This window comes from Thyridium curvatum (genome assembly GCF_004353045.1).
Source record: "Thyridium curvatum strain D216 chromosome Unknown NODE_86_length_176648_cov_78.404728, whole genome shotgun sequence".
NCBI classification, from domain to species: Eukaryota; Fungi; Ascomycota; class Sordariomycetes; order Thyridiales; family Thyridiaceae; genus Thyridium; species Thyridium curvatum.
This window is the reverse complement of record NW_022156841.1, coordinates 1-135100: the sequence shown is the minus strand read 5'-3', so window position 1 is coordinate 135100 and position 135100 is coordinate 1. Positions and strand designations below refer to the sequence as shown.

The 135100-nt window shown below is 55.0% G+C and overlaps 34 protein-coding genes across 34 annotated transcripts; 20 read left to right on the top strand and 14 right to left on the bottom strand.

Moving 5' to 3' along the window:
* Positions 1–61: 61 nt before the first annotated feature.
* Positions 62–1949, top strand: E0L32_010562 (uncharacterized protein; the record flags this gene model as incomplete). The annotated part of the gene is made up of 7 exons (XM_031133193.1): positions 62–82; positions 145–232; positions 286–655; positions 710–739; positions 799–1674; positions 1742–1826; positions 1920–1949. The coding sequence occupies 7 exons, from the start codon at positions 62–64 to the stop codon at positions 1947–1949; spliced, it is 1500 nt and encodes a 499-aa protein (XP_030989481.1).
* Positions 1950–2290: 341 nt separating this feature from the next.
* Positions 2291–3933, bottom strand: E0L32_010561 (uncharacterized protein; the record flags this gene model as incomplete). The annotated part of the gene is made up of 4 exons (XM_031133192.1): positions 2291–2512; positions 2583–2932; positions 2994–3254; positions 3312–3933. 4 exons carry the CDS (start codon positions 3931–3933, stop codon positions 2291–2293), a joined length of 1455 nt encoding a protein of 484 aa, XP_030989480.1.
* A 984-nt stretch (positions 3934–4917) lies between these two features.
* Positions 4918–6478, bottom strand: E0L32_010560 (uncharacterized protein; the record flags this gene model as incomplete). The annotated part of the gene is made up of 4 exons (XM_031133191.1): positions 4918–5475; positions 5537–6238; positions 6306–6419; positions 6476–6478. 4 exons carry the CDS (start codon positions 6476–6478, stop codon positions 4918–4920), a joined length of 1377 nt encoding a protein of 458 aa, XP_030989479.1.
* Positions 6479–6951: 473 nt separating this feature from the next.
* On the top strand, positions 6952–11551 carry E0L32_010559 (uncharacterized protein; the record flags this gene model as incomplete). The annotated part of the gene is made up of 12 exons (XM_031133190.1): positions 6952–7323; positions 7382–7735; positions 7796–7973; positions 8774–8928; positions 8973–9103; positions 9165–9448; positions 9504–10010; positions 10087–10279; positions 10347–10496; positions 10551–11047; positions 11097–11312; positions 11373–11551. The coding sequence occupies 12 exons, from the start codon at positions 6952–6954 to the stop codon at positions 11549–11551; spliced, it is 3216 nt and encodes a 1071-aa protein (XP_030989478.1).
* Positions 11552–11904: 353 nt separating this feature from the next.
* On the top strand, positions 11905–12537 carry E0L32_010558 (uncharacterized protein; the record flags this gene model as incomplete). Its single annotated transcript, XM_031133189.1, has 2 exons — positions 11905–11938; positions 11993–12537. 2 exons carry the CDS (start codon positions 11905–11907, stop codon positions 12535–12537), a joined length of 579 nt encoding a protein of 192 aa, XP_030989477.1.
* Positions 12538–14296: 1759 nt separating this feature from the next.
* E0L32_010557 (uncharacterized protein) lies at positions 14297–15507 on the top strand (the record flags this gene model as incomplete). The annotated part of the gene is made up of 4 exons (XM_031133188.1): positions 14297–14314; positions 14356–14453; positions 14528–14685; positions 14759–15507. 4 exons carry the CDS (start codon positions 14297–14299, stop codon positions 15505–15507), a joined length of 1023 nt encoding a protein of 340 aa, XP_030989476.1.
* A 1118-nt stretch (positions 15508–16625) lies between these two features.
* E0L32_010556 (uncharacterized protein) lies at positions 16626–18401 on the top strand (the record flags this gene model as incomplete). The annotated part of the gene is made up of 1 exon (XM_031133187.1): positions 16626–18401. One exon carries the CDS (start codon positions 16626–16628, stop codon positions 18399–18401), a length of 1776 nt encoding a protein of 591 aa, XP_030989475.1.
* Positions 18402–18723: 322 nt separating this feature from the next.
* Positions 18724–21035, bottom strand: E0L32_010555 (uncharacterized protein; the record flags this gene model as incomplete). Its single annotated transcript, XM_031133186.1, has 2 exons — positions 18724–18868; positions 18952–21035. The coding sequence occupies 2 exons, from the start codon at positions 21033–21035 to the stop codon at positions 18724–18726; spliced, it is 2229 nt and encodes a 742-aa protein (XP_030989474.1).
* Positions 21036–21632: 597 nt separating this feature from the next.
* On the top strand, positions 21633–22553 carry E0L32_010554 (uncharacterized protein; the record flags this gene model as incomplete). Its single annotated transcript, XM_031133185.1, has 3 exons — positions 21633–21743; positions 21844–22018; positions 22111–22553. The coding sequence occupies 3 exons, from the start codon at positions 21633–21635 to the stop codon at positions 22551–22553; spliced, it is 729 nt and encodes a 242-aa protein (XP_030989473.1).
* Positions 22554–23019: 466 nt separating this feature from the next.
* On the bottom strand, positions 23020–24753 carry E0L32_010553 (uncharacterized protein; the record flags this gene model as incomplete). Its single annotated transcript, XM_031133183.1, has 1 exon — positions 23020–24753. The coding sequence occupies one exon, from the start codon at positions 24751–24753 to the stop codon at positions 23020–23022; it is 1734 nt and encodes a 577-aa protein (XP_030989472.1).
* A 4053-nt stretch (positions 24754–28806) lies between these two features.
* On the top strand, positions 28807–30872 carry E0L32_010552 (uncharacterized protein; the record flags this gene model as incomplete). The annotated part of the gene is made up of 2 exons (XM_031133182.1): positions 28807–30417; positions 30489–30872. 2 exons carry the CDS (start codon positions 28807–28809, stop codon positions 30870–30872), a joined length of 1995 nt encoding a protein of 664 aa, XP_030989471.1.
* Positions 30873–32031: 1159 nt separating this feature from the next.
* Positions 32032–33453, bottom strand: E0L32_010551 (uncharacterized protein; the record flags this gene model as incomplete). Its single annotated transcript, XM_031133181.1, has 1 exon — positions 32032–33453. One exon carries the CDS (start codon positions 33451–33453, stop codon positions 32032–32034), a length of 1422 nt encoding a protein of 473 aa, XP_030989470.1.
* A 1140-nt stretch (positions 33454–34593) lies between these two features.
* On the top strand, positions 34594–36757 carry E0L32_010550 (uncharacterized protein; the record flags this gene model as incomplete). The annotated part of the gene is made up of 2 exons (XM_031133180.1): positions 34594–34999; positions 35574–36757. The coding sequence occupies 2 exons, from the start codon at positions 34594–34596 to the stop codon at positions 36755–36757; spliced, it is 1590 nt and encodes a 529-aa protein (XP_030989469.1).
* A 1198-nt stretch (positions 36758–37955) lies between these two features.
* Positions 37956–40307, bottom strand: E0L32_010549 (uncharacterized protein; the record flags this gene model as incomplete). The annotated part of the gene is made up of 3 exons (XM_031133179.1): positions 37956–39100; positions 39354–39417; positions 39501–40307. 3 exons carry the CDS (start codon positions 40305–40307, stop codon positions 37956–37958), a joined length of 2016 nt encoding a protein of 671 aa, XP_030989468.1.
* Positions 40308–47359: 7052 nt separating this feature from the next.
* On the bottom strand, positions 47360–48895 carry E0L32_010548 (uncharacterized protein; the record flags this gene model as incomplete). The annotated part of the gene is made up of 2 exons (XM_031133178.1): positions 47360–48571; positions 48632–48895. 2 exons carry the CDS (start codon positions 48893–48895, stop codon positions 47360–47362), a joined length of 1476 nt encoding a protein of 491 aa, XP_030989467.1.
* Positions 48896–49331: 436 nt separating this feature from the next.
* Positions 49332–50696, top strand: E0L32_010547 (uncharacterized protein; the record flags this gene model as incomplete). Its single annotated transcript, XM_031133177.1, has 1 exon — positions 49332–50696. One exon carries the CDS (start codon positions 49332–49334, stop codon positions 50694–50696), a length of 1365 nt encoding a protein of 454 aa, XP_030989466.1.
* A 1679-nt stretch (positions 50697–52375) lies between these two features.
* Positions 52376–53388, top strand: E0L32_010546 (uncharacterized protein; the record flags this gene model as incomplete). The annotated part of the gene is made up of 5 exons (XM_031133176.1): positions 52376–52428; positions 52567–52617; positions 52688–52737; positions 52809–52898; positions 52943–53388. The coding sequence occupies 5 exons, from the start codon at positions 52376–52378 to the stop codon at positions 53386–53388; spliced, it is 690 nt and encodes a 229-aa protein (XP_030989465.1).
* Positions 53389–54259: 871 nt separating this feature from the next.
* E0L32_010545 (uncharacterized protein) lies at positions 54260–56742 on the bottom strand (the record flags this gene model as incomplete). The annotated part of the gene is made up of 2 exons (XM_031133175.1): positions 54260–55608; positions 55668–56742. The coding sequence occupies 2 exons, from the start codon at positions 56740–56742 to the stop codon at positions 54260–54262; spliced, it is 2424 nt and encodes an 807-aa protein (XP_030989464.1).
* A 2642-nt stretch (positions 56743–59384) lies between these two features.
* On the top strand, positions 59385–60407 carry E0L32_010544 (uncharacterized protein; the record flags this gene model as incomplete). The annotated part of the gene is made up of 1 exon (XM_031133174.1): positions 59385–60407. One exon carries the CDS (start codon positions 59385–59387, stop codon positions 60405–60407), a length of 1023 nt encoding a protein of 340 aa, XP_030989463.1.
* Positions 60408–60534: 127 nt separating this feature from the next.
* Positions 60535–61596, bottom strand: E0L32_010543 (uncharacterized protein; the record flags this gene model as incomplete). Its single annotated transcript, XM_031133172.1, has 1 exon — positions 60535–61596. The coding sequence occupies one exon, from the start codon at positions 61594–61596 to the stop codon at positions 60535–60537; it is 1062 nt and encodes a 353-aa protein (XP_030989462.1).
* Positions 61597–62849: 1253 nt separating this feature from the next.
* E0L32_010542 (uncharacterized protein) lies at positions 62850–67434 on the bottom strand (the record flags this gene model as incomplete). Its single annotated transcript, XM_031133171.1, has 4 exons — positions 62850–66291; positions 66349–66631; positions 66702–67077; positions 67156–67434. The coding sequence occupies 4 exons, from the start codon at positions 67432–67434 to the stop codon at positions 62850–62852; spliced, it is 4380 nt and encodes a 1459-aa protein (XP_030989461.1).
* Positions 67435–70083: 2649 nt separating this feature from the next.
* On the top strand, positions 70084–76909 carry E0L32_010541 (uncharacterized protein; the record flags this gene model as incomplete). Its single annotated transcript, XM_031133170.1, has 5 exons — positions 70084–70692; positions 70849–74474; positions 74536–74668; positions 75269–75597; positions 75721–76909. The coding sequence occupies 5 exons, from the start codon at positions 70084–70086 to the stop codon at positions 76907–76909; spliced, it is 5886 nt and encodes a 1961-aa protein (XP_030989460.1).
* A 1323-nt stretch (positions 76910–78232) lies between these two features.
* Positions 78233–79225, top strand: E0L32_010540 (uncharacterized protein; the record flags this gene model as incomplete). The annotated part of the gene is made up of 1 exon (XM_031133169.1): positions 78233–79225. The coding sequence occupies one exon, from the start codon at positions 78233–78235 to the stop codon at positions 79223–79225; it is 993 nt and encodes a 330-aa protein (XP_030989459.1).
* A 1032-nt stretch (positions 79226–80257) lies between these two features.
* E0L32_010539 (uncharacterized protein) lies at positions 80258–80850 on the bottom strand (the record flags this gene model as incomplete). The annotated part of the gene is made up of 3 exons (XM_031133168.1): positions 80258–80440; positions 80518–80580; positions 80632–80850. 3 exons carry the CDS (start codon positions 80848–80850, stop codon positions 80258–80260), a joined length of 465 nt encoding a protein of 154 aa, XP_030989458.1.
* Positions 80851–81444: 594 nt separating this feature from the next.
* On the top strand, positions 81445–82294 carry E0L32_010538 (uncharacterized protein; the record flags this gene model as incomplete). Its single annotated transcript, XM_031133167.1, has 2 exons — positions 81445–81509; positions 81583–82294. The coding sequence occupies 2 exons, from the start codon at positions 81445–81447 to the stop codon at positions 82292–82294; spliced, it is 777 nt and encodes a 258-aa protein (XP_030989457.1).
* A 586-nt stretch (positions 82295–82880) lies between these two features.
* Positions 82881–84533, top strand: E0L32_010537 (uncharacterized protein; the record flags this gene model as incomplete). Its single annotated transcript, XM_031133166.1, has 2 exons — positions 82881–83416; positions 83480–84533. The coding sequence occupies 2 exons, from the start codon at positions 82881–82883 to the stop codon at positions 84531–84533; spliced, it is 1590 nt and encodes a 529-aa protein (XP_030989456.1).
* Positions 84534–91156: 6623 nt separating this feature from the next.
* On the top strand, positions 91157–93575 carry E0L32_010536 (uncharacterized protein; the record flags this gene model as incomplete). The annotated part of the gene is made up of 3 exons (XM_031133165.1): positions 91157–91359; positions 91412–92323; positions 92399–93575. 3 exons carry the CDS (start codon positions 91157–91159, stop codon positions 93573–93575), a joined length of 2292 nt encoding a protein of 763 aa, XP_030989455.1.
* An 8959-nt stretch (positions 93576–102534) lies between these two features.
* On the bottom strand, positions 102535–104115 carry E0L32_010535 (uncharacterized protein; the record flags this gene model as incomplete). The annotated part of the gene is made up of 3 exons (XM_031133164.1): positions 102535–103122; positions 103183–103907; positions 104037–104115. 3 exons carry the CDS (start codon positions 104113–104115, stop codon positions 102535–102537), a joined length of 1392 nt encoding a protein of 463 aa, XP_030989454.1.
* Positions 104116–117304: 13189 nt separating this feature from the next.
* On the top strand, positions 117305–117682 carry E0L32_010534 (uncharacterized protein; the record flags this gene model as incomplete). Its single annotated transcript, XM_031133163.1, has 1 exon — positions 117305–117682. One exon carries the CDS (start codon positions 117305–117307, stop codon positions 117680–117682), a length of 378 nt encoding a protein of 125 aa, XP_030989453.1.
* Positions 117683–119028: 1346 nt separating this feature from the next.
* Positions 119029–121995, bottom strand: E0L32_010533 (uncharacterized protein; the record flags this gene model as incomplete). The annotated part of the gene is made up of 2 exons (XM_031133161.1): positions 119029–119073; positions 119143–121995. The coding sequence occupies 2 exons, from the start codon at positions 121993–121995 to the stop codon at positions 119029–119031; spliced, it is 2898 nt and encodes a 965-aa protein (XP_030989452.1).
* A 3008-nt stretch (positions 121996–125003) lies between these two features.
* E0L32_010532 (uncharacterized protein) lies at positions 125004–126134 on the top strand (the record flags this gene model as incomplete). Its single annotated transcript, XM_031133160.1, has 1 exon — positions 125004–126134. The coding sequence occupies one exon, from the start codon at positions 125004–125006 to the stop codon at positions 126132–126134; it is 1131 nt and encodes a 376-aa protein (XP_030989451.1).
* A 701-nt stretch (positions 126135–126835) lies between these two features.
* Positions 126836–129479, top strand: E0L32_010531 (uncharacterized protein; the record flags this gene model as incomplete). The annotated part of the gene is made up of 4 exons (XM_031133159.1): positions 126836–127024; positions 127147–127953; positions 128018–128700; positions 128780–129479. 4 exons carry the CDS (start codon positions 126836–126838, stop codon positions 129477–129479), a joined length of 2379 nt encoding a protein of 792 aa, XP_030989450.1.
* Positions 129480–130941: 1462 nt separating this feature from the next.
* E0L32_010530 (uncharacterized protein) lies at positions 130942–134371 on the top strand (the record flags this gene model as incomplete). Its single annotated transcript, XM_031133158.1, has 6 exons — positions 130942–131025; positions 131122–131310; positions 131373–131420; positions 131510–131629; positions 131912–132556; positions 133475–134371. 6 exons carry the CDS (start codon positions 130942–130944, stop codon positions 134369–134371), a joined length of 1983 nt encoding a protein of 660 aa, XP_030989449.1.
* A 365-nt stretch (positions 134372–134736) lies between these two features.
* Positions 134737–135099, bottom strand: E0L32_010529 (uncharacterized protein; the record flags this gene model as incomplete). The annotated part of the gene is made up of 1 exon (XM_031133157.1): positions 134737–135099. The coding sequence occupies one exon, from the start codon at positions 135097–135099 to the stop codon at positions 134737–134739; it is 363 nt and encodes a 120-aa protein (XP_030989448.1).
* Position 135100: the final 1 nt, after the last annotated feature.

Sequence of the window (135100 nt, the reverse complement as noted above, 5' to 3'; positions counted from 1 at the left end):
GGTACACTATCCAATATTCGTTCCGTTCGGTTTCTACTAGTCCTGCAAAGGAAATCTTGACATGGCGTCCTACTTGTCCCAGGTTGGTTGCTCCCTGCGTGTATTTAAGTTCAATGTCACGTATTGATACTCTCATGTGAACAGCTGAAGGACAAGTCTCTCTTCATTGAGCAATGTTTGGTCAATGGCAGATGGATACACGCGAAGTCTGGAAGAACCTTCAAAGTTGAGAGTAAGACTGCCAAGCTTAATGTCCTGAACACGACTGCTGACCAGTGTCGTCAGACCCAGCGACCGGCGAGGCAATTGGCGAGTGTCCCGAGTTCTCAAAAGATGACACGGAAGCGGCCATAAATGCTGCGGCCCAGGCGTTCAACTCCTTTCGGAAAGTCACAGCTCGAGGTCGGGCCAAGCTCCTTCGAGGATGGTATAATCTTATGCTCGAGAATGCAGACGACCTCAGCTTGTTGGTGACATTAGAGAACGGCAAGGTCTTGGCAGAGGCCAAGGGCGAAGTTGCCTATGCCGCAAGCTTTCTCGAGTGGTTCAGTGAAGAGGCTCCCAGAACTTACGGTGATACAATACCTGCGACCAATGCTGGAAACCAGGTGATTACGATTAAGGAGCCAGTGGGAGTTTGTGCTCTTATTACACCGTTTGTACCTCCCTGACTCCTTGCATGCGGCGTCAGGTCTGATAGCTAAAACAGATGGAACTTTCCGGCCGCCATGATCACAAGGTAAGATCCTACCCCTTTGGAAATTTACCACCAAGAACACCAGCTCAAGTCCCTTATAGGAAGGCCGGCGCTGCCCTAGCAGCAGGCTGCACAGTAGTCATCAAGTCACCAGCCGAAACGCCTTTCACAGCAAACGCTCTCGTCGAGCTCGCACACCGTGCCGGCGTCCCCAAGGGCGTCATCAACGTCATCACCACAGACAGGAACATCGTCGAGGTCGGACGTACACTCACCATGTCGCCCCTCGTGAAAAAGGTGTCCTTCACGGGCTCGACCAATGTCGGGAAGCTCTTGATGCGCCAGTGCGCCGAAACGACACTGAAGAAGATCTCGCTCGAGCTGGGTGGCAACGCGCCCTTCATCGTCTTTGACGACGCCGACATCGAAGCCGCTGTGCAGGGCGCCCTGGTCAGCAAGTTCCGGTCGTCGGGTCAGACCTGCGTCTGCGCCAACCGCATCTTTGTCCAGGATGCAGTATACGACAAGTTTGCCAACAAGCTCGCGGCGCACGTCCGAGATAATTTTGTCGTCGGGGACAGCCTCAAGTCGGCAAATGTCACGCACGGCCCCCTGATCCACGACCGGGCGGTCCAAAAGGTCCATGAGCACGTCATTGACGCCGTTTCCAAGGGAGCTAAGATCCTGGTTGGTGGGCGTAAAGTGCCCGAGCTTGGACCCAACTTCTTCCAGCCGACTGTCCTTGCCGGTATGACGTGTGAGATGAAGCTTGCAAGCGAGGAGACCTTTGGCCCCGTGGCGGGCCTGTTCCGCTTCAAGACGGAGCAGGAGGTGGTCAAATTGGCCAATAGCACCGACATGGGCCTGGCGGCATACTTCTTTACCAAGGACAATCAGAGGGCATGGCGCGTGGCCAAGGCGTTGGAGGTCGGCATGGTTGGGCTTAACACTGGCTTGATCAGCGATTCTGCTGCACCGTAAGTTCGTCCTCGAGCCATCACAATCCACTTTCTTAGATTGTCTGTAACTCACATGTTGGCACAGATTTGGAGGAATTAAGTCCAGTGGATTCGGACGTGAGGGAAGCAAGTACGGAATAGAAGAGTATATGACGGTCAAGATGATCACTGTGGGTGGCATAGAAACGCCCCTGCACAGTAGGCTCTAAGAGAGAGTGTAGATCAAATATGTCTCACTGGGATTGAACTGCATTGTCTAATAGTTCTACTATGGCGTCACCAGTGCAATATAGCACAAACGAGATGAAGACCTATGTTATGTGACAGAACTTGTGTTGTACGTTGAGTCTCGGGAAAATAGCATAGTATTCGATCCGTAACTTGACAACAAAGCTGAGATGAGAAGAAGAAGCTCTGAAGGATGCTAACATAGAAGGGTGAGGAAGATACCATTGTTTGATGGAAAAAAGTCAGCCTCGAAGAGAAGTCATATATTCAAAACATTGGCTCTCCTTGAGTTCAGCAATATTTCCCTGTATTAGATTCTTCCTGGTACCCTGTTCTGAACTTCCTATCAGCATAGTTGGGCCGCCTGTTGGCCCATGAAAACCTCTAAGCCCATGACATCCAAAAGTTAAATAGTGTACATGAACCTAGGGCTTCGGTCTCCAAGCGCCTCTACCTCGGCATCAGACTTGCCGCTAATCAGATGGTCTTCCTTGCCTGCAAGCCGGCGCTTGTTGACATGCCTATAATGCAGCGAGAGGCCACCATAAATGAACACAGCAAGGCTCAAGAGGCCGATCATCACAGAATATCCCATAATGTATCGAGGAGCATCAGAGGTCGGGTAGAGCTGAAAGTCAAGCCGTTAGTCGAAATGATTTGAAACTCATAAACACACGACCAAGGAATTAGCCACTTACAAATGGCGCAAGAATGCCAGAGCAGTTGCACACGCAGATCTGGATTCCAGAAGCTGTTGTTCGCTTACCATATCGCGGATTGTTCGAGGGAAGCCAAGCGAGCGGGATGCCCACAGCGACGAAGAGCCCAAAGGCAATCAGGAAGGTGGCAAAATAATGAACCGGGGCAGACACTGAAGCCATTGAAATGCCATAGCCGACAATGCAAATGACAAGAGATGAGACCTGATAAAAGCCTCTGTTCTGGTGGGAGTCGGAGAACTTGGCCACAACCAAGTAGCTGATGGCACCCAGCGCATAGCAAGGTACGGTGAGAGCCTGCGCCTGAGGAGACGTCCATTGTCCAAGGCCTATTGATGTTATGATCAGACACAGTTCTTATTGACAGGTCAGATAACGCCGGCCACTCACCCTTGATGATGGTAGGAAGAAAGATGGAGTAACTGTAGAGCATCGCATTGACAGTGAACTGGCCGGCAGCAAATGCCCAAGTCTTCCAGTCCTTGGCAGCCAGAATGGCATCTTCCTTGTTGAACTCTTCATGGAATCCCGTCTGTCGTTGCAATCGAGCCCGGCAGAGACTCCTCTCTTCTGGTGTCAGATACCAAGCCGTTCCGGGCTCGTCAGCAAGCAGGTAGTAGATGGCCACGCCGAAAAGAACGGTTGGGGCACCTGGATCATGGCAGTTAGGCTTTGAGGCGAATAAATTCAAGGAGTACTGGCGTTTACCTTCGATGATAAAGACCCAGCGCCACCCAGACTGGCCGGCAACACCGTCCATGAAGCCGATTCCATAGGCGAGCAGGCCACCGCAAGCACCAGCTAGAGCGGAGCTAACAAAGAGGTAACCAATACGAAGAGCAAGCTCCTTCTTGGTGTAGAAGAGGGTAAGGTAGACGGTCAGGCCAGGAAGAAGACCTCCCTCGAGCAAGCCGAGAAGTAGACGGCAAGCAATAAGGCCGGCGTAGTTTTGAACTACGCCGGTCAGGGTCGAGACGATGCCCCACAGGACCGTTATCAAAGCCAACCACTTGGAAGGGGTAAACTTCTTTAGGACAAGGTTGGACGGGACTTCGATCAAGACGTAAGGGACAAACATGATGGCAACAGCGATCTGGTACATATTTCCGTGGAGGCCGAGATCTCTTTCGAGGCCGAACAAGCGGGCATTTCCAATGTTTGTTCGATCAAGGAAACAAAGGAGGTAGGCGATCATGACCATGGGGACAGTATGCCTGTCAATCTTCTTCACCAATTTGGCCTCGGCCTGATGGTCGATCGCCTCGATGGGCTCGACGACGCCGGCGGAGGCCCTCTCGTCAACGTCGTGCTCTGTCTTGGTGAAGGACATGCTTGCTGCTCTGGTGAAGTTCCAGCTAAGGGACCAGAAATGCGGGTGAAGTTTCTGACTGGCGGCTGCGGAGGGTACTCCTGAGTCCTGAATGGATGTTGATGGTCTTGTCGATCCAGGTTCAGAGCGTAAAGTTGGATCCGGAAGCCTATGGGGGTTGAAGGGCTGGTGCATGGCCACGACAGGGACCCTCCTTCGTTCTTATGTCTCTCGACGCCAGGCGAGCAACCTCTAGCGTCACTGCGTCGAGCCGATGGTGCTTCGGAAGCACCGCATCTGGACTCGGACTCCTTGTACACCCAATGGGGGCTGGTTATGGGTTCTGGGGAAGAGCAGGATAAGGACAGGAACTGATTACTCACATTGAGCCCGGTTTGTGAACCACGAAGACCCCGTGGGGAGCCCGGGTGGACCCTTCGCGCGTTATCGGGCTATCGGGCGTGTTGCCGTCGGTCGACGGCATTCCCAAGGGCCCACTCAGTCATTTCTGATATTACCACGATGCTTCAGGCCAAGACTACTAAGCCGACTAGCGTCTTTACAACACTGGGTGCAGCTAAGCAAGGACGAGGAAAGGCATAGGTAGAATGACTTGGACTGATGGTATGCGTTTGCTGGAAAACCCACACGCATCATCTTACCACCAACGGATACCAGTCTGATTCTCTCCCTCCCGATCTTCCCGGAGACAACACGCAAGCGGCGGAAGAGGTTGCTAAGAACTGCGATGGTTCAGAAGAAGAGCAAAGCCGATGTGATTAGGTTCCTGGACCGGGTTCTGCACTGTCAGCCACGAGCTACCGACATAGAGATCGGCTCACGATAATCGGTTTACTTCCGCAAGATTACGGGTACCGAGGTTTAGAAAAAAGTTCCATCAATAAGCTGATTTAGGGACAGATGATAGTGGTATTATACCTAAAATCGCTGAATTGGCAAAACTAGGTCTACATATATCCGGACTAGCAAACAGATCTATACGTCTTACAATTTAGACGGAGCGCTACGACCCTTGGGCAGGAACCAGTCCACATACTTCTCCTGCAGCGTTCTAGTCACGCCAGTCTCCGGGTGGAACGGCTCCCGGCCTCCATGTACATATTTCTCCAGAGCAGTCTCGGCGTGCTGCTCCGCATCGTACCCGTAAACCTCCAAGACGGTTTGCGGGTCGCCGTATAGGTTGCTACTCCGGACGTAGTATTTGCCCTCCAACTCGGGAGCCATGGCGGCATCCCTTGCCCTCTGCGCAGGGCCGTCCGGCAGGTGCCAGATGGCGCCATTCAGGAAGGACACTTGCTGCTTAGCGTACGCCTTGGGCATGCGCTCCTCTTCGTAGACCTTGACCGCCTCGTCCATACGGAGCTCGCCCTTAACCACCCTGGCGACGCACCTGGCCAGGAACGCGCCATCCTCCATGGAGGTAGCGGCACCCTGAGCCATGTGGTTGACCATGGAGTGAGCCGCGTCTCCCATCAGAACGACGTTCTTCCGGGGCGATGACCAGGACTTCATGGGCCCAGTCACCATTAGGGGCCAGCGGGACTATTTGAGGAAATATGTCAGTAAGAATCAGGACCCGTCAGCCGCGAAATAGTTGACTTACGGTCTTGTCGATCATGTCTACGATCCTCTTGATGCGAGGGTCAAAGTCCTTGTACTCATTCCAGAGCTCCTCAATGGGGACATCCTGCTCTGTAGCACGCACTTTCTCGGGACGGTGGTGTGAGAGCACCAGGTTGAACATCTTGCCTGCACTAATGGGGTAGGTGATGATGTAGGCGTTCTCAGCCATCCATACCTCCATCGTCAGCTTCTCAATGAGCTCCTTCGCAATGGGATCCTTGCGGATCTGCTCGTAAGGCACCAGTGCGCGGTATGCGCAGTTGGTAGTCGGAGGCTCTGGGGCGACCTCAGGGAAGAGCGTTTTCCTCGTGATGCTGTTGATACCGTCGGCGCCGATTACAAGGTCGAAAGAGTACTTGTCACCCTTGTAGGTCTCGACGACGGCCTTTTGCGAGGACTGGTACTCGACACGCGTGACGGCAGCATCGATAATGATTTTGGCACCAAGCTTCCTGGCGACCTCGGCCAGACCCTCGTGCAGGTGGGCGCGGTGAACAACCCACCACGGGCGGCCAAGGTTCTCCTCCAGCGTCGCGATCTTGGTGAAGCCTACCCGGGTGCCGTCCTTGCGGCGCATGTTCAGCTCCTCGAACTGGACGAGGTTGTCGCCAATAACCTTGTCCACGCCCCATCGCTGGAGCAGGATAGAGACATTGGGCGTCATCTGAATACCTGCGCCAATCTATGGATCATTCAATAAGCACATGACTAAATATAATGTCTGAAACCCCTGGTATTTAGTGGCTTACCTCCCCAAGCTGCTGGGCGGATTCTAGCACAGTGACTTCAGCACCAGCCCTTCGCAGAGCAATTGCGGCAGCAAGTCCGCCAATGCCTGCACCTACGATACCTGTGCTAATGCCCTATCCTTATGTCAGTATGAGTGCTACAGTGGTCGGAGGTGAATTAGTCTGCTTACCATGGTATTGACTGAGAGAGGTTTGATGTTTGAGAAAGAAGACGAGGCACGAGGATAAGATGCCTTGGCAATAGAGGCCGATGAGCTGTCAGTCAACATCTAAACTATCAAGAATATTCTTTCTTGTTATATAGATGAGGTAACACAATTTCGAGATCACCCATGAGAGAAAGCGTGTTGCGAGTGGTTCACCTTGCCGGGGAGTTAGGAAAGGTGCAATGTGGGCCTGGCGGACTCGGATCGAGTCGAAGATGATCACCAAGCCGCCACTTCTGCTGTTAGCTACTTTAGGGGAGGAGTACTTAATATGGGGTAGGATTTGGATGGCATGATCGACTCTACACAATTTTGCTCGCCCGTACGGTTGCCCATTATTGCTCGAAGACCGCTTGCTTATTTCACATCGTTGACATCAAGTGCTCTGGCATGACAACCATCCATCCATCCACCTGGCTAGAGAAAGACCAAAGACAATCATGGCAGACTCTATGAAGACACTCCAAGTTCCTCACTTGGGAGGCATCGACGTCGGCTACCGGTTGTCGAGCTCTTCAGTAGACAAGGCCAAGCCTACGCTTGTCCTCTTCAACCCCTTCACTGCCACCGCGGACTATTATCTGCCAGAGTTCAAGAACACCGCCCTCAGAAATGCTGCAAACCTGCTAGCCATCGAGCCTATGGGCCATGGACGCACTCGAGCCAAGAAGACTGAGTCATTCACCTACTGGGATACAGCAATCATGAGTCTCCAGCTTCTAGATGCCCTTGGAATCGATCGATTCTTTGCTCTCGGAACATCTCAAGGGGGGTTCATTGCGGTCAGGCTCGCATTAATCGCACCAGAGAGGGTATGTGCTCGATGAATCTGACTCTCTCTTCATTTCATCACTCTAACGCCGAGATAAGGTGAAGGGTGTGATCCCCATTGGCTCATCTATGGACTCAGAGTCTCCCAGGAGTCGTGAGCTCGGCTGCTGGGACGGACCAGGTGCCTGTTCTGGCCTCGTGACCCTCGGCGGTAACCTCGCCCCTGCGCCCGACTTTGAGCCCGGCGACGCGTACTATGACTTCCTGATGGAGATTGGTTTTGGGAAGCACATTGACAAGGCCACCAGAGACTTCTGGGCCGAGACCATCCGGGACAACTACAACGGCGACGAAGGCAAGCGCCGGATCTGCATGGCTGCTGTGACTCTTGCGGGTCGGGATGGACTGCACGAGCGCCTGCCGTACATCCGATGCCCGGTTCTGTGGTTCCAGGTAAGTCCTCAAAAGAAATTGTCACGAATCTTGAGGTCAGCTGTTGATTTGTCATCACAGGGGACGGACGATGTGGTGTTCAGCGTCGCGGAGGCTGAGCAGGACATCAAACTCTTCACAAACTCCGAAGAGGCAAGGTTGGTCAAGTGTGAGGGTGGAGTACACTTCCTGAGCCGCACACACGGAGACAAGATTCATAAGGAGCTGATCGATTTCATCACAAAATGGAAAGCCAATGGTAAGTCGCTTCTCTAAATGCGAGCATCGCATTAGCAAGGGCTCACTCCAAAGGGGCATGCAGAGTAGATGAGTAGCCCGTCAATAACCTCGGACTAGCTAAAGGAGGTCAATAATTTGTCAGACGATATCTTCTAGCATTGATGCATATGGGATGTGCAGATGTAGCTTACTCCTTAGAGTGATCAAAAATGCCAGTTCAAACACAAAATCATTGCCCGGGCATTCCGGTCCACGCCTACTCGCTCATCCACAGAAACTATTCCCTAACTCCCCCCGATTCGAAACAAAGAGGCCGTGCAGATGGTAGGGATTTGGCCCATCTAGTGGAGAGGACGTGGCGTCGATTTCAAAGACCTCCCTCTCTCGGTACTCGAGGGCTACAGTCCCCAGAGCGGTGCACTTTTGGTTATTCCCTATTTCCGCCGCCATACGGGTCTTAGGGTGCGTTTTGAGGAAGTCTAGCGTCGTCAACCCCGCGAACCGCGTAGCTTTCTCCGCTGCCAAGGGCTGACCGCCAGGGCTGGTGCCAGAAACTTGAAGATAGCTTCGAGCTAGACCGGCGAGTTGGTGTGGTTATCCCCGCTACGACGTGGAACCCATGTGCTCCATACCAAGTTCCCGGGTCTCCGCAGAGACAGGGAGGACGAGACTAGACCCGGGGATGAGCAATATATGTTGTCCCTGTCTCCCCGATGGCAATGGCTTGCCGACGCGGTTCGAAACCCGCCTCCTCTTATCTTCGGCACGGGCACAGATCTCTGTGATCACACGAGCATGATATGCCTGCCGAAATGTCAGTCCAGATGGGTACCTCGGACCAAGAACCTGACGCACAGTCCAGCAACGGCTCGGCCTCCGGGTACCGGAGACATGGCCAGGACGGCCTGAACCGACCAAACAAGAGGCGAAGGGTTGCATTGGCCTGCAGCAACTGCCGCCACCGCAAGTCCCGCGTAAGTACTGCTACCTGGCATAGAATGCAACCCAATGGTTCTAGACTGATGCGAATCCCCCGCGTTTGCAACAGTGTGACGGGAGGCGCCCTAGGTGCTCTCTGTGTATCGAATTGGGCTGTGAATGTGTTTACGAGCAAGCCGGCGTGACCACAAACTTGACGGTAGGAAGAAGGTATGTCCATATGGTCTCTCTTGTCCGCATTATATTGCTTGATGTCTAATCCTCGCGTTAGCTACCTTGATCGCCTGGAGAAGCGGTTACAAGACATCGAGTCGAGCCTGGCCAGAGTTCATCAAACTCAAGGGGCGACCGTCGTTGATGTTTCCACGCCGCCTCAAGATGGCCACAATGTGCGCCCAAGACACGGGAGTGTCAGCTCACGGGCTTCAAATTCCATGGTCTATCCCAATGTCGTGGGCATTGGAGAGGCTGAGGGTGAGCTTGACACTGCCGAGGACTCAATCGATGGCATGGGAGCGATCAAATTTACGGACGAGGAAGACTGGGGCTACTTTGGTGAGTCAAAGATATCGGACAACGCCTCAAGCCAAAACAGCTAACCTCTCTTCAGGCCCATCATCCAACATAGCATTTCTCCGCCACATATCTCTAGCCATGGCCCGAATGGGGGATCTCAGCCAGTCGATGCCCTCGCCATCAAATCGGGCACGAGATGTGGCAGGAGGTATGAGTGTGTCCCGGCCACACCCAGTAGAAGACGACACAAACGCAGGACGGTTTGGTCGCCTTCACGGCGGCGTCAACATCTACGCGCTGCCTTCAGAGGCGCGGACTTGGAGCCTCATTAAAGAGTATTTTCAAAAGACCGGACAACTGCTACCGTTCGTTCATGAGGAGACATTCTGCGCGACATTCTTTAAGATGAAGCGGAGCAATTTTACAATGGCTCGTAGGACCTGGCTTGGTCTTCTGAACATTATTCTGGCCATGGCCACGACTCTCCATGTCGATCGCACAATATCGTCGGAGAAGAGAATTGAAGAGTCTGATGTCTATTACCAAAGAGCTATTGGGCTTTGCGACAAGGAATCCCGGCGAAACATCAGTCTCGAGCTAGGTCAGTACAAGTGCATCCTTCTATATATTTTCCTCCTTACTCTCATTCTGAGAATTCAGGCTTACGGTTATTCTAGTTCAATACCTGGTTATCTTGGGCCAGTATCTCCAAGGCACACAAAAGTCAGTCCAAGCGTGGACGGTACATGGGCTGGCCATCACAACGGCGTTGCAGCTCGGCCTGCAGTCTCCCAAGACGAATAATAGATTCCCACCCCTAGAATGCGAGATCCGGAAACGCGTCTGGTTTGGGTGCATTCTCCTTGACCGGTAGGTAACGATCCTGTATTGTTTCACGGTGTTCTTTCTGTCACGCTGACTTATTTCCTCTTCAAAGGACGTTGAGCATGACTTTCGGCCGACCGTCAATGATCCATGAGAGCTACATCAAACTTGACATGCCCATCATCAACCTTCAAGTCGTTGGATCAACACCACAGCCCGACCCGGTGCCACAGATGGACGGAATGTACTACACCGCTACCCTGTAAGAGCCAAACCAATTTTTCCATTCTATGAGCCTCTCTACTGACCTATGCAGCAAATTATACAACATAATGTACCGCATCATCGACACTTGCTACGGACAGAACCTGGGACTCGAGGAATGCCGAACAGACTCGGAGCTCATCTCCATCGTCCTAAGAGTAGAAGAGGAGCTCGACGAGTGGAAGTGCCAGCTCGCTCCACTTCAGATGCGCGTTGTCGAGATGCGTCTGAGCCTCGAGGAGCTCGAGGCTATTGATGTCAACAACAAGATCACGGAACGTTTTTTCATCGTCTTGTCTCTACGATACCACAATCTGCAGATCTTGTTGCACCGGCCGATCCTGGAAAAGTTCCTCGAAGGATGCGGACGCTCTGCCTCTCTTAGAAGCAGCAGCAGCGAGAAGAGAAAGGTGCAGGGTTTGGGTATCGGCAGCGTGGAGACTTGCGTCAACTCGGCCATCGCTATCATCTCGATTGTCCACACAATTGTAACTTCGGACGGGTGGTATCGCGATCTGCTCGGCGCGTGGAACTTCTCGCTCTTCTACAGTGAGCCTTCTTCCGCCTAGTAAGCATGGTCACAGCTAACATGTCAAAGCTTTCAACGCAGGCTTGGTCATCTTTGCTGCCACGCATGTAGCCCGGAACGAAGTCCAGGGCGATCCTAGTCAGCTCTCGCGCTGGAACTTCGTCGAGACAGCAGTCCCGTCGTTCTTCATGGCCATTGAGGCGCTCCAGAATCTCGACCGAGGAAACCGAGTGGTTGAGCGGTGTGTCAACTACCTTTCCCAGCTCACCTTAGTACCAATTACACGTAGGTGTTGGCTACTTCCCGATAATCAGCCATTTCTATGCTGATTAGTCTATACGATAGCTTCCTTGGACGACCCAATAGCACATGGGCAACAGCTGATTCGTAGCATAAACCCTCTCGCGACGTCAAACGCTCTGCATTCGGTCGTGACGCCGAGGCAGGCGCCTATCGAGATTGACCTCAACGAGTTCATGCTGGACACGGATCTGGACGTTCTGAATATGTCTTGGATCAGCTAGGTAGGGGCGGGTGCGCTAGACCAGGAGTCTCCGACGTCATCATAGCGATCTCAGCATTCCCGCGCTAGGAAGCATTGATCGAATTCTCAGCCCTGATGCACGCCAGTGGCTGACAAGCTTTGGCGTGCAGCATTGCTGCCAAACACGCTACAGTGAGCTGATGAATCATGGAGCCGCCTGGCGCTGTCAGAGACAACTGCGGTGTCGACCTCTATATATAGCTATGCAAACAATACCCATACCCCCCTGCCGTACCAAACTGTTGTCATGTCAAGCTACTTGTCATCTGCTTGATTGCGTGCACTGTCCATTCCGCCGAGTCTAGATTTTCCTTCAAGTAACGAACGCCAGCAATGCCTAGCAAGGAGCCCGAGAAGGGAGACAAAGGTTTGCTCACCTCTACTCCAAGGTTTGTAAATCGATACTAATTTGCCCGCGCAGTCAGCTGGAACTGGGGAGGTGGTGCTCCAGGTGGCACCGTAGCTGAGACGAAGCACCAAGGCGAGGTCGCGATCAAGTCCAAGCGCGGCAACACCATCAAAAAGAACGCCGAGCCGAACAACCCCGCCGTCCATATCTCTCGGTCTGGAAATGATGTCGTCAAGAAGGCGTCCGAGCTGAAGATCGACAAGAAAAACTCTGGCGGGTCGTCTGGTGGAGGGAAGCAGAAACAGAACGGCGACTTGAAGAGTCAGAAGGATGACCAAAAGACAGAGAACAAAACTGCGGGAAAGCGCAAGGCATCGAGCCAAGAGGCTGATGATTCCAAAGCCAACGGTCATCACAAGACGAATGCCGACGGTAAGGAGGTGAGGAATGGAGGCAAGTTCGAGAACAATCACAAGAAACAGAAGAGTGAGAAAGACTCATCTGCTTCCAAGTCGACATCTACCAAGAGTTCGAAACAATCCAAAGAGAAGTCGACTGGGTCATCCAACAAACAGCAAGGTGACACTGTTAGCAGCCGTACTCGGAGCCACGGTTAGATTTGTTGCATAGGCGCTCAGGGGCTTGCAGGTTCTCGGCGTTCCTTGGTGTATTACTGTATGTATAATTATCCAACGTTGAATTAAACGACACAGTTATCTCAGGGTACAAGTATTTGCTGCCTATAATCCAAGTCCCTTCATTGTCAATTGATTCTGTTTTATACGAAGGTGACCCAACACGAGCCATCTATGGTATGTTGCTCCTCGTCTTTCATGTCCTTCGATTCGATATGAAGCCAAGTGGACTCATCCACTGCCCAAATTTAACTTCTAGAATCCATCTATGTGATTCTGGTCCTGCAGAAAGGGGCAGAATCCTTCGCAAGAGCTGCATCTTGCTCATATGAGAATCCTGCAAGTGCTCGCTTTGATGTCAGAGCGTCATATGCGGTGTTGGTGACTACTGTTGGAAGCATGTCAGCACCAGTGGCCTGTTTTTCCCCCTAATCTTCCCATCGAGGAACTAACAGAACCGCAAGACAGATCCGGCAGGCAGCTTATGTAGAAACGTTGGGCGATGCAATGGCCAAGCTCTCGCGGCCGCACAGACACGCACAGACGATCTCCGCCTCTCGGCGCTGCAGGACTCGTGCAGAACCAGGACAAGCATCAAGCAGTGGCTTAACCTAAAACATCCGCGCATTACGTACATGCCTATCAGCTCCTACGCATGAATAAGGACAATGGAGCTAAGCTGTCAATTGAGGTAGCTATGAAGAGAGAAAAGCGGCATGCTCGTTTGGTGAGAAGGCGAATCTGTCTAGCCTCATTGAATAGCTGCATTACTCTCTTTTGCTCGTCAAAACCAGTGAGATGGTGTATTGCCCCATACAGCTCTAGTCGGGTCTTTTTTTCTCCCGAACCTCTCGCTTTGCAGATCATAACTGCTTCTTTAATAACATCTTTCTATGCCATACCGTTCATGCAGCTCGGCTAATACCCTTTGCCTCCCGACCACCCCCCAAAATGACGACAATCCGGCCGTGCACACGGCTCAGGCTCCGAGCTATCTCCTACCCGGGAATGGTCCTCCAAAAGGCCCGTTGATCATGGGTGGTGTTGATTCCTGGAGGATCGACAATTGGTCGCGGTGGAGGCGTTCGTGAGCGGGCTTGTCAAGCTTCGGTGCTCACTCTTTCTTTGGTCAAAAGGGCGACGACATCCCCACACTGTCAACATGGATCGGTGACGGGCCCCCAGGGTTTCCCCAGACCATGATCTACTGAAACGCCGATTGTGAATGCTACCTTGACTCTCGCGGCCATTTTACTTGGTTCGTTGAGACACGATCTAGATTTCCACGGACAGACAAGCGTTCTCAAACATCGACTGACCGCATGGCGAGTTCACAGATGGATTTTGATGCAGATTGGCAGGACCAGCACCGGCAGGATGGGCTATTTGCGACGTCGGTGGTCATGGTGGCTTTGGCCAGTAAGCTTCTTCGACGGTGATAATCATGATAACGGTGAAGCAACTCCAGTTGCTAATCAAGAAACACTTGCGTGACAGCGTTCTTCGTCGTCTTACGATTGCTGAGTCGCTTCATCCTCATTCGGAACCCGGGACCGGACGACTACTGGATGGTGGCCGCTCTGGTAATGCTCACAGAAGTCTCGTTTGGAGGGGTTGAAGAAGAACGTGAAGCTCATGCATGCATCCTCACTAGATCTTTGACATCGGCTACTTGGGAGACTTGTTCGTCGGGCGAAATAACCATATGGGGTTTCCCATGACGATGCTCACGCCCGATAACATGATCTCTATTATCAAGGTTCGTCAAGAAGCCCTTCTGCAACAACAACCGTGACGAAGGCTGAGTCTTGGCAAGGCGACTTTGGCGATCGAGGTGATCTACTACACCACGATATTATGTATCAAGGCGTCCATCTTGTTCACCTACCTCCGGTTTGGTATGTCACCGAGTGACCTCATACTGCGATGCTCTCGAGACCTGTACTCACATTCAACAAGCCGTGACCCCTAGGTTCCGCTTCCTGTGCATCGTGACCGTCATCGTGCACTCGGTATTCTACCTGCTGTGCTTGTTTGTCACCTTGGGCCAGTGCCGGCCGCTGCACAAGCTCTGGGACTTGACTAGAATGGAGCCGGGCACATGTATCAATACGACGGCGTTCTTTTACTGTCAGTAATCATACCTTCCAAGAAGAGAAGGCCAGACTCTTAGAGACATTGCTGACAAATCCCCAACATACAGTCACATCAGCATTCAACATCATCACCGACATCTGGATCCTGGTGCTCCCCATCAAGGCGCTGCGGAGCATCGAGCGGCCGACCCGCGAGAAGGTGGCCCTCTTCTTCATCTTTGGCGCGGGCACCTTCGCGGCCATCGCGTCCATCATCCGGCTGCACACCATCTACACGTACACCGAGGCCGAGGACCCGTTCAAGAACAGCCTGCGCGTCAACGTGTGGTCCATGATCGAGATCAACGTGGCCATCTGCTGCGCCAGCGTGTCGGCGCTCAAGCCCGTCTTCAGCCGCGGGCAGCGGCAGCGCTCCCGCGCGGCGCGGTCCTCGGCCTCGGCGACCACGGCGTCCGAGGACCACCAGCACCAGCACCAGCAGCCGCGCAGGAGCACGGCCTCGCGCAGGTCGCTCTGGCACCTGCGCTCCGGCAGCAAGGCCACGAGCAGCTCGTCCAACACGAACTCGTCGTCGTCGCACGACGAGGAGAAGGCGCTGGGGCCGATCGACGAGCCCGCGGAGCCCAGGCCGGTGCGCCCGCCGCCGGTGCCGCTGGTTCTCGACGGCGGAGACGGGGTGCCGTCGCGGATCCCGACCGTCCTGAGGAGTCGGTACGAGAACAACCTCGTCTCGGACACGACTGATAGCAGCATGTTTGTCTTTACGCCGCTGAGCCCTCGGCCCAAGGATGGAGAGGGAGTGGGAGTTGAGAATGGGCCAAGCAGCTCGGGAGATATGCTTCCAATTCAAAAATGAGAAACGCGTTTGAGATGGCGTTGTAATGGCTGGAGGGCTTTCAGATGGAGGAAATTACCTGAAGAAGTTGAGCGCAATTCAATGTTCATTATATGCTATTACATGCTTGAGCTCACTACTGATTTTCAGCAGCCCAGGACCACCATCTGCTTGTGATCTGTAATGTCAAAATCAATGATGGCAAATTTTAATGTGAGCCAGTTTTTCCATTGCCTGCACGCGCCAAACTCATCATTGCAAAAGATGAGACATTCTCCCAATGATCGCGAACGGAGGAGTTCGAATTAGTTGATGGTGAAAACAGAGAGAACCAGAATAAGAAGTGGTAGCTTCTGTTTCTGTAAAGCACATCTGGATGGGGACAAGCGAGCTCAAAGCCAATCTTCACAGCTCTATGCTTATCTCTTCTGTAGATTTCATGTCAACTTGACAAGTATGAAACGCTCCGAAGCCCAGAGTTGCTCAAGTTGACGGTTGTCAGTACTAGGGTTGAGAGCTACCTGAGTAGGTGTAATTAGCAATAGAGAGAGTATATCGTATCAAAAAGATACATGAGGAATCGGCCTAGAGACCCGAGACTCGCCCATCCCAAGTCTAGAGCCCAACTCTGCGGGGTTTATGATGAATACTGTACTTCCGGAGACTCTGATGGCCAGGTCTGGATGAAGCATCTCCGCGTATCTCCCCAGCTTTGCTCGTGGGGCTTATCAGATCTTATCGCGACAGAAGAGTTGGCAAAGCCTGGGGCATGATTGGTCGAACCAAAAACCTCACTAAAATGGCGTCAGCGACCCTGGAAATTTCAGCATCGCCCATTCGACGGATAAGGCAAAGAATTGTCTAAGAGGACGATGGGACCGACACCCGGCTTAGACAGAAACTTCGACCCGGACCGGCCTCGGGATCTGGAAAGTCGAGACGGAACATCTTCTTTCTTGTCTTCCAGACTTATATCTTCCCTCCCTTGAAAGATCACACCTTCTAGCTAATTTGAGACGGGAGAGAAGAACAAGCACCAATTGACTTGCCCTCGAGTGGCGCTCTCCTCTCCGACGAGACTCACGGCTGGCGAGGCCGTCTCTCACACACATCCACGCCCTAACTCGCCTTCCTTCATTATGGCACAACCACAGTCCTCTCCCAGCTACCACACCTCTCTCCTCACAGCCCTCGACTGCAGGTCACACATCCACCTGGTCATCGGCTCCAACCCTCTGGCTGCCGCCCGCTGCGGCCAGAGCATATCCGCCGGCGCGACCCCGATCCTCATTGCCCCGGCCGCGGCAGAGCTTCACTATGGCCTGCAGCAGCGCATCGACGCCGGCGAGGTCAAGTGGCTCCAGAAGCCCTTCGAGGATGCCGACCTGTCTACCCTAGGCCGCGAGGAGGTCGACCACGTCGTCGACGCCGTCTTCGTCACCTCGGGCACCAGCTGCGACCCGGCGCACATATCTGCCCTGTGCCGCAGGAAACGCATCCCCGTCAACGTCGTCGACTCGCCGCACCTCTGCACCTTCTCCCTCCTGTCTACGCACACCGACGGACCCCTCCAGATCGGCGTCACGACAAACGGCCGGGGCTGCAAGCTCGCATCCCGCATCCGCCGCGAGGTCGCGGCTTCCCTACCCAAGGACCTCGGCGCCGCGTGCGCCCGCCTCGGCGACGTCCGGCGGCGCATCCGGCAGGAGGACGTCGCGGCACAGCATGCCGTCGCCGACGACCTCGACGATTCCGTCGACCAGAGCGCGTCCTTCAACCGGCTCGTGCTCGAGGCCGACCTCGACGCCGCCAAGAACCGGCGCATGCGCTGGCTGTCGCAGGTCTGCGAGTACTGGCCGCTCAAGCGCCTCGCCGCCATCACCGACGCGGACGCCGAGGCCGTGCTGAGCGCCTACCCGGGCGGCGGCAGCCTGCCCACGGCTACCACCACCGACGCCGGCCAGACGTCGCCAGCACACAACCCCAACCCGAACAGTGTCCACGGCGGATCCACGAAGAAGGGCCGCATCATCCTCGCCGGCAGCGGGCCCGGCCACCCGGACCTCCTGACCCGCGCGACCCACCGCGCCATCCTGGCCGCCGACCTCGTCCTCGCCGACAAGCTCGTGCCCCAGGGCGTGCTCGACCTCGTCCCGCGCCGCACGCCCGTCACCATCGCCCGCAAGTTCCCGGGCAACGCCGACGCCGCGCAGGAGGAGCTGCACGAGGCCGCCATCGCCGCCGCCCGCTCCGGGCTCACCGTCGTCCGCCTCAAGCAGGGCGACCCGTTCCTGTACGGCCGCGGCGGCGAGGAGGTCGAGCGCTTCCGCGCCGCGGGGCTGGGCGCCGCGACGACCGTCCTGCCCGGGGTCACGAGCGCGCTGAGCGCGCCCCTCTTCGCCGGCGTGCCGCCCACGCAGCGCGACGTGGCGGACCAGGTCCTCATCTGCACCGGCACCGGCAAGAAGGGCAAGCCGCCCGCCCCGCCCGGCTACCGCGACGCCCGCACCGTCGTCTTCCTCATGGCGCTGCACCGCATCTCGGGCCTCGTCGCCGAGCTGACGGAGCGCACGGAGCAAGAAGTCGCCGCCACCGCCGCCGCCGCCGACGGCCAGGACTCTTCCGCGGACGGAAGCAGCCAACAGCACAAGCGGCGCCTGTGGCCGCGGAGCACGCCCTGCGCCGTCATCGAGCGGGCCAGCTGCCCGGACCAAAAGGTGATCCGGACGACACTGGCGCACGTGGTCGAGGCGATCGAGCAGGAAGGGAGTAGGCCTCCCGGGCTGCTGGTCGTGGGCAAGGCGTGCGAGGCGCTGTACACGCCCGGGAAGGGGCGGTCGTGGGTTGTGGAGGATGGGTTCAAGGGCTTGGATTTGGACGAGCTGGTTACTCCTGGCATGGCGGCATTGGCATAGACCGGCATTTTGGGTTTGAAAAGCATCAGCGAGCACAAGGGAGAAGCATAGATAGCATACCGTGATCAATATGACCATTCGGGGCAACTCGAGATTGTAACAACAAAAGACAGCCTTTAAGGGGATGACCAGTAATCATTTCAGCGGGAGCTGTGATTGATCGCTGTGCATCAATGAGCGAGATCGGTGCCCAGAGTTCACTCACAGAGTAGTGGAGGGCTTTCTATGATTTGCAGGTTATTGTACTCTTTTTTTATTTTCACTTTCCCTCTTATTCTCCAGGGACGCCTCTACTTAAAAATCAACGAAAAAGCACTCGCTATCATGACTCAGACGATCCCTCTTCCTCCTCAAACAGCACCAAGACCGTGCCAGCCTTGCAGATATCGCCCTCCTTATGCGCCAGCTTCTTGATCGTCCCGTTCTGCGGTGACCTGATGACAGTCTCCATCTTCATCGACTCGATACTAACAAGGGACAAGATTCATTAGCACACACACACAATCGCTCTCACATAAGCAAAGAAGGGGGAAGAGTTCTTGTCACTTACACCACCAACGGCGCGCCCTTCTCAACAGTCTGCCCCTCCTCGACCTCGTTCCTCAGGATCTTGCACGGCATGGGCGCCGCCACCGACCCGGCGACCTCCTTGAGGCCGAGCGCCTTCTCGAACCACGAGGGCTGCACCAGCGCCAGCTCCGTCTTGGTGCCGAGCTGGAAGACCGACAGCTTCTGCTCGTTGGTCGGGTCGGCCACGAGCGTCGTCTCGACGCGCGACAGCGGGAAGTACGTCCGCAGGGTATTCGACGTCGATCCCGGCGTCGACGATGACGATGATGATGAAGAAGAAAGCGGCTCGCTGACGATGCTGTCAAACTCGACCGGCATCTCGCTGCCCTTGCGCGACACGCGCGCGTTGAACAGGTTGCGCCCGGCCTGCGTGACGCTCACCTCGACGACCTCGCCCTCCTGCTCGCTGTACCCGTCGACGACCTTGAACGCGTACTTGCGCTCCCCGTAGGCCGCTGCGCTGCCGAACCCGAGCCCCTCGCCGTGCGGCCGGCTCTCCTGCCGGCCCTGGCTGCTGCTGCTGCTGCGGAGCAGGCCGAGCGCCGCCTGGACAAAGACCTCGTCCTCGACGCGGCGCGGCCGGAACAGCTCCTCGCGCCACTTGTCGATGAAGCCCGTCTCGACGTCGCCCTCGACAAAGGCGCGGCTGCGGCACAGCCGCTTCAGGAACTCGATGTTGGTGCTCAGCCCCACGACCTCGTACTCGCGCAGCGCCAGCTCGAGCTTGCGGATCGCCGTCTCGCGGTCCTTGCCGCGCACGATGAGCTTGGCGATCATGCCGTCGTAGGCCTCGGACACGGTGTCGCCCTGCACGAAGCCGACGTCGATGCGCACGTCCTCGCCCGTCGCCGGCGTGGCCAGGTGCACGAGCCGGCCCGAGTCGGGCATGAAGCCCTTCTCCGGGTTCTCGGCGTAGATGCGCGCCTCGATGGCGGCGCCGCGCTCGGCGATGCGCGCCTCGATCTCGTCCTGCGTCAGGGGCAGCCTCTCGCCCGCGGCGACCTTGAGCTGCCACTCGACCAGGTCGGTCCCCGTGACCATCTCGCTGACGGGGTGCTCGACCTGCAGGCGCGTGTTCATCTCCATGAAGTAGAAGCGGTCCGTGTCGCGGTCGAGGATGAACTCGACGGTGCCGGCGCCGACGTAGCCGACGGCCAGGGCCGCCGTGCGCGCCTTGTCCCACAGGTCGCGGCGCAGCGCGTCGTCGAGCAGGGGGGCCGGCGACTCCTCGAGGATCTTCTGGTGGCGGCGCTGCACGCTGCAGTCGCGCTCGCCGAGGGCGACGCAGCCGCCGTGCCGGTCGGCAAACACCTGCACCTCGACGTGGCGCGGGCGCACAATGTACTTCTCGACGAGCATGACCTCGCCGCCCTCGCCGAACGAGGCGCGGGCCTCGGCGCGCGCGCTGCGCAGCTGGGCCTCGAACTCGGCCTCGGCGTGCACGATGCGCATGCCCTTGCCGCCGCCGCCCTTGACGCTCTTGAGCAGCACCGGGTACGTGATCTCCCTGGCGCGGGCGGCGAGCTGCGCCGCGCCCTGCTGGTCGCCGTGGTAGCCCGGCACGCAGGGCACGCCGGCGGCGGTCATGATCTCCTTGCTGCGGGCCTTGTCGCCCATGTCGGCCATGGCGGCGGCGGGCGGGCCGACAAAGGTGATGCCCGCCTCCTCGCAGCGGCGCGCGAACGCGGCGTTCTCGCTCAGGAAGCCGTACCCCGGGTGCAGGGCCTGGATGCCGTGCTGGCGGGCGAGGGCGATGATGCGCTCGCCGTCGAGGTAGGCCGAGGGGGCTCCCAGGGCGAGGCTGTAGGGCGTGCAGGTGGCGTGCTGCGAGGTGGCGTCAACGTCGGTGTAGAGCGTCGTGGTGCGGATGCCAAGCCTGCTGGCGGTGCGGTGGATGCGCAGGGCGATCTCGCCGCGGTTGGCGATCAGGAGGGAGGTGATTGGCGTGACATTGGGGGCGGCCGACGAGGGTTGCGACGAGGATTGTAGGCCGCTGGTGGTGGAGAGGAGACGGAGGGGATTGCGGAGGGGGAGCCGGGCGTGTGTGCGCTTGATGGACCGCATGGTGGTGGCCCGTGATGCTTGATGATGATGACGACCTGGGGTGTCCTCACTCACACCGTGATAGTAGCGCAGCCTCTTGACATGAAACAGAAGAGAGAAATCCAGCAAACTAGAGCAGGCCAATCCTCAGGAGAAGAAAAAGACGATACTAATTCATTTCCCTCCTCAAATCAGAGAAAATCTGGGGAAGAAAGGGGATAGAAAGAAGTTGTTGTTGTGTGCACAATCCCAAACCCGAAGTCAGCCATGATGGCCGTGAGTAGCCGCATTCCCGGCCGCTGGAAGCCGCCGTGGCCGCCCTCCACTGTGCCTGTTCCTTGTGACCCTGGGCGATAACGATAACGGCTTCTCCGTGGACGTCATTTCTGCCAGGGGGCGTGTCTTTTCCCCAAACTTTCCCCGCTCCCAGCAGAAAAGAACCCCCAGCTCTTGACTAATCCGGAACGCACATGGTCCAAGCTTCTGGTCCAGAACATGAGATGATGAGAGAGACAAGAGAGAGCAGCAAATCTCAGCCCACTGTCTGACCTCGCCTCACACAACAGCAGCCACCACTTCGCAGCAGAAGCAGCAGCAGCACAACAAGATCGACAAGCCATGGAGCAGCAAATAACACTGAATCACGAGGCGTCCGCCGGCGACACCCACAAACGATCCACATCCACCCTGCCCCCAGAGGTGGTGCAATGCCTCGAGAATGCCCGCTTCGTACGTCTCGGACTGCCCCTCACTCGCTCACTCGATCATCAAGAGAGAGAGAGAGAGAGAAGATATGCCCAACTGACAACATACACACACACACGAACAGCTCCACCTCGCGACCTGCACCGACAACCAGCCGCACGTCTCCCTCATGAACTACACCTACCTCCCCTCGAGCCCCTACTCCCCCGCCCCCGTCATCGTCATGACCACCAACCCGGCCAGCAAGAAGACCAACAACCTCGTCGAGAACCCCAATGTCTCCCTGCTCGTGCACGACTGTAAGCCTGGCTGGCCTGTTATCAAAATCCCATCCAGACAACAAGAACATGTCTCTTTACTAATCCCATGTTATTAAACAAAAAAAAAACAGGGGTCTCCCACCGCCCGCCGACCTCGCACCGCCGCCCCTCGGGCGGCTCCCCCGGCCCGGAGCACCGCTCCTCCCTCGCCTCCCTCCTGCTCAACCTCAACACCTCGGCCGTCTCCTCCATCAGCGCCACCATCGGCGGCTCCGCCCGCCTCGCCGAGCGCGGGTCCGACGAGGAGGCCTACTACCGCCAGCAGCACCTCGAGAACAACACCTTTGACCAGGAGGTCGTCCCGGGCGCCTTCCACAGCCAACACCAGCAACAACAGCAGCAAGACAGCAACAGCACGGGAGATGGCCAGGGCTGCTTCGTCGCGGGCGAGGAGGTCAGGGTCGTGGTGGTCAACATCAAGGACGTGAGGATCAGCGACTGGAAGGGCCAGGTCAGGGACTGGGATATCGTCCCGCAGGACGGCCCGGCGCCGGCGATCAACGGGGCGAGGTAGTGTGCCAAGTCTAATATGAATGTAAAACTCTGCCAAGCGTAATCTCATCCGTGACGTTTGTGCGACATTAATGTTGTTGCAATTGAGAGAATCAATGTCCATCGAGGTGGGCGGGTTTGCTCTCCCTCTAGGTATCTACTTCACGCAGCCCAGTAACTCTGTTTTCAGTACATCTGGTAAGATGCTGCTTGATATGCGTCGAATTGCGTTGCATTTTGCTACACCTTGACTACCCCAAGGCCTGTTGTATTATTTTGACTGCCAATTTTGTCTTGCCCTTGTTTCCGTGTATTTTTGGCTTTGATGTTGCAAACCAGACCAGACCAGACCAGACCAGACCAGACCGTACCACCTTAAAAAAAGGAAATCATATGCCGTATGGAAGACCAGAAACGCCAAATGCCGCTAACCGAATATGTGAAAGAGAGAAAGAATGACCCGTCCTCTGGGATGGGACGAATATTCCTCACTTGGCCCACTCGACAACCTCGAGGGCCATCATGACGAGCACCAGCGTCGACGGCAGGATCCAGATGACGTAGCTCTGGAACAGGATCCTGCCCATGACGGACTCGTACACGCCGTTGATCTGGCAGATCTGCGCCAGCTGCAGCGCGCTCGGCGCCCCCGTCAGCAGGAAGCACACGATGACGAAGATGGGGTCGTCGAGGATGCTGATGGGCACAAACTTGGCGAAGAGCGCCAGGACCGGCGCCATGACGAGCGTGGGCAGCAGCATGCGCGACACCAGCGACGCCACCAGCAGCCTCTTGCCGATCTGCGCCTCCTCCGGGTCGCGGCTGTCGTGGTTCTGCGTGTTGCGCGCCAGGTTGGCGCCCAGGACCACGAGGATCAGCGGCACGGCGACGCCGGCGCTCTGGCTGACGGCGCTGGTGACGCTGTTCTTGACAAAGGAGCCCTCCTTGAAGAAGAGCTTCTGCAGCTCCGGGATCGACGCCACCACGATGGCGATGAGCATCGCCCACAGCGGCGGGTTCATGAACTCCCAGAGGAAGGCGTAGAAGCGGAGCCAGCCCCGGTGGAGGACTATCAGGGTCTTCTGGGCCCAGGAGGGGAGGCTGGCGTAGACACGGCTTCCTGCCTTTGTAGCAGATCCCGTGACTCGTTGCCTGGTCTTGCGAGCCAAGATCCGGACGCGGACTTGGACTCCCTTCAGGCCCTCGGGGATCTCGATGTCGTCATTGTTACGGATCCGCGGGAAGGACAACATTCCATCGAGGGAGCCATCAGACAGCGTCCTATAATCGCCGTTGATAGGACCGGCAATGTGTCCCTTGCCCTTCTTCGTCGGCGTGTGGACGATCTCCTCCTCGTCATCCTCCGAGTCGTTGGGCGAAGCTCTCGAGTGTGATCCAACCGGTGTTCGACCGGCGGGCTCATAGCCGTCCGAGTCGTCAAAGATCGAATTATGTTCATGAGCTTCATGAGCCTCCACAACAAGGGCAGGATCGACGCCGGTGATCGCGGGCACGGCGTCTTCCTCGTCGGGGTCGTCCCGGTATCTACCCTCTTCGGCGTTTTCTTCGCAGTACTCGGGATACTTGCTCTTGGGCGCAAGCAAGACGTGGTAGCCCCAGCTCCAGCGAACCAGCTGCCCGAGCTGCTGGAAGACCAAGAGGTACAGGATGCCTCGAGCGCCGACCTCGTCATCGTTGTCGCCGGGGATCCGGTCCCAGTGCAACCCCGATATGGTTTGGGACAAGGACAGCACGAGCGAGATGGGGAGAGAGTTGGAGTTGCCAAAGACACCCATGGCCGTAACAAAGTTCGAGGCCCGCTTGTTGAAGCCAAACACCTTGGACACGAGCCTCGAAACGAGCAACGACACCAGGGTCTGGATGACGAAGATGACCGGGATGATGGCGAGCTCGAGCAGCTTGTCCGAGTTCAGCTGAGAGGCGAGTTTGGTGAAGATCAGGCAGGGCGTGAAAAGCATCACGTTGAGGTTGGCCAGGAACTTTTGCTTGTCGGCATCGAAATGGCCAAGTCGTGCGACAATGTAGCCCGGCAAGCTGACGCAGACGACCTCCATGACGGCCTCGAAGACCAGGAGGACCAGGTGGCTCATCGATGGGTGTGTTTCATGGCGATTCTTCTTGAATACGACGAATGGAAGCTGGCCCATGCTTTCTTGCATCTCGGCGATCCTGAACGATTTCGGGGAAGTGAAAGTCGCCATCGTGGCCGAACTTGACTCGTATTTTGGCGACACTGGGAGAAGCGCTTTTGGTCCCTTTGATAAGGTGGAATTTGGGGGCTTTCACCCAAAAATGCGGTGTAAAATCAGACAGTCGGTTCGTGATTTATCGATACGATGTTTGCAGTGATGGATTGGTCTATTGGGAGCAGCTTTGGTCTCAAGGTGTGCTACTGGTCGGGATTCTCGGGTGATTTGCTTGGAGGTTGGCAGGGACCAGCTGCGACGGCACTGATTTAGTCGATCATGGTCACTGTGATGGTGGCAAGTGGCAGTCTCGTGTGGGTGTGCGTTGGTGAGGTTGAGAAAGCCGCCGATGTTCTTCACGGAGATTCACAAATAGGTTTGTTGTCGAGCAAGAGAGAGAAGAGACGAGCAAGATTAGAGCTGGCTGGTCGGGGATGTCGAAACAGTCTGCGAGAGTTTGCTGCGGTGCGCAACACTGCTGAAACTGCCTGATAAGGAGTGTTTCCCACAGAGTTACACTGACCTGCATTTGCCTGCATTAGGGGCCCCACATCGGGTCAAGGCCGCACCTCCAGGGCTGTGATTGCACCACGGCGAGCCACTCAGAGGCGGAGAGGGGCGAATTTGGTCCGGGCTGGGCATTTTGGCGAGCTAGAGACACCTAGAGGCACCTAATAAGGCTTGTCCAGAGGGGGTGTGCCCGCGGGATGTGGTGAACAGATAGTGACGACGCCAAGCTGAGTGTTGTGTTGCCCGCCTTATCAATGACTATTTTGCAGAAATGGATCGAATGCTCTCACGGCTCTTGCGCTCGTCTCTCCGAGCCTATGTAGCTTATTTGGCCCCTCACAACCCCATACATCTCAACCCTCGAGAGGATATTCGAGCATCATGATATTTTGAGCATGATTTGTGTGCCTCTAAATGCGAGGTAGAGGTAGCTGCTGCCTACCTACAGGTAGTTTTTGTTAGCCTCAGAGTTTAATTGCCTGCAGCGCACTTTTCCGGAGCCGCCAAGGGAGGGAGTCCGCGCGCGCTTCCAGGCCTCCCAGGCCTCCATTCCGCCATGGAACAATTGCTGCGGCCAGCGATGACGCTGACTGACAACACACCACGCACGCCACCGGCAAGAGGCCAGGTATCCACCGTGTTCCTGACAAGGCCAAGGCTAGCGCTTCTGGTACCGCGTCGGGACATCCAGCCAGAAAACGTGGCCCAGCCTCGACACCTTGTTGGAGGGTGCTCTCCGGACCAATCATGGGCCCCAACTCCAAGAAAGACGGCCTCGATGCCGGGGGCGGTTCTTGATGGCGATAAGGCCCGCAGGACGAAAAGGTAGGTGGCTGCTCCCGCTTCCCGACAGGATCAGCGTTCTTGAAAGGGCCCCCCGAACCCCGCACGCACTTTCAGGCAATCAAGATGGGTATCGAAATCAAGGAAGAAGGAGGCGTCGCGTGCCTTTCAATGTGGACAAATCCAGGGACCTGGAGCTCTTTCAGGGCATTCTCTTGGGAGCTGAGGCCTGGGGTGGTATCCGATTCGTCAGCGGCGTTGTTTCAATCTGGGGCAATGCCCCTCTCAGCTCGTTGAAACAGATGCGGTCCATTCTGACATGTCAGTATATGCTGACAGCAAATCATCCCAGTTCTTGCTCCGTCGCTCGGTCTCTGTTGATCAATGCAAGCAAGGCCAGGCAGGCAGGTGGATGGATCAACCGGCCAGAGAGCTCGGAGGCTTGGCTGTGTCGCCTTTGTAGCACGTCTTCGATGCTGTGTTGCCATGCTAAGCCCGCTGGATGGCGAAAGACGCGTACCCGTGACATGGGGAACCTTTTCTTATCTATCACTCCCACCGCTGACCAAGAAAGAGTGGGAGGTTCATCCATGACGGTGAACAAGACAGAGCATTGGGCCCCTTTAGAAGCTGCAAGTTAGCCATCCTGTAGGTCTCGTGATGGAGCTCGACCTGTGTTGTCACATATCAGACCAGATGACGACAGATCTGCTCAGTTGGGTATCTATCGACATACTTGTAGACGGAGAGGCGCGAACTCCATAGGTGCAGCAGGACGCGGAGGGGAAAGGGTAGGTGTCTAGTGGCTCCACATGTGCACCAAGAGCCCGGAAAGCAAGCAAACGGTTATGAGGGCTGCTGTACCTACCTACCTAGAGCCTAGGTAGGTACATGCGACATAACTACTTGTACGTGGACCAAGGAGTCTATCATATTCTCGTGAAGGGGCTTTCTGTTGCGTTGGGCCAGGCACACCAGTCAAGGTGTTTCGCCACCCAATTGATGTGTAAGGAGAGCTCTTGCGCCAAGGGTGGCTTGGCTGGGAATCGTCTGAATGTTCTCTTTGAGGCATCTGCTGTATCTATGCTGCTATTGGAGATGTAACATCAGAATACTACCCGGGGCCAGGGACCATTTGACTCATGAGACTTGACCAGCCATTCAGGATAGGCAAAACCGAATGAAGTCACAGTCAGCAGAGCAGAACAGCAGATCCCACGAGAGGATGGCGGGGGGGGCAAGCCAAAGTGTCTTGTTTCAGATTGGACAGGGGATCGAGCTTTTTGGAGCTACGATCCTTGATTTTCCTCGAGGATCGGCGTCACTCCGCCTTCCATCGACAACGGCAATGGGAATTCTGGTTGGCCACCATGGCAATGGGCATGGGACAAATCCGCATGGACCCCCGGCAAAAAAAGACACAGACGTCAACGACCCGGCTCGTCTTGCAGGCCGTGTGCAAGGCCGTGCTAGGTCAAGCCACACCAAGGAAAATCCAAGCTTCCAAGCTTTGGGCCGCACCGTCAACGTCATCGCCCCAAGCCGGCTGCATAAGGCGAAGGATCTGGATACATGTGATAATGCGCATTCCACCAACGTGCGGTGAGTAGATACAGAGGGGCTTTCTCTTCACGATGTCGAATGGACCATGTTTCCAGAGAGACCATTCGATAACACTGTCAGTTGCATGATCATGAAAAAGAAACAATTGACTTTTCCTGCACATTGCTGAGAGTCAGAGTCAAACAGAGTAGAAGCATCGAAGTGCAAGGAAGGAAAGAGTCAGGCCAAGTCTCTGTGGCTCATTTCAGGCGGGCTACCTAGGTAGTGACTCGGAGCGATTTCCCCGCTGTCGTAGTCCTTGGAGGCAGGTAGTTACCTCTCTAGGGAGTGACATCCATGGACTGGCGCTGTAACCTCCGCATCTGTAACGGCGGCTTTCCACTGGAAGAAAGCCCCAATTCCTCAAGTAAGCTTGACGTTAAAGCGCGCAAACCCGACGTCTTGGGCCAATGGGCGCTAAATCTGGGCATCTCCAACTCGGCCCAGCAGCAGCAGCAAGAAAAATATGCCCACTTGATGCCAGAATCCCACCATTGACCACCACACTGCCTGTCCACTCAAACACTCAAGCCACTCTTAACCCTCTCACCCAGGACTGCATGCATGCAATTTCTCTCCATTCTCTCCAGATCACCACTCCTCTCTACCCAGAACGGACAAGTCTGGCTTTTGCTCTGACGCACGCACTGCATTACGACCTCAGTCTCCGTATTCGAGGATCTTGCCCTCTCTTGTTCTCAATCCCCGGCCAGGGTCATCCTCGTCCTCTTCGATAAAGCTACCCTCGCCTTCCGAGTCAGTGAACAACTTTCTCTCTCTGTGACTGAAAACACAACTCGCACGTCTGTTACGAGAATCTGCAACCCACCACTAAGCCAAAGGATTTTTCTACTCAATTGTTTTTTTTTTTCTCGATTTCGCCTCCCGGGAAGCACTGCCACCATCGAGAATTGCCGCCGCTATCTTCTAGGCCGGTCTAGGTCCACGGTCGATTTCGTCTTCGCGCACACCCCCCCGTCTCGGGTCGGATCGCGGGGTTGTAGTCTTGCCCGAACCTCAATTCAACCTTGACCACGACGGCACTACATATCCTCAGTCCCTCGCAGATTTTGAATCTCATGCTGGTGCACCGATAGAACGGGAGAAAACTTTTTTCGTCTGCTGCCACAGCAGACCCCGAGCCCTCTTGTCCGGGCACCCAACCACGACACGATGGACGACTCAGACTCGGTCCCCGCGACGCCCGACGAGCTCATCGACAGCAATCCGGCCTCTCCTGGTTCTGTCGACAACTCCTCAGAGGCCAGCACTCCCTTCGATCCCCCCAGCTCCAGCTCGGACCACGCCCCTCCCCTGCTCTCGAAAGATGCGCCGAAACGAGTCCCCTCCCTCCGCACAGTGTCCGACCCGCAGGGCAGCAGCCACATGAGCCCGAGCTCCAGCGTCACGGGGACGCTGACAAACGCGAGGCGGCCGCCGCCCTCGGCAGGCAGCCTGCCAATGGATCTCATGGCCAAGGCGCGGGCATTACAGCAGCAGCGGATGGGCATGGCCCCGCGCCCCGGCGTCCCTGGCCCCAACGGCGGGTCCTTGTCAGACTCGCATTCGCCTATCGGAGCCGGGTCGCCCATGGGCCAGCTCCCGGGCGGTGTTCCCGGTAATCTCAGGTTACCGCCCAACCTCGGCATGGGCAGGCCGTTGCCACCCGGATTTCCAAAGTCGGCTCCTGTCGTGCCCAGCGTCGGCGGGCGGAAACCGGGGCTTAGTGAGCGGAGGCAGATGAAGCTGGGTGGCTTGCCCGGCGGTCCCGGTAGTTCAGGTGCAGGCACACCAAGACTGTCGGACCTGGGCGGGGGCGGCGGGCCACAGCGGCCTTCGCTGAACGGCACGAGCAGGGACTCGAAACTTCACGACTTCAAAAACTACATCGACGCCGAGAAGGGCTGGATCACCTTTGAGGGCGCCGCAACGATCACCAGGACAGGTGTCAACTTTGCAAGCGGGCAGACCTTCTCCATCTCCCTGGACGAGATTCAGGTCTTGGACGAGCTGGGCAAGGGCAACTACGGGACGGTGTACAAGGTTCGCCATGCGCGGCCGGTCAAGCCCCGTTTTGGGCAGGGCCTGAGTGGCTTCAAAGCCCCTTCCCGACAGAGCTCCGGGACGGACAAGGACGACTCATCCCTGGAGAACTCGTTGTCGAGCCTCAACTCGTTACCGGCACAAGGTGGTACATCAGGGAGGGTCATGGCGATGAAGGAGCTCCGCTTGGAGTTGGAGGAGTCCAAGTTCACCACCATCCTCAAGGAGCTGGTCATTCTGCACGAGTGTGTTTCGCCTTACATCATCGATTTCTACGGAGCGTTCTTCCAGGAAGGCGCAGTGTACATGTGTATCGAGTACATGGACGGAGGCTCTATCGACAAACTCTATGCGGGTGGCATCCCTGAGAACGTGCTGCGGAAGATCACCTACTCTACCGTAATGGGGCTGAAGGAGCTCAAGGAGAAGCATAACATCATCCACCGAGACGTCAAGCCGACCAACATCCTGGTCAACACGCAAGGCCAGGTCAAGATTTGCGACTTCGGAGTGAGCGGGAACCTGGTTGCGTCCATCGCCAAGACCAACATTGGCTGCCAGAGCTATATGGCTCCCGAGAGAATATCGGGAGGCGGCAGCTCGCAGGCCGGGGCCAACTCGGAGGGCACGTATGGTGTACAGTCGGACATCTGGAGTCTGGGGCTCACAATCATCGAATGCGCAATGGGCCGTTACCCTTACCCGCCAGAGATCTCCTCGACCATCTTTAGCCAACTGAGCGTAAGTTTTCTGCTCATCACACTGGATGGTGTAACGTGATGGCCTTTCCTTTTACTAACCGTGGTACACAGGCAATCGTCGAGGGTGACCCTCCAGACCTCCCTGAAGAAGGATACTCGCCCACCGCCCAGGACTTTGTCCGCTCCAGCCTGAACAAGATACCCGCGAAGCGGCCGACGTACCCCATGCTGCTCGCGCACCCCTGGCTGAAGCCGCTGACCAAGCCCGAGACCATCACGGAGGATGACGAGGCCGAGGACGGCGAAGATGCGCTTGCGGACGCCGCTGCCAAGCTGAACCTGCAGCCCGGTGCCGGGGACGCCGAGGTCGCGTCCTGGGTGACGGACATCCTTGAGAAGAAGCAGAAGGGCCTGGTCTCGGATAAGAGCGAGAAGCCTGCGCTCCACGCCGCCCCTCTGGACTCTGTGAGCCCTGTCTCCAGCCCCATGGCGTGACGTCCACTCAACCTCGAGTTCGAAAAGAGAGAGAGAGGGAAGCCGCGCCAGTGACGACGAGACACGATTCCTGTTAGACGGACCAACGGCGTAGGCGGAGGGCTGGTTCTTTCCGCCCCTTTCAAGCGCTACACTTGTCCTTCGTTTGCATACAAAACCCACCGCCTCTTCTCCCGCTATCATACACGCATCTTTGCCTCTTAGTTTTTTTTTTTTTTTTCCTGGAGGGCGGTCCTTTGTTTATCTACTTGCATTCGCTTTGTCGTTGAATGCTCTTGTGTCTCTTTTGTTTTTTGGTACCGCACAGCACGGAGCGATTCGGGCGGTGGGCCAGGAGCAGGCGTTCCCTGTATACGCATTTCGGGATTAAGCCTAGAGGATCGCTTTTTTTTTCTTTTCTTTCTCTTTCTTTCTTCCCTTTTTTTTCTTTTTCTGATTTTAGTTGCGAATCATTGATTTTGAACCCTTTTTGTTTATACTTTTGTTAGAGACAACAATGCACAGAGAGGGAGAAACAATGCATGGAGTGGAAACATCTTGATTTGCTGTTGTACTTGTACCCAAAGACAAGAAAGGCGTAAAGAGACGGGACCCGTCGACGGGACGGGTCGGTGAAAGCATACACGTGGAAAAGAAAGGTTCAGGGATTGGGTGGGTGCAGGATGAGATTCCCTAGAAACACAATTTCAAATGGAGAGATGTCCGAGGCCGTTCCTGGACGTTGAGAGAGATTTGATTATTTGAATCGCTGTGAAAAACTGTCATGTGCTTGCTCTGTCGCTGCAGCACCACAGCCACCATCTTTGCTGATGGGTCTAAATACAATTCGGTGCCAGGCATAACTCGCTGCACCCAGTCCTATGTACACAAACATGTAGTATTGACAAGACTCTTCCCCCCAGCTGCCTGCTCTCTCATAAGGCTCTGCTCTCTCTCTCTCTCTCCCGCCTCGACATGGCATGTAAGAAGCGAACCTCTCTCGGTGCAGAATATACCTGGACCCTGTCTCGCGCTGTGAGACTCCATTTCCAGATGATGATGCCCCCGCCCCCCTTCTTTGACAAGAACTCCAGACTCCGCGCACACCTCGCACACATATACACACCGTCGGCTCTCTCTCGCCTTTTTCACCCAATGGTGATGACAACCATCCCCGCCTCTAGAGCTCCGAGTCCTGCTCACCCTTGCCGCCATCACTTGTCGTTGCCAAAGACGTCCCCGCCGTCCCCGCCGTCCCCGCCGTCCCCGCCGTCCCCACCGCCGGTGCCGCCGTCGCCGGAGCGTCGGGCTTGCTCTCTCTGGTAGTGGGCCCAGGCATCTCTCCATTTGCCAAGCCAAGAATCCACGTCACCGGGGGTTGGTCCGTCGGCGCCCTCGGCGGGGAGGAGGACGTCCCCGAGCCGGATGCGCCTGTAGGGGCTGGCCGGCTTGAAGGGGCTGGTGCTGCTGCTGTTGCTGTTGTCGCCCTTCTTTCCTCCTCCTCCTCCGCCTCCTGCGTTTCCCGCTCCTCCTGCTCCTGCTCCTCCTCCTTGCTCTGCAGCGTCGTCAGTGCTGCCTTCTTCTCCCTATCGTCCGCGTTAGCCTCCCCGTCCGTCAGGTGCAGGGCCTCCTCGACCTCGTCCGCCAGCTTAGATACCTCCTCCTCCTTCTCCTCGGCCGCTCTCTCCCTCGCCCGCGCGGTGCCCAGCTGCCTCTCGGCCTGCTCCTCGCCGACCGTGGCCCTCCACCGGCGCTCCAGCTCGTCGCGCCAGCCCAGCGCGTCGGCGAGCTCGCGGACGCCGGCGTCGCAGTCCTTGAGGACGAGGACGTCGTCGGGCCGGGAGCCGATGCCGCCGACCTGCTCGAGGTTGAAGAGCACGCGGGGCAGGTGGTGCGGCGTGTTCTGGGGCAGGAAGGCAAAGGGCTGCACGCTGAGCGACGTGCCCATGACGAGCACCAGGTCGGCGTCGTTGCGGGGCACGTCGCTGGCCTCGAAGAAGCGGCGCGGCAGCTGCTCGCCAAAGAAGACGATGTCGGGCTTGACGAGGCCGCGGCACTGCGCGTCGGCGCAGCGCGGCGGCGTCTTGGCCTCGACGTGCCGGCGCATCTCGTCGGCGGGGAAGGCGGTGCCGCACTCGATGCACCGCTGGGTGGCGAAGGAGCCGTGGGCCTCGACGATGAGCTCGTCGGGCACGCCGGCCTCGCGCTCGAGGCAGTCGATGTTCTGGGTGAAGAGCATGCGCAGCAGGCCCTTGTGGGCCAGCAGCGCGATGAAGACGTGCGATATCGTCGGCGCAAAGTTGCCCGGGTACAGCTCGTTGGCCAGGATGTAGAAGGGCTCGGGCTTCTGGCGGAAGTAGTCGAGCGAGAAGACGGCCTCTGGGTACGGCAGGCCCAGCTTGGCGAGGTTGCTGTACAGGCCCGTCTTGGGCGAGCGGAAGTCGGGGATGCCGGCGGCGGTGGAGAGACCGGCGCCGGTCATGACGACGATGCGCTTGGCGTGGCCCTTGTTGATGAGCTCGGCGACGCCCTCGAGGCTCCTCTCGGAGAGTGTCTGTGGCGGGGTGTCGGCGCCGACGAGACCAGACTGCTCTTGACCCATCCTGCAGTGCCGCGGCTTGGATGAGTGGTCCTTGCCGTGGTGACGAGGTCGGCGACGGCGGCCTATGGTTGTGGTGCTTGGGTTTTTGAAATGAGACCGACAGCTAGGTTTGCCTGTGTTCGCGCTATGTCAGTGAAAAAGGAGTCGCACACATATATATGGTGGGAGAAACAGACGTGTTGAGATGTTTCTGCCTGGACAGTGGTCTGTCTTGGGTGAAGCGGGGGTCAGGATAAGATCAGGTAGCGATGAGAATGAGAATGAGCAGAGTGACTAGATTTGCAAGTTTCCGAGCTCATGCAAAGCTGCTGCCATAGAACCCCTAGTGTAAAAGGAAATCACGAGGCGAGTGACAGGAAAATGGCATGAATTTGATGCTGTGCGAGAGTGAGCAGGACGATGGGATGGCGAATGAGTTTTTGTGCTTCATCAGCCTGGCTGGCTGGATGGCAAATCGAGAATCAGAATCGCACTCGCCGCCGGAGGATCCACATTGAAATTCGTTATCTTATCAATGGCAGCTAAAGAGCTTTGCATGGGAATTGATGGACATATGTTGACTAAATTGATTGATTTTATGGGTCAGTCAAGTCAGTCCTGTTCATTTTCCACGTGGAGAACAAATTGAATCAACGCAAGTCAACCGTGAATGCGACCAGTCAACAACAACAGTCTTACCTCCCTCCTCTACTCGATACCTTGTGACTAACACGGAGCCTGGACATATAGGTACGATGAGGGCCCGGGACTGTGCCACTGTTGGTCAGTCAGGTGCGGACAAAGAAAAGAAGGCTTCCCAAAACAATCTCAGTTGTTCAGACAGTCAACTCTTTGTGACAGCCGAGGACCAACCTTGTTTCCTTTCTTAAAACAACAGCATTGTTCCATCAACCATGGTACAGGCGAGAACAAAAGAGTCAAACTGTAGCCTTTTGGGCCTTCCAGTAAAATATAAAAGCCACAGGACACCTCCCCGAACGTATCTCCTGCATGTCTATAAAAGATGACATTCCATACAAACCCAGCAGTCCAAGCACCGTGACAGGTTTGTCTCGGATCACCTCCCGTACAATGTCTCACACATCGTCAATCGACATCTCGACGAATGCATCGAGAGGATCAGCACCAACTCCATCCACAATGTCCAGTCACTCTGCATGTCCATATCATTCTGAATGTCCTCGCACGAGAGCCAGAAAGATCCAATACGCAACCATTTCGGACCGGATCGAGTTCACACGCCAACCGTCCCTCCCCTTGACTCCACACCTCTCAGGTATCACCGTTCTCTTGCAAAGCAAGGACAACAACCGGGCGGCAGACAAGTCAGTGCTCGACGATGCTGAAGTGGCACAGAAGCTAGCCATTTCCAAGACTCTCAGACGCCGGTCAGATGAGACAGAAGAGCAAGTTGCTTTCAGCCTCAAGCAGGAGCAGAAGCTGCTGTACAAGAATGATCTCGCTGACATGGACATGGCCAACGGATCTTGGAACTGCTGCAACTGCGGCACAAACAACCTGATGTGGGATGCGTCGTGTTGGTACTGTAGAGTCCACTGTAGAAATCGCACTTGCTGCGAGATCCTCAAATGTTGAGACTATCTTGGTGTTATTCACACTTACATGCTCACCCACGGGACGGCCCATTGATTATTGAAGCTTCAAGATTGTACACATGTTGAACCCGAGACTGCTCTGGACTGGACACCAAGACGCGTTCTTCGTTCTCAAAGATACAAAATAGAAACACATGATAAAGACATAAGAAAAGAAAATACATTTAAATTACCTCTTGTGATCTTAAAAAACAATAATATGTGTGTCCAACTTTTGAGTGGTGGCCATCTGATTCTTTGAGTGAAGGAGATCAGGGTCCAGGCTCAGTGAAGCTCGTGTGGGTCTGTCTTCGCAGCACCAACGTCGATCTCCCGCCAACCTCAAATCTTACCAGACCTCGCATCAACACCAACCCCATGACTAATCTGCACTGCAACAAGCCACCGACCTCAAACACTGTGAACAACCGTTCAGACCAAAGTGCATGGTGCATGCCTCCTATTCAAGCTCGACCCATCACCAAAAGAATGGCATAGCGTCACAATAACCACACAAAAAGACAGACTGTCCATCACCACCCCGTACCCAGGCCATCTCCCATCATCAGCAGAGTGCGTGCGTGCACATGCAGCGCATCTCACCACACGGCAAGATGCGGCTGCGGCACATCCACCTGCCCTCGGACCCCGCCCGCGGCATATTTCCGTCTTACCGCGCAGCAGCCTACATCCAAGACCGCCTCCGCCGCTCCCTCCTCGCCGCCAAGGCCGCCTCCTCATCAGACACCACCAGCCCGCAGCCGCCACCACCTCCCCCAACCCTCCTCACCTTCACCCCGCAGCCGACATACACCCTCGGCCGCCGCCAGTCCTCCACACTCCTCCCGCCCAGGACCCTAGCCCGCCTCTCCGCGCCCTTGCACGTGGCCCCCCTGCCCAGCCCCTTCACGCCCGCCGTCCTGCCCTCCCCGCGGGGCGGGCTCACGACCTACCACGGCCCGGGCCAGCTCGTCCTCTGGCCCGTCCTCGACCTCCGCTCGCGCGACCTGGCGAGGCCGCCGCAGCAGCAGCAGCCGCACACGGTGCGCTCCTACGCCGCTCTGCTTCAGGACACCACCGCCACCATCCTGCGGTCGCGCTTCGGCCTCGCCCCCTTCACCACCGAGGACCCGGGCGTGTGGGTGCGCTCGCCGCCGACACCGACACCGGGCGGGAGTGCTGGCGGCGCTGCTGCTGCTGCCGAGGAGGAGGAGGAGGCAGAGGGCGGCGAGCTGCGCAAGATCGCCGCCATGGGCGTGCACCTCCGCCGGCACGTCACGGGCCTCGGCGTGGCCGTCAACCTCTGCACGCCCACCACCCGCGGCAGCGGCGGCAGAGCGGAAAGCACCACCACCGACCACCATAGCCCCGAAGGCCAAGATGAGGCGGCCAACCCCTGGGCGCGCTTCGTCGCCTGCGGCCTCGAGGGCAAGGGCGTGACCTGCGTCCGGGAGGAGCTCGACCTCATCCGCCACCACCACCACCACCGCCAGGATGCAGCGCCGCCGCCATCGCCGTGGGAGGGCGACCCGGCCGACCTCTCGGGCGCGGCGGACGCGTGGGCGGCCGAGCTGGCGCAGCGGCTCGGGCTCGGCGCGCCGTGGCGCCTGGGCGACGGCGCCGCGCGGGAGCTGCTCGCCGCCGCCGAGGAGGAGTCGCGGCGGGAGGCGGAGATGGAGGAAGCTATTACGGAGGAAGGTGTGCAGTGAAAGTAAGTGTGTGTGTGTGTGCGTGTCTGTACGACTCTTTTCAGGGAAAAGATTTGGCGATGAGCGCCCGGGGCCGCGCATTGGAGAATTCTCTGGCTCGTCTGTGGCTTTTTTGTAGTATAGGGACCGTTCTATCTTGTGTATTATTACCTGTGTATCAACACCTAGGCTCCAGGTGGGCTCATTCCTGGTTAGAAGAGAGAGGAGGCGGCAGGCATCGACGATCCGTCCGACCTACAGGGTATATTGATACAATCTGGCCTCTCTACCGCCACCATACGCATGTTCCCTTTTCACTGTTGGCTCCCCTTGTCTTCTTCTTCTTCTCGGAAGTACCCTTCCCAATCAATGATCATCCATCCATCAGCCCAAAAACCCCCGAGCTTTGCACAGAGCATTTCACCTCCTACCTCAAAGCCACAAGGACACACACACACACACTCTCTCTCTCTCTTCGTGGTAAAAATTGATCGATTCTCGCTCGCCGCCAGACTAGTCTCTACTTCCTTCACTGTGGTCACATTTCCAGTCTCTCCCCCTGCGTCATTTTCCCGAAACCCTCATTTGACGCGCTGGCATCTCTAATAAAAACCCGTCCCAGGCTTGGAAGGTCTGTTTTCCCAACAAGAAAAAAAAATGGAGAGACGGAGAGAAGAGAAAGAAAAACAATACCAAAACGACGGTTCTCCAACACTCATAAAAAGATGCAAAATGCGCTGACTATGCTCTCTAGTACGCAAGTGTAGTAACAAGAGAAGAGTGCCAAAAAAAAATAAAAATAAAAAAAGGGGTAAAAAGCAGATGCGTACAAAACCAGGCCAAGCATCCAAAGACTTGGCCTAGCAAGACCAGGTTAGCAACGCACAAAAATGCATCTTTATTTTTTTCAGCCAAACTGCCCGCCCGCCAAGAAAGCCCTTGTCGCCGCATCGAAGAATAGTGAAGAAATCCCCTCCCGTCCCTTTCGTCAATATGGATCGTAGCGTCCTTGCTGATGCTCTTTGTGATAGCTCAAAGGGTCTCCTTCCCAGTCGTTCGAGTTCCGTCAAGTCGAGGATATGAGAATTCATCGCATCCGTCCCAGTAACGCTGAACGCCCTCATGAAACCATCCGTGGTCATTGTCCCCGTGGCCCTTGGAGATCACTGGCCCTAATCCTTTCCCGTGTACCATTGTATCATTCCCGAGTGTTCATCTCCTACCATTCGCTACTTGAATGGCTTCCTTGCTTGCTCCTCTTTCTGCCACACATCTTCTCACGGTCCGTGGCCTCCTCGCCGTCGGGTCGGTACTCCTCGGGCTGGAAATTAGGGTTGTTGTAGTGCGCGGTGTTGAAGTGGCTGTTCTTGAAGGTGACCGTGCTGAAGGTCTGCTCGCTCACCGGTGCATTCTCCACCATGCCGGGGAAGTTGTACTTGCTAAACCGCAGCGGGTGGTTCATCGGCCCGACGGGAGTGGCCATGGCCGGCTGGGGTGGCGAGGGAGTCGCCGCCTGGTGCTGCGACAATGAGGGTCCGAACGGCTGCGCCATCCAAGGCGACTGCGGGCTGGGAGCATACGGGTCGGCAAGCGGGGAGGCATCGGGCCCCGCCAACGGCGAGATGCCAGAGTCACCAAAGCCGGGGATCATTGCCAGGGGGCTTATGTCGAGTGCTGCGAAAGAACCCAGGCTAGAAATGTTGCTCGTGATCTGGTGTTCGTGAGAAAATGACGTGGCCCGGTTCACCTGAATGTTCAGTGGCGCAGGCGGAGGTCGGTACAGGATATCATAGTGGTCAGGGCGGTACAATAGGCAGATAACCGGTCCCAGATTGGCCAGATCTTGTCCTCGGGCCTCTTCTGGCAGGCGGTAATTGTTGACCTCCTGTCCCTCGGACCGATCGAGATACGCCACCTCCAAAACCATACCGGCGGGCTTGAGGAGCACGTTGAAAAGAAGTGCGATGCAGAGGTGGTCGATCTCGCGATCTGGCGGCTCGATCCACTCGCTGCAATACGCCTGGACGCTGCCGTGTCCCTGGATGAAGTGCTCATACTGGTCGACATTGCCCTTGAGCCAGGAAGCAGCGAGAAGACGGAGGTGGTAGATGATGGCGTTGGCCGAGTCGGGGTTGTTGAACTTGGCAGTCAAGAGCGCCATGGCAGCGTCGGCATTGGGCAGCACCGACAAGATCTCCTGGTAAAGGATCTGGGTCTCCTCCACCATGTCCTCGTAGACGTATGGGCTGTAGCCTCCAATGTTGAGAATGAAGTCATTCAACTGCACCACGCGTTCCATCTCGGCGCTGATCTGCGCCTGGTTACCCCCCTCGATGAGCTTCTCGAAGTATGAGAAGCCGATGGCTGTATTCACTCATGGTCAGTGATGCCGCCTCCAAGAGAATAATAGCCCATCATTGGCCGAAATGAAATGAGGCAGATGAATAAAGGGTTACGTGTCATCGAATAGCTCAAGTCATTGCTTCAAAGTAGAGCTCTCCTGGTGAAGCACGCCGGTGTCATCGTTGGACCAGGTCCTAGCCGAGACAGCACGGACATTGCGGGGTAGCGAATGGTGATGATCCAGATAAACACAGGAAACAAGCGCAAAACTCACCTCTCCAGCCGCAGTTGCCATCTCCTTGGATCGGACGGTAGTGGGAGTACGTCTGTGGGAGTGCCTGAGACAGAATAGTGAGCACGCCAAGCACAATTGACGGCGGTCAAGTCAGTCTCGTCCGCCTTCCGCTTCCCGCCCACTTACAACTGTTTTTGTGACATAGATGGGATCTGCCTTTGCATACTCCTCCGCAATGGCATGGCTCGGCGTCTTCTCGCCCACCAACGGCCCCTGGAGACGGAGATCAGTAAGCGAACCATGATAGAGAGGGCACGTGTTTCGAGACGCTGGAACTGGTCGCACAGCATGTGTGGCAGGGCAGCAGTGCCGGTGAGATCGGCAGATGAGGTGAGGGGAGAGAGTAGTGGGCGTGAGAGAGATCAGATGAGAAATATCAGCAGTGCTCCTCACCTCCAAGTTCGGCCGATAGTCTCGTGCTGCCGCCTCCTGCGCGGCCAGGTCCTCGGCGACGGAGGGATCCATCTTGATGGATGACGCGGGGATGTGAAGATGAGGGGCGGTCGTGCGGCGCCGGAGAGAGGCGCCGTGGCCTCGTGGTGTGCTGTGGCTGTAGTGAGAGTGGGGAGGAATGGAGGCGAGTGTGTTTGCGCGGACGACTGTTGTTGTCGTTGACGATGTTGTTGCTCCCGGGGGCAATGAGGCGAAGGCGGCAGCAGCAGCTGAGGAGGACGACGTTGATGTTGGGTGGAAGATGGCGGGACCTCCCATTAGTGGGCGGCCCCCGCCGCCGTGGCGGGCACTGGTGCCACTGGCGCCGCCGCCAATCAGGGCCCCAGCGCTATGGCCGCTGTGGTTAGGCCCATGCAGGCCCAGCTGTTGCGGCGGCGGCGGCTGCTGGTGGGGATAACCGCTGTAATCGGAGAGCTCCTCCCTCACCCCATACGAAGTGGTAGCGAAGGGCAGGTAGGGGGTCGGTTGAGGCTGGAACATGGCCTGCACTGGGGGGGGGGAAACAGCCGAAGAAAGATTCAGGAAAATTAAGCAAAAGGAAAGGGAGATGAACGAGAGGCGGGTGTCGTGCTCGGCGTGGATACTGAGATCCAAGAAACGCGCAAGCCAAAAATAGAGAAAAACGAGCGGTCAGGTTCGTTCGGCCTTTGGAGGATCGAGCAAGTAAAGTATGTAAGTGAGTATCGAGGAGTGGTGCGCTCTAACCAGTTACGATGCGGGATACCACTGTCTTATGGCTGGCCAGACAGGCCGAGCGAGAGAGTGTGCTGCGGGAAAGAAAGCGAAAGTCGATCGCGGGTTGCGTCAATCGTGCCGTAAGCTGACCGGGGTGCAGACTGGGTATGCGACTGGACGACGGACGGGATGGTGGTGGTATCCTCTTGCTCTGGTCGTTTGAGCTCTCACTTTGACGTGTTAGTTATTACACCAATATCCGTGCTTGGATAACACCAGACCACAAAGGTCTGGCGGAAGCAACCACACGGCCAAAGAGCATTGCATGCGCACCTACACGCATACACGCGCGATGCACGCACGCACGCACGCACACACACACACACCCACTCGCTCTCGGAGGCACAGTGGCACCCACTCGACAAACGCACATACGCCTTTCCTTCCCGCCTACACCTAGCCTGTGGTCCAGAGAGACGCTGCACAGAGAAGGCGGGTCTGAGAAGAGAAAACAAGGCAACCGGTGGCAGAGGAGCGTCAGCCAGAGTCCTAGTGGAGCGAAAAAGCTACCCGTCTTGTGGGAGCGGTCGTTGGAGAGCGTCCTGTGATATGGGCGACTTCCCGTCCGTTTAGAAACGCCTTGATGGGGGATGCGGCGAAGCGAAGGGACAGAGGGGAGGGAGCAGAGCAGCGCAGCGCAGCGCAGCGCGGATGCGGATGCGGATGCGGCGTTAGCTGACCGTGAAACGAGTCTCTTGTGTAAGCGGAGCAAACATGCGTCTCCTGCACACACACACACACACCCAAGATGCTTCTCAGCCGAAAAAGGTCGACTTCGGGCTACACCGAGTGCAGAAGAAATCCGGCTGGAACCCGTCAATTACTCCCGGCCGGCCAAGCGGATGACAGGCATAGTAGTAAGTAACCCACGGGATGGGAAGCCACAGCGGTGTACGGCCCGGAGGGTGAAGAACTCGACGCAGCAGAGCGAATGACGAAGTCCGGGTTCTGTATTGGTCCCGCAGGTGAGCGAGCGAGGTGAGCCCAGCGAGAGAGAAATTGGTCGACCAAGATCGGGATGTCGGGACTATGTAGTTGGGAGAGCGGGGGGACGTAAAAGATGGTGATCAAGATAAGACTGTCCTTCTATTCCCAGCAAAAAGAATAATTTAAAAAGGGAAGCGGAAGGGAAGAGGCAAGAAGCAATCAAACAAGAAGAAAACGGATCTGATCTGGTTGGGAGAGCTTTTGTGTCTAAATTGCACGGGAGGAGAATGCCGCCCCCAGCTTCCCACCCACAAATGCAGCCAGCAAACGTGCAGCCTGCAGGATGGACGGGCCCCTTGTTGAAGAAAAAAAAAACAAAGCAGATGCACACTGACCCGTCGCCAGATGGAACAGGGTACAAGGCGGAAAGACGATGCCATACACCACTGGCCGTAAACCATGTAGCCAGTCATCATGCAACGTGAAGAGCAAGCCATCTATCCTATCCCCGTGCAGGACTCTTGTCTCCTCGCCTCCTATGGGATACGTAACTCAAGATCAACTGCACACACGCCCACGAACCCCATACTGACCTCACGTATTTCTTCCTAGGATCTCCCTGCCTATCTGGCACGGTGTCTCCGCGACATCCCGCGCAAGAATCGATCTACTGCCAACTGCCGGCATCCTTAGCACTTGCAGCTGGCAGCTTAACAAACCTCTCCAGATGTTGTACCAACCGTCTCCATGTCCAAGGAGTGGCGAAGGGTCGAGATGATATTTGCAATCCCATTAATGGGCTAGAAAAGCAGCAATACTTGGCGAAGGGGTTACCCCAAGCTGTTTAGCGGCAAAATATGGCATCCTCGTGCGCAAGGACCAGCCGGCCGTCCAGTCCTGGCAGCAAGGTTGGGAATGTGGGAGCCAAGGTGAGCTCACTCTGTCCTTCGTACATCGTACACACTTCGTACCTGTACAGTGGATCGCAAAAAAAAGGACCTGGGCATCCGTTCCTCGACCACTTTGGGTAACCTCTAACGATCGTGTCCCACTGTGGTGCCTCAGTCTGGTTGATCTGGTTGATGGCGTGGCCCGCGACCCACGCGAGCAGCCGGTGTCTAAACGGCTCAAAAGACGATCCCATGTCCGTCATGGGCTTGCAATGGACCACATCTTGAACCAGGGTTCCCGCAATGGCCCAATCCTAGCTGCTGCTGAGATTGGCACAAGGGATTGACAAGACACTAGGCATGGGGTGGGAGGGTCGTTCGCCGACGGTACTGCAGCATGCACGCCCCTGCCTGCCCCTCCTCCACACTTTTTGTCTTTTTTTTCTCTTGCTTCAGATTCACCTTGCTTTTCTCAAGGGCAACGTGTGCTTGCCGCTCCCGTATTCGCTTTGCTTCAAATTAGCTCGTCACATCATAGCTTGAAGACCCTTCAAGCTTGGACCCTGTCGGACTCGGCCCAGGAGTTGGGCCGTAGAAACGGGAAAGCCCCGAACGGCGGTGACAAATATCAGAAGAAGTTGGGGCCTCTGGCATGGTTGCCGTTCTGCTCGAGATGACGATGATGCACTCGACCTCCACCAGGGTGCGAAGATGCAGGTGTTGGCCCAATCAAAGCAGTGCTTCTGGTTGAGTTGGGAGGCCGCAGGGAGCATCCGGAGAGGGACTGTGCGCTTGCCTAGCATGTCTCCCCGTACGCTGTCGATATTGCATGACTGCGTGTATCTCCACGGATATTTGCTTGCGAGCTCCGCCAGCTTGGGCTCTCATCTGGCCTGTGCTGTGGTGACGGATCTAACCCGCACAGAGATCGGGTGTACCTACTTGTATGCACGGTCAATAGTGATCGACAAAGCCAGAGAGCAAATGCAAGACAATTCTCCATCCGTGCGTGTCATTCCCGCGGCCTTGCTCCAACAAAGCTCACAGACGCAATCAACTAGTTGCCGACGGACCCAATAGTATGCTCAGGCTGAAAAGTTGACTGATCAGCTCCAAGCCAAGCACTACTGTTCTGACACCAGACCTCAAAGAGATGTTGTTGCGAAGTTCTACTTGTACCGGCGCGCAATTCGCCCCCGTCATGCTCGGAGCGGGGGCGCAATGACGAAGGTTGCAACGGCAGACATAATCCAACTCCTAGTGCGTGTTAGTTACCTAGCTTCAGCGCAAGTCGATCTGCAGGTCTGCATCGACTGGTGCGGGACTTGACGGCTTGGAGTGTCCACCCGTCAGTGGACGTACCAAAGCATGTCCGGTGCCCATGTGTCACAGAATGCCAAAAGGTGGGCTCCGTTTGATCACAGCGCACAGGCGGCTCTGTCCATCGCTCGCTCAGGGACCGCAAGGAAGCCAGAGCTGCCGGTGGGAAACATTGGCGATCCCTGAGCGGCGGCTGCAACAGGACCAGGTGGGTGTCGTGAGGCTTGGTGGGGAACCTGGAGATTGGGCATCGGACCGGCCTGCCAGACCTTGGCGAAAAGGCGCGCGCTCGCTGAAGCCGAATTCCTCCAATCGTCTGGTGACCTGCGCCGCCATGCTCTTCGTGTGTCTCTGATCGCGGAGGGCATGTTTGCTTGAGCGGATGGCCACGCCTCCGCTGCCGAGTCAAAACAAAAACACCTAGGTGCTGAGACGCAGCCGAGGAGTGGCACTGCCTCCCCCATCCGGCACCCCGTGCTCGTGTCCACTGCCCGGCATGCTCTGATGCGCCATGGCCGATGGTTGCAACGTGTGTCGACAGCACCGCTGTGTGTCCCTGACAGCTCGAATCTCGGTGTACAAGTAGGCAATGGGGTGAGTGAGCTGAGTTTACGTCGGAAGAGAGAGATAGCGTCGCGAACGACCCGCACTGCGGCCACGCTAGGACGACTTGACGTGATTACGACGGGCTTGTCTTGGTCCAAATTAAGATTGATGAAATAGTCAGGCTCCGGCCCAAGCCAAACTCCAATAAATCCGGCCCTAGGTCGACCTAGAGAAATGATATGATTAGGCGAAAGTGCTTCGCTCGCGGGCGTGCCCACGATACACACCTTGGTTAGTTCGTCCAGGTAGCGCGCCGCCAGCGGATCGAGCATGGATGAGCCCTGGTTTGACGCTGTGCTGCAACCTTGATTCCCACACGGAAAGACGGCCGTACCCGCTGCCATCCCGCGCCCGACGGCAAACAAACTCTGGCCCATGATGGAGCCGACAGCTTCTCTCGCACGTTCCTGTGCCTGTGTAGGCAGGGAGCGACTTGAGGTATCTAGCCTTTTCGAATCATCTCTCCCCACCCCACATGGGTCGTTAACGCAAATCGCGTAAAACGAGCAGGGGAACAGAGCATCAATGCCAGCGCACGCGGACAAACTTACACATTGATGACCAAGATCATTGATGGGCCCAATGAACTACCAACGGATGTGCTCCGAGCTTTGTCGACGAAACCCCTCAATTTAGACTCCGCGCTTTTGTGAGAAGCTGTGTTGCAGAGTCGTATCAAGATCCAATGTTCTTTTTTTTTTTACTCGCATCTAGGCGAATGCACCTCTGAAGGATCAATGGTCAGATCACTGGCCAAAGGTGGATTCTCCCCCAATCCTGATCCATAGGGTTTTAAGCCCTCTCTGCGGAAAGCGCAGACAAGGAAGTTACGCAGGGTGTCATTCCTGGAGGAAGAAAGGGTCTTGCCTGGCAGCTTAGGAACCCTCGACTCGCTTGACACCGGCCTTGCGCTGCCACTTCTGCTCGAGCTCTGTCTACCTGCTTGACTTAGTGCCTCGATGATCTGGATCAACGGTATCTGAAAGAAGAGAAGTCTAGATCATCGCTCGTGCATGCAGCTCTGGCCTCCAATCCCTGTCTAGTCAGTGGACGAAGGGTAGGAGTTTGCTGGCAATTGCCTTCGCCGAAGGTGCTGTGTATCGTCAGTTATCACATTGGCGACAGGCTGGTCGTCTCGCGGGCGAGCTCAACTCCCCGTAGCGAAACAACCGATTGCCGTACCAAGGTGGTTGTCCTGCTGGTCCAGTCTCCACAAGCTGAGCGTGCACAGGCGGGCGGGCGGGCGAGCAAACTTGGATGTCTTGCCTTTCCCGTTGCTTTCCCGTTGATTGCGACCGACCCGCTCCCATCGGCCGCGACCCATGGTACGGGGAGACATCCAATGGGCTCTTGGCTCTTGGCATGGCCAACCGGTCAAGATCGGTGAGCACCCGTTACATCCCATCCTATCCGATTGTCATGGTCATTCGGAACCTATCGTCAGTATCTTGTCGCGTTGACTAGGAGAGACAGATATTCTGTGCCAACCAATTGCTCACTCGGTCTATTGCCGGCCGAATACCTGGCCAGGAGACGTCAGTCCATGCGTGATAATACGAAGCATTGTCGTTTCACGTAATAGAAAATGCTTTGCAGATGCGGTCTGAGTACAGAGAATTTGCTAGGCACTGTTCTGGGGAAGAGAAGCCAGTCGCCACTCCATGGACACTTTGAGCGCCTCGGTGTCGGTCCCCCTCGATATGCTGTGCCAGCTCTGTTGTAACATGCATTGCATGCAGGCAAAGGAGGCGGACGTGCCGAGGCAACAACACGGTTCATCAGCATGCGCAGGGGTCGCAGAGAGGAGAGGACGAGAAATCTAGGTAGCTCTAGATCGCGCATCACGTTGTCAGATCCCGCGTCTCGGAGATCGCAGATCATTCCCCAGGGCTCCATCTGCCAAAATCGCTCTCTCTCTCTCTCTCTTCCCATCCATCCCGGCACCAGGACCACGTCACCGAAGTCGGAGGAGAGGAGATAGAAAAAGCAAACCCCCGTATCAAATTCAGACAAGGAGGGTAAACGATCCGGGTCTCACAAGGCGGCGCCCGCGCGCGCGCTCACAGACTGCACCAAGAACTGCGTTATCTCGCAGCAGGCCCGCATACCGCGGGCCAACGCTACCGGCAGATCCCAGATGCAAACGCACAGGCCGCTTCTGTCTCGGCGGGAAACGAGTGTAAGAGAAAGAAACGGATTAGGGGGGGGAGGGGAGGCTGCGCAAAGAAAATCTGATGACACTCCTGCAGCAGCAGCAGCAGTGGGTATTTTCCCTGAAAACAAAGGGGGGGTGTTTTCCCAGCTGCATGGACAGAGAAAGAGCTCCTGACCACCAACTCGGTCATCCCTACGGCGAAAAGCGTAGCATTGGCAGGGTGTCCCATAGATTGCTTGCATGCAGCTACCCGTCCGTGTGCCATTCTGCTCATTTCTCACTTTTCCCAGATCCTCCTCCCTTCCTTTCGCTCTTGGTCCCAGTCCCGAGGCGTCCGGCATATCAACGAGACTCAATAATATCATAGGGGTTGTATTTGGCGTCAAGCATGCAACCTGTAGCTCTGATCAAGCATGCTCGAATAGCCTCGAGTTACCCTCTCGGAAGCCGCTCCCCCCACTCCGGACGGCAGCACCGCAGCGAGAATCCTAGGGATCCTATGCCGCCTCGGCAGGATGCAGCGAAGCAAACAGCAAGTATGTCATGCAGATACACAAAGCATCGCACAGAGCTAGCCCAGTCAAGATGCTCATGCCGCTGGCTTGGAAACCCCGGAGACCACATGGGCAACTGTTGCGAGCCTCTGGACCAGCCATTGGATAGTGAGCGAAGCCACCGGTGAAGTTTGTACCCTGCACAATGTCCTCAAGTGTGGATTGGTCTGTACATAAGTCGTGATTAATGACATCTCTATCCGATGGATCTATGTTCGGTTGTTGCCCGGGGACCCCGCTATGACTGGTCGATGATGACCTTTTGCGTGATGTTCATACCAATAGCACTACTCCCGTCTAACACACAGCATGCGCATTCCTCGTCCTGCAGGCCGTACAGAGAATCTAAGAGACCATAGCGCCCCAATTGCTCTTGCCTTTGCGCATCGGACCGCCTCTGCCGGCCGTTCGTGTCCTCGCTGCCAGATTGACCTCTTGTCCGCTTTCCCACTCCGTTATGAATTCGTGCCCTGTTCTGAAGCCGTCTGAGTCCCTGAAAACAGTGGCGTACAAGGACGCCATGTTCTCAGACAGGGCCTGTATACTCTGGATGCGTTCACCATTGGCCGACGACTCGATCTCGAGGGTGCCGGTCTGCTCATCAATCTTGCCAGCGATTTTGCCATCGACAACAAGGAAGCCCAGAATGTCCTGGGTTTCGGCCTCGCTGATACGGAGCTGCTTCGCGATCCAAGAGAGCCTCATCCGAGTGTAGGGGGCAATGAGTTTGAGGACTGCCTTGGTGCGCATGTTGCGTGTGACCTCGTCGATGTTTTCGGCGATGAAAGGATCTGCGAGCAGATCCTCGTTCTTTTGCAATACATCCTCGTACTTGTGGATGTCATCCCTCTGGTAAGCATCCACCAGCTCGGTCATGGCTGCGATGCGAGGGTCGTTCTTGTAGGGCTTGGTTTCCTGGGAATCGAATGGGTTGATATCCGAGCCCATCAGAATAGTGGTGAGGAGCAGGTACTTGAGCACCTGGATTCGCTGGAGCGAGCCCGCCTCATCGTAGTTACGGAACGACTCAAAGAAATCGCTCTGTGCGTCCTTCCAATTCTCTTCGCTCATGTGCATCTTGCCACCGCACTCTCGAATGATACCCATGATCTTGGGATGTGGTACAGCCGAGCGTACCTTGAGCGCACGCTGATAGAGCCGCTTCAATTGCTTGTTGTTCTTTGTCTCGGCGTACATCTGAATCTCCAGGGCGTAGATCTCGAGAGAGTAAGTGCCCTTGCTGGGATCATCGCTGCCATCCTCCTTCTGGCACGCCTTGTGAAGATCCTTAAGCTTCTTCATGACGGAGTGGTAATCTTTCCGGTCGAGGAGGAGTTTGGCGAGCTTGATGTTGGTCTTGAGCCAGAGCCGCTCGTTGTTTGTGTTCTGAAAGCACTTCAGGGTGAGAGAGTAGAAGTTCTCCATGCATTTGGCTGCCTCCGGGTCGTCGGAGCTCTTCTCGATGTAGTCCAACATGTTGTTGATGGACTTCTCAGAGTAATTTCGAGTGACGGCGGATTTGACGTAGGTGAGAAGCTCGGCATAGTGTTCGCTTGCCTACGGAGATAGAAAAGTCAGCACCGGACTGCGATATATCGAAATGCGACCGATGCTCACCCTCTCATAGCGCTTTAGCTTGAACTCGAGCTTAATAGCTTGCTTCAGGCCTTTGAAGCCCCAATCGCCCTTCTCTTGCTCTAGATCGGGTACTCCCAAGAACTCGTCTATGGCCTCTTCCGGCTCTGATAGCTTCATCTGTTTGGCATTGTAGTACTTGTTCTCGATGTCGACCGCTCCAGAGTCCTCGTCATCGTCATCGTCCTCGTAGTCGAAATCATACTCCTCATCGTCGGACGCTTGCATGAAGTCGTCATCGGACATGATGGGCGATGGGTCTCGAGGATCAACCAGAAGTATGTCAGGTTCGGGTAGATTGCCGTGTTGCAAAGACTGTTGGGAATCCCAGTGAAAAAAGTCGAGGAAGCCTGGGAGATGCTGAGAACTGTTTGCGATAAGGTTGTTGCTCTGGTGTTGGTGGAGGGAAAATTGCGGGGTGTAGTGAGGTTGGAGCTGTTGCCTGTGCTTTAGTTAGTTAGTGGGAGCTCGTCAACACAGCATATGTTGAGACCCCGGGCCAGCTTATCTTATCTGTGATAAAGGCTGGTCTGGGGTGATCAAAGCACAGACCAGCTGTATCCAAATTCTGGACTTTCACTATCGCCACCTCATTTTATCAGGCTGCGTCCATCTTTCTCCTCTTTGCAACTGCACTTTTCCGGACCGCTTCACGGCCAGCATTGCCGATTAGATTCTCAAAATGGGTGGCGGCGACTTGAACCTCAAAAAGAGTTGGCACCCGCATCTCCTCACCAACCAGCGACGAGTATGGGAATCCGAACAGGCGGCGCTTGCTGAACGTAAGAAGACTCAGGAGCGCATCGCCGAGCTCAAGAAAGAGAGGGCCGAGGAGGAGATTCAACGACAACTCGAAGCCTCGGGCGCTCGCAAGCGTGTTGACCGAGTCGAATGGATGTACCAGGGCCCTACCGACGGCCAGGTCGGTACTGCCGAGGAGAGAGAGGCGTTCCTGCTCGGCAAGCGGAGGATCGACACCATCCTCAAGGATGGCGAGACTAAGAAACTCGAGAAGCACGCGAGCCAAGAGAGCTTTATGGCGCTGCAGAATGCCAACAGCGCCCGCGACACCGCATCCAAGATCAGAGAAGACCCACTGCTTGCCATCAAGCGCCAGGAGCAACAGGCCTACGAAGCAATGATGACCGACCCGCTCAAGAGGCGTCAACTCCTAGCGTCGATGGGCATAGTCGACGAGAAGGAGAAGAAAAAGGAGGATCGGCACCACAAGCGCAGGCATCATCACAGACGGCGACATCATGATGACGACTCAGATGATGAACGACGGCACAAGCGGAGAAGGTCAGACTCGAATGAGCGACCGAGGGATAAACGAAGATACGAGTCCGATGACGAGGACCGATCCAGGAGGCACAGGCGTGATTCTAGGGAGAGGCGGCGGCACGACTCTGACGAGGAGGACCGGAGTCGGCGCGACAGGCGCGAGCACAAGGACAGGCGCAGCGGGGATAAGCGCGAACGTTCAAGGTCTCGGTCCCCAAGGCGCGATACTTCACGGGATGGAGACCGGCGGCGGTCACGTCGGGAGGATGGCGAGGAGCGCCAGAAAGGATCGCGGCGCGATTCGGTCGAGGAAGACCGCAGGTCTCGGCGCCCGCGGTCACCTCGAGATGATCGGGATCGCCAACGTGAGGACTATCGAGCAGAGCGGCGCACTGGAGGTGGTTACAGGGACTCCAACCGAGATGGGCCGAATCACCGCAATGACCGGCCGCGAAATAGAAACGGAGGTGGAGGCGGAGGCGGCGGCGCGGCAGACGACAAGGCCGCGGAGGAGGAGCGGGCACGCAAACTCGCAGCCATGCAGGATGCTGCTTCCGATCTGGATCAGGATCGAGAGCGCCGCCTAGCTGACATCGAACAGCGGGAGCGTGCTGAACGGGAAGCTGACGAGCAAGCGCGGCAAAAGGATTCGAAATATGGAGATCGCGCATTTGCCAACGGCCTTCATCGTAAGGCTGGAGATATGGCACTGGCCGACAGGATCGGCAGGAGCCGGCAGGGTCTGCAGAAAGATGATGATTAGGAAGTCCCGGCAGATGCATGCCTATACAGTCTTTGAGAATACCAAAATTGTCCCTTGGCACATGAACATGGCGCTCAGCCCCCCAGATGACGAGTGACAAGTCTATGAAGTACGTAACCCAGGTCTAGATCTTTCGTGGAACTCTTTCGTGGGACCAGTGCAGATGACCCTCTAATACTTTCAATCTTTCTCCTGTGAATTGACGAGTGTATCATTGTTATGAACAGACATGCATTCAAGATAAAGGCTGCTGCCCAGATTCTGCAACCTTGCTTTTCATAACTGCCGCCGCCTCTGCCTTGTCTTGCTCCTTGCTCCTTGCTCCTTGCTCCTTGCTCCTTGCTCCTTGCTCCTTGCTCCTTGCTCCTTGCTCCTTGCTCCTTGCTCCTTGCTCCTTGCTCCTTGCTCCTTGCCCCATATCTTTGCTTCTCTCGGTTCTTTGGCTGTCAAAGCGGGTAAAACAAGCATCTTCAAGGGTCTGGAGTAGCTAGCGTCCATCTAGAACAGGACGCATCCATGTCGAGTATCCATCCAGCTCACCCAATCTGCCAGTCTAGTCCTCGAGAGGGTGTTTTCTTTGATTAGCGTGCATCTTTGTCGCGCGGTGGCCAAGAGAGCGAGCAGCAAATGGGGCACCTAGGCGATCAGTGATTGGCATGTGCATACATACAAGTACAAGTACACTGCTGAACACAAATGATCATCCCAGAATCGAACCTGCGGCAGCGGCCTGTCCAGTCCCACGGAGCCAAGGTCGAGGAGACGCAGCAGCGGCATCAAGGTGAACCAGAGAGATGGGAATCGACCTCATGTAGGTACTTACTTGTAACTACGTGCATGTTATCATGTCATGTCAGCTCCGATGCCTTGCCCTCGACACCCTCTCCTCTCCCCGTCCTCGCCTCCATCCTCAGCGTCGCCGCCTTGCCCTGCCTAAAAAAAGTATCCTTGCCAACCTAACCCAACCTAACCTTACTCCGTACCTCTCTTGATGTTATTGCGCCGGCTCCACTGACCTCATCAATTTCCCCATCTCCAATCTCAACCTGCATGCGACTGATTGACACGTCCCTGGCTGGCCTCTAGGATTTCCCATCAGCCCTCCCCCAATCCGCAATTCGCACATCTCACTGTTCCCCCCCCTCCCCCTTCACGAGCCTTTGATTTGCTGTCCAGATCGAGCAGCTATCTCAGCCTCATATTCTTGTCTCCCTCCTCCTCACCTCTTCCTTCCTCCCTCCGCAATTGGTGTCTCACCTTTTACCAATAACACCACCGGGTCCCCAACTGAGTGTTTCGTAAACGCGCGCGCCGCTCCGTCTGCCCGCTCGCCCCAACCTCGCCTCGCACCCCTCGCTGGACAAGCCTGTCTCTCAACTTTCCTGCTCCACAGAGCACCGAGGGGCCTTGTCCATTCCGACCCGTCTCTACATCCCCAGCAATCGAGTCCGTGCTCGTTCTCGGTACTCCATCTAGTCGAGACCTCCTTTGGACAAACCCAAGACATCTCCGGACTCTCAGATTGCTTTTTTTTCTCTCTTCCCTCTTCGGTTCTCCAGCTACTTACGTCGTCATTCCCACATTCCTTCCTTCCATCATCATCAGACAGACACGCGCCATCCTCGTCCTGCAACCCCACCGATCGCGACGCCACCAAGTACCACCACAACAACCTCAAGATGCCAGCGCTGTGCGGAGGATCAAAAACGGTCCAGCGCAAGCTGGTCTTGCTGTAAGGAGAAGCCTTGCGGTCATGTGCATCTGCCTCTGCCTCTTTTGTCTCCTCCTGCCAAAAGGCAGAGGTGGAAGGGACAGAGGGTGCACATGACGTGCATTTGTTGTCCTGCGCTAACCACTCATTCCTGCGCAGAGGCGATGGTGCTTGCGGAAAGACGTCACTGCTGAACGTGTTCACGAGAGGGTAAGTGGCGCGATGCATCCTGATCATGCATGCCGGCTATCTTGTGCTAACCCGTGCCCTCACATTGCAGTTACTTCCCCACCGTCTACGAACCCACCGTCTTCGAAAACTACGTCCACGGTATGTGCTGCGGTGACGGGTTTTCCAAGGAGGGAGGGAGGCAAGAACTAACAGACTGTTTCTCCGCTCAGACATCTTTGTCGACAACGTCCATATCGAGCTCTCGCTATGGGACACGGCGGGACAAGAAGAGTTCGATAGGCTGAGGAGTCTGTCCTACGGTACGTCCAACCCCTAGGGGGGCAACTGTTGGGCCGTACACCAGAGGAAACTAACGAAAGGGGCGCGAACACCCCCACCGCAACCACAGACGACACCGACCTCATCATGCTCTGCTACAGCGTCGACAGCCGCGACTCCCTCGAGAACGTCGAGTCCAAGTGGGTGGGCGAGATCGCCGACAACTGCCCGGGCGTCAAGCTCGTCCTCGTCGCGCTCAAGTGCGACCTGCGCGAGTCGGGAGACGAGGACGAGGCGGACAACGCGGCCGCGTCTGCCGCAGACGGGTCGAACCCGCAGCCGCAGCGCGAGAAGAAGCCCATGATCACGTACGACTCGGGCCTCGAGGTCGCGCGCCGCATCAACGCGCTGCGGTACCTCGAGTGCTCGGCCATGAGGAATCGCGGCGTCAACGAGGCCTTCACCGAGGCGGCGCGCGTGGCGCTCAGCGTCAAGAAGGACCGGGAGGGAGACAAGTGTGTTGTTATGTAGGGAATGGGAGGACGGCGGAGCGGAGTGGTGTGGTGTGGTGTGGGGGGATGAGATATGTGGAAAGCGACAATCTGCGGCGAGTTTCTGAACGGCGACAATACCCACGATGAAGAATATCCATTCGAGGCGGTCACAAGTCAGAGACGGGATCACATGACATGTCAGAGGCTCCCAGGGCTTTCAGGGCTCGGTACGACGGGAGTGGCGCGTGTCAGAGATGAAGAGATGGAGAGAGTGGCAGAGAGAGGAGAGAGAGGAAGGAGGGACGACTTCGGTCAGGGCTATGGAGAAATACCCCCCGTGTGGCTTACATCTTCGGCCCTTGTTACTCTATTTTTGTTGTGTCTGACTACGGCGTCTTTCATGTGCGTTTCTTCTGGCACAGACCATACTACTTTTTGTTTCTACTATGTCTTTCGTCACCTTTCTTCATGTACATATATTCGAGTACGACCTTTTATTACTCGCGCGCCCGCATAGTCATGAGAATTTTTGTTTTTTTACAACCGCTGGCCTACCGGGCCCTGTTTCGAGCGCCAGATGCTGATATACGGTGACTGTCATGGCTATTATCCGGATGAGGGTGAGATCGTGACGGTAGAGTTGTATCAGAGCCAAAATCGCTCCGATGATGCCTCGACTAGCCTAATTACACAAGGGTATCATTTCGCACAGCAAACACAACACAATAGGCACATGCGCCTCTCACAACGCCAGCCCCTTGGCCCCCTTGGTCCACCGATACAGCGACAGCGCCCTCCGCCTCGCCTTGTGCTCCTCCCACTCGGTCGGGCTGGACCCGCGCACGCTGTACAGCGTCGACCGGAGCACCTTGCGGAAGTTTTTCTACATTTGGTGTTCGAATGCATTGTCAGCCCCGGGCAGGCCCCACCGGAAACCAAGAAGTAGCCAGAGAGAGGGAGAGAGAGAGAGGGTGAGGGAGAAAGATACGGACCTGGAACTCGGTGCTCAGCGTCACGACGCACACCTCGTGCGCGCGGATGATGGTCTCGCACGCCTGCTCGACCGACTGGTTGGGCCCGAGCTGGGGCATGCGGTCGGCGAAGAGGAGCAGGATGAAGCTGCCGTGCAGCAGGTAGATGCCGAAGAGGTAGGGCATAAAGGTCAGCTCCGGGTCCGAGGCGAGGATCTGCGAGACGGCCTGCGAGGCGGCGATGGCGTGCGAGGCGCAGTCGTTGAAGCGCGTCGACGTGATCCAGTCGTCGTCGTCGTCGAGCATGCTGATGGCGTCCCACTTGCCGTGCAGCAGCACGTGCAGCACGTGCAGGATGTGCGTGCTGTAGGCCGTTACGAGCTTGAGCCGCGACGCGTCGCGCGTCTGCTTGTTGCTGTTGCTGCTATTGCTGTTGCTGTTGTTGTTGTTGTTGCTGCTGCCGCCGGCGGCCGCCGCCGTCGAGCTCTGCTGCTGCGGCGACTGCAGGGGCAGGCCCGTCACGATGTCCTTGATGTGCGGGCCGGGCGTCGACAGGGGCGGCGGCGGCGCGTGGTGGTGGTACTCGAGGATCTCGACCTCGCGCGCCAGCGCCTCGAGGCTGCGCTCGCAGCTGCGCAGCAGCTCGCCGACGGCGGCGACGGCCTGCGCGTCGTCGAGGTGGCCGAGGCGCGGGTGCTGCCGGCGGTGGTGCACCTCGATGATGTCGCCCAGGATGGCCATGAGCGGCAAGAAGTACTCGAAGAAGCCGGTGCCCGTGACGGCGGTCGGGGGCCCGAGGACCCGCGGCGGCAGGTCCCTCTGCGGGATGGCGTCCAGGTCCTCCCAGGCCGCCTCCGGCAGGGGCGCGTAGATCTCGCAGTACGAGTCCGGGATGTACAGGACGGTGTTGAAGGACAGGGCGAGGTGCCGGTCGAGGCAGTACAGCAGCCAGAACACCCTTCGCCTCTCCTCCCTCGGCTCGGAGTTGGCGAGCGAGTTGTATTCCGGGTCCCTCCGGCAGGAGCAGATGGGGTTGGCGCATGGCGATGCGGAGCACTGCTCGTCTTCGCGGTTCAGTCGCAGGGACATTGCCAAGCGGACGGCTTTGCTCCACCACTTGAAGCAGTCGGACTTGAAGTCGCCGCCCGACACGGCAATGGAGAGCAGAATAAAGGACAAGACATCGTCGATGACGCCCGCAGGTTCGTTTGTGGCTGTAGTCGTGGGTAGAGCGGACATGAACCCGAACTGGTCATCTGTCTGGTCATTTTCGGCACGGAGACCTCCTGTCTAATTGTCAGCAAGGGCAGGTTTTGGCTTGTTAATACCACTTTGTTATGCATACCGTGTATCCTCCGCCACCGGTCCGGATCTCTTTCCGTGATTAATGACGTCGCCAGACCATAAAGTGCATTAGTGATCTTGGCCCTCGACCCGGGGACGTGCAGCAGGACGATATCGGCTGTCTGTGCGGACACCCAAAGCATAGTTGCTAGTAGAGCAGGTGTCGTTGGTCGAGGGTTTGTAGGATGGAGCAACGACTTCTTGCGGAATATTCTCGTGACGATATAAGGAGATGCGCAGCGGAAGAGGGAGCTGCCCGGCTCCGTTAGGTAGACGTCAAGGAGGTCGCAGGCGACAGAGGCCGGTATGATGTCCCGAATATGGGGCAGCACGGGATCCAAGCACCGATACCTGCAGTCTGACGTTGGCGCCCGGTACAACGAATTCATGCGCTGCAGTTCGGCCAGCGATCCCTCGGCACCAGTCGACGTGCTGTAGGATCGACGATCATTCCTTTGCGGAGCCGGACCAGCACCGAATGAGTTTCTCTCGTGGCTTCGCGGTACCGCTTGCTGGTGAGCAGCAACGCCATTCGCGGCATTGGCCGGTGAGGGGTAGCCGGCGCTGTCATCCGAGACAAGAACATCATGCTCTGATGGCCGGCCTGGGTACACGGCCGCCAGAGAGGGGCTCCCCTGAGAGCCGTGTGGCATCTGTGTGTCAAGGGTAGGTTCTAACAGAGTTGAGAGTTGAAGATGTACGTGACTCCCGTAGCCCGGAGAGGTCAGTGCCTGGATGGTTTGCGCCGGGGCAGGTGGCGCCGTCATAGAAGTGCTTGCGGTACTGCCATGACGTGCAAGCGGGGGCGGCCTATTGAAGCTTGTGACATCGCTTTCGCGGTTTACAGGCGCGAAGTGGGAAATAGATATGGCGGCATCACGAGGGGACGTCACGGGAGGTGATGGGGAGACATCGTTGCTGTGCGGGTTGTTGGCGCTGTTGTTGCCGGAATGAGCAGGGTCCGATGCCACAGACCCTCCGGCCAGTGAAGCTGTGGGCACGCGGCCACGCTTCTTGATCTCTCGGTTGTATCTGCATGTATATCCGTAGTCTACAGTGTGAGAGAGATAGAGCATAGAGGGTCAGCAAATGACTGTGCTTCAAGCCTTGGATAGAGAGCCAAAGAGCGCATGAGATGAGGAGCGAGCGCACCTTCACAACGACGACTACATCATGGAACAGACGACAGTCAGTACATAATTATCATAAGCAGAGTGGTTCGCACTAGGTAGTCGAGGAGTCCATACCATGGGCACTCGCCGTCACAGCGAGTTCGAGATGTGCTGCACTTGTCGCAGGCACGCCGGGTTCTCTTGCGCGGACGGGCGTGCTCGAGCATGTCAGCGTCCTCGTCCGCCCGGGAAGGGGACAGCGTCCTGTCGTCAACAACCATGGCATCCATCACGCGCCATATCCCTGGGTTCATCAAAGCTTGGTGCACGGAAGTCCGGTGCGAAGTGAGACGGTGACGAGTAGCGCGATAAGACGATGGCGCGGCAAGACTGCCCGGCCCAATGGCAAGAGTTTACTGATATTGCCCGGCGCTGTCTAGAGAAGCATGGACACTGAGAGTCCCGTCGCAAATCCACAAGGCGTCACAGATGGATGGATGGATGGTGTTCTGGGGGCTGCGCACGTATGCGAATGCCCAGGCGGTCGCAAATCGGAGTTGCAGGCAGGATGGGATGGTGTAAGCTCTGCCAGGCACTGGTGTGGGGGAACAAGAGAGCTGGGCTAGGCGAGAAAACGAGATCAAATGTTGGAAGTGTGGAAGATCTCGGAGATTTCCTGAGGGGGGGGTTCACTCGCACCCAACGGCCCAGCAGGTCGCGAATAAGGAGTAGCAGGCTCGGTATGCCGCTGCTTGGATGGATGTCGGCGGGTGTCTTGTCTGTGTTTGGACTGCTGGAGATCCGGAACAGCAACAGCAACATGTAGTTTTCCCTTTGGCTGGCATTGAGCTTGAACCCTGGGGCAGATGGGGCGCTTTTCTGCATCCTGAATCTCTCCCCCGCAACTGGCCAGGCAGTTTTCCTTCCAAGCTTCTCCACCATTCATTCCCTTTAGCAGCAGTCAGTGTACGGAGTAGCACCCGACCGCAGTGTCGTGCTGATGATTAGCGGAGGAATTCGCCTCAACTGTAGCGTCCCGAGTGGAGCTCGTCGTTTTGGCGAAATCTCCGCTGCAGAAGGATCAACCACAAACCTGGGACGCCAATTTTCCCTCGAATGCGGACCGGAATACTAATGGCCAAGGGGCCTCCAGCTCTTTGTCATTGAGAAATTATCAATTATCAGAAATGAAGCTACACAATAAGGCTCGACTCCTTAGTCCAGAAGAATGGAGGCCAAGGGGGTACCTCGGTGCGAGAGCAAGAAGAAGTGGCGGCAGGGAGCCCGGTTCGCATTGACACGGGAGCATCGGTCCGGTGAGCCGAATCGTCTCGATCCGGTGCATGCCAGATTGATCCACTCCTCCCGTCCCCGACTACAACCCATCCGCAAGGCTGTACCCTTCGGTCGATAATCTGTTACCACAAGCATAAAAGAAGGAAGAGGAAGAAGGGTAGTCTTAGTTTCTTCAACGTCCAGGATGTCCTTCATTCCGTGACGGGCGTTGTATACTGCACCAGACACTGACCGTGCTGAACGATGCGATTTCCACAAACGTATAGTCGAGGAACGAGGACATTCGGGGGTGATCCCTCATCGAGTAATGCAAACCGAGTAAGTGTTTTAGCATTCGCATAATAAGGGGTCGGGTAAGCCAAAGAACGCATCGGAGACAAAGATCGAATAGAACATTACTATCTTGGGTTACTGGTGCTCAGACACAGGTCTCCGCGCTGAGAGGCACGATACTGGGTCTCTTGCCCTGCTGTGCTGCGTCTATGCGTGAAAGATGACGCCGGTGGCAGCGACGATAGCCTGAAGAAATAGGCCACGAGACAGTAAATCTAGTTAAAGCATGCGAGGGGTCCGGGCGCAGAGATGCGCAAGGCCTTATCAATATTCAGAAGTGTCTAGTCCATCACCGCCTGGCCCCGTGGCCAGGTTGGAATCCCTGACGGTTTATAGAGTTGCAAAGGCAGGCCGAGGAGGACCGAGTTCGATTCCCGTATCGAGTCAACAACCCAAAACCACTACTCGACGACAGTGCGATTTTGGAGCGAAGTAAAATACTTTCGTAGCAGACTTCCCACCGGGCGAGTCTGTGAGCTTTTTGCTGGTTCTGACATTTTCTTTTTGGCATTTCTTTTTGGTGTTTGATGATACCAGTCGGACTCTACCCCTGAATATCCTCATCTACACCGAGAAGTACCGTCCTGATCTTTGGTGAGTAAGTCTGCCGAGTCACCTGTTTTCTCTTTTAGACTTGGCTTTGTTCACCAGCTATTCATCCAGCGGACAAAAGGACTCGCCAATAGAACAATACCTCCATTCTGAACCACACAGTCATTGTTGCAACTCTTTATTGTCCACACCGCTACACGAGTTTGTTCATTCCTTTTAAAAGTGCAGTCACTCGAGCAAGCAGATGCGACTATCGGCTTTCATTCGCTGCGAATCGATACTAAACTGGCGCCCTTTTCAGCCGATTCCAAGTTCTTGGTCGGAATCATTTCTGTCGTGTATTTACAGAAATGAGAAATGATTTTATACTGAACATCCGACTCTTTCTTTACTCTGACCGACAGGTTCTGCCGTCCGAAGAAATCATGTTCAAGTTCAGCCTTTCGCCGGGACCTCCTTTTGAGGAGTTCTATGTGAATCAGAAACTGACACTCACTGTATCTCCAGAGGACCTGTCCGACCTGCCCAAGGTCATCCACGTCCGGATCCGCGAGATGATCTCAAACACCATGTCCTTCACCATGCTGGTCGACATCCTCGACCGCGACGACGACATATCCCTCACCGGCACCTCGACCTTCTTCCTCAAGCTCTTCGACCGGCGCTTCTCCAAGGCCTTTCGCGACCAAGTGCCCTGGTCGACCGCCAGGGAGCGTGCGTTCGTCAAGGCAGCCACCATCGGAAGAGAGGGGCTCGACGGCTTCGTCTTCAGCATCTGCGCTCTCGAGAACTACCGAGAGCAGACGGCGCAGGCCTGGACTGTGGCCCAGAGGGAGGCCTGCCTGGCCGTGGACATCGCAGATGTCTACTACGACGAGCTGTCCGTATACGATGCTCTCCAGGACTTTCAAGGGCAGAGCATCCCGCGGTTCGTTGCCTCTCTGGAGCTCGACATCAGCCCTCTGGGGGTAGACGTCCCGCCGCGAGATCCAAATGCCGCCTTTGCCACCTTCGAGCCGTTTATAGTCAAGGGCATACTCCTGGAACGCATCGAGGGCTTCACCCTCTGGGACATGCCCGACCGTGGTGTACCGCGGTGGCAGTGGCAGGGCCTCGTCGACAAGGCGCGACGTATGCTGGACATACTCGACGACAACGAGATCCTCAACATGGACGTGCAGCCGCAGAACTTTATCGTGGCTCCCCTGACCGACAAGCCCGAGTCTACCGATGACTACAAGGTCTACATGATCGACTTCGGCATGTGCAGGTTCCGTGAGGAAAACGAGTCGAACCTTGTTTGGTCGGTGGCCAAGAACACGTACAATGGGGACGGGAGGCTGTTTTACTGGATGAACATTAGGTTGGAGAGAGAGGGCTTCGTGCTCCGGAACGACGGTTTCCCAGGGTATAGACCATGGGATCCGTCACTCTTGGATGCCATGTGATTGGGAAGCTTGTTGCATAATAATATTACATTTGAATTGCGATAGAAAAAAATACTTGACATAGTGATACTGAATCGAAATGAATGCATGAAAGTCGTCATCTACAAAGATAGTCTCACACGATGCCTTACCACAGACTCCCCAGTTCCCAGCCAGGTAAATCGAGTTCTATCATCCACTCACTACAGTCCTCAGATATCGCTGCCTCGCGGCCACCAAGAGTATGTGACGACACCACACCCAGCGACCCTGGACTCATCACCACCTTGCTGCGCTTCCCACGACCGCCGCCACGGACGTTCTGCTCTTCCCGCCGCCGCTTCTTCGCTTCAGGTGCCGTGCCGGTCCTATCAATGCCGTTATCCTCCGCGACATCCTCCCACCCATCATCATCAACCCCGAGCCCATGCGACGCCGGCAGGACATACCGAAACATCGCATCCGGCAACCGCCCCCGGATCTCCGCCGCCGCCTTCCACGGCGGCCCCAGCGTTCCCGCAGAGATGACAATCCTGTCGGCCCTGCCGCCGCCGCCGCCGCCGAGCAGAATAGCCAGCGGCTCGACCTGGCCTTTCCAGAACTCGGCCGCCCCGGACCGCCAGTCTATCTGCGGCACGTCTGCTGACGGGGCCGCCCTCGTTTCCCGCTGGCCCGAGAGGTCGTAGGCCGCGATGCGGGCGGCCAGGCTCTCGATCTCGGGTGCCGACACGGGCTTCCCGTTGAGGCACGGCGGCCTGGGCTGGTCGGCCCCCGTCGGGCTCGAGGGCGGGCTGGCGGTGCTCGGGGCCTCTTCCGGGGACTGGTCCCAGCTGTCTGCTCTGGAGAGGACGCGACTGCTGAGCAGGAACTGTGGACTCGCGGTGGCGGTGGTCCCGGGTATAATGTAGACCTTGTCGGTCTGGGTTGCCATGGATCGGTATTGTACCGGAATCTCCGTCTGGCGGCTATCTGTCTCGTTCGTCTGCACAGATGTGCTCCGGGTAGAAGCCACCGTGGCCAGCACTCCCGGGAGATCTCTGGGAGCACTCGGACCGAGTGGACTGCGTAGGCGCAAGGGCAGGTCAAATTCGTCCCCGGGGCTATACCCGGGCCTCCTTGGGGAGAGCCTCGGCGGACGCTTCACATCCGGAGGCGACGCCGGCGGGGTTTCGGGCAGCCTGATCTTGAGGACCTGGGGAGGCGAGATCATAGTGGTATCGTGGCCCCCCCTTGGTACCTCTGAGCGTTGGGTTGTCTGATCAAGCTCCAGGCTTGGTGAATCACCGTCCAGCGGGCTCATATTGTAACAAATTACCTTGTTCAAAGAAGGCTGGAGTCGAAAATAGAATTAGGTAGAAAGACTTTCTCGATGCGAAATGCAATCCTACTGAACAAACCCCCGAATGGCACGAGATTTTCTGCTGCATCTTATACTCAACTCATAGTGATCGAGAGGCATCATGCGTCCTGCGTTGCTGCGCCTCGCGCCCACCCGACGCAGGGGAAACGAGACCAAAAGCGGCCGAACCTGGAACCAACAACCACGATCGACGTGCCCAATGCAGACTGGAGCTGAGTCTCAAACGCAGCAATGCAGGAGCAAGGCCTTCAGCCCAGGCTAGTCCGTGTAGGAAGGAGTCAAATGCGGTGCAGCGAGGGCCAATGGGATTCGGCGCCGAAGCGCAGAGCCCGTTGACCTCAGAATAGATGGCCTTTACCCCAGGTCCCGCGGCCCAATTGGCGGCCAGACCGCCGTGGAGCTCTTGAAACATCCAAGTCGACGACAAGCAGGGCGGTAAAGACGGAGGTATGGCGTGTCGCGTCTACGAACAGCGGTAGTAATGCGCACTTGGGCTCTCATCTAGAGCAGGCTCACGGATCCATTGCGAACAACAATCAAGACGTACGTTCTCATTTCCATTCCGACTAATACATTTATCTTTATCAATTGAACCATATGGGGGATTCTTTTTGAAATGCCTCGCCCGGGCATTATCGTATCGAACAGAATCAAACTGAAAAACCAAGTTGCTGTGCGTGGTTGTGCCAGCGAGGTCGTCCTCCCTTACACGTAGAAAAAACAAACCCAAACAGCACGACCTCCAAATAAAAGTAGCCTTCTCTGCTTTCATCCAGAGGGCAGAGCGTGTCAAACGTACACACACAAGCATCGCAACAAGACAAGACCGTGCGAGGAAAGAAGAAAACATTGAAACGGGATTTTGCTCGACAAAGAACACAAAAAAGAAGTTGAGCTGAACGAACGCGAATGGGTATTCTCTTTCCCAAAAAGCACGAACAGCGTTTTGCAAGGTTTGTTCGTGATGACATCCCAAGAAGCAGAAAAAAAACCAAAGAAACACAGCAGTCGACACTCGAGGCGAATGGGGAGGGAGTTGGGGAGTCGTCGCCCTCCCCCTCCGGATCAGCCTTTCTCGTCAATCAAAAGTGTCGTCTTGTCATCTAATCATCAAGTCGCTTCCTCCAGTCAGCCAGGCTCTCGCTGAGCCCCAGGCCGCTGGAGGGATCATTCTCGTCGCCGCCCTTCTTGCCCGGGCCGGCGTTGACGTTGTTATCAAAATCAAAGGTGTTGCTGAGGCGGTAGTTCTTGTTGGTCGCCTCCCAGTGGCTGCGCAGCGTCTCCAGCTCGTTGGCCAGGTTGTCGAGCGCGGTGCTATTGCGCGCCTCGCTCATGCCCCCATATAGACTGCCCGCCTCGGAGCTCTCCTGCCGGTGGTGCCCCTGGCCGTTGGTCGAGGGCGTGGCTGCTGGGGGTAGAGCCCCGGCCTTCTCTAGCTGGTCAGACGTCATGCTGACCACGTTCCGGCTGCGTCGCCGATACGTGTCGACCGAGTGCTCAACCTGGTCTAGGAGAAGCGACACCTTTTGCTCAGCATCCTGAGCCCGCTGCTCCAGCAGGGCGTTCTCCTGCCTGAGCTGCTCCAGATCCTTGCGGCTGGACTTGAGGAGCGTCGTGTTCTCTTCCTGCGACTTCTTGACCATGTCGCGCTCACGCCTGGCCTCGTCAAGCTCCTTGCGCACAGCCTGGATCTGGCTCTCCAGTTGAGACTTGGTCGTCTTGACATCGCTCTGCAGGCTTTCAACCTTGGTCATCAGGCTCTTCCGCTCGCCTTCCCACTCGGCTGGGATCTCACGAGGAGCGCCCGCAGAGGTCTTCTCCTCAAGCTCCTCGACCTCGGCCTTGAGCCGAGTGTTGTCCGCCTTGTAGCGAGCGAGTTGCTCCTTGAGCTGCTTGAGCATCTTCTCGGTGCCCTTCACGTAGTGCACCGCAGATTGGTAGTCGTTCTCGAGCTGCGCCAGTTTGTCCCTGTACGCGCCCTCCGACTCTTGAGCTTGCGCTGCGAGTAGCTGCTTCGTCTCCTCGTGGGCAGCAATCGACGCCGTCAATTGCTGTTCTAGGTCACGCACGCGGGATGCTCCTCCAGGCGACATTTCCCGAGGGCTGCCACGTGCTCTCGCGGCCGAGGTCGGGCTGATGCCACGCTCGCTCAGGATGCTCTTCAGAGTACTGTGCTGAACTGCCATGGCATTCGTCTCGAGTTGCTGGTTCGCAAGCTGGTTCTTCAGGTCCGAGTTGTGGGCTTGCAGGGACTGGGTCTCCCGCATAGCAGCCTGGAGTTGGCGCCGGATGGTGACGCCGTCGCGGCTGGTTTGCTCTTGGTAAGCCTCCAGGCCAGCAATGCGCTCCTCGGCACTCCGCAACCTGTCCGAGGCAGCATCTGCCTCCTGCTGGTAACGCTTCACCAAGGCATTGGCTGCAGAAAGCTGGCCTTGAAGAGCGATAATGCGGTCATTGTCACCCTTACTGGCTGCGGATACATCTCTGGTCGTCATCTTCTCCAGACCGGCCAAGACGGCCTGCTTGTGCGTGCGTGCTTCGTTCGCATGCTGCTCGGCCAGTTCCTGTGCATCTTTGAGGCGTTGGTTGATAGATACGATCTCCGCATTGCGTGCCTCGTGCTCAGTCTTCAATTTGCTGAGCTCAGCCTCGGCAGCCTCGCGCCTCTGTCGTTCTTCGTCCAGCTTCCGCTCGAGAAGGCTCTTCATGTCGGTGGACGCGGTGAGAGCTTCACGGAGCGAGTCGAACGTCTCACTGTGCTCCTTGGAACTGCCAACCGCTTCATCATACTTGATTTGCAGCTCATTCTTCGCTACTTGCAGAAGTTGTGAAGCTGCGACAGCTTCGGCAGCAGTAACGGCTTGTTCTCGAGCCTCGCGCTGAATCAGGTGGAGCTCCGCCTTGAGACGCTCGACCTCGGATGAAGTTTGTTGCTTGTAGTTCTCGAGCTCAATACTCCGCTTCTCGGCCGCGCTTGCTGTGTCGTCGGCAAGCTTCCGCGCCTTCTTCTCTGCATCAAGCTCCGTTGCCACGCGTTCAAGCTGGCTGTGCAAGTCTTTCTGGGTGTTGAGAGAGTATGCCAGTTTGCGGCTGATGTCGTTGAAGCGGTCATCATCATCACGGTCGTCTGGCTGAGGAGTATTCGCAGCACTGCCACCGTGCGCTGCGAGCTTGGCTTTGGCATACACGGCCTCCTGGATGGCGGCATCTCGCTGCTTTTCAGCCTCGGCGATCTGCTTTGCAGCCAGAACGGCCTGCTTATCGACTGAGCTCTGAACATTGGCCAGTTCAGTGCGCATAGCAAGGAGAGCCTCGATCAGGGGTTTGTCGTCATCGTCAAAAGTCTCTGTCGCATGGCTATCAAGGACAGGGCTGAACGACGCATTGGGGATATATCCCCCCTTGCGTGCGAGCTCGAGCTCTGAAGCATACCAGGCATTGCGATTCCTGGCGGAATCCAACTCCTTGAGGAGTGCAACTGTCTGCGAATTGCGCCCAGATGAGCGCCGATTGAGAGGATTACTCGTCTGCCTCGTAGGCGGCGGCGGCGACGCTGGTCGTGGTGTAACAGTCTTCAAGGCGGGTTCAGTGCTGCTGTCCACAGATCCCTGAGCCCGTTGCTGACGGGACGGCTTCGGCTTGGGTAGCTCTACTGCGGGAGGCTCTGATCTGGGAGCCGGTTTGACCTGTTGCTGGGTCGGAGTCCTCCTACCATTGACCGTAGGCGCGTCGACCTCCTTCAGCATTTCCCTAGTCACGGGAGACTGGTTCTGGGTAGCCGAGGCAGGCGAAGCTGCATAGTCACCCCGTTCCGTGGAAGCGTTCCTTGAGCGATTTGCGGATGGGGGAATAATGGTGGGTTTGGGAGGCTGTCCTTGTGGTGGAGGTCCGGCTGGGGGAGACGCCGCGGCATTTCGCGGGGGTTTGGGGACTGCACCAACTGGAGCTTGCGATGCGGTGTAGTCACCCCCATTGGGGCTCCGATACCCGTTCGTCGGACTGTCCGTGGCCGCTACATCACGAGGAGCGCCCCTTCTTGTATCAGATGGACCTTGAGAGCCATCTCGAGACGTACCCTGCCGAGAGGGGGGACCTACTTCGCCCTGACTAGGACGCCTGGTCTTCTGGGCGTTTGCCTGTGCCTGGGAATCATTCGGGTATCGGATTTTGGACGTGTCCAAAAGGTAAACAAGGCCGAGATCATTGACGGCTGTAGCTGCGGAGCTTGGCTCGCCACCGACAACCACGACTGATTTCCCGACCGTGGTCATACTGTGGCCGGATCGCGGCGATGGGGAAGGCCCCATGTTCTGGAAAGTATACCATCGTCGAGAGCTGATTCGGAATGCTGCCAGGTCACCCAGGTCCGCGCCTTCCTCTGTTCGCCCACCGAAAATATACATCACATCATCCACCAGGGCTGCGGCGTGGCCTTCGCGCGGCAGCGGAATGTAGCCTATACAATCAAGCTGGGACCACGCATTGACCGCTGGATCATAGCACCAAACATCGTTGAACCACTGGAATCCGTTGGTGCCGCCAAACCTGCAACGAGTTAGCCTTGGGATCTCTGGATTTGGATTTGCAGTTACATAGACTTACAAGTACATCTTATCGTTGTAAGTTACCACGGAGTGGTTGGTCCTGGCTGGTGGGACTTTGCCGGGTGGAGGGCCGCCACTGTCACTGTTCTGGATGAGCATCTCCCACCGATTGTTGGGCATCTGCAGCTGATTCAGGTCGAACGCAGACAGGTCATTCATAAAGTAACCTTCAACCTGCCCGCCGAAGATGTAGATCTTGGATCCGAGGATGTTGAGCGAGTGTCCATAACGGCCCGACGGTCGCGCGCCGGCGGGGAGCGCCCTGGACCATTGCCGCGTAGCTGTGCACAGTCAATTAGCAAATGCCAGATCTGGGAACAACGCCCGGCGACTGGGGACGGTTGCGCCTACAGGTATTCAGGAGATAAAGGGTCTCGTCGAGAACGTCAGTCTCATCAATCTTGGTGTCGCCACCGTAGACGATGAAAGCGTTGCCGACTAAGAGACTCGCATGGCCGACACGAGGGCCAGGACCTTCGGCAGTGGTGGAGAGCGGATAGCAAGCCATGTTGCCGCCCGCCTCAATCATCCAAAGATCGCCCTTGACCGTTTGGCTGTTGATCAAGCCTCCCATGACATAGATGTCACCTTCCTTGGAGGAGGTCGAGTTGACGGCGGCGCCATAGCGGGGAAAGGGACTCGGATGCGACGAGGTGTAGGTGAGTCTTCTTTGCGACCAGGGATAGAGTGCTGAGTTTGGGTTGTTGGTTGGGGTGCCATTGCGAAACTTGAAACAATCACAGGTTAGTGAGGCATGCGCGGACAGCAAAGGGCTCTAGAGATCCTAGAGGCACGGCGCACTCACTTGGAGATCGCTGCTTGGTGGTTGCGGCTGTCCGGGGCCCTGTTCCAGACTCGGCGCCCGACGAGCGTAGGGCTGGTCGGGGCTGGCACCGCTGCCATCATTATCGAGCGAGTTCACGCTGCCTGTAGGGGTTGACCTCGCTCCTGCGCCCTTTTCATCTCTTGCTATCCTCGCACTGGCGCCGCCGACGGGCGTCTGAGGGCTGCCGCTCGGGGGAGGGCCATCGCGGCTTGAGAGGCCCCTGTCCTGGTGCTTCTTGGACTTGAAGAGGAAAGCCATCTCGGCTGATGACCGCGGACAAGTATCTCAATCGAGGAGCATGCCAGAGGCCACTGGACGGGACAGCCAAGGGACAATTGACGTCTGGCGAAATATAGTCGGGAGATGGTTGTGCGCGCAGGTGAAGAGGCGTTGAATGCGATTCGGCCCAGTAAGGGGGGAAAGTCGGTGCGATTAACCGGGTTAGTTGGCGACAGGTCCCGCAGACACCAGCATCGAGAGCAGGATCTGGACAGACAGGAACACAGCAAGAAAGGGGAGAGAAGGCGCTGACGCTGCGTGGTGGGAGGGCGAGAACGAAGATGGCCGGGCGCTGCTTCGGATGGGCGTTCCTCTCCGCGTCGTCGTCGACCAAGTTGAAGAAGATGGCTGGCAAGAAGAGGACCGGCGTGGTGGTGGTGGAGTCGATGGCAGCCGTTGATTTTTTGGTCAACCTCGTTCTTTTTTTGGGCGGCCTTGTCCAGTCTGATTTTGGCGGAGCAGCCCCCCCTGAAGCCAGCAGTGATGAGCCTTTCTTTGGCTTGGGGGCGAGTGTTTAAGGAGGGACCGCACGCGCGGGAGGCAGGTCGGGAGGCGGGCACGCCAGCCAAACAGGGATTAGCCTCCCCTATTAAATTTAAGTCTCCTCCCACCCTTTTTTCGTCCCATAAGGTACCTATCCACAAGTCCCAGGCCGTCCCATCCATCCCTCGCTTGCCTTGCTCTGCTCGCTTGTCGCTGTCTGTCATGTCTTGTCCGCCTTTCGTCATCATGGGCAGGTGCCAGAATCGAGGCCAAGCATCGAACTCTAATGGAAAACACTTGACACAGCTTACTTGCTGTCAGCAGATGGGCGAGATGTACTTGTAGTTAGATCTTTTTGCGCCGATGACTGGAAGGCTACACAGCAGATTGTACTTGGTCATTGGAATCATTTTCCCGTTCCTGATCTCGTACCTACCCCCAGCTTCCAGGGCAACTATTACAAGGGCTTCCTCCTAAGCTGGCGCCAATGACAGGAGTAATAAAGAATCCATGCACGTTGTTGTTCAGCTGGACAGTAACTACCTGGATACTTGTAGGTATCCCATCCACCCAGATAAGCCACGACTGAAACAGCCTCAAGAGTCTGTTGGCGCAGGCGAGAGTGAGGAACATGGCGGAATTCCAGAAGAGCTTGGCCATGCTATCCGAAGTACATATCGGTCTCGGACCCGGCGATTCACACAACACGGTACGTGCTCAAGGAGTCGGCAAACAAGCTTCAACTGTGTTGTCGTCAAAATCAGCTTTCCTCAAGGGATCCTGCCGCTTCAGCTGCACTCCTTTGAGGATTCTCTCCGATTTTCTCTCTTATGAATGCGCGCCGATCACTAAAATGAAGCATGCCTTGCATCAATACGCGGTCTTGAAGATGGTGGTACGGAGCTGGGCAGAGCAGCGCAAGCGGTCCCTCCACAAGCACCGTTGGAAACCCAATGTGGAGAGGAGAAGAAATGTGGATCTCGGTCGAAGTCATCATCTCCCTGGAGTTCCTGCCCGCACTCCTGAGCCTTGGAGGCAAGCAGTTCTCGGCTGCTAGGCTACAGCACCTGTGGTGATGCCAAGAGATACTGACGCAAACAGACATAAATTTGGATATCTCAATAACAATTTGATCTGTTCAAGAACTGTAAAGCTTGCTGGGTGATCTGTTTCAAGGCGGTCGATAATGGCAATGGCAGCTAGGCGGGCGGGTCCTAATAAGATGTTGGTGTGTTTCAGCTCTTGCGCACTGGTACCCTCCAAATGCTACCCGAGCTCCGGTCATCTCCTACCCATGCCCGGCCGGCCGGCCGTGGGCGCGCCCCTCAATACTGCTCTTCACCTGGTCCTGGATGAACCTTTCAAAGACCTGACGGGGTTGAATCAGTGCACGGAGCTTTCTATTGTTCAACCTGCAGCACTCTGTATGTACTTGTAGATACAAAATCTATCTGCAATATCCCCTTGATGGCCGGAGCAACATCTTGATCCAAAAAGTCGAGCTTGTCCATTGGAGCAGCATGTGGTCTACGGTCTACCAGACTTTGTCACAGCCAGCCAGACCTGGGTAAATTTCAACGTAAATACGTGGTTCAGCTAAGGTAACATGACTTGAATGAAGTATCTAACTCGCTAGTACTCGTAGGGGCTTCAACCTCGCATACCTGTAGGTAGCTCTCGCCATGGTATCGCCATCTCGAGACAGGGTCTCCTCCGTAGGTCAACTGGAGGTCGCCCGAGGTTAGCGCCGTCGAAGAATTCTAGCGCGGCTCAAGGCCATCAACCCATTCGCGGAAGCAACCTGAAAGCTTGCAACCAATCGAGTGAGTCTAAATTGGCAGCGACTCAAGCCCAGCCAGATCAGATTGAGCGCTGAATGCACCGCCGGCTTACCTGAGGTTACCTACTAGTGCACCTGACCAGCACTTTTGACGGGCGCACCATATTGGGTGTCACTAATACCTAAGCACAAGCTTGGTCCAGGCCTGACCGCATCCAACGACTCGCGTCACCACCAAAAGCTAATCCTCCTGTCTTCCCACAACCAACCCACCATCTTACCCTCAACCCCACAGCTGCCCATGGCTCGACTGCCATGTGTGTGATTCCAGTGTGCGCAATGGATTGTCGACCGTAGATACAACTATGACGGCCCGCGCAGTCCAGCATAGCCAGCACAAGCCCCAGACTCATCATCGCGAAAACACCACGGGAGCCTCTCCCCGACAGGCCCCGTCGCCATCGCCCCAGCACCCCGACCGCGCTCGTGCAGACCCTCACCACCATCTTGCGCATCCCTCACATGCTGGAGGCCCTCCAGCTATAGCTCGCGGAAGCTCCGCGGCCATGCCCTCTCGCGTCGAGTCGAATGGCCCGGCGGCTGCCGGCAATGGCGGTGCGACGCCGCCCATGCGATCTAGACCCGACATGCGCAGCGCCGGGTCATCGGGCCACGTCCGATCCCGCTCCAATGGCGCTCAGCTCGATTCGGACTCATCCGGCGGCAGACGTCCCCTCAGTGCTCCTGGTGACAAGGAGGAACTGACTATCACAACGACCAACGGCGACACCGACCCAGAGCGGGGCACCCGTCTTGCAAAGCCGCTATTGCTGCGATCCAAGAGCGAGCACGGCCTGGTGCGCGAAGAAGTCATCAACATCGACCGTGCTGAAGACGAACACTATGAATGGGGCGCAAGGCATGGGTTTGAAGAGCACTATGAGTCTGAGGACATCATCTCCCAACTTGCTAATGTAGGTGTTTTTGCCTTCCGTCATTCTCCTGCGCTTGAGGAGGACGAGCCTGGAGCATGGTAGAGAGCAGTCAAGCGGCATCCTCGCTCCTGTGCGCCCCTTGTCTCGATGATTTTGTCTATCGAGGGTTCTCCGCTGATAGCTCCTGTGATCCAGAACTGGTACATGTATTTTACCGACAAGCGCCACGAGACCACAGGCAAGCCTAAACAGACTACGTTCGATCTTCAAGACTGGCGCATGCGAGACCGACTCAAGACCGTGTCGGCTGCTATTGCCGTCTGCCTGAACATTGGTGTCGAGCCTCCTGACCAGCTCAAGACATCGCCCGGTGCAAAACTAGAGGCATGGCAAGACCCGTCTGTTCCTCCGGTCCAGAAAGCCTTGGAGAACATTGGGAAAGCCTTGCAAGCTCAGTACGAAACCTTGGCCATCCGGACTCGCTATAAGCAATATCTGGATCCGTCGGTGGAAGAGACTAAGAAGTTTTGCATCTCGCTGCGTCGCAATGCAAAGGACGAACGGGTCCTTCTGCACTACAACGGACACGGAGTGCCCAAGCCTACTGCGTCTGGGGAGATCTGGGTCTTCAACAAGAATTATACCCAGTACATTCCAGTGTCGTTGTACGATCTACAGCATTGGCTTCAAGCACCCACGATATTTGTATGGGACTGCTCCGAGGCGGGCAATATCCTCAACAACTATCATCGCTTTGTCGAGAAGCATGAGCAAGAAGAGGATGAGGCGGCAGCTCTCGATCCCAACTACGAAAAGACGAATTTCCGCCCATACATCCACCTCGCCTCCTGTGCTGTCAAGGAAAATCTGCCCACGAACCCCTTACTGCCCGCGGACCTGTTCACGTCGTGTCTCACAACCCCAATAGAGATGGCCCTGTGGTTTTTCGTCTTGCAGAATCCTCTCAAGACGAACCTGACTCCCGAGCGGGCGAAGAAACTCCCAGGTCGTCTGCAAGAGCGACGTACCCCCCTGGGAGAGCTCAATTGGATCTTCACCGCCATTACCGACACCATTGCCTGGACGACATTGCCCAGACATGTTTTCCGCAAGTTCTTCCGGCAGGACCTTATGGTGGCCGCGCTTTTCAGGAACTTCCTGCTCGCTCAGCGCGTCATGTCGGTCTACGGGTGTCATCCTCAATCGTATCCCGAATTGCCAGACACAAGGCAGCACCCGCTTTGGGAAGGCTGGGATCTCGCTGTCGACCAGGCTCTCGCTCAACTCCCGATGCTGGAGAGAAAGGAGACAGAAAATCTCGACTACGAATATCAGAACTCGACCTTCTTTACCGAGCAGCTGACGGCCTTTGAGATATACCTAACCAGAGGTGACGCCTTGTCCCAGAAGCCCCCTGACCAGCTGCCCGTCGTCTTGCAAGTTCTGCTCAGTCAACAACACCGAGTGCGGGCCCTCATCCTCCTGGGCCGGTTCCTCGATCTTGGGCCGTGGGCAGTCCAACTGGCCTTGAGCATAGGCATCTTCCCTTATGTGCTGAAGTTGCTGCAGTCCGCTGCTGCTGAGCTCAAACCGGTCATGGTCTTTATCTGGACTCGGGTTCTGGCTGTTGACATCTCTTGCCAGCAGGACTTGATCAAGGACAGTGGTTACAACTACTTCGCGTCCATTCTCAAGCCCTCAGAAAACCTGCCTGTATCTAACAGTGACGAGCACAAGGCAATGTGCGCATTCATATTGGCTATGCTCTGCAAAGGGTACAAACCTGGCCAGACCGTTTGCAACCAGACCGACATCATGACCTTCTGCCTGATGCATTTGACCAACGAGGAAAATCCCCTCTTGCGGCAATGGTGCTGCCTTTGCATCAGCCAGCTCTGGCAGGATCTGCCAGAGGCGAAATGGCGTGGGATCAGAGAGAACGCCCCAACGAAACTCTCCAACCTGAGCAGGGACCCTGTGTGTGAAGTAAGGGCGGCTATGCTCCACGCGATGACCACTTTCTTGGGCATACCGGACCTTACCGACGAAGTTGCCCGCATTGAAGAGTCGGTGGCGTGGACCTTGCTTGACATGGCCAACGACGGCAGTGCCATGGTGCGCAAGGAACTGCTCGTATTTCTATCTCATTTCGCCCTTCGCTACGAGAATAAGTTCCTCGTTGCTGCTTACGAGCACCTCCTCGAGGAGAAGGAGTACATTCTGCACCCCCCTAGGGACGACGGTCTGGAGCACAAGCTGGGCTTGCACTATGCACGCCCAGAAAATCGCAACAGGGATGGCACGATCAAGCCCACCGCTCATGGCATGTCACACAATACCATTTTTGCAGCGTGCTGGAAACACATCATGATCTTGACTGTGGATCCTCACACCGAGGTGCAGAGCCACGCGACTATCATTGCTGACTTCATCCACAACGCCCTGCTGCATTCGTCAGTCGGCGCCCAGGCGCAAAACCTTATGGATGACATCCAGAGGAGAGTCAAGCGTGCCATGTCGAAAGCACAGTCGCTCTCGTCGCAGAGGAGCAACATCTCCCACGTCGCCAACGGTGACGGCGTGATGCCCCCGCAGTCGCCTGGTCTGATCCGCAGAACAGTGAGCTCGCTGTTCTCGCCCTTCTTCAACGTCGACACGCCCACCACCCCTACCACACCCGGGCCGCCTTCACCGGCTCTCTACCGGACTGCTTCCCAGAGAAGTAAAAAGAGTATTGACTGGCCCGCAGCCGCGGAGCAGAACGACCAGGACAGGTCTGCCGACGCCTATCACACCGTACGGGAGCCTGTGTCGCCTGGGTTCGAAAGCAGGGATAGGAGAGAACTGCCAGCGCTGCCGCTGCCGAGCACCTTTCTCGACTGGTCTATTGAGTACTTCCGGGAGCCTCAGATGAAGGCAAGTGAGGCCGAGGAACCCGGCAGTACCGAATACAATGAGCGCTTGTGGCGCCGATCAAGGAACGAGGGTGTCATCAGAGAGACTCAGCCGCAGAAAGCCCACGCGGGATCACACAAGTGGAATGATCAATTCAGCATCATTAACAATGGCGCTCAACCGGCAAAGCTGACCTTCCACCAGTTTGAGGACCACCTTGCCGTTGCCGACAATGGCAACACTATTAACATCTGGGACTGGAAGAAGCACCACAGGTTAAGCAGCTTCTCCAACGGCAACCCAGAGGGTTCCAAGATCAGCGATATGAAATTTATCAACGAGGATGATCAGGCGTTCCTGATGACAGGGACGTCGGACGGCGTTATCCGTGTTTACCGCAACTACGACTCGGATCTGAAGATTGAGCTGGCTTCCGCATGGAGAGCGCTCACCCACCTGGTACCCAGCAATGTCAACTCTGGGATGGTCTTTGACTGGCAGCAAGTCAGCGGCACCGTCATCGTGGCCGGCGACGTCCGGGTTATCCGCCTCTGGAACGCCGGGCACGAGACCTGCGTGACGGACATACCGGCTCGATCTGGGTCATGCGTGACGTCACTGACGTCAGACCAGATGACGGGCAACATCTTTGTGGCCGGATTTGGCGACGGTGCGGTGCGGGTGTTTGACACTCGGTGCAGGCCGCAGGAGGCGATGGTCAGGAAGTGGAAGGACGACTCCGACCGGGTCTGGGTCAAGAGCGTGCACATGCAGCGCGGCGGCCAGCGAGAGCTCCTGTCGGCGAGCCGCAACGGAAAGGTGAAGCTCTGGGACATCCGGATGGACAGCCCTCTTCACACCTTCCAGACCACGAGGGATCACCTGCGGACCGCGAGCACCCATGAGCATCTGCCCGTCTTTGCCGTGTAAGTTCTCTCCTTGCATATCACCTAACGTATCAATCATGCTGACACTTGCTGCTTAAAGTGGCACGTCTGCGCACAGCGTCAAGGTCTTCAATTTCGACGGCAAGCTCCTGTCGCGCATCGAGCCCTATTCCAACTTCCTGCAGAACCGAGGCTCGCCGATCTCGGCCACGGCCTTCCATCCCCATCGCGAGGTGCTCGCGTGTGCCGCGCGGGGCGATTACCACATTAACCTTTTTCGCTGCTCAAACGAGGAGGCAGACGGCATACATCACTAGATCGCATCGTCCAGGTTGATGCTCTGGAGCACCTCTGGCGGTGCTTCCACTTAAGAGGCTGTTCTGAGACCGTGTGGTTTCCCGGATTGCCTTGTCTATGTGGCTTCTTTCACACATCTTCTTCATTATTCCGCTGTGCTCCCCATACACCTGGAGATGGGAGCTTCCTCCTTTTGCATGGCCTGGCTATTTCTTGCTAAGAAAAGTCTTGAGGGGTAATGAGTTCGTGAGAGGGGTGTGCATGTACACCCAACGTATCTGTTTAATTTGATAATGAGAACTGTAGATGCTAGCGTCCACAAGAAGAGGACCTCTGGCTCTTTGTAAATTAAAGTATACTGCACTTATCATCCTAGAGACGGTCTCTTCTGTACGAGATTTCTCGGAGATCGAACTGAATCAACATTGAATGATGGAACCCTCGAATTTGAGAGTCGCAGTGCTTATCGATAAGCCAAAAAGTCTAGGCAGCCCCAGAAGCACTTGGACCATTCGCCATGAGAGACAACCTGGCAGGAGACATCTCTCCGAATACAACACCAAATCTTCAAGAAGGCACAAATGCCATGCGCAGGGCCCGCAGAGCGCATCATGAGCTTCAAGCGGGAGTTTGACTCCCAGTCGGCGACAGACGAGGAGGCTGCCGCAAAGCCCCCAAAGAAACAGCGCATGCATGACGGCGCCTCAAACGGGAAAGGCAAACACCACAGCTCGGCGCCGACGACAGACCTCACATATGGCCAGCGCTACGTGTTCTCCAGCTTGGACGAGCCAACAGTTCCCTACGGCGAAGACCTCGAGTTTGAGGATGAGCAAGACGCTCTAGCATATCTCAAAGCTGTACGGTACGTTAAAGCCCAACTCGATAACCGCCCCCCCCTCTCTTCTTTGCGGTCTGTGCATCTGTCGCTAAGTTTGCATTAAGATCGTTCAAGTGGTGAGGTATGCTAACATGGCGAGTATCACAGACAAGAAGCTGGCGGTATCCCTCACCTACTCGTGGCCGCGAAGGCTGGCCCACAGCTACCCCCCCGGCCGGGGCCAGACGAGCTTTGCTACGACGAGGAAGATGTAGATCGAGCATTGTACGATACCGGATTAGGGGACACAAGGGGTTACTATTTCGACGGCACGTACACGGCTGCCCCTGGTCCAGAGTCCGAGGATGGACTGTTGTCTGAGGGGGAAGCCGGGGATGAGAAGCGCATATACGAAGCATACTACTCATCCATCATACACCGATTCAACCAGCTGCGCGACCTCCTGCATCAGGACCCGCCCGCTTCGGCCCTCTCCGCTCTGTCGTCAGAACACGCCACGAACGTCGGCCCCTCGGCCCCTCGATCACAGTCGTTCCTGGTCTGGCGGGGCCGCCTGCTCCGGACCGATCCGCTGCCGGCGCAGGTTGCGGCCATGGACAAGGAGAGCATCCTGTGGCTGCTGCGCGTCATCCTGAACGGCAAGCTCATGCAGCGCGGGTCTCACCTGCGCGAGCGGACGAGCCGGTGGCTGTGGGCCCTGCTAGCCCGCCTGCCTGACCGGGGCGAGCTCGATCACACGGATGTCGGCTGGGTGCGGGAACTGGGCAAGCGGGCGGTGCTGATGATGACGAGCATCGCGCAGATGGCGGCGCTCAGAGAGCAAGTCGAGCTCGACGAAGGGGGCCGAGACGATGACGAGGATGGTCTTGACGACGATCCTGTCAAGCAAGAACGCGACGAGGATGAAGCTGAAATCAAAGGGGAGGCGGACGGCGATGCTGAGGAGATAGAGACTTGCTCGGTGGGGAGTGCGCCCATGGAGGACTCGGCGTCTGAAGGAGGGGAAGTGCTCGTCGGACCTGCCCCTGTGACCCAAGATGCCGAAGCTGACATTGAGGCCGCAAAGGCTCGACTGCTCGCTAGGCTCGACGCGGTCGAGGATACGCCGCCCGAGCCGGGCTTCGTCCCGGTCACAGAACCAGAGATCCCAACGCCGGCGCCGCCATCGCAGCCCTCGACGCACGAGGTGGGCGGCGGCGGCGATGACGTGCCGTTCGACGCGGCGCGGGCCCGCATCAACATGAGGGCCACGCTGAACATGATCCTTACGGTCGCGGGTGAGTTTTACGGGCAACGGGATCTGCTAGAGTTTCGCGACCCGTTTCCAGGTTTGTAGCGTTTTTTTTTTCTAGAAAAGATTGTGTGCACCGTTGCGGACGGACTACGTATACCCCCTCTTGTGTGAGTCTGCTCTTTCTTAGGGGTGCTGAGCCATTTGTATTGCAACATAGAGGTAGCTTTTCCTTGGGTTCACAATATACCGATCGATATCGTGTTGATACATCAAGCCCTTGCTGTACAATCACATGAATGCCGCCAGTGGTAACCGAAGCAATATTGAGTGCATAAGGTGGCGGCTTACGTACTTCCTGGTACATGAACACCGTAGGGCAAGATGCTATGAGGGAGGGCATTGCAATATGGGATGACGGGCGTGTCTCTGTTGGTTCCAGTGTGCATTTAATACGGGTGAGCAAACCAATAGAGTTGACTGCATTAGACTAAGCAGACGGCTTTTTTTTTATGCCCTGCAAGCTGTAGATCGCTTACTCTGCTTTCGCTCATTTCCGGACGGCCAGGCCCAGACAGAGATGGCATTGAAGCCGTTCTCCGGAGGTACAGTAGCAGCTCATGCCTCTTGCTTCGGCAATTGATGCGGTACTATTTCTCCCTACCTGGCCTGGATCATGTCATCTTCAAACACACACACACACACACACACCCCTGGAGCACTTAACGCGAAAAAAACACGACCGGGACGCGGTCGTCCAGGCTTCGGCGGTCCCCCACACTAGAGAGTAATAGAGGGTCTTTTGCCCAGCTCCAGCCAATGGATTTGGTGGGAATCTGCTAGAACAACCACTGGCTCGCACATGCTGGCACGCTGGCTCTCTCACTGCCCCAGCCTCATTTTTACTCCCCCGTCATGTACAAACGTCCTTGGACATTCCTCACTCTTCTTCCACCCAAACACACGCACACAGCCCCTGCTCCAGCACAGACCGACTTGACGACGTTGATCATAATAGGCATCTACCTTGAACTGGAAATCATCTTCTTTTCTGGATTCTTGCGCAATTGCAGAACAAGATCCAGTTTGAAAGTCTCCACTCTGTACCAGCATCCGTCTCAATTGCTGCAGGTCGACACCACATCCTTCCAACCCCCCCAGGATACACTTGCCAGTCTTGCCGCTGTGGTGTCTTGTCTTTCTTGCAGGCCAGGCGATTGCAGATCGGGCCAGCTTCCTCTCTGTCGGCATTCACCCCCGGTACGGGACGTCGAAAGACCGCAGAGTTTCTTTATCTTACAGGCTTTGGGAGGGGAACCTGTGAACCACCAAACAGCACCCTCCACCACCACCGCCTTATCTCCAACCTCGACACCAACCTGTACAACAAACCCCCTCAACACATCCCTCTTCCCTCTGTCAGAGACCATGTCCGCCCCGCGAACCAAGCGGCCCTTCGCCGGCGCCGCCAGCGACCCGGCCCAGCGCCAGATCACATCCTTCTTCCGCCCCAGCTGCGGCGGCGAGGGCGACGGCGACGAGTCAGGCTATCAGACCGCAGTCTCGCTCACCCCCGCCCAGGTCCAGGCCGACCTGCTCTGCGTCGGCATGCGCATCCGCAAGTCGGTGCCCGAGGGCTACAAGACGGGCTCCGACTGCGGCTCCTTCTCGCTCTGGTCCGACGCCGATCCCAAGCAGGCGGCCAGCAGCAGACACCAGCATCAACAGTCCTCGCGCGTGCCGTCCTCCGCGCGAGCCGCGGAGAAGCGCGAGCTCCTCCCCTTCTGCGGCATCCACAAGGTCGGCGGCCTCGCCTCCCAGCCCGCCTTCGACAGCGCCGGGCCGGCCCTGTTCCCGCCGTCGGCGTTCGGGCCCTCCTCCTCCTCCTCCTCCTCGGCAGCGGCGGCGGCGGCGGCAGACGACGTCTCTGACATGAACGACTGCCCCGGCCTGACCAGCAGCCAAGAGTCGGCCGCTTCCTTCGCCTCCGTCGACACGATCGCCTCCGCCAACAACCTGCTTTCTTCATCGTCATCGTTGGCGCCGCCGCCGCAGCGCAAGCGCTTCTACGCCGAGGACGAGTCGGTCGAGAAGCCCGTCTCCCTGCGCGACGAGTGGCTCGACGGCGAGGTCAGCCCCCGGACGCTGGCGCCCGTGGGCTGGGACAACGGCCGCGTCATGGCCGTGCCCCGGGGCCGGCGAGGTCTCCTCGGCCTCGGCGGAGCTGCTGCTGCCGGTGGTAGCCGCAAGGGAGCCCCCGCCGTCGTTGCCTCGCTGCCGCCCGCGCGCCTGACCGACCTGGGCCAGGAGAACCTCGACCTCGTCATGGACGGCGAGAGCGACTTTGAGGAGGCCAGCTTCCTCGACTTCCGGACCTGGGGGGCGCCTCTACCGCGGGACATGGAGATGGGCGGCATCTAAGACGCTCCTTTTTGTCGTCCTCTGAGAACATGCACTGCTGCTGGTCAAATCGGTAATTTTGTATTGATGAAGGCGTGTGTGAGAGAGTGTGTGAATGCGTGTGTGTGTGTGTATCATTTGTGTGTAACTGGGAAACGGGCCGGGCTTCTGTGTGGCTTTCTTGACTTTGGGATTTTGATATCATGGAGCGTGGAGTTATGGTATACCTGGGGGCGTGGACAAACCCCCCGATGGTAATTGGGAGACAGGCATGGGTCTAGCTAGCATCAGCCGCAAGTGCATGAGATGGGACTTGTATTGCGAGAGGAGTGTGTCAATGGAATATTGAATGTTTGGCATCTTTACCTGGTCGAGTTTGCATCGTGGCTTGTCGTTCGTGCCTGTCACAGGACACTTTACGCGGAGCCCAGGTCCATAAGAATTACGAGACTACGGATTTACACTCGCTCTGCCAAGTCATTGTCACAATCGGGCTACGTTGCTACTCGCAAGTCATTTTCAAAGACACATGACAGGGACGGTGATGAATTGTGGAATCCATGAATTCAAATCGCAAAGCACAGTGAGAGGTCCTCCCCCGTCTCCGTGTACACTGCACTCGGGTATGGCGATTCAATCAGCTCATCCACGTCCTCGTGCTCAAGAAAGGTCCGCTCTGGACACGGTGCAGACCGTCAAGAAACACTCATGTGAAAAATGCCATTTTTGCCAGCTATCCACCCATGCAGTATGAGATTCTGCCTGTACGAAATCTTCCCTAAGATACACGCACGCAGAGGGAAAAAGACAAACAAACGTCGTGGGAAAAGAGGATGTCGATAATGCTAGATATCCGGACCCCAAACGCCCCTTTTGTTGTGTGCGAGGTGGTTTTTGTCCATCTTCTATCCGCAAGGTGGTCGTCGTTCGTAGAGAGACATTACTTTTCTATACGCCCCAATGTCGAGAGTGAGAGAGTTTTTGCAGATGTTCCGAGATGTGCCCCCAATGAATCATGACCAGCCGTGATAAAAGAAAGCAGATTTTGATAATCTACTTCCTCCGGAAGGAGCAGCCCTCGGTGAGCCTGGCCTTGCCACCGGTGGGCTGGCACAGGACGGTCGTGCAGCCCTGGCAGATGACGACGGTCTGGGCGTGGGAGAAGACGGTGGTGATGGTGAAGCAGCCGGGGCACTTGACATCCATGAAGAAGGAGCGGGGAGCAGGGACAAGCATCTGGCGGATTGTTAGTTCATTTGAACCCCTCCAATACTGCTGGGACAAGTCGTTCGAGAAAATTTGCCAAAACATACCTTGAGCTTGTGCTTCTTGGCCTCAGCCGCAGGGCTGGGGTTCAGGAGGTCGACTGCCAGAACCTAGGGATAGACATGTTAGCACCCATGCGTCTCCATCGTTGTGCTGGTCACCCTGCTGTGCCATCGAATCTCTCTGCCTGCAATCGTCGCCAACACATCCGAATCGTTCCCGAAAATCATTCCATTGACCCGTCCCACAACCCGTCTTCGCAGATTGATCCTCCTCTTGATGGGTTCGTCGGTTGCATTGGCTCGGATCGGTGGCGAGTGTCGTCGTGCACGAGAGTCGCTGCGACAACAGCAGGGAGGGGCGGGTAGGCGGCTTACCATCTTGACGGTTTGAGGTGAGAAGTATCTCTAGTGATCAAAGTCGCGAGCGGAGAGAAAGTTGACGAAATCTGTCGGTGCTGAGAACAGATTTGGGCGCGACGATGGATGGAGTTCGTAGAGGTAGGAAGGGCAACGGTGATGAAAAATTGTGAGGGGATGGATTTCGATTTGTTCTGGTTACCGGACAGCCAAAAGCAGTTTAGCTCATTAGGGTTTTTTTTCGATTGTGTGGGCGTTCAGCGAGTGGAAGACCCGCACGGACCAAGAAATGTACCTGCCCACGTGACACTGGCCCTGTTCCTCCCGTGGCGAAAAAACAAGGGAAGCTCCAGGAGCTTGGACCCCAGTCGGGAATGGAACCTTAGTCAGATGGTCACGCATCCAGAGCATTCTAGGCCACTGTCACGGGAGAGAACCTCCGCCTACAAACGGCTTGCGACGCGCTCCAGGCAGCTGGATGCAGCACCCCGCCGTGGGGTTGCTTCTCACTGAGGCCTGCCAGTCGCCAATTCTCCACGACACCACATTTCTTAGGATAATTAACGTTTCTTCTGCAACCTCAAGGGTCTATCCACGAGGAAAGTACTCTCCGGAATGGCTGCTCCGACAGATCAGCGGATTGCCGTCCCCATTGACGACCCCAACGCCGACACAGAATGGTGCGACCGACCCCCAAATTAGCTACCCTTGCCACTGGCCGCATGACGCATCCAAGCTAACTTATGATCCCAGGAACGAGATATTGAGGAAACATGGAGTCATTCCCGAGAAGCCGCCTAGCCCGACCCCCATGATTGAAGAGGCGATTCTTGAAGGGCGAAGATTGGCACATGAGAATCGATTAGAAGGCAAAGACCTGGACGAGCTTGACGAGCTTGAGGATGATGAAGATGAAGAGTTCCTCGAGCGGTACCGCCAGCAAAGGATGCGCGAGCTAGACGCCCTGACTAAGAAATCCCTACACGGCAGCGTCTACCCCCTTACAAAGCCAGAATATTCACGCGAGGTCACCGAAGCATCGAACAATGGGGTTGTCTTGGTCAACCTCACCGCATCCATGGGCACGAATGTGGAGTCCAGGGTGCTCACAGAGCTCTGGCGGCAGGCAGCGAAGGAATATGGCGACGTCAAGTTCTGCGAGATGCGAGCGAACCAGGCCATCGAGAACTACCCAGACAAGAACTGCCCCACGATCCTCGTCTACAAGAACGGAGACATTGTGAAGCAGGTGGTCACCCTAGTGACTGTCGGCGGTGCACGGATGAACATGCTCGACCTCGACAAGATTCTAGTCGAAGTAGGCGCAGTGCAAGACTCGGATATGAGAGTATTGAAGAGGAGGAGAGAAGCAGAGGACGCCGAAGAGGAGCGTCTGGCGGGCACGAACAAAAGTGTGAGAAGTAGCGCTCGTCAGAATGACGATGACGACGACGACTGGGATTGAGCAGTGGTTGTATCCGACCCGCGCTGATCGTCTGTGAGACAGCACATCTAATTTCAATCGGCCGCCATATGTATGGACTTGTGAATGATACCCAAATAGAGAATTTCATGCAAATGTCGTCCCATCTTCGCCAAATGTTAGCCATCCCAGTGAGTTTCCATGATAGAGATGAATGCCATGCTCTTCCCCCCCCCAAGAAGGTGTTTGCGGAATAAAATATTCAAAATCTCAAGGGAGGTTATTCAATATTGAAGCTATGCCCGAGAGACTGCGGAGTAATCGTGGTGTCTCTTATCAATCAGTACATTTCAGGGTCTGGCCCGCTAAAGGCTTAGCGGGATGCCGTCATTTGTTTACCAGCTCCGTATTTCGGGGATTGGCAGTCGCGTGTCGAAGTCCATCCAGACATCCGCGTCCTCCGCACAAAGTTCAAGCCCAACTCGAAGAGCTTGTCTCGCGTGTAAACATTTCGGTTTCAACTGTACATTAATTGCGCTTACATTGTTGTACATACACCTTTTTTTTGTCTTTTCTCCTCGATTCCTCCCTTTTCCTGACCAGATTCATTGCCATCACTCGTGGAGACATGGCTGACGAGCCGACCCTCCCCACACTTCCCCCATTCGCATGGGACGCGTCGACGCAGAGCTTCCAATCCTCCAAGAAGCGAAGCCGCAAGAACAAGGCACCGCCTCTGTTCTCCCAGTCCAGCGATCCCGCCGTCTTCTCGAGCGATGACGACCCGGCAATCGACAACTATGTCCAGGGCCGCAGGAAGAAGCGCTACGTCGGCCCTTGGTACGCGCAACACCCCGCCTCGGGCGACTCCTCCTTTGAAGATGATCCACAGCTGGTGCACCGCCCGGCGCCGAAGCCGAGGAGGATGCTGGAGAGACAGCTCGATAGCGGTGTCTGGATGGGCAGCGACGGTACCGACATGGATGAGAGCGGCGTCGAGGACCTGCCGCTCCCTACCACCCGGCCTAACATCCCGCAGCTGCAGCCCAGGGCTCAGCGGACGTTTGGGCGGGTCGCTAGCTTGCGCGTGAGCGCGGCAGAAGCTTTGGCACGCAATAGGATCAGAGAGTGCGTCGAGGAGGGGGATGAGAAGGTCGATTTGTCGTGTGTAGCTCCCCTGGTGCTCCGGAGACCCAAGGCAGCTATGAGCTAATATATTCTTAACAGTGCGATTGGACTAAAGACGCTCTCCAACCCAACAATCGAGCCGCTGTCAGAGTTTGCCTGCATTCCGCTTGTCACAAAGGGCGTTGCATTCGAGCAGAGCACTCCATCTCTAAAGCTCTTCCTTGGGAGCAATGCACTCACACGGCTACCCCGTGCCATCTTTCAACTTGAGCATTTGACCGTGCTCAGTCTGCGAGGTAATGGACTCCGGGAGGTCCCGACAGGTATCGGCCAACTGCCCAATCTCAAGGTCCTGAATTTGTCTCAGAACGCCTTGAACCATCTATCCTATGAGCTCGCCGAGCTCTTGATGAACAGCAAGAACATATCGGAGCTCTACCTACACCCAAACCCTTTCTGGCAGCCTGAGAGCCTATCTACAATAGCAGAGTCCGCCATCGGCGAATCAGGGGAGCGCGAAATGCTGCAACGATTTGAAGGCCATCGGTTCTGCGGAGGTCTGGCCGCCCGGTCGCCCGTTCAGCTGTCGTATAGCAATGGAGTCGTGCACTCCGGCTTCCGTCTCGAGCCTCTCTCTCCAGACTCCAGGCTCGTGCCGACAGAACAAGGTCTGTACGGCGACTTGGAAGGCGATACCCAGCCAAGTGCATCGACGCAACTCAAGGATACGTCCTCATCGAGGGTCCCAACTCTGTTCGAGCTGGCTCTGCGCACCTGCTACCAAACATCTCAGCTAGAGCAACTGCCGGATATGCTTCCGATGGACTCTCCTCCCCACCTGCGGGAGCTACTTCTCGAGGCGATGTCGCAGCGTGAGATGGGCGGTCTCGCGTGCACGGTGTGTAGGCGGCCGATGGTCGTACCCAGGACAGCCTGGATAGAGTGGTGGCATTTGTGCCATTCTTCTTCGCTCCCGAGTGATGCTGGAGGCGTCTCGGTAACGCCGCTTAGCCACGATGCGGACGAGCGGTTGGTGCCATTCCTAAGGAGGGGCTGCTCCTGGAAGTGCATACCTGGCGAGTGTGTCAAGGGAGCACTCGTCAAGTCTGCAGAAGTAGCGGATGATGTAAAGGATGCAGTTCACCTTTCGTAGCTGGGGATTCCAATGTTCTTTGCTGGCGAATATGATCACGACAAAGCTGGAGCTCTTGGCCTGGCGTTTGGCGTCTATATTTGGTTGTCTGACAAAATTTGATGAAACTAGACTCGATATTGTATTGTACACAGTCAACCCCAAGGCATTCGGCAAAGGACAAAAGGGTCATATTAGTTAGGATTTCAAATTGAGCATCATGATGAGAGTCTGTCAATGGCCCAGTATAGCTCTTGACTCCACTCATGGTAAAGTCGACATAGATTAGTGTCGGACTAGGTCACTATGGCACACTGGCAAACGAGTCAAAATACGGGATGGGATGATCTCATTACCATGACAACTCGGGTAATGGCATCTCCGTATGATCCAGAGGAAACGCAAATCCAGAGTTGAGCAGATACGGCTTCCTGGCCTGCTGAGGACCGGAGATATTCGTGGCTTCACTTCTCAAACTTTCTTCGAGCTCGAGACGGAGCTGCATAATTGTTTCATTGCCTAAGTTGCCTAACGTTGTATAACTCGACTTTGTCACTTCACGCAGCGCCGAGCAGTTTGCCCAATGCATTGGTTGATTGCTAACATCTCCATCAGGGTGCCTGTCTGCATCGTAGGCTGCGACTGACGAAGTACAAGATCTTCGGTGAGAAAGGCTTGACAGGGTGATCTTCTCGCGTTTTGTAGTGGAATACGAGATAATTGTGTTGATCTATGGGTATACGCATATACGCATATACATACAGACATGGTCTTACACGGCAGGAACCCGAAATTCATTCCTGGTGCGACCTCCCTAATTTCGATTGTTTCTCTTGCATGGGAGAAACGTAACCCAGGGAGGGTCTTAGGATACCATGTCTCTCACAGAGCAAGCACCGCATCGGCCACTTACACCCGTTTTCGTATGCTGTCCTATCACTAGGAGGCATAGATTGATCCTACCATCATAACTCCCACGTGGCCCTAGGTGGGAAAGGAGAAGCTTTTCACTGGATGATACTGTGGTCCATCGAAGAAACTCAAGTCTTCTCGAGCTCGGAATCGGCTAGTAAGGGCATCTATCATCTATGGCACACAGGAGACGGGCCGAGTGAAGATCCGGAAACATCATCAATAGGTGCCAACACTAGCTACAGCACGACGACAAGCTAGGTGCCATCTGATGAAAGTCTTCGCAGCTTTGGTCTAAGGCAACCAACCAAGGACGGGTGGAACGTTGAACGCCCATCAAGGTACCCGGGATTGGCTGCAGTAAAACTCTGTCTTGAACCCGTGATTCCATTTGGACGAAACCTCGACCGCTTGTTTGAAACCTAGGCATTTGTACCACCAGACGAGAACACACCGAAAAATTGCGATGCGAGTCGGATTTTCGCATGACTGTCCAGGCATCAAGGAATTCCGGATGCAGCATATGGAAATGGATATGGCAATTCTCATCAGTTCAGCCTCGTGAACACGTAAGAATAATTAGAACTAATTCAGAAGTACGCATCCTTCCATCCCAAAGCTACCAATCAATTGAGGCCCCCCCCCCTGCTCGACAACGTGCCAATCATCTACTTGGAAGGCGCATGGCCAAGTCGTGGGCGCTGCTGCACCGGAAAGCTTCCGCGATGTTAGTGTTGAACATCGGTACAACACATCAGTCCAGTGCCGCTCACCGCAGCTTCTAATTGTCCTTCTGAAGAAAAAGAAACGGCAAGGACAGTAGAAATCCGTTAGAAATCCGTTCCGTTGCAATTCTCAAGGGTACCTGTCGTCGTTCTGTATATTGCAGCCTCGTTGGCCAGACTTGGCTTGTCTGTTACATGTAGGTTACATTCAACTTCCAGAGGACATCAAATGTAAAGTGACATGACCGCCTCTACCATGCACTAGTCTAGCATTGGAAGGATAGAAAGGAAGCGTATCCGATTGGGCATGCATGCTGCCTGCACGACTACCTAGGAGGCTTCCCTTGAACGGATGTTTGCTTTTTTCGTTCGCACCAATTGCTTCTCGCAGCCGGTTGTGCCCTCATCTCGAAAGCTTTGATGTCTTCTTGAGCAGGTCTCCTGTATGCTGGCATGGGCTTTGAGACCCAATTACTATCAGCGAGACTAAAGGGCCCTTTCAGCCCAAATCTCTGCTTGCCACATTTTGATGTCATAAAGACTCATGCCAACCATCACTGGGATCTGGGATCAACATGCAAAATTGGGCATGAAGCAGCCCTCCGCCAACGCCATGTTTGCTCGCCTCTCGGTGTAGTTTATGCTGCTTCACCATCCACCGACTCCCAATCGGGTGTTAGACTGCCCCGAGCTGCAAGTTCCCATTGCATCATTTTGCTATCATATGTGCACACCGAAGGCGGAATGCGATAATGCCATCAATCGGATCATGTCCTCTGAGTCTGTCTCCTCCACAGCCAGAACTGCAGGGATCGACGTGGTTTTCGTCTCCTCTCTCGTGGTACTCTGAATGTGCAGGTCAATGCTGCTTCCCGGGTTGCCTTGTGAAGGCTGCTGCTACCAGCAATTCAGGGCGATCAGTATTAGGGCATGATGCGTCAAAGCAACTGCTTCAGACATTCTCCACACGGGCAATGGGCGGTGAGAGTCAGCCCTCTCCAAGGTCCCTTGATTTGTGGAGGATTGAAAATTCATGGACCTTGACGGGGGGGGGGCCTTCGCGTCGATATGCATTAGTTTCTCCAAAGTAAGGCTTGCCTTCTTCCTCACCGCAATTTAGTCGGGCATCTGCTACAGGCATCACAGGGGGCCGGACCGGTGGCCATCGGCAACGAGTCGGACATCGGCTGAGACCGCTGCCGATGAGCGTGCTTGCCGATTACTTTCGACGGGCCTCATCTTGGCCTGTGCGGGCACCAGAACCTTTGCCCACTCACAGGATGAACAAGAAGAAAAACCTCGGATCTCGGGGCTTAGCAGGCAACGGCAGAGCTTAGCAGCATCAGACACCATGCTGTGTGTGCTGACTTAATGAATACGAATCCTAGACCTGGCAAAGAGTGCCAGGCAGCTGTTGTCAGGGGTACTACGGGTCATGGACTCATTGCTTTTCCTAATTATCAGTCGTGGCAGCCAGAGATGGTCCGCCATAATTTTACCAGGATCAATAGTTATGAGGCGTGCCAGTGATTAAAGGACATGGATGAAGCTGCCAATGACTAGGGGGCTCCCTGTATGTATGAAACAAAGCAATGCGAACAATATCTCATCAAAGCCAATCGCATCTAACAACCTTGATGAGCTGGCGAGTAAGGCATCCACCATTGGGCAGTCTACTGCGACTTGATTGTGTAAAGGGGAAGGATACCAGGATCCTTGGCATAACACTCTCCCTACCAACTGAGCGGCCTTTCACCCTGCCAGCCAAAGATAATGCAGCTTGACACACTCAGCAAAGAATAAGGCGGATAGTAGTAACGGGTAGCGTCGTTAAGGTCGGAAAGAGACTATCACGGGAGCGATCCCTCGCCCATGTAGGAAATGCATCCTCGGAACTGCAATGGAAATGGACAGAAACGTCGCCAGGAATCACTCATAACTCAGTACCCCCATCATTTTAGCATGTGAAATCCTGTTTGGATCGTTCGAGTCTGCAATCAACGAAAGGGGTGTGGACTGACTGGCGACGCCCCTATGGCCTGATGTGTGCGACCCGGCCGAAATCGACAACTCGGAGGCATGATGACTTGTTCTTGTCGGAATAAAAAGGTCGCGTGATTGATTTGAATACTTGTCGTAGATTCATACTTTGTAGAGAAGTAGGCATCCATATAGCGGTGGAATAATAGACGCCTTCTTCACGGATGAGGAGATGAAGCCAGCCACTTACAGCCAACTTCCAGTCAACTTACAGCCGTATCAGACTCACAGGCCTTCACCACACCCATTCTAATCCCTACTCAATCCGAGAGGCAATAATCTAAGCCGCAGTAGAGAGCCTATTTGGCAGTTGATAGGTTGGTAGACCGAGCCATGTGTTCGCCCTAACATTGGTGGCGATGGCTTTACACAAATGTATTGGTGAAGACTGTATTTTTACAAGTTCAACTTCTCAATAACTTCGAATACATCGGCCCGAATGATTCATAAATTATCATGAGTAAACATGGCTGAGTCATATCCATGGGAGACCTCAGCTCGCCTCTCGCCTCTCGCCTCATCTGAGGGCTGGGAACAGAGCTGAAGAATTTGCAGGGGGGGAGGCGGAGTCCTTCCGACTCACGAGAAAATCAATTTTTCTCGAACTATTTTCTTCTCTTTATGATATCTGCTCTCTCCACAATGTTCTTAGCCATCCACTTTACATATTGACGTGTGGTCGTGATAAAGTGCATGATTTGTCCTTCCGGAAACGCCGTTATCCAACCAGAAGCGATGTTGCCATCGGTGGCGAGAAGCCTCGCAAGTACTGTCTTTTTGGCAACACCTTCACGACTTTGATTGGTAGCACGTCATTCTCACTCGTTTTCCTGAATCGCTTGTGTGGCTGATTGTCAGAGCGCATACTAGCCATGATAAACTGGTCGCTTGGCCACGGCATTACCCCTTGGTGAGGACATTGTCGGCAGGCGCCAGGATAATGTTTGGCATCAAGTAAATACATCGTACAATATATCATGAGGTTGCAAATTTCCAATCGAACCAGACATTATCATCTTGGGTCGAGATCGGCTAATTGGAAGGATATATACTGACTTGATATGGAAGTATCTTTCTGGGAACAATGCCCATCTTGCTGTCTAAACGTTGCAAGCTGCACTCGACGGAACTGAATTAAATAAAGACCATTCTCTTGAAGCTAACAGATACTAGGAATGAACTGTATTATCGATAAGGTGCTTCACCTTTCCATGTTTTGCAGTCCTATTATTTCTCACTGACAGACTGCGTTATTGGAACAGTGAGCTCTGGATTTGCCCATGAGAGTTCTCAAGATATATTCCATAGCTTACATATGGGGGAAGCATGTCACATCAATACACTGTGCTTGGCAAGTCGTCGTGGTGGATCTCGAATCGTGCCGGCGATGAATTGAAGAGGGCCAATAATTGCAGGTCCATACAATATCCCCAGGGTCGGGCCATGTATTTGGCTTGCAGCCTGCAAGTTCTATTTCTAACAGTTGAGTACTACGCAAGTCCGTCTTCTGTAACTGACCCAAGTTTTGAGTGATATCCTTGCCACTCATGCTGGAAGAGAGAGAAGATTCAAGTTTCTCAAACATGCTATACGTCTTTCCGCTTCTCAATGGCTCCAATACTCAAATGGAACAAGATCAACAAACACAATACTCACAACGAGTCCACAAGAGCCTACACACTGAAGGGATTAGCTGATAATGATTTGAATTGCTATATCCAAACATGGGGGCAGATTTCTGATACTGTTCGTTTCGATCGCAAGTACGAATAGTGTCAGGCAATAACTCTCACCTGAATGACACAGATGAATCAAACCAGTATGCCCAGCCTGATTCTCAAAACCAACCACTTACACAAAAATGGCTAGCGACTAGATACACCAGGGAAAGGGCTGAGTAAAGATGCACTTTCGGTAAGTATGAAGTCGTGAATAGTGCCCAACCAGTAATGACATTTAATGCATCAATGTTTGGCATAGTCATGCCTGCCATTTAATTAATACAGCGAGGGCGTAGTACGTAAGCCGCACATGGTGTGAGATACGATAGCTCTTTGCCAGGTCTCAGATTTGCTTGACCATCAATAGTGCAAGTAGATAGACAGATAGACAGCCCGATGGAGGTGTAGTCAGGAATGGCCCGGATGGGTGTGCAGATCAAGCGAGACTGACGAGGGTGGAAAAGCACATAACATCAACACATGATCGCCTGTTGCCCATTCATTCCAAGTCATTTATCCACACTGATACCGACACAGTCCGGGTATAAATCCACGCTTACCCAGTCCAGGGGACACGCCTTGCTTCTTCAACCTTGACCGCCATGAAGCTGTCAGGACTCAGGACCAGACCGAACAGAGTGCGATCGCGTGGCAGGCCCAATCAGTCAGACCGTCATAAGAGCATAGCACGTCTATTTTTTGCGTGCGCTCACAAAATCGGGCTGGATTAAAAATAATCGAGATGGTATGGGCATTCTGGACACCCCAAGTCCATGCGGCTCTTCAAAGTTGGAGGGTGGTGCGCGAACCACCTGTGGGGCCTACCGTCTCAAGGGCAAAGCCGCGAATTTTGGTGGGCCGCCGCCGAAACTGCGCAGGTGGGAAGCTACCGAGTAGTCCGCGCCCGCCAATGCTATCGTCATGGGTACTTAACTCGCAGTGTCGCTGATCTTTGTCAATGAGCATCCTTTTGCAATCACAGCTTTACCAGAGCTCCCAGAGCTACCATAGCTTTAATTTTGACCTCTTTTGCGTCCTTACTCAGCCTAATGCTGTACCGATTGACCCGGCAGCGGTTCCTTCCTCGTTCCTCCTCAGCAATGTCTGGTGGTGGCAACAGCCCATGATCGAACCTTGAGCCATTCAAACAGGCTGTCAAACGTTTTTTCCTTGTACAAAACCACCATACGTTAAAGGCTCTTTTTCCCCTTCTTCGCTATCCCAACGCGATGCAAGTCTTCTGGAGATGGCGGACCGACTACAACAGCGATTTACGGAGCATCTGCGGCTAAACAACCGGTATCGTTGCGTGATTTGTTCCCGGTCGCAATTCGACCGTCGCGGCCTCGGCCGCCACCTAGAAACCGAGCATGATAAGCAGACGACCACGCAAGAAGGAGCTGCAGAGCTGCAGCGACTCATAGAAGCCGGCAGGCCGCGCGATAAGCCGTATGTCCTTCCCGAGAGCCTGATCTGTACCAAGGCTAACAATCGTCCACAGACCTGACCCCGCACTGCCTGCAGTCAGAACCCATGCTCCGAGCTCCTCAAAACGACCATCCCCCGAGCCAGATATACAACCAGGTGACCAATCAGAGGGAGCTGGCGGCACCGGAGTTCGGGACAGAGGACCAGATTGGTCGCCCTCCCAGGACAAGGACGACGACGAAGGAAGCGATAGACGAAAGCGGATCAAGTCTCCCACAAGCTCGGTGCAGGTGCAACACACCCAAGGTTCCCCGACGACGACATCACGCAGCCGAGCCCGCCCACAGCTATCTGCACGAGCTCCAGGCGACACTCTAGCTGATCCCCGCAACCCTAAAGGCAGAAGAATATGGGAAGGGGGTTCTTTGCGACCGTCCGGCTACGTCCCCGGGCAGAGAGGCTCCTCGAGATACCAGGAAGCAGACGAGGAAGAAGATCGAAACACAGTCGAACGATGCATTAAACAGCCCCAGACGAGGCCAATCAGTCACGAGCAATTAGTAGCCGAAGTCAAGGGTATCTATGCCGGCCTTGTCATGGTCGAGAGTAAATGTATCGAGGTTGACAATGGGCAAAATGCCCAGAGTGCCTCGGACGCCAAGTTGAGCGACGAACAGTGGCAAGCCCTTATAGCATTACACCGCACCCTCCTTCATGAGCACCACGATTTCTTTTTGGCTTCACAGCACCCGTCTGCTTCGGCCGCGCTGAGAAGATTGGCCCTGAAATATGCTATGCCCGCGAGAATGTGGCGTCACGGCATTCACTCTTTTTTGGAACTTTTGCGGGCAAGGTTGCCGGAGTCTCGGGAGCATATGCTGAGTTTTATTTATCTGGCTTATTCTATTATGGCGCTTCTCTTCGAAACGGTGCCAGCCTTTGAAGACGTCTGGATCGAGTGTTTGGGAGACCTTGGCCGATACCGGTATGAATCCAAAGCATCATATGCATCTGATGGTGGTACAATCTGCTTGGAATCTTGATTCTAACATCGTGACAGCATGGCGATCGAGGATGATGACCTCAGGGACCGAGAGGTGTGGACAACTGTGTCTAGACGCTGGTATTCCCGTGCTTCGGACAAGACTCCTTCGACGGGTCGTTTGTATCACCATCTCGCCATCCTTGCACGGCCTCATGCCGTCCAGCAGCTCTTCTTTTACACTAAGAGCCTGACTGTGGCGGTGCCCTTTCCTGCAGCGAGAGAGTCCATCCTGACCCTTTTGGATCCAGTGCTGAGCGATCCGACCAAAGTACAGACGTTTGATTTGGCTTTTGTTGAGGTGCATGCACTGATGTTTACGAAGAGGCACCTCGAGAAGCTGCCCTACTCGATGACCAAGTATCACAAGGTGCTCGATGAGCAGATTGCCCGCAACCCCAGGGCCTACATTGAGATGGGATACTTGACAGCCATTGTGAACTGCTCTGCCGAGCTCGAGTATGGCTCGGAGAGCAACTGTCTCATCCAGACGATTTCTCAGGCCAAGAAGGAAGTCGACGCTGAAAATGCGATGGTGGGTATTGAATGCTTTGAGCCTGATGTCACACCCTCGGAGATATACATCAAGGCAAGAAGCTTTTCTGTGATCACCGATGAAATAATCCTTCGCCGCTTTGGAGACACAAGTTGTTTTGGATACATCCACGCCAGACTAGTCTGGCTACTTCACCTGGCTGAGACTCCCCAAGCCATGGCATATATGGAAGACTTCTTCCCTTGGAAACTATTGGTTTTATCCCTGAACTTTCTGCTCGCCGATCAGAAGGACCTGAGCAGCATTGAGGCCGAAGCATTTCCGCGGCCAGAGAAAGGAGAGCAGCGCCCCCTGCGAGAAGACTGGGCTCTCAGGGGCTACCCGGGCACCGACAACTATTTCCCATCCGACTGGTTCCGGCCCGATCTTGATGAAGAAGACAAGGCATTCGAGACTGCCAGCATGACCCAGGACCGGAAAGAGCGCATCCTGTGGCTGGCAGTCAGGCTAGCTAGATACCGGAAGTGGATTACATATGACGGTGACATTCAGCATAGATTCAACGCAGTGGCTAAGTACGACATGGACGTGTCACTGGTGCTCAAAAAAGAGCCGGGACTGGAAGACGGATCGGGTACGGAGGATAGCGTGACGGACAGAGACACCACGATGAGTTCACCCCCCACTATCATAGAATGAGATTGGTGTTTGTTGGAGACTTGCTTTGGAAACCCTCTCTGTGTGTGTTGTTCCCTTGCGTGACCCCTTCCTATGTGGTGTCTCTTGCTGATCATGAGATAGCCAGGCTACGGACGCACAACCTGTCAGCCCGAACCGGTGTGCAACCCACGATGGCAGCCTTGTTCCCGCAGCCTGATCGGCCCCCAAGCTGCCCGTCTGGTCAGCTCTGGTGCTGCTGCATAAGCCCTTGATCACTTGACGAAAGGGGTTTAAGCCCAGCCGGAGACTTGTCAGCAGGTACAACATGGGCGACTAACTGCATGTCGCCCTGCTGACCCCCGACAGATGCTTCGGTCTCTGAGCAACGGGAAGTCCCATTGCTCCAAGGACTTCGCTCATGGACCAATCTGTGAGGGCATTTTGTGCAGATATGCTGGCTGAGAAGAGTACCTGATTACTCTTCCACAAACCAAACACATATCTGTTGCCCCTAGCACAGGCACGGGCGTTCGGTAAAAGGCTTTCAGCAGCTGGGACAGGACAGGAGTGCGCGTCGCGGTGGCTTAGCGAGTCACGGGCTTGGCCAGAGAGCTTTGCTTTGCAATCCTGTGAGGCTGAAATAAGGCGTCAGAAGCTCCTCCGGAGTTTACAACTGGCTCGAAAGGGCGAATGGTGACGGAAGCTACTATGTCCGAACCACATTGGTCGTGGCGTAGCCGAGGGGTGTAATGATTTACTCCCTCTATTGGATGTGACACCTCGGGATTTGGGACAACAACTCTCGGATCCTACCGGATGGGGTTTGCACAAAAGGGGATTTATCTTGCGTCGAGGCATCATCGGTTCAGTAAGCACCATCTGCAGTTTCCCCCGATGGCCGATTCTTAATCGCCGTTGAATCGTTGCTGACGCATCGCAGATCCAGTAAGCCCCGGAACAAATGGTTTATTAGCACGGGTATCACAGCGATGCAGTCTAACGACGGGAAGGGAATATTCTGGAAGGGCATTCAGCGGCGTGGGCGGTTGCATCGCATTAAGGATATCTTTTACTCTTTACGCCCATTTAATCCCCATTGGCGACGTTGTCTGCTGTGCAGGTCAACTGTCTGCCTTTCCTTTCGATGAGTAGGATAAAAACAGGTATTAGTAATAGCATTGAATGACGACATGAATATGAATAAGAACCAACTCATTTGCCGCTTTATGCGAACGAAAGAAAGATGTAGGTGGCGTTGCCTTTGATAAATGCAAGAGGTTGTTCGTTCCCATGCAATACTACCAAATAAGTGCATGTGTGCTGTTAATGCATGGCAACCCTCATTGAGTCCTGTCAGTTTGCGGAGCAGCCTTTGGTCCATTCGCTCCCTGGTGCGACAACCACCAGCCACCAGCAGATAAAGCAGCTCATGGTTCTCCAGTTGAAATTGCAATGTGCTGCATTACGGAAAAGAGTTCCCGCACTTTTACACGTACCCAACTAAGTATGGGTGATGTCACATAACACACACAAACACACACACACCATGGAGCTCACTGAGCCACTTGACTCTTCGTCATGATAGCTGCATTATTATGCAGCCTTCGAGCCCAACGTGGAGGGTCGCAGGAACTCCGATGCCCCCGATTCGGTTTTAGTACGGTTGCCTGAAAGTCAAAGAGCTAGAGTTTCGTTTTGAGTGGTCCTCCATGCTGCCAGTGGCAGTTCGTCCGTAAATGCAATCGCCAGATGCCCTCTCCTGAGTGTATTCTCCTTCTGCAACGGAAACTGGCCGGTGTATCTGGAATAATATGACGATAGCTTAAAGACGGGAAGAATATTTGCCTCTGAGTCTTTCCACTGGGACAAAGTCATCAGTTCTTACCAGAGGCCTGGTGTAAATTGTTCGACATTCAGGGGGTAGTACTTTCAATCATGAGCATGAGCGCCCGAAGGCGGGGGCCTTCACTGTCGAGCAGTGCCCAAAGCTCTCCTCCCAAAGGGGCATTTCGATTGCGGACAGCCAAGAAAGCGAAGGCAACCTGGGTCCATTCAGACACCGAGACGGGATCGATGTGCGTCCTGCACCAGACACCGAGGTTGAACACTGTTTCCCAAGTTCAAACTGCCGTAGCCAGTCGCGAATATCTTGTACACTGGTAAATCTCAAGATCGGTTACGCAACCAACCCCTCCGCAAATGCCGTCGGACTCCCGTGTCTCAAAACACTGCTGCCGGATTGCAAGCCGCCGGTGGGCTGGTGTCGTCTGGCGCAGAAGAAAGAGAAGGGCCTGGTAAGCGAGATTGGTGTCGCCATTAGGCAACAAACGAACAAGCCGCCTTGGCCGGCAGGTAGTGTTGCTCAGCCATCCACGGATGCGCAAGGAAAGGGACGAAAAGAAGGCAACCAAATTGGTGGATATCCAGCTGCGGCTCAGGTGTATTGGGCGCTTGGAAAGGGCCTCATCGTCGCTAGTAGCTGCCAAACTTGGTCATGGTCCACTTGGGCGAGTGAAGGCGGATCCTCCCCGGCGGTGAGTGCTTCAGGCAAGCTGGAACTCTGGTCGATTCTGGAGGCGAAGGACCCCCTTTGGTGCCACCTGCGCAGTCATCGTAAACAACCCAGGCGACAGAAAGCCACAGTTGGAAGGGAAGACGTGATTGTTTGTATCCACTCATCGAGGCAGCAGAACCGCGATGACTGTGTCCCGGTGGACAACATCAAGCTCCGTCGATTGCCTTCGCACGCCTGATGGAGCGGGGGTCGGTGAGCTGCCCGACCAGGCAAAAGGCAAAAGGCAAAAGGGATCAAGGCCCCGGTGGTAAGGTCGTAGCAGCATGGGAGTTGCCGTAACCATTGCGCCCGAATGCACGTACGAGCACATTGCAACGTAGTCCAGTGCGTGCGTGCTAGCAGGGCGAGACCGACGAGAGGCTCTGTCTCTGCAGCACAAGACGTTACGCGGGGCGCCTCAGTGAAAAGAGTTCGGTGAAAGTTGTGCACTTCGCCATGGTGCACGGCACGCTCGGGTCCTGCAAAACGCGTCTCGTGATGGAACCTAGGACTATGCCTCGTTTTTTTTCGTTTTTTTTTTTTTTTTTGCCTGCTTGTGAAGCCAAAAAGTTTCTCGAGAAGTCGTCTGTCTTCCAAATGGGCTGCCGTTGGCCATTGACCGGTGAGGTGAGGAGCACGGCCGTCTCTTTCACCGCTCGTGTCTGTGCGAGCTAGGAGGCCGAGCATCGAATGGACAGTCCGTGACAACAGCAGGTAGGTCTGACCGCTGCCTGGTGTCCAAAGGCAGACAGCAAGAAGTATTAACCTTAAAGAAGAAATAAAAAAGAGAGGCAAGAAAAAAGAATAGAAAAACAGATACATGCAAGCGGCAGCAGCTGGAACAGAGAAGCTCAAGCCACTTGACTTGTGAGAGCAGTGGGAGACCTGGAGGTCGATATATCTCCCATACTCAATCTCCAGGATTATATAGTACTATAAAAAGCAACATTAGTCAGATACTATATAGTCCTAAGCGAATGATAAGAGGACATCTCTCACTATTGGGAATGCGGGTGCATGTCCCTTTTCTGTGGCCAAAGTTGCCCTCATCTGGGGTGTAAGTCGGGATGATGCTCGTGTAAGTCAGGAACAATATGTGTAGCCGGCGGCAGACAGCGCGACATATACAAGAAGTCTTCCAAATATGTTACACAGGGCTATAAAAGACATCCCAGATCACAAGTGTGATAATCATGTCTATAGTCGTGTCAGCTGCTCGACGGGCATCAGGCTTTGCCATGCTCGTTCTTTTGAGCATTTGGAGGGGGGACCGCCAGGTCGCCGATGGCTGCTGTGCTACAGCGAGGCTTCCCCACTGGAATGAGGCTCTAAGCGCTGGGACCTCAGTAATCGAGCCCCTAGCGATTGGACGACAGTGGGCCCGACTGAGAGGTATGGAAGATGGCCCTTCCCCGCCATGCAGCGCCATGCAGGGATTCCGTGCCGCTACTGCACAACACACAGCATGTCAAGCCGCTTTCGGCACACTCCCCGCACCAAAGTGCACTTTTCATGACGCAACACGAGCTGCACAACCAACCAGAACCCTCGATCTGTGCTGTTGGTGATGAGAATTGCAGCCGTGCAGCTACGCAACCCACCCTCCTGCTTGAGTGAACGAACTGCTCGTTTACCCGAACCGCTTTGACAGGTCTGGTCTTTCTCCAAGGTTCAGCCGACCATTGGTCAATCCCGGCCATCAACAACAGCGAACTTCAGGATCGCAACGGCTGATCAGCTGCGGCTGGCACTCGTTTTGGTTCTTGCTGGATCAAGTCGGCGACTGTCGAGATTCGCCATTGACGATAGAAGGTCGGAAATCACTTGCGCGACCACGGCCGGTGTCAATGGAAGGTGCCTCTTGCTGACGAGGAGCGAGTCCACATGTGCAAGTGCGCGCGCGCACACAGGAGAATTACAGCATCGAGACAAATCCCCACTGCTGTCCGCAGTTCCGCTGGTGCATTCCGCTCTCATGCGTCCATCCCATTCTGTCTCGTTTTGCGAGCTGCAAGAGACAAGCATTGCAGGTAAATGCCACGGCATGTCCTCCCCGACTTCGCTGTCCGTGCAGATGGCGCCATGTATCATGCATCTCATGGCACATGAGGAGCAATGGCATATCACCTGCCTCTTTCAAAGATAGAGGGGAGCATTGGACTTACAAACGAGGATTGACTTTTGTAGATCCCAATGGAGGAGACGCTGCTTCCGACGTCGAGCGACGCCACACAGCTCAGTCGCCTATGCGGACCTTATCTCGGCCTCCAAGATCAGATGCATCGCTCTCCCTTGTAGACCGCAACAAAAGATATAGCATGGCAAGTCAACCTGCAAAATCTTGAATGGAAGGTCCTGATCTTGGCGTTGGAAGTGCGCTTCTTAGTGGCGGCGTGCCGTCAAACAAGAGCCAGCAAGAGTCTTCATCGCTCCTCCGGCCGTGCTCAACACTACGAAATAGTAAGGCAAAACGAAGAGGAGACTTTGGACGAACAGTACCAAGGTGTATTGAACTTCATCTGTGCTTTGTTTGGACTGGATGAAATGGGCTGATATCAATTTGCTCGGCGAGATCCCATGGCCCAGCTTGCGAGTGACAGTAAGATCTTCCAAATCTCCAGACATACTTTATATTTCTCTTTAGTATGTTATACATTACGCTTCACTCGATATCGCAATCCTATGGGGTGAGGTCAGCAAGGCTGGAGGAAGCACGAGGCTATGACTGTCTCAGCTCCTTGCCATGCTTTCACATGTTATCTTCTTGCGAGGTGTTTCTCCCAGAGCGGGTGTTTTCTCTTTCAAATTATGTTTTTTCTTTCTCACCATTTATCTCTTGAAATGTTTTCTTTGTATTTAATCACAAGGAAGCATAATATGGTCATGTTCGTCCCTGGTCGAGCTGGATGCCAGGGCCCGCCAGACATGAGCCAACAAGTCAAGGTTACCCGAAGCCTTCGTCACCCAACAAGCTTACAGAACAAATGGTCCCAATACTATTTTGCGTTTTATATGAATTTACAAATTATATCAACTCCTCAAGTCATACTACCTAGTGGAGGTACGATCTTAGTGTCGAAATGCAAGCTCGGGAGTCGAGGCCGTTCAAGCTGACGTGCTTTGCAAGTCACCTGTCACCGCAAGAAAGGAATTTATCCTCATGAATTGCAGGATTATATGGCCCTAGTATGCTTCAATCTAGACCGTCCTTGAAATTCAGATGTTCAAGTCAAGAGCCTGCTCATCATAGTTCGGAGTTTCGTACGCCTACATGCCGTGAAAGAAAGGGATGGAGTGCCCCCATCAACGAACTCGGACGATGTAGAATTCTAACCAATCATTCAGTTGCATTGGATAGAACTGCTACGCTTGTTAGATCGCACGCAGATCTTGTTAGTACCTCAGTGCTCATTCCGTCCGCTCTGAGACTTCCACACTGCCACATCTGCGCCCGTTCACTGATCACATTTCCTGAATCACTAGAGCTAACAATTTTACAAACCTAATAAACGAGGTTCCAGACCTTCTCTCATAATTACCTGCCCGATCTTACACTTCTCATAAGCTTGACACCCAACTTGACGAAATCCGCCGAATGCCTCTCCTCACCGCCATCTGTCTCACGTCACCCACACAAGACTCGGAGTCAACACTGAATTGGTGTCATAATCAACCCATCAGTCTTCGTTTGTGATCTTTTGGGTATGTGCCAGCTACAACGTCGCATTTTCTGTGTTTTGTTTTTGCTACCTGATCGATCTGCACTTTCGACCCAAGCGCACAACGCCATCAAAAGTGCATCATCGAAGTGCGAATGGATGATGCGCTGTTTATGCGGTTTGCCTTCTGTGATAATTCATAAAACTCACAGACAGGCAACAGAGATCGAGATTACCCAAAGAGCGGTGGGATAAAGCGAAGCCGGCTGGAAGGACCTGTCCTGCCATTTTCCCGGCTTATGGGCAACCACCATTGGGCAATGTCGGCCCGGAAAGCCTCATCATCTTCGATGTTGCTCATCGAACTGATCACTGAGAATGGAGGCCTGTTGTCTGGGAGAACAAGACACAGCAGTTAGAATTTTAGTTCCTCTCCCAAGATCCCTATTACTGCCGACTACAACATTCGAGTCAGAGCAGGAAAGCATCCCATGTGGTGTGGTTCCGAACCTGGAACTCGCCCAATGGCAACAGAAGGCTTACACCTCGCCCGGTTACCCGAAGACTTCACGTTTGTCTACTGTGATCCTTGTTCCGGTCTCACGCAAGGCAAGAGCTCGGGCACTCGGGACCATCCTCTCCATCAAGGGACTCGTCTAAGTTATCCCGATTGAGACCGTCGTGGCGCTCTTGTTGCCATGCTGGTCTTGGTCGCCTTGATCCACCGCCAAGAAGGAGAAGGGCTTGCTCCCGCATGGGTTCACGTCTACTCGCATGGGCAAAGCCAATTGAAGAGGTTGTGCATGGCCCTGCGGCAAGCTCGCACTTGCGTCAATTTTCGACGAGGCAGGCAGCTTCATGCATGTACGAATCCCCCCCAACATCCTAACCCCTCCTCAGGCTATTACTGCATCCTACTAGGTGCAGTCATATCATACCCGCAAGGCTGGCTTCACCGAAAAAGCAAGACCCCTAAACTTGACAACGTCCTTTAGTCACGGAGATATCTACATGTCGATTATCTCTCGTTCAATTTGGGGGCCAGGGGGAGTGGAGAAGATAAGCCCTTTTTGCAGCCGAAAGAGGGAAGAACGAAAGAACGAACTCGCAGCCATCCAGAGTCAGCTGAGGATCCTTTCATCCTCTTCAGTCGCGCTGCAGCCGACGCACCGGGCTGGGCTACTTCAGCTCCTCCAATCGGGGACCTCCGGAGTCGATATCGCCGACCGGGAAGCCCAGGGACATTCACGAGATGAATGCCTCAATTTGGGGATTCCCCTCCCCTTCGGTCACCGTTCTGGCATCGTGGGGGTTGCCTTTGGTTGCCTTAATTTCTAGAATTTTCGAGGTCGGACCGGGATCCCGACCTTTTCTCGTTGCCAGATCGACGGGCTTGCATCACTTGTTCCGTCATTCCGATTTCTTCGGAGTTTCTCTCGCTCTTCCTTTCCTCCGTATATCGTCGGGAAGAAGGAAAAGGCAGGGCGAGCGACAGCCAGCCACATCGGACGGCTGCAGCAGCCCCGGGTGGCGAGGGTGGGGAAAAAAAAACCCCTGGTGTACGGCTCGTAGCTGAAAACCGGCAAGGCTGAAGAAATACGAGTTCCTCCGGGCTTCAAGTTGCACACCCCCCATCGGGACACAACAAAGGGACGAAAAGGGAAAGCGACGGACAAATATTTCGAGATACAGATCAAGGAAGAGGCAAAAATGCAAATAAGGGTGGCTACCCGACCTGGTTTTATACGAAGACGTGGGCTCCAACGACTGGACGCCCCAGACATTCATCGCTTCGAAAGGGCCCCGGACACGGGCCGGCCCGTGGGCCGCTGCTGCCCCCCTGAGAATGCACATTGAGCTCTGCTCCCGGTTCGTTCTTGGCAGGCGAGGGCGGCAATGCAGGCTTGACAGGACGGAGAAAATGCATGGCTTCGCCAATGATCGTCCCGACCCCTGGAAGAGGCGGTCCATTCACGACGAAAGGCATCCAAGAGGCCGGGGTCATTATTCGTTCGATGCGGAGTTGCCCTCGCAGCAGGCGTTGTGATCGAGAGGTGCCGCGCATATATTGGCAGAAGAGGCGGTCGATGATGCCCAACGACAATTATGCGCCAGCCGATTCATGCCCGAGGGCGAAGACTGTCCTTGTTACACTACATGCCAAGCTCCGGACGTGTAATGACGTCAAATTGAATGGTATCTTGCAAGGTCCAGGAGCCAGGCATGTTAGTTGTTACGACAAGAAACTTGGCCCGGTCTGGTGTTTCGAAATGAAGACAGGGGTTATCGCAAGGGAAAGCTTAATCCAACCAAGTATCCAGGATCATGAAACGGATCCCAATCAGGAAATGTCAGTGTTAGACGCCAGGTGATGGTTTCCAAGTGGACACCTCGGAAGACCTTCAGCATAATAATTGCAAATGTATTACAATGTTCAACCATGTTGATATTGAGGCGGTGATGAATGGTCGGGCGACCTACTGGCCATTACGACCTGGTATCACAATATGTACACTCCCCAAGCCCGACCAATTCCTCTTCCTTCCCATGTTAGATAAAAAGCTTCGTAAATGACTCAAAAATTCCCAGGTCCCCGACTATCCAGTCCCAAACGCCACTGATCCCCTGAAGAGCCTTGGTACAAAAAGCGTTATGCAGACTACCGCGTGTCGTCCATCCCTCCATCCGATAAAAATCCTACAAAATGGTAGGGCAATGATAAAATAACGATCATTGCCGCAAGAGTGAAAGATCGCAGCAAACCCCCAAAAACGGGTACGACACGTTACATCCCCTTTTCTGACAAGCCGGTGCTCATCCACACAAAGGAGGACATGATGCCGCCCAGGATGAGAATGGTGAGAATGCTGGCTCCAGCCTTGTCGCCCGTCGTGGGAGGCGGATGATGAAACACGTCGGTAGCGGTCTGTCCAGCGTTGGGGTTTCCTTGACTCGTACCGCCCGTGCTGTTGGTCAGCGGCGGCTTGATACCAGCTTGATCGACAAGGAGTGATGACAGTGCAGCCAGCGCGTTCATCTGCTGGCCGGCGCCCAAGAGTCCATCAAACTGCCCCGTCGTCCAACGGAAACCACACTGGCGCCCGTTAGGGCCACCTTGGCAAGACTTGACGGCAGCAGCGGTCGACTTCTGAAGAGTGGCCATGATCTTCTCGTGAGTGAAAGGCGCGACCTGTGTCGTCTGGGCCATCCAGCGGTGAAGATAACCCTTGAAGGACAGCATATCAGTCTTGCACTGAATGCTGTTTTGGAGCTCGCACGAGACCTCGACAGCGGGGCCGTTGTGGAAGAAAACTTCGACCGTGCGATCGACCAGTCCCTGCGTCCGCTCTTTCCAGACATCGGAGCCATTCGTCTGGGGAGACTCATTAGTCCTTGAAAAATAGTCGGCCAACTTGGGTGCAGTTTCACTTACAAAATTGTACATAAAAGCAGCGCCTTGGAGGAAGATGGCGGCGTTGTATGAGAATTGCGCCTTGAAGATGTCGGTGCAATTGACCTGCACGTGGCCACCGTCATAGACATTCCAAGCAGAGTCCATCAGTCCCACGCCCGTTACCCAATTCCAGGTCTTGGTGGCGATATCCGCATAAGTCTGGTTGCCGGTATAGCGAGCAAGACGGGCGCCCAAGTTAAAGAAGATGCCGTTGGAGATGGCGTTCTTGTAATCGTAGCCGACATTGTAGTTTGGAATCTGCCACCGCAGACCTCCATTGCAGGTGTCGTCGTGACGATCAGGGGCCGCCTGAGTGTTGAAGACAGCCTGGGCGAGCGCGAGCCATTGCGGCTGGTCGGGTGGAGGATTAGGGAAGCCGACCTCGGCCGCCAACATGGCCGAGAGACCCCAGAACCCTTGGTCATCGTTTCCTAGCGAGGCGGTCCAATTCGGGGGCATGTAGCTGTTCTGAGGAGCGCCGGCCTGGAAAATCATCGAGTCGCTCGACAGTTTGTTGTACGCGGTGTCGCCGGTGTAATGCCAGTAGTCAACCAGCGTCCCCCACATTGCGCCGGCCTGCCACCAGTAGTAGTCTCCCGCCGGAGGTGGCCCCGGGAGAATGCCAGGAGTCGCGCCAGACTGGTTGCCCTTGTAATATTGTAGCAAGTCCCATGCTACCTGTGACGCAGCTTGCTTGATGGAATCTGTGCATTGGCAATGGTGTCAGCGCGGTTCTTGTGGGGTTTTGCGAGGGAGGGTGCACCCGTGCGACCGGCCTTGGCGGCGGAGAGGTCCAGGGGTCCAGGATTCGCGACCCGAGAAAATCGACCTACCTGCCGAGCTCAAATCAACCTGGAGGGCCGCCGAGGCGATTCCGGCCGAGGAAAGCAAAGCGAGTGTCGAGGACTTCATCGTGGCGATAGTAAATGGACGAAAAAAGGGACCGCGGAATTCGGGAGGTCGCTGCGACAGTGAAAAACGGGCACTGTCGAATCGGTTGCAAAGTCGTGCGGGTAAAAATACGACGTCTAGTACAATGTCGTCATGTCGATGCCGCAGGGTCCCTTGCGATTGAGCGTCAGAGATGACAGACGACGCGCTCGAGAGAAAAGGGCGAATTGATCAAAAACGAAGGTCGACGGCGGTGAAGTTGAGGAAGGGAAGAGGAAGAATGACGGAAGGGAGGGACAAAACTGGATTTGGGACGAGACTGCAGGCCGTTGTGGTGGTGGTGGTGGTGTGGTCACAGGTGTCAGCCCGTTTGGGGCCAGCACTAGATGGCAGGATGGGTGTATGGAGCGTGGGCATACGAGCCAGAAGATACAAGACTTTCCGATGTGTGCACTAAAGACGATCTAGTAACTCTCGGCGAAGGTCTAATCATGTGTAATGGGCGTCGGACTCATCCTCGGACGAACTGTACCTGCTCTAGCCCGCCACGCCAGACCCCATTACGAGGTACCTGAATGCACACAGTAAGCCCAAAGCAGCTCCCAATTTCCAGGACGTAGAGGCCAGCCCCTGCAGATTCCCCTTGGCGGGATGCTGGCGGGCTGCTAGTGCACGATCCCCGCATTGCTTAGCCATCGCGTCCGCCCTTCTCACTGGTTCCAGCGGCCTTCTCCCCCACTAAATTCCTTTCAATGGTACGTTCGTGGCAGATTGGAAAATGCAAACCGGGGTTGAGGTTTTTTCTTCAGGCTTGTCAGTGCACGCTCCTCTCGCTTGATTGCCTTTTCGCGTTCTCTGCTAGATCTCTCGGCATGGTTATCTATCACGCTATTGCTTTTTGCCATGGCAGAGAGACCCAGTCGTCCAGATACCCCCTAGGCAACTTGCTGGTCGGCCGCTCCCTGGACCATGTCACGTTCAATTGATACATGGTGGATAACAATTATGGATGCCAGGTCTGGCAAAAGTGGGCACCTGTTGTCATCATGCAGGTCAAGATGCGGGATCTGCGAAAAGCCTTTCCCAGCCAGTGCCAGCCCATACGAGGTTGAGAATACGGATAATATCACCCTGTCAATCTTCATCTACAGGATGGACTACCCGTCTCCAGCACAGCCTTAAACCTCTACCTCTTCGAGGAATGGTGTGTGCTCCCGAGGCCCCGTCTATGGAGATCCAGGCGTGCCAGGCGTGCTGTCGACAGCAGGAACAGAAACGGTTGCCTGGGCTGGGGAGCGGAGATCGCGGCTCCAGAGACCTTGACGATCAGCCTTTTATGTGGAACGACTCAAGGAGGCACCAAAAACGCGCGTCGTCGACCATAGCAGCGCGAAAATCCGAGTCTCACTGTGCGGGCCATGCATTCCAGTCTTCAAAACTTATTGCATCACGCTCGTTTCAAGACGAGCTTTGTGAGCTTCTTTCGACCTCACGCGTCCCACCTTTCGAACCCACATTCCAGTTTCTGTTGCCTTTCCTGCACGCGCCAGGGACCCGACAGTGGCCCCTACCACCGGGAGTTAGGTACACACACTTCATCACCTTCTTTCTGCGATCTTCTTTGCACGCTGCTTGACTTGGGACTGTCTCGTGATCCAAGTTGCTTACAGCGGCCACCTGCCAAAGAGCTGGCACGGTCCCTGGACAGAAAGTATTCAGTGTCTCCGCTCTGAGAAGTCGGAACTAAGACCTAGCGCCGAGCTTCTAGATCATGTCGCCACGGACGCCGTCAATCACCAGTCTTGAGACATTGTCAAGATGGGCAAAGTTTATTTGAATCGAAATCCGGGTCTTGAAGCGAACCTGACCTGCCTCGTTGAGGCCAATCAACCACCCATGAGCGCGAAGCCACTGTCTTGCCCTCTTCGGGCTTGCTTCAGCCTGTCCGCTGTGTTCTCAGCTTGCAACTGAGTTCCTGAGGATGCAGGCTCACAACTCTCGCCCGAATGCCATCATCGCATCATGGGAGTTCTGCCTAATTTGGCCTGGCTCATGACATTCTCCCTACTGTGAACACCCATGACCAGGCAACAATCATGCACCGCGGCAGCGATACCAGAACTGGAGAAGCATGCCCAATGGGTCTTTGACTTCAGTCGCCGCCTTGAAAGGCATCCGAAACTGTGAGTCACTGTGTTGTTGGAGCTGACATGGTCCTGGAGGCTCTGATATACGCCCCAAATGAGAGACATCGCAGGCTTCTCATGGCTTATTTTCGGCATTTTGTGTCGTGGCTGGAGCCAACACCTCAGTCCTACTGTGCCCGATGAGCTTAACATTGGTGGCAGTAAGCCTTTATCCGGGCGAATACCGAACTCGTCCTGCTTCGTATTGGCAGTGAGTCGACTGAGGACTGCCTATCGCCGCCGGACTCGATGCTGCTCTCTTCCGTGCCTCTCAGGACCCCAGTCTGAATTGGACCACACAGACCATTTTCGAACTTCTGGGGATCGAGAGGACGGTCTAGGAGGATCTGTTCTGCGTATTTCCAGCCTCACTAGCTATGCCTCGTAGCAAGCTCGGTGAACCGCCGGGAAAGCAATGTGGTGAGGTCAGATCTTATCTTATACCGAACACCCCGATGTCTGAAATTGCCAAATGAACGTCGGAAACAAAGGTTTTTTGATTGTAGGCAACTTTGCTTATTCCCTCCCTGTCAGCAACCCCGACCAATGGCATAGATATTCTCAGACGTGTAAGACGGCGCAGGATCAATAGATCCCATCGTTCAGCCCTAATACCATGGCTTTTCGGTTAAACCTATTTCGGTTCCTCATCTCAGACTCGGTTGCCTTTCTAACCCCGTCTCATCGAGGGAAATCCGCATGCGAAATTGGGCACACTGACGCCTGGTTGCCTTTCCGTTGTTTATTTAGATCAGCACGACGGCGCGTATTGCTGTTGGCAGTTGGCCCCCGAACCCGACCAACAACACCAAGGCTTGCTCCTTACATTGGGTGTCCAACAATTGAGCAACGCAATTGAGCCTCCAGCCATTCAGCCAACAAAAGCGTTCCCCTAACTGCCCAATGGTCAAGGCGCTAATGCGAGCTTGTTCAGTGGTTCCGCTGCGGGGGATATCGTCCGGTCAGTGGCGCCTCAGCGAATGGCCAATGCTCAGCTCAGGCTCTTTCGGAGACCCAAATGCGAGTTGCATTGGGGACGGGTCGATTCATTCCGCGCTTGGAACGTTCTATTGCTGCAAATTGCTCTGTTACTTGCAGCAATTGATGGAGGCAGGCAGCAAGGCAACCTGTGATTATGCTAGTCGAGCGCATGTGAGCCGTGTGATGGGCGTAGTCACACCAACGACAATCCTGTCAGGATCAATATCACAGCCTCTCCGCACGCGTGCGTCCATCCCCCTCCCCTCTACGTGGGAGTTACCAGGCCCGTTCACACCCTCCATCACCATCACGACCAGCGTAGATCAAACGCAATTTGTTCCGGGCATACTGTTGTTGGCGGAAAGCCTCAAACACCACACATAAAGCAGCAACGTCAAATTCGGCTGAGCTTGGTTGCCTTTGTCTGTGTACATGTTTCAGCCAAAAGGCAGTCATCTCCCGTATCCATCAGCCTTGCAGTCAAGCGAAACACGGGAATATACCGAAGCCACGGAAAGGTCTTGTTAGACACGAGGCTTCGGTGAGATGTTCCGCTCACGAGCACAAGGGCCGGATAAAAAAAAAAAAAAAGAGCTGCAGCTGATCACCCTCTGTGCCGTTGGCTTGTGTCTCCTGCATGGCACATGCACGCCCTGCACGGGCTCGACAACCCCGAGTCCTTTTCCGACACATCTATACGCTCTCCCGCTGCAAGTTGACAGTCCAAGGCCACCAATTGACGACGAGAGGCAACCATATGGCGTTGAACGTGTCTTCTCGCGAGCCGTCATGGCGTTACAAAGTGCACTTAAAAAGCAACAATAGGACGGGAACATTGCAGTCTGTCATGCCCCGGGTTGGGGGCCAACTTGTGTATCGGAAGGCGGAAGAGTGTTGGTCAGGTGTTGGTTCCGATGACGCAGCTCAACGCCAGCCGCATGACGAAGGGACGGCAGTCTAGTGTCTACTAGGTGCCTGTGTCGTCAACATCCAGAGAAACCCCCAGGGCAGTTGTACTCGAGGCCACTCAATGAACGGCGAGCCATGTTAGAAGTCATGAACATTGCTCAATAACAGATTCCGAAGGAACCAGGAGTTGCATATTTGACTTCACAAAGTGTAGAGGACATGTTTACCCGCAAACATTCACGACAAGAAGAAGACTGAGCTTGATTTTGCAGTTGTCAACAATCCATGAGCACAATCCAAGTATTGGCTGCTAATCTGAGTTCAAATCCATTGCAAACTGCCAAATCCGCAAAATTGACTGTAATGAACCACTTGACAAGTGTCTTGAATCAAAAAGCTGTGGGCTTGAAGAGCCAGATCGGTTCCATGTAAACGCCGTGGGTGTGGTTAGTGGTACCAACTTCGCGGACAGTGCCACCACAAACTCCCAAATTAGCATTGATGATCTTCTGGAGCTGTTTGAGATATTCCACAGATCGCCTTCTGTGTACATCTGATGTCTCTGGCTTCTTGGCCTGGCAAAGCTTCGATGGTGATTGAGTCACGCTTGCCAGCGCCGGATCCCGAAAAGGTTGAGCGTTGCTCGAAGGTGAGAGCTGCAGATTCTCTTGCTTACGATGCAGCTTTATGAAATCACAATGTTTCTACGGTCCATTCATTTGGCTTATCGATGGCATAAATCCTGACTTCTTCATACGTGCATGCCACGGAACCATCCCTCAAAATCAAGACGCACAATGCAGTCTTTTGGTTTTCTAGGTATTATTATCAGCAGAGTAGGAAGTGTCGGTTTCTTTGTGTATAAGTTCCTATGCTTCCCTTTGGTCATGGAGTGTTTGAATCAGCGGAATTTAATGAAGAGTAATCGAAGCGGTAACATCGTCATGATGAGTGCCGTCAACCGTGTGATCATTGAAAGGCTCTGATGACATCGAAAGAGATATCCTCCAACATCATTACCTCCCTTCTAATTTTGAAAAGAGCTGACAGATCTTTTTGAATAACAGTGTCTCATCCGCTGATCATATTAAGGCACGAGCAAGCATCGATCGATTTACCCGTCGTCGAGCTGTCGCTCCCGAACGGGTGGCTGGCCAGGGTAAGGATTCCTGGGCTCGGTGTCCCATTGGGCCAAGCGAGCCATGCTTTTAGCGGTTCAGCGGCCGCTCCCGGCGCTAAAGCACATCATCAATCTGGTGGAACCAGCTACCTAGATCGACTGTCCGTGTCGACGACATCCCATAAGTCTCGGCTCGCTAGACCCAGCTGCACTCTTTACAAGATCTAGAATCAAATTCTAGAGCTTCTATACTACCTTGTGAGTATAGTATCAGCCGCTGACTCTGTTTTAAGCGCCAATGAATTGGTGGCTGAAGGCAGAGTGGAGGCTTGCATGCAGATGGAATTACTTGGCTTTCTCACCGGCTTCAATATTGACCTCAAGCTCCTCATTAAGACGGGCAAAACACAAGCCATAGACTTAAGACTTGGCTTTGGATTATACTATAAATTCTACATGGTATACGGTAACGGTTATGTTCATTCATCCCCCTTCGCATGACACGAGCCGAGGATACAATCAGAACAGGTCTGGAAAAGGCGCCACCTCAGAAAATCAGTCAAGCTAATACTAGGTGTGTCATATTATATTTAAAGCTTTCATTGGGTCTTGGGGTTCTTTTTATAATAAATTGTGACTGGAGTCTTGGGTTTCTGGATTGTAGTCCGCATTTTCATTGTGTACATTGGTCGGGGCTTGTCACAACTTATCCTGGACAGTCCTCCTGAAATGGGTATCGATGGTGAGGACGATAGCCAACCAGGGCAGGAGTGTATAGCAAATCGGAGGGATAGAGAGTTGTGACCAAAGAAAAAGTGGAAGATTGACTGGTAAGGGGCTTGTACAGTCGCCTCAGATCGTCCGATGAATGATACTTCCCTCACGGTCGTGATATCTTGCTCTCAATTCTTTTTTTTCTCTCGTCTCAGGCTTATACGAGTGCCCCCCTCAACGGTGGAATAACAAATCTCCCCCACAAGAGGTGCAGCTTCATCCAGCGACTTGAGTTCTCGTTCACGTGCGAGTGCCATGGGCCGATGGAAACAAAGAGTGACGTTGTCAACATGCACTCGTAGGATCCATCCTAGGAATTCAAAGACTGGCCATGCATATGTTCAAGCTCAATATCTCTAATTTATTTTATCATTAAAGCACAAAAAGAACGGACGTAACATCAGGAGTAATATCATTTCCCAGTTTACCCGGCTCCTATCTCACTTTGTCCCATCTGTTCACCAAATGACGCCTTTTCCCGCTTGAAGAGTATTCAAAACAATCTAAAAACATTCAAACCACAGTGGTTTTCGTTTCAATATCGTGTCTAAATGAATTAAAATAGTTCTCTAGAAGAGACGCAACGGTTGCAATTACCTCAAGCACCTTCTACGCTTTATCAGTCTCATGCTCTTTAAAAGATGCGAGCCTACAAACCCTGTGAACTACTTCTTGGCTCTTCCAGGTGATATTGAGTGTCTTTTGAATATAATTGGCCTTTTTCTATATCGAGCAGGCCGCAACGACTCTGAGCAAGGCGGTTCCAAGTTGTAGTGAACGTCGAATAGCTAGAACGCCAGGCAGTCTGCCAAATCAGGACCTTCCAAGGGAATCTACGGGTCATGAATCCATCGATACTAGGTTTCTCTCGTTTCCAGTATTGAGAAGATATCTTTGAGGTCCATATCAGTCCTTTATTAAGGCAATTACTGCACGGGATCTCATTGGGTACTGCGTTGTTCAAATCCTCCTGCTGAAGTCCGATCTTGGAGATCCTTCCAGTCAGTCCAATCGTTCTAGAGTACCGCAACGAACTAAAAAGTTCACCACACAACCAGCACCCTTGCTGATCAAGAATCGCTCCTGTGTTCTGTGGGCTTTACAGTTGGTATCCTGGACGAAACCTAGAACGATCGGGAAACGGCACCTGGCGTTTTGGGGGCCGCAAACCCCCTCAATGATGATGTGCATTGAATCACACAGGATTCGCTGCCTGGTTCTCTCTAAATTCAAAGCTACCAGGCGTAATGTGGCACTTTGTCTCGGCGATCTTTGCGTGTAGTCTGTACTGCATCGGAAATCGATTTCTTGGCCGGACTTTGTGTGTCTTGGGGTTACATCCGTATGCCAATCATAACCCGCTCCTGGGCACCACCATACAACCATTGCGGGTGTCATTTGATACTTTCGTCGTCCCACGCAGCAGGCGTGATTGGTGGTGCCCAGTTTTGCTTTGAGGGAAGGTAACACTATTACTGTCTTACCATGAACGTGAGTTGGCATTCGGCGCCCGATGGACGAGCGTGCGGGGTATGCATGAAAATTATGTCGTCCTGTGCAATGGAGGTTCCCCCGGCACACAGCCAATACGTCCGGACCTTGAAAGGGAGTGAGAGTACATCCCAAACCACTGCATGTATGTTTCGGTGAGAAAAGACTGATCAGTGGACCAGATGGTCTAGATCTCCGAGACTATGCGTGGTTTAAGGCGACCAGCAGAATATGTGTGTCTTGAAGCGAGTGGTGCATCATGATGCAAGACGGCACATATCACTGGTGTATTGTCAAATCAATGACCACCACAGTTCATAAAAGCTTCTGTATCACATACATGAGTGATTATTCAAGAATCAGTTTGGTTGGACGCCTCTGGTTCTCCGCCATGTATGATCTACAGTCATGTGTACATGGAAAGGCAATCAGTATCATGAGCATGGAATCAAAGCATCATACGTGCGTCAGCCTCCTCAGAAGGCAACGGACCGAGACAAAAGGCAATCTGAGAATCAGAAGTCAAGGTTATTCCTTGGCGTCTCACCGATTATTGATACAGATGATAATGAAATCTCCTGTCTGCAAGGCTCCAGATTCTACGACTTGATCTGCACTCGAAGCTCGAATTTGAATACTGCATTGTTAGAATGCTGAGAAGCTCCTTGAAGAATTCGGGAAGGCTCAGTACTGCATCGCCAAGATTTAGCGATTCATGTGATCAAATAGTGTCTAGAAGAGTTATGTTTGTGCTTTGCCAGCAGGCCCCTCCCATAGATCAAGTACCATGAAGACCAAGTGGACAACAATGAAGATGTGGCTAAAGCCAATGCTTCTAGGGATGATATTCTAGTCTACGAAGAAATCGAGGTCTAAAACATTGAATATTCACTGAGAACCGTTGTAGAACTCAATATCGTTTTGAGTTCCTTGTTTTATAGATGTCTAGTTCACACATATAGTTAGTTCTACAAGTCAATGGTCTCCCATTATTCGTGACTCGAGACCAGCAGGATATGTCTACTCTCAATCAAGGTATATGTTGCACTTTTAGTTTCCTCTGACTATAGATGCACCTGGGTAAAGTTCTCCGTGATGGCCTCTCTCACAATTTAATAGTTGGAACTGACACCTCATAGATTCTAAATTCTGCATCTCGTTTATGGTTAAAATAAAAAAAATTCGGGATGTATTTACCTGATATGATGACTTTTGAGTTCAAGAGCCAGTGGATCTTGTCCAACTCCGTGAACTGAGAAGCTAGTACATCAGACTATAGGACTGCAACTGTCGGCTTGGTTACAAGTCTGCATCATGTGACAGTTTTAAGTACAGTTGCAAGCCGATGTTAGATTGGGTTATTTAGACAGTCGATAAAAGTGGTGCATCACACAGTCAGAGTGCTCCTGGCGCAGATAGAGAGCTGTGGAATGCTGCCCTCCTCTGGGTCTCGCTGCCTAATATGCATCAGAATTAGGGCACCAGAAACCTGGATATCGTCGAGACCTGTACACGTGTGCGGGTATGCAGGTGCATTGTAATCGCAGTGATCGACAGTTGGGCTAGATAGCCCCTTCTTGCTCACTGGACGAGGAGGCATTCATGGGTCAAGGATATGTCGCTTGTAGGGCTGTGTATGATGTGTAGGTGATAGGTAACGCTTCACCGAAAGAGCAAGATATACTATTCCGAAGGGGAGTCTCACTCACTGTTAGAAGTAACCGATGAGATTAGGGGGTGGGAAGGCTAGTGCAGGCAGCATAATCACATGCATTTGATAGTCAAGCCGAGCTCGTGTGTGAATATGTCAGTCCGGAAAACGAACGAAGGGGCCCGGACCACAAAGAAGTAAGTGAGGCGAGAGGTTGAATGTACAGACAGAGAGGATGGATGATCAGCGGGCTAAATATGCCTTGTAGGGTGACTGACGGTGATAGGCAATAGCATGCAGCATCAAATCACTCCATGTCCCATTCACCCATTGCAAGGCGATACTACCCAGGAATTGAAGCGTATGAAGCATGCATACCGCATCAAATTTGATATTCTAGTCTAATTCGAAGTCAAATCCAGAATGAGTGTCAGAGTATACGCTGGACATCGTGGCCTCTTCTTGCTCCAGGATCAACCGTCGTCGGTTTTATTGTAGAACCCCGCAAGTATCGCTGTGCTGGAGGGCCCTAGTCTTACCAGGGGTAAATTTGGCAGCTGCAGGGCACTGACTAGACGGGTGCGGAGTGAATGCTGGGAAAAGGAGTCCCTGAACGAAGCCTTGGCAGGCGGTAAACATCTGGACTTCCCTATACACTCCCTGAGAGGGCCTAGTGGCTGTGATGCTTTCAATGTAAGAGATGAACTCTCCACCAGCCAGTAATGGTATAATTAGAATGCCAACACATGAGTGCCCGGGTGTGACACCTTGACGAAGGAGAAATCCTGGCCACAACTACATGAGGTGAGGCTTGTATAGGCTCACCAGCGTATGCCCCAACAGAATGAAAGAGGTGCCACATCACGCGTAGGATGCATCTTCTCGTGTACAAATAGGAACATATAAAATCAAAACATCGTCTAGGAGAGGAGGTCATCTAGACGTTGTATCCTGATAATGCAAAATCAAATATCGGACTTTCCGTAACAAGTGTATCCACGCTCCAAAGGAGCTCAAGCATAGAGAAAATGAGCAAGTCTACGTCATCTACCTCATCGATGCGTGTGGAACGAGGGTAAGAAGTTCCTGCACCTTCGTGGAAGACTGTCTCATGCTGATCAATCCGTGTGCAGATCCACGTGCGGCGAGTCTTCGAAAGAAGTAAGCGAGCAACAACAGACCAAGTCCAAAGGGATAAGAGACAACAATCGCACTGAACAGTATGTTCGAGAAGTGCAGACATCCCACGAAAAACGGCAGCACCAGACAGAGGACGCCAAGAAGTCCAAGCGAGCCCACAAGAAGAAAGCCAGAGAAGACATACAAGCTTCTCTCGGAAGCCATTTCAACCATCTCAATGGATGATTGCCAGACAGCATCACTGTCACAGATTGTCGTTCGAGACTGGCCACGGAACAAGAAGCCATGGCACAAGGGGACTGGAGAACCTGTGGCCGTGCCTGGCTACATGGCTTTTCCTCATCCTTACAACCTCGTCCAATACAGGAAGCACTTCTCACAGTCTATGCCGATTCTGGTGCTGTCATTCACGACTTGCCGGCGCCTCCTACTTATCTCAAGCCCAGACCACCTGAGGGCCTGCAGGCACTCCCGTGTCCTGTAACGTTGCGATTTGTTGATCGCCATGATCTGCTCTCGTCGATGTCACTCTCATCGATGTCACTCCCGTCGATACCAACGGATCTCTCAAGAGGAGAAATGAACGAATGCAACTAGCCGACAACCAGGATCGGGAATCCCATAATTGGGATGCCGATGTCAGGTTCCCGGCGCAAGCCGTTTCCCCCGGCTTCGCTTATTTTTTTTTTACTGCTTGGTTTTCAGTTTTGGGCCGGGAAGCCCGCTCAACGGCCCGCGAGGTGGGGGTCATGTATTTATGTAGTGTTGAGAGACTGATGGAGCTTAGGTGTGTGTAGGTGTGTGTGTGTGTGTGTGTGTGTGTATCTCGTGTTGGCGGGCTTTCATCCCTTTTCGTCCCCCTGCGTCACAGGCTAACTAGTTTGAACCCATGCGGGGAATGCATCCGGATCATCACCTCGTTTAATTACTTGCATAATGGAGATCTGGGACTCATGTTGAGCAAGGATTCCCTTGGATTGCAGACCAGGCCTTTCGGTTCCTATGTCCGTGCGCTATTGGTGTTCTGCTTCGATCATGATCTTGGCATGTAGCATGTGTTGCGGAGAAACCACACCCTCATTATCACCGATTTGATGTATTGTCTTGGTAGACTTGGGAGGGTGCACTGCTTTGCGTACTGAATCTTGAGACATATTGACGTAAGAACTAGTATGTGGCTTTTAAGCGGTGTGGAACAGAGGGTGAAAGACGTTGGCTGATTCTCACCGTCCCTGACTTGCTCGCGAGAGTACCTCCGCATCTCCCTACCCTCCAACTGCTTGTCCATTGCTTCCCACTAACCCCCACACGCGAACCGACACGAGGAGATCATGCCGAGTTACTCCATGGTCTTGCGTTGCGTTATATTTCTCAATGTGGATCTGATAAGTGACAAGCAGGCCTCAGTGGTCTCAGGCGACGAAACAATTCATGCAGGCAAGCTGATGTACGGCCTCATGACTGCTAGGCGTGTCTTGGACGGACTGCCATATTCTCGCCGAAATTGCTTTACTTGCAGCAAGAATCGCACTCGGAAATGGGATGAAGTAACCCTACTTGCATACGTCTGTCGTGCAGCTCGGTATCTCAATGTTGTTGTAGAGGGTCTTGCTGGTCCTTTTGACACGGGTATTGCATGCCGCCGGCTCGTTTTCTCCGTGCCACGCAGTTGGTCGCCTGCCTCCAGCTCTACCGACCGCTGCACAAACCGCTTAGCGGAACACATGGGCATGCCCATTCCCGCTACTGGTAGAAAGGCTGCTGTGTCGACATGGCGGCAGCTCCCTAGCTCCCGACACAACTGGGACTGACATCTGCATCAGTGGGGGTGTAAAAGTAGATAGCCCGACCTCTCTGACCATCTTGGATCATGTATTTGACGGCTCTGCCTGAACGATTAGACGGCACTCTGCTCCTTTCAACTCTTCACGAGCACCGAGGCCCCCTATGCAGTGTGAGATCGGCTCCTTGACAGCTGCTCGGGGCAAGTCCTCCCGTTCGCACATCCGACCCAGCGCTGGTATGTGTCGGCCCAAGCAGCTCTTTCTGAAGTGAAGGAAGATCACTAGGCCATCGAAGCAGGCCCGGCCCCTGAGAGCGCCATCCATTTCAGGGCTGACTTGCAGGCTCCCAAGCTTTCATTCGCTGGCTCGATGCACTTGCCAACATGAAGAATGCTCACCGCGACTTTAAAACAGAGCCAAGCTAGCTCTTTTCTTCGACAGACACAGGCCGGTCTGGCCGAGTCCATGGCATCCGCTGTCCGCTCGAGGATGGGCTTGTTGTTTTCTCGGCCATGGACACCCTGCCCGACATCGAAGATTGTCCCAAATAACAACGAATAATATCATGGCGGACGAAGAGCCTGAAGACTCACCGCTACTTCCCCATGCCTCTCGACTACCCATTCATTGTCTTTCCGGTTTACCAGATGACTGGATTTCATACGTGACAGCCTAGTAGATGGACAAATCCATGCAGCCGGTCAACCGATCCAGTGTGGATTTGGCGTCCGACTACTACGGCAACACGTCTCGACCTGATCGGCAGAGGCCGACTGATGCTCCCACCGCCCAACCAGCAAAAAACACAAGAGCATCAGAACCAAGGGGGGGTGGACACTCCATTGTCGGCGGCCATCGCGGGAAGAATGAGCCTCTCCGGGCAGTGATATTTAAAAGATTTGTCCGATGCCGCTGCCCTTTGGCTCGCAGAGAGGCCCATCGCCAACTCGAAGCACCCTTCTCTGCATTTCCCTGTCGTTGAGCCTCAGCCTGGAAAAGGACGTCGAGGACTCTGGTCGGGCTTTGAGGACGGTATCGAGTGATCTTACTAGAGATCCAAGGACTTCCACGAGAATAGCTTCCACCCGATACGTCGGCGTCACCGCTCAACTTGCACCGGCGTCAACCCCCAGACTAGGACATCAACCCCATTCCGTCCCAGGCGCTTCCCAACATGGATAAGTCCAGCTCTGCGACTCAGCCAGGGCCTGCGCGAAGTGACCAGAATGCCCCTGATTCCCAGGCGCGGCCCCGATCTCCCGGCCGACACGATGACGGCCTGGATCATGTTTCAACCACCGCCAATGCAGGCTCATTCACCGCTGGAGAGCCAGTCCGGGGCCGAGTTGCTCACGCAGCCATCCCAGCCGAGGAGCCGCATCTCGATGTTGGCCAATACGTTAGAGACCAACGTAGGGGTGACCACGGCCCGTGGTCGGCTGTCAACCCTGCAGGCACTCAGAGGCCTCATGTCGCACTTCAGATCCAGAACTTCGTACGAGACTTTTCTGGCTCGAGGGATACTGGGAATCCAGGGAAGCCCGGGCAGTAAGAGGATGTAGCCCTGACCCGATTTCAGGTGGAAGGATAAGCACACTCAAGGTATGCAACCCCTTTCCGAGATGCTGTACTCGGCACAAGCTGACCCCTTGTTGCTTTGTCAGAGTCGATCCGTGTTTCTTCGATGCTCGTTTTTCGTTTTGGCAAAAGACAATGGGAGGCGTGGAGGTGATAGAAAAGTTTGTAACTTCTTGGGATGTCTTAGTATTGTACTGTCTGCTGTTGAACATCAGTGCTGAGCTTGTACCGTTTCACGAAAGCATTGGTCGGGACTTACTGTACACCGTCAAGGAGAGAGAATACATTTGATTTGAAACCTTCTTTACGCCTTTTAATATACAACACAACCTTGGATACTCTGTACAAGGTGCCCATGGCATTTATCCGTTGTCAAGGCGAAAGGGGGCGCTCGCCTCGATCCAGCACACGAATCAGATAGATCGCGGGATACCGGGACGCTGCAGCGCATATGCATGTACGAATGGCTACTCAAGTTCTACAAGTCCTATTGTGGCGCTCAGTGACGTCCCAACGGACCGGAAACGCTGCAAGCCTGTTGGTGTTGGCTTTCAAAAGAAAATATTGAGGTCATTGGGCAATGTCTCGTTCGAGATGGGCAGAAATCAATATGACTGGGCGTGGTTCAGCTCAACCCAAGGACCTGATTTCCCTTTCGGGACGCATGCTTCCAAGATTCCCGTCGCACATCATTTATGGTGCGAGTCCTGTGTGCCTCAGACGTAATCGTGAGAGGACAACTCATGGTGGCGTGCGTGGAGTGAAGCCCATTCTTTCACTTTTTGCAAAACGCGTCATAGGTGGCGATCTGGGAGCCAGATGAGGCAGAAATATATGAGTACTGAGCTGTCGAGCCCAATGTATTGTGACAAGTGATAAGTCTGACTGTGTTCAGCAATAGGATGGCAGACAAGGACCGAGGGAGACGGACACTGTCGTCTAGATAAGCTTAACGCTTGTGGGGCCGCCGGACTGACATGAAGAGGAACACCGCTACGAGATTTCGCCCTAGAGGATCTATTGCATCCAAAGGATGTGAGGGTCGATGACCCTGGCCTGCATGACTCGTCAATGGGGCGAGGAGATGTTGCTGGGGCACAGCCTCCGCTCTCACCGCTGTTGCATATCGGAGCCAGGCCCCGGTCCCCGGAGATGCAAGTTCTGCAGCAAACAGTGTTCAGTATCCCCTTGCACAGTGTTCCAATGATTGTCAAAGCATGGGAAGTTTCGCTTGGCCATCTTCCTTTATGAGTGGACGGACCTATGGATCATAAAACAAAGTGTGTGATTATTCTATTTCGCCAGATCATCATACAAGCACTACATCGGTGCCTTCCACCTCAAGTTAATCTGTTTCCTTCGAACCTAGAATTCGATCACCGTCAGCGTTGATTCTACGGAGCATTCAATAGACAGCAAATGTTGAGAACTTACCACCGGCCCAAGGAACATCACACCCACACCAAGGGCAAGCACCGTCCCGATCAGTGCCACCTTATTGAACCCCTTGCCAAGGATATCGAAGGCAAAGCTGGGCGCCACTCTTGTCCCGAATACATCGATTCCGTAGGCAAGGACAAGGGTCGTGCTCTCAACTAATGTCGGAGTAGTGAGGATCTTCTGTACACCAATAACCTCACGCTCGTGAGTAATAACGAGTTTCGGATCAATCTCAATGCTAGGGAAGTATTTCATCAAGCCCTCCTCGATTTCCGCGGGGGTAGGGTCTCGTCCAACTGGCCTTCTGGGCTCGAGAATAGTCCGTGGGAGGCCGACGATGCCATGGGATTCTGGAAGACATGCCAACAGACTCCTGGTAGTAATACCTTGTCTGGACTGAGAAATCGCCAAGGCGGAGAGCGGAGCGCCCAACACGAAAGATTGAGAAACAACTGACGGCAAGACTATCCCCGTCGGGGTGTCAATCGGCTCGAGGGATGAATAGTTTGCAGCGTTGCCAAGCGGGCCCCGATCGTTGACTTCTTCAGACTCGTACAGGTCTGATATGACGATCTGATAGCCCCGCAAAGATTGGGTAGAGTCCTTCAGTGCATACTGGCCAAAGTAGGTGCAAAGGAACCAGTTCTCGGAAATGGCGCACTCGATTGGTTTGGTGGCATCAATTCCCTCATAGGTCTGTGAAGAAAGAATCTCACCAGAGACCGTGTCCAGAAGATTGATGGTGAGCACCGACTTGGAATCCTCAACAGCGGCGACAACAATGGTGTTGGGGTTCAGGTACTTGTACTTGACAGATCTATCCCCAAGTACACGTCCGATCGAGGCCACAGGGTCATGAGCAGGCCGAGATGCCACGTTGACGATCCGTTGACCAGCTGGCAGAGAAAACTCCCACGTCGTCTCACTAGTGAGGGTCTCGCCGTTCGCAGAGAACTTGAGGCCCTTGAGGCCACCGTCCTGATTGGGAACAACAATGATCTGCTTGGGTGCAAACGCGACGGGAATATCGCCGACATCGCCGTCCTTATTGATAGGAAGAAGCCACTGTCCCGAAGGGCTATCCACAACAGCTGTGGTCACGATATCGCGTAAAGCACCTCTGGGCAACATGTCGACTTCCTCGCCAGTCATCGACTTGACCATAATGTGCTCGCCCTCCGCTCCTTGGATGGTGACGACTCCTTTGTTGTTGTCCACGTGAATTCCTTTCACATCCCAGGCCTCACCAGGGGGAAGATCGATCACCTTCCGTGACCAAATCAGCTTTCCATGATGGGCAAAGTCCAAGCCATAGAGCTGTCCGCGCTTCGTGGCGAGAACGACCAACTTATTGAAGCCGAAGTTGTCACGAACAAGGCCAGTCTTGGCCGCCAGCTCGGTACCGAGAATACTGCCTAGCAATCGGGAAGGGAGATCTTTCAGATAAGCTGGCAGATGCTCCAGATCCTTGATGTGGCGGTTGACGCGGTGGATGTATGCCGACAGAGGGTTGCTGTGAGCCTCGGCCTCCAAGGTCTTGACGAAGTCCTCCGACTCGGGGATCTCTGCAAAAGCGGCAGCAACAGCACCAGTCATGCCCTCTGCCCGCGACCATCCAACTTCTCCGTTGCGAACGAGAACCCAGTCGTTCGAATCCGTGACAGCTGCCGATCGGACAGCATAGCTGTCCTCTGATTTCTTGATGACCTCGGAAACAGCATCAAGAAAGACGGATTCCTGAGGATGTGGCTTGATGGGCCACCTGCCAAGGATTCCATGCGAGGTCGAAGCAGTCAAGATGACCTCGTCCTCGGTAAGACGGGTGAAGTAGACATTTGCACCACTCGAGCTGGTCGAGAAGGCACCCTTCCCAGGTGCCAGGGGCAAGTCGTACGCCTTCTGGATAGATCCGCTCTTGAGATCAATATGATATACCGTCCCTCGGTGTCCGGTCGACGTTCGGCTGTGCACAAGGAAATGGGCTTGGGCTTGGACAGCGTGAGGTGCGTGAAACAAAACTTCGACAGTTCCCTTTTCCAGGGGGAACTCCTGAACCTTCTTCGTGCCAAGGACGTTGATCCTGAGCTTGGAGAGAGAGTCGTCAGTCCAGGAAAGAACGGGCGCCGCGGAGTTGGCACCGACGAACATAACATCCTTCTCGCTGCCAACCTCGCCCTTGGTGCCAACGAGGTGCTCGTCGAGCTTCTTGCCGGTCAGCGTGTCGAGGACGGTGACTCTGAGGCTATAGGAAGCTGCAGATCCATGCAAGCTGACAACAAACACCTTTTCAATGTTGGTGCTGACTTGTAGTGGCACGTCTTTCGTCTTTTCCCTGAACTCCCAGACCACGGTGCCCTCCGTCGCGTGCACACGTCGCAACACTGTAGCACCATCCTCACTGAACAAGGCGAGAACATCTTTGCGCCCCGCGTTCTCGGTCATCTCCATCACCTCCAGATCCTTGACGCTACCATCGAAGTCGAGCCACCAGACGTTGCGCCCGGTCACGGCATTCCAGGAGTGTACAGAACGGCCCTGAGCACCGGCCAGCCAGCCCTCGCCCTCTCCCGCGCGCAAATGTCCACCACCGCTGGTCAGGTTGGTGGAGATCTGCTGTCGCCATACTAAGGCGCCGTTACCGGGGTTGACAGCTCCGAGAATGCCAACGTCGCTCAGCGTGTAAAGCAGGCTCGCCTTGTCGTCTAATCGCGGCCGGTGGAAGAAGGTCGTCTGGGATTGGGGCACGCCGATGCGCTCATGGTGGAAATCGAGAACGTCAACCTCGTCTCGAAACACTGCCGTTACGAATGGGAGGCCAATCGCGGCCGCAAGAAGATATGGTCGCATATTGTGGCAGACTATCCCATCATCCGCGATGGTTACTTGGAGCACGGAAGAATGGCGCAGAGGGTGAGCTCTCGCCAGATAGCACGTAGTGGATGCGGAAGGTGGGTAGCTCGAGCTAGGAGCACGTTTGAGATGATAATTTGATTGGGCCTCGCACCTGGGGTGTCGGAGCTTTGGTTAATGCGGGAAGACAAGCTTCAATTCAAATTCCGAGACCACTATTTTGGGATTCAGCGGGGCATTCAGTGCTCAACACAGCGCCGTGACTGCTAAATTCCTTGCTACCCACAGCGGGTGGAAGGCCGGAATGTCCCTCCAGTGCCCACTACTAAGTTCAGCGAAGTGATCCATCTCGAGATTTAGTAACACAAGCTGTATTTCTAGGCTCTTGCAAGTCGATTTACGATTTCACTCTCCCCATTGAAATCATACCCTGCCTACCTAGGTAGGTAGGTGCATATTTCGCAAGGCTTATCACACGCTGATTGCCTACTTGTACCAAAAGGAGGGTGGATTCGCTGGAATCCTCGCGATCAAGCTCCCCAACCTGATGATTCAGGCATCGCACCTAGTCGACGCCACTGTGGACAAACACACTCATCCCTAGGGCGTTTCGCCTAGACTCGCTGTCTAACATGAGCCGGACAAGCCATTGCCGTTGAACTAACAACTGCCTACCTTGGGTCCACGGGGCACTGTCATAATGATACGTCACTTCTAAGAGAGCGGGTTGAAGTCAGACTGTGGACATCGACCCCTCATCATCTCGTCAACGAGATGCGACGACTGGCCGAGAACATGCTTCTTTTCGGCCTCTCAACACGGCTGCAGTGTGATAGGCGCGGCTGAAGAAGTCTCATCAGGGGAAGGGTCAGCCGTGGCACCCTCGGGCCCTGGTGTCTCACTTGAGGGTGTTGCACAACAGACGGGTTCGGTGCCAAAACGCACCCATAGGCCTGGGTCGGCACGACTTCGCATCTGCTATCGGATATGTTGGCAGAATGGTCAAGGTTGTCACCTCAACAACCAAGTGTCCTCGATGTCGCCCTTTGAGGGGATAAGACACCAAAAGGGGGCTGGCCTAGAAATTGTGAGTCCCCTTGATGCACGCCCATGACAAGGCCTCTCTCTGTTGCTCGCGACATGTCTCGCGATGATGCGTAGTTGGTCCTACCTAGCGATGCCCCCTTGATAGCGCCACACGTCACAGATACAGGGTTTGTGGGAATGGCTTGGAGCCAACGGATACGAGAGAGGAAATCGTCCGTGAACGAGACCGAGTACAGCGCTCTGGTCTCGATGGCTAGAGCCGTCCAGGAAAGGCTCGCTTGGATATCCGCGCTATCACAACCATGGCTCGGCACGAGCACCAGCCTGTCAGATCTCACAAAGGACATCACAGTGCTGGGAGCTGGTTGCTGTGTCGCACGCTCTCGTCCAGCACAAGGTTGAGAGCTGTAAATAGCTGCCGTTGTGGGGGGATCGTCGTCGCCTCGTCTGGAGTAGGCCCCGGACCAGCCCCGCCGTGCAGGCCGGATCCCTCTAGGTCAGTTGCGCGATGATGGCAAAGAGGTATCTTCTGTCGTTAGGCGATAGCCGCGCAGGCGCAGGCTGCAGTAGTGCGAGCAATGGCGTCCTGCACCGACAGTGATCGGCTGCTTTGATAACTCATTCAGGCTGGCAATTGGGCCCAAAAGAGCCTCTAGCAAAGTCGGCTTGTGTCAAGGTAGGTATGATTCAGGGTCCCACCGTCACATCCTGACTCTGATGACAAGACTACTGTGTGCACTCTCTGCAGACGGGGCTGGCCGATCAAGTTTACCCTTGCGCTGCGTTGCTGATGTGGCTCGCTTGGTTCCGCTTCCGCTTCCGATTCCCGTAGCTAATTCTGTGCGCAGGGTCGGGAGAGTTTGTCACTCGTCGTACGGTAACTATTTGACAGAGTACTCGGTGCTTTTCTCCCCTCTCTCTGATGAACCAGGAGCCGGTCCCTGAGGTCAAACACTGCAGTGCCTTGGCTGGTTCGGGGGTTGGGCCCTGGGGGTTGTGGTTTGCATCATGCAATTTCCACGGCCATTTCATCACAAGTTACATGTGTTTGCCAGTAGGATGAGCGAGGCCCCCGTAGCCCCTCATCGGCTCTCATCCTCTGCTTTCTTTTTCCTGGGAGGGGGACCGGACTCCTGGCTAATCAAACGACTTGTACCACTCCTACTTCTGCTACCCCATTCATGCATTCAGCCATCTTTCCGAGGTCTCTTCGACTCCTCCAAGGTATTTAGATGCTACTGAATGTCGTCCTGCATGAATCCTCATCTACCTACTCTCTTCTCCGGTTTATATGTTGTGGCTCGACTGTGACGTTATAAGATCCCCTTGATACACTCGTCTGAGCAACAAAAGCACACGCGAACGCACAAACACACACACACACACACACATTCGTTCTCTCTGAATCTTCCCAATTCTCAGTGGTCTGTCTCTCTCGCTTCCCACGAGCCCTGGTTCGACGACGCGAGCGTCTGATCACCTCCTCGCCCGCATATGACCCAGATCTCTCCGGATTACCCCTACAGCCTTAGATCCTGCGTCGGTCAAAAAGTGGTGTGGTGGTTCGTGTCTTGGGTCTAGAACCTTGCCTCAGCCAAGCCGCCTGTGCCATTCTCAACCAACCCCCACTTTCCCAATTCTCACAAGCTTTCATCATACCACACACACTACAAAAGCAAACCCAGCGGCGCATCCTCTGCGCGGGCGACAACAGACGAACCTGGAGCTTGCTACTAGCTGCATCTGAGCCACTTGTCGCTTGTCGCATCAGTCAAAACCTTCTCAAGTTGGTTCTTCTGCAGGCCCCCTCACCCGAAGCGGACACTCCCTTCGTCCCCAGCAGCTAGCGGTGAGGCCTGGAAAATTCTCCCCCAAAAGGGACCACCAAGAACGGGGCCCGTCGTTGCCAAACCTTTTCCTCGATTTCTCGAGTTTCTCGACAATCGCAGCCCGCAGCCATGGCTTCACGGCATACCACATTGTCTCAGACGTACGCCGACCGGGCGCAGGCGGCTACGCACCCGCTGTCGGCGTATCTCTTCAGGCTGATGGACCTCAAAGCCTCCAACTTGTGCCTCAGCGCCGACGTCGGCACCGCACGCGAGCTTATCAACCTTGCCGACAAGGTCGGGCCCTCCATTGTCGTCCTCAAGACACACTACGATCTCGTCTCGGGATGGGACTACAACCCCAACACGGGCACGGGAGCCAAGCTCGCTGCGCTGGCCCGGAAACACGGTTTCCTCATCTTCGAAGACCGAAAGCTCACCGACATCGGCAAGACGGTGCAGATGCAGTACACCGCCGGCACAGCCCGCATCATCGAGTGGGCGCACATCACAAACATGAACCTGCTGGCCGGCAAGGAGACGGTGCGCGCTCTGAAGCAGGCGGCGGCGACCTGGAAGGAGCGCATCAACTACGAGGTCAAGACGTCTGTCACTGTCGGCACGCCAGTCTCTGACAGTTTCGAGGACGGCGAGGAGACTTCTGCTGTTCCGGAAGACCAGCCGCGGCGCGATTCCAAGGACAGCTTGCCTGCCGGGCAACCCTACAACGGCAATGGCAGGAAAGGCAGCGTCGTGTCCGTGACGACCGTCACGCAGCAGGTCTACGAGCCCGCCGACTCGCCCAGGATGTGCAAGACGCTCACAGAGGGCGACGAAATACTGTACCCAGGCATCGAAGAGGCCCCCGTTGATCGCGGTGTCCTGATCCTCGCTCAGATGTCGAGCAAGGGCAACCTCATGGATGACCGCTACACCCAGGCCTGCGTAGAGGCGGCCAGGGAGAACAAAGACTTTGTGATGGGCTATGTTGCCCAGGAGTGCTTGAACACAGAGCCAGAAGACGACTTCATCCACATGACGCCGGGCTGCAAACTTCCTCCCGAGGGAGAGGATGAGAACGGCGACATTGCCGGCGATGGTCTTGGCCAGCAGTACAACACGCCTGCAAAGTTGATTGGGCTCTGTGGCACCGACATCGTCATCGTGGGACGGGGCATCATCAAGGCAGGAGACCCTCCTTCCGAGGCAGAGCGGTACAGGCGAAAGGCATGGAAGGCGTACTTGGCGCGCTTGGGTTAGAATCGGGACAGGAGATGAGCATTTAGAGATACCACAAGGAGTACTTGATGACTACAGAAACCCCTGAAAGACGAGGTTGGATTGCCAGCTTTGGCCAGTGGGTTGTACATTGATAAAACGGCGCTCGCGTTGGCGTTTCGTCCGCACATACACATGACAGGAGATAGCGATGGCTTCAATATTGTTGTAGCTAGGAAAGCTGGGGAAACAGAACCGTTTTGAAGCAATTTGGAGGATCTAGAAATCTACATCACGTTGTTGATTATGATGACAATGTTGTGCACTTCACACCTGTATTGTACAAATGGCCCAGCTCGTTTCCGTCCCCCACAAGGGTGCTCTACGCGTGGGAGCCATGACGTTGACAGGCGTTCCTTTAGCCAATGCTCACTAAACTCACCAGGGGTGATTAGGCGAGAAGCCCATCAAGTCTGGAAGTTGCTTGCGCCCCACCCGGAGTTTACAACTTCAAGCTGGGGATATCGAATAAGTTTCCCACCACAGGCCTCCGGTTGTCTCGTTCCTCTCCTTTCCCTCTCTGCGCCAGGAGCTTGCTCGACTGCCCAAGCCATACCAAGCAAGTACACCGATACAATCTGAGCTGCTTTCATCTTTGCATTACGATTCTTCAAACCTGTGCTCCCAAGCCAATCAATCAATCCTTCGCGCTGGATATCGGGCTAGAGGCTCCGTTCCGTAGGATGGCGCCGCAGCCTACCGCCGCAGCCACCACGGCTTCGGATGACGTGACGCAAGAACCGACGCCGCCGGACGGATCCCAGGACAGACAACTTGTCAATGACAGCGAGGGGCTTCCCTCGCGGCCGCCGCCCAAGAAGCGCAGGCGCATTGTAATTTCGTGCACCGAATGCCATCGCAGAAAGCAAAAGGTCCGTTTAGGTGTTCATTCCTGGAGCTACTGTACCGGAATCTTGCGCCGTATATATGCCCGGCGTTGCTCGTTCTCCAAAAGAGCGTGACTGACAGGTCTATTGCCTCTTCTTGATCACAGTGCGATCGCGAATTACCTTGCGCCAACTGCGTTTCCCGCAATAAGCAAGATGCTTGCCGCTACGAGACCGGCGCGCCGACCGCGAAAAAGCAAGATCGCAAGGACTCGATCGAGGGGGGACCCGCCGTGCCGACCGGCGCGTCTGCCACGACCAGCCCGGAGGAGGCCAAGCAGATCCTGAGGGGCGGGCCCGTCCCGTCCAACGTCGTCGACTTTGGCTACTCGTACGCGGGCGCCTCGACGCTGGGCTTCCTGAAGCAGATCGACAAGGCAAACCCGGGCGAGTCGCTGGCGCAGCTCGCCGGCCCCGGCCCCGGCGGCGACTCGGCCCAGCCGAACGGCGGCTTCGGCACCAAAGCGCGGTACAAGAACCTGATACGCCAGCTGCCGGCGCGCGAGTACCTCGACAAGCTGGTCGACATGTACTTTCGCGAGTTCAACTGGCAGTACTACGCGCTGGACCGGGACGTCTTCATGGCGCAGATGGACGAGTGGAACACCCTGCCGTTCAACCTCCTGACCACGGCCGGCCCGCACGGCCTGTCGCCCGACCTCAGGGCGTTCCCCGCTCTGCTTTTCCAGGTCCTGGCCGTGTCGCTGCTTGCCCTCCCCCGCGACCCGGACCCGGAGTACAACTCGATAAAGTACAATGCGAACATGACCTTTGAGGATCTCGCCATGGACTACAGCGAGTCCGGGGTGGGCATACTGTCGCTTCTGGGTAAAAGGCAGATGTCGTTGACCACCGTGCTGGCCGGGTTTGTTCGGGTGCAGTTCTTGAAGTATTCTGCCAACGTCACCGAGGCCGTAAGTTTGTGCCACCTCCTCTTTTCCCGACATGTTCCGGTTTACTGACTAGTTGGGCCACCAGTGGCATGCTATTTCGAGCGCGATCAGGGATGCCCAAGAAATCGGCATTCACCGAGATAGCCTCGACCCAAAGCCAAAGAGTGACGAAGCAGAAGCGGTGCTGGAAAATCAATGGGAGATTCAACGGCGCCGCAGGATGTGGATGACTCTGGTCAGCTGGGATCTACACACCGGCATCGTATTGGGTCGACCACTGACAGTCGACAATCCGAACCATGCCACGATGCCGGTCGACGCGCCGATACCTACGAATAGATCCAAGACACCGGTGCGACCGCGTGGCGAGGATGACCCGCCTACTCCCCTAACCCGGGCGATCTGGTCCTGCAGAGTGATGGGCTATCTTCGCGACATACTCGATCTGGAAAGAGAAGGGCCATGCCCAAAGAGCTTTGCCAAGGTTGAAAAGTTACACGCTATACTGGTTGAACTGGAGGAGCAGACCCCGCCGTTTCTCCGGATGGAGCACCCTGATACGAGATGGGACTCGTCACCAGAATGCTACTGGCTCCCTTGGTGTAGGTCGATCCTGCTGCAGGTGATTGCTTTTGACTTTATGGCACTCCATCGGCCGTATATCTTCACGCGGCAAGCAAGCAGAAGGGAGGCTCTCAAGGCTTGTCTGTCAATGCTGCAATCGCAGAGACTCCAGTTCCAGTCTCTGAAGCCGGAGCAGTATAGGACGTGAGTACTTTTTTTTCCTTCTTATTCTAAACTGACCGCTAGTCGGCGCTACTTTGAGTTCTTGGCTTACATTGTGCAGATTCTCGCTCTTCTTTGGAACATTTGACGCCATTGTGCTCATGGCGTCAATTTACATCCTTTTCCCTAACGAGAATGGAGACCTTCTTGATGATGCGAGACAGCATTTTGGCTGGGGAGTGGAAAGATTTGAGGCGATGTCAGTGCGGAACTCGCTTGCCAGAGCGGCGCGTAGCGTTTTGCATGCTATCTACCTCCGCCTCAAAAAGGCGTTGGGCAACAAGGGCCATTGGCCTTGCCATTCGGCGCCGGTGCCCATGGATCCCGCGCTGGTCTCGCCACCCACCATCGACACCAGTCTCTCTAACGGTCGAAGCAGTCTCAGTAGCGGTGGTCTCGTATCCGACGTCACGGCGTCAACGACGCCTGCGGGATCCAATTGCGCCACCGGAGACAGCATGTACGCACCAGGACAGCCGCAACAGCAGCAGCAGGAGCTAGGAGGCGACGGGAGCGGGCTCGACTTCAACCTGCCTCCGGACTTTGACTGGTCGTCAATTCAGCCCCTCTATGCCATGGGAGATCTCGTGTACAACGATCTAATGGGCATCAGCGAGGACGGATCGCAGCAGCCGTTGCCTGTGTGGAACACGACGGGCCTGGGGACGGATGCGGCAGCTGCACAAGTGCCGTGGCAGTTTGACGGCAACTTCAACGACAACAGTCTTTGGAATCTGTTCAACGAGTTCACGCCGCCTTGAGATGAGGGCTTCTTGAGGGGACAAGTGGGAGACAGGCGGCCTACTTTGTCGGCCTCGGTGTTGGGTGATTTTGTGGGGAGGCGGCAAGCAGATTACAGGAAACGGAAACCAGAAAGCGTGAAACCGTAGACAGATATCAGAGGAGAGAAGCAGTCTTGCGCTGCCTGCCACACGACGTTTCTTAAAACAGCCCGGCGCTTAGTGATGCTGGAGGATCACCAAGGGTTTAGCGCCCTCTTCTTCCCCAAGATCGATCATGGATGTGGTGCACGTAAGAGGCTAATTACCCACCTTGCTAGACGGCAACACAGATAACTGGGTGTGGTGCCAGATGAACAGAAGCAGACGGGTGGGCGACAGAGAGAAGAGGAGGGAGGGAGCCTGATCTACCTACCTAGGTAGGTAACTACATAGCCTTAAGTAGAGCTGCCCTAAGACCAATGGAGCATTGAGATGGGCGCCTCTCCAGCTGGAAGCTTCCGCCGTTAGGCTGATTTCTTATTTCCTTCCCCGCAGAGCTGCCGTCCGTCTGTGTGTCTGGCCCCAGGGCTGGCCTTGTGGGGCCTGTAATCCCGGCAAGCAGACCCTCCAAAAATAAGAATGCGCGGCCCTAACCAGGCGCCGCACCCTACCAAGTACCTAGGTAGTATTAGCTTGAGCCTGCTCATCCCAGCAGCCCCACCTCGAAATGTCAAATTACAGGTCTGGTCAAGTGAAGCTCCTAAACGGCAGACGGGCGCTTATCATTCTTCGGGCCTCTTCTCCCTCTCCCTCTGTCTCTCTCTAAACATTTGCTTGAGTCCTTGGTTTGATAGCCTGTGGATTCCAGTTTCCGGTTCTCAGTTTTCTGTTTGCCTACTGGAAAGAATTGCAGCCAAGATCCACCCAAATCTAAAGTCAGTAAACTGGAGACAAAGGTCTGGTTTCCCGAATTGGGGTGTGCATTTCAAGGGGCACCAGTCACGCATATTTATTCCATCATCAGGCACAAATCAAAGTCCCATCAGTTACACATCCAGTCCAAACATCATCAATCTTCATCAAGAATATCCAAACCCATTTCTACTCTCGAATCACAGACTGCTAGGACAAGCACAGTCCCGGCACCAAAGCTACGAGGAGCTACCTGAGCCACAGTGGTCCGCGAACCGGAGATTCTGTCGGGCTTGCAGATTGCACAGAGAGCAACAGAAACGAGCGGGCCGCCGCGCTGTTTGCTCTGCTGCATTAGAGCTGAACCCTGAACCCTGAACCCAGTTCATTTCCCTGCTGCAGAAAACAGCTTCTTTGATCCCCCAACCTTTGGCAAACATCCATTTGTTGCCTTCGCGTTCCTTCCTTGCCCGTCCTTTTAACACACAGCGGGCTATTGCTCCAGCTCAGCGAGTATATCAAACCTCCAAGGTTGATTTCCTCACCTTTCCTCTTCTACAACTTTGTTTAGGCGTCGCCATTGGTCACCATGTCGGACGAAGAGCTTCTCGCATTTGCTCAAAGGTACCAGGCCCTCACCCTGGTCCGTGATAACTCGGACGACTTGATCAAGGTTTGTTTTCTCATCATCCAATCTCCTCAAGGTGCCCAATAGCTCCTTTGTGCTTGAGAGAGGATCTGACGGTGCGGCTTGTTCCTTCTTACACAGGACCTCTTGACCCATTGCCATACTGCCACTTCGACGTTGCGGAGGGAGAAAGAGCAGCTTCAGGTTCAACTTCAAGATGCCCAGCTCGACCTTGCCGACGCCACCCAGTCACGACGGGAATTCCAGCAGAAGCTTCGTCAAGCTGAGGCGCGTGTTGGATATGTCACCCAGGACATTGATTATTTGAAGGTACGTCTGTCGCCACGCCCCTCCCTGTTTGGTGTTTGCTGGGAATGCTAATAGTAAAGTAGCAACGCAATCCTTATGTTGCCATCCTTATTGATGGAGATGGTCTCCTTGTACGTCCTCTCAAGTATTGCAGTGACCGACTGCAGGTTCACGACTTGATTTTCGGGCTCTGGGGCTAATCACCATTCCGAACATGCAGTTCAAGGACACTTTTATTCGACAGGGCCTTGAAGGTGGCAAGCGTGCTGCCTACGCACTCAGAACCGCAATTTTGGCCCAGTGCGGCGAGCATGCCTCGGAGATGGAGGTCATGGCCAAGGTTTGTGCCAATATATCGGGTCTTTCGAAAGCGATGAGGCGAGATGGGTCCATCGAGATTGAGTCGGACTTTAAAGACTTTACTCTTGGTTTTACACGAGGACAGGCTTCGTTTGACTTTGTCGACGTTGGCCATGGGAAAGAGCGAGCAGATAGCAAGATCAAAGGCAAGATCCTAGCCTCCCCCCTTGTTCATCTAGCTCCTGCACTCTCGATCTGAAAACTGATACCCATCGTGCACACAGAGGCTGCCAGGTGGCATTTGGGCAATTACAACTGCAAGCAAGTTATCCTCGGCATCTCCCACGACGCCTCTTATGCACCGTTCCTGGACCAGATTCTACGAGACCAGGAGACCCGGCAGAGAGTTACCCTTGTGGAAGGTTTCCCCACTGTCCGGGATCTTCAAGCTACCGGGGTCAATATCTTGAATCTCAACGACGCTATCTTTCGCGCCGACAAATTGGTCGAGAGGTCACTCGCCTCAGCACTGCCCACCCCTCCGGTCATGGTCTCCCCTCCGACCAAGTCTTCTACTCCAGCCTCAATCTCCAACAACTCGACGTCGTACGCGGGCATCGTTACTAGCGCAACCCCGCCTCCGACGCTCACCATGCCGATCCCGCCGAAGAACATCCCAACCAAGCCGTCCAAGCCGGCCCCCTGGAACCCCGGTGCGCGTGGAGTCGACACGCCGCTCCATGTGAACCAGACGGCGCTGGACAACATCAAGAAACGCAAAGACAACACCAAGCTGTGCAACAACCACTATCTTCGCGGCCCCTGCGCCAAGGGCGACTCGTGCTGCTTTGAACACAAGTACAGGCCAACACACGACGAGAAGGTCGCCATTGCGTTTCTGGCTCGGCTGAATCCATGTACTAACGGACAGGACTGTGATGTGGAGGATTGCATTTACGGACATCATGTAAGTGTGCCCCCTCTGGCAACCCATCACACCAGACCAAGCTGCTTTTTTCTTTCAATGTTTGTTTACTAAACAAAGACTTCCTTCCCAGTGTCCGAGTGTGATTAATGGCCAATGCGTGCATCCGTATTGCAAGTTCCGGCCAGACGAGCACCCGCCAAATACAAAGTTTAAAGGAACCTACAATGGTGGACATTACAACGACTATTGAGGGCAAAAGATCTCAAAAACACTACCAACAAAACACGTCTCTTCCAATGTCTCTTCTCTTAGCCACACGTCTCGAGATTTCCGGGGGGGGTCCGTCCTTTCCGCCTTCCACCCTTTTCTACAATCACTGTTTTAGTACTACTTTCGAGCAAATGAACGGGAACCGCGTTTCCCGAATACTGGTGGATATTCAGCCCCTCCATATGTAGCATACGTTTCTTTCAGAGGATGAAATGCCTCAGCGTTAGGGAGGGAGGAGCAGTTAGTTAGATTGACCAACACTAATACTTGCAAAAATACCCATGAAAATGTGCTTGTGATTATCTGCCGCTGTGCCTGTTCTGCTTTCCTACTAAAAGGTCAATCAACACTTGAAGTCATCCAGGCTGTTCCAGAAAAGGGAAGTATTAGAGTATTAGCCTGCCCCACAGTCCGCCTGGTAAGAGTTGGGTAGCTTCTTTCTTGCCCACGAAAAGTCGAGACCCCACCGTCAAAATCCAACCCTTTTCTGTGGACGAATTTCCACTACCCCGCCAGTACCAGCCAGACGTCACGTCAACCACCACCAGGCAATCCAGGAGACCGAGCACAGAGAGCGGCTTCGATACCAATTCGACCAGTCCGACCTCCGGACCCCTCACGACACACTCTCCCACTTCCTGAATCCCCGCTCTCTCCTCGCTCGCTACCCACAAGCCAGCTTGATAGATCACCATGTCCCACGCCAGGGTAGAGGAGGTCGAAGACAGCGACATCTCGGACCCCTCCGAGGGCGACATCGACGACTTTGACGACAACGACATCATCCGCCGCGTCGACAATGACAGGCCACAGCAGCAGCAGCAGCAGCAGCCCTCCTCATTACCCCACCGGCCGAGGCAACAGCCGACGCAGCAGCAGCCGCAGCAGCAGATGATGTCCTCGTCGACCCCGGGCATGGACTTCCAGACCACGCGCAACCCGCAGCAGTACGGCTCCTTCCAGTGCCTGTACCCGTGCTACTTTGACGCCTCGCGCTCCCGCGCCGAGGGCCGCCGCGTCCCGTCCTCCCTCGCCGTCGAGAACCCGCTCGCGCGCGCCATCGTCGACGCCTGCCGCCACCTGCGCCTGCGCGTCTTCTACGAGCCCACCAAGCTGCACCCCAAGGACTGGGCCAACCCGGGCCGCGTCAAGGTCGAGCTCAAGCCCTCTTCTGCGGGCAGCCAGGGGGCGCAGCCGCAGCACAGCGTCAAGAACAAGCACCACCTCTACCTCCTCGTGGCCAAGTACCTCCGCGCCAACCCCGTCAGCGCCGACTCCCCGCTGCTCTGGGAGCGCATCCCCGGCGCCCACGCGCCCGACCGCTCCAAGCCGTACCCGCGGCCCGCCGTGCCCAGGGGCTGGAAGATGCTCGAGCTGCTGCCCTACTACAGCCCCGCCATGACGGGCGGCGGCGTGTCGGAGAACCTGTTCAAGGACATGATGAAGGAGATGCAAGGGGGCGGCGACATGGCCAGCATGCTGCAGGCGGCGGCGGCGGCGGGCGGCGCGGGACCGAGTGGTGCTGGTGGCGGCGGTGGTGCTATAGAAGGCGGTGGCAAGAAGGGGAAGAAGGGCAAGAAATAGAGCTGCTTCACGAGGGTGTTTGGAGAGGGGGCCACGGCACACGTTGACGATGCGAGACCTTTTTGCGTTCGTCTCCCGTTGAATGAGGATAGACTTGCTCATCATCCTGGGTCGGAAGAGCGATGCCATCATGTAGAAAATCAATCCTATGCATTGACACACACGAATTGTACATGGAAGACATTTTTTGCCTTGGATATCTCTTGTCTCTAGCTGCACCGCCCGCCAAACATATCTCAGATGTCCATCTGTCTGTCTCCTCTTCACACATAAGAAAATTGTCAAAAAGAAAGGGGGGGTATACCACATTAATGCTACAAGCCGCCCTCGTCCACGTCTTTCCTCCCCCGCTCTGTCCTTCTTCTCTACATGACGGCCACCCGCCGCCCCTGCAGCGCCTCCCACTCCCTCGACCCCACGATCTGCACCTCGCCGCCGGACCCGGGGATCGTCTTGCCCTCGCCGTCGGGCAGCCGGATCTGCAGCCTCGCCGCCGCCGCGTTGCGAGCGGCCCTCCTCTTGCGCGCCGCGTCCTGCGACACGGCCTGCTGGCCCGCGAGCACGCGCGCCTTGCGCGCCACCGACTCCTGCCACCCCTGCCAGGCGGCAAAGTCCTCGGCCTGCCGCGCGGCCAGGTACCGCGGCGACTGGCGCGCGGGCCGCCACGCGAGCCGGTCGGCCGGCAGGCTCGCGAGGTCCGGGACGCGCGCCGCGCCCGCCATGCGCAGC